General features: G+C 47.1%; 9 protein-coding genes, 1 long non-coding RNA gene and 2 other non-coding genes across 14 annotated transcripts; 6 read left to right on the top strand and 6 right to left on the bottom strand.

Moving 5' to 3' along the window:
* Nucleotides 1-5481: 5481 nt before the first annotated feature.
* LOC106866672 (E3 ubiquitin-protein ligase SINA-like 10) lies at nucleotides 5482-6956 on the bottom strand. Its single transcript, XM_014902293.2, has 2 exons — nucleotides 6711-6956; nucleotides 5482-6615 (listed from the first exon to the last, which is right to left on the bottom strand). The coding sequence occupies exons 1-2, from the start codon at nucleotides 6939-6941 to the stop codon at nucleotides 5848-5850; spliced, it is 999 nt and encodes a 332-aa protein (XP_014757779.1). The 5' UTR covers nucleotides 6942-6956; the 3' UTR covers nucleotides 5482-5847.
* Nucleotides 6957-9456: 2500 nt separating this feature from the next.
* LOC112272339 lies at nucleotides 9457-27584 on the top strand. The gene is made up of 4 exons (XR_002965997.1): nucleotides 9457-9468; nucleotides 24200-24204; nucleotides 27117-27121; nucleotides 27416-27584. It is a non-coding gene; the product is annotated as an uncharacterized LOC112272339 (long non-coding RNA).
* Nucleotides 17373-19035, top strand: LOC106866778. The gene is made up of 3 exons (XM_014902580.2): nucleotides 17373-17567; nucleotides 17828-18153; nucleotides 18228-19035. Exons 2-3 carry the CDS (start codon nucleotides 17878-17880, stop codon nucleotides 18813-18815), a joined length of 864 nt encoding a protein of 287 aa, XP_014758066.1. The 5' UTR covers nucleotides 17373-17567; nucleotides 17828-17877; the 3' UTR covers nucleotides 18816-19035.
* A 7301-nt stretch (nucleotides 27585-34885) lies between the features above and the next one.
* Nucleotides 34886-35007, bottom strand: MIR5185G (microRNA MIR5185g). Its single transcript, NR_126980.1, has one exon. It is a non-coding gene; the product is annotated as a microRNA MIR5185g (primary transcript).
* A 6464-nt stretch (nucleotides 35008-41471) lies between these two features.
* On the top strand, nucleotides 41472-42177 carry LOC112268633 (the record flags this gene model as incomplete). The annotated part of the gene is made up of 1 exon (XM_024454533.1): nucleotides 41472-42177. A coding segment is annotated over one exon (486 nt), but the record flags the coding sequence as incomplete, so codon positions are not given.
* Nucleotides 42178-51532: 9355 nt separating this feature from the next.
* On the top strand, nucleotides 51533-58525 carry LOC106866638 (probable WRKY transcription factor 19). Of its 3 annotated transcripts, none has more exons than XR_002965959.1 (5): nucleotides 51533-51713; nucleotides 54473-54792; nucleotides 55652-55806; nucleotides 55875-57365; nucleotides 57443-58525. XR_002965959.1 is itself a non-coding variant. In XM_024462757.1 (5 exons), exons 3-4 carry the CDS (start codon nucleotides 56244-56246, stop codon nucleotides 57344-57346), a joined length of 870 nt encoding a protein of 289 aa, XP_024318525.1. In that variant the 5' UTR covers nucleotides 53606-54792; nucleotides 55652-55806; nucleotides 55875-56243; the 3' UTR covers nucleotides 57347-57365; nucleotides 57443-58525. The 3 variants fall into 3 exon arrangements, 1 of the variants encoding a protein (XP_024318525.1); XM_024462757.1 differs by lacking the exon at nucleotides 51533-51713 and having other exon boundaries at nucleotides 53606-54792; nucleotides 55875-56783; nucleotides 57017-57365; XR_001407589.2 differs by lacking the exon at nucleotides 54473-54792.
* Nucleotides 58526-59523: 998 nt separating this feature from the next.
* Nucleotides 59524-60344, bottom strand: LOC112268895. Its single transcript, XM_024455159.1, has 2 exons — nucleotides 60206-60344; nucleotides 59524-60085 (listed from the first exon to the last, which is right to left on the bottom strand). The coding sequence occupies exons 1-2, from the start codon at nucleotides 60300-60302 to the stop codon at nucleotides 59871-59873; spliced, it is 312 nt and encodes a 103-aa protein (XP_024310927.1). The 5' UTR covers nucleotides 60303-60344; the 3' UTR covers nucleotides 59524-59870.
* Nucleotides 60345-89123: 28779 nt separating this feature from the next.
* On the bottom strand, nucleotides 89124-89920 carry LOC104584454. The gene is made up of 2 exons (XM_010239150.2): nucleotides 89755-89920; nucleotides 89124-89616 (listed from the first exon to the last, which is right to left on the bottom strand). The coding sequence occupies exons 1-2, from the start codon at nucleotides 89840-89842 to the stop codon at nucleotides 89399-89401; spliced, it is 306 nt and encodes a 101-aa protein (XP_010237452.1). The 5' UTR covers nucleotides 89843-89920; the 3' UTR covers nucleotides 89124-89398.
* Nucleotides 89921-90265: 345 nt separating this feature from the next.
* LOC100833314 (WD repeat-containing protein VIP3) lies at nucleotides 90266-92781 on the top strand. Its single transcript, XM_003577219.4, has 2 exons — nucleotides 90266-90689; nucleotides 91911-92781. The coding sequence occupies exons 1-2, from the start codon at nucleotides 90345-90347 to the stop codon at nucleotides 92532-92534; spliced, it is 969 nt and encodes a 322-aa protein (XP_003577267.1). The 5' UTR covers nucleotides 90266-90344; the 3' UTR covers nucleotides 92535-92781.
* An 808-nt stretch (nucleotides 92782-93589) lies between these two features.
* LOC100832998 (translationally-controlled tumor protein homolog) lies at nucleotides 93590-95708 on the bottom strand. The gene is made up of 5 exons (XM_003577218.3): nucleotides 95496-95708; nucleotides 95131-95204; nucleotides 94482-94610; nucleotides 94240-94397; nucleotides 93590-93965 (listed from the first exon to the last, which is right to left on the bottom strand). The coding sequence occupies exons 1-5, from the start codon at nucleotides 95521-95523 to the stop codon at nucleotides 93848-93850; spliced, it is 507 nt and encodes a 168-aa protein (XP_003577266.1). The 5' UTR covers nucleotides 95524-95708; the 3' UTR covers nucleotides 93590-93847.
* Nucleotides 95709-101896: 6188 nt separating this feature from the next.
* LOC112272383 (postacrosomal sheath WW domain-binding protein-like) lies at nucleotides 101897-103711 on the top strand. Its single transcript, XM_024463035.1, has 2 exons — nucleotides 101897-102323; nucleotides 102439-103711. The coding sequence occupies exons 1-2, from the start codon at nucleotides 102205-102207 to the stop codon at nucleotides 103139-103141; spliced, it is 822 nt and encodes a 273-aa protein (XP_024318803.1). The 5' UTR covers nucleotides 101897-102204; the 3' UTR covers nucleotides 103142-103711.
* A 6733-nt stretch (nucleotides 103712-110444) lies between these two features.
* MIR5057 (microRNA MIR5057) lies at nucleotides 110445-110520 on the bottom strand. Its single transcript, NR_126840.1, has one exon. It is a non-coding gene; the product is annotated as a microRNA MIR5057 (primary transcript).
* Between the last annotated feature and the right edge of the window lie 10512 nt (nucleotides 110521-121032).

Raw genomic sequence — 121032 nt, 5'->3', positions numbered from 1 at the left:
AGCTAGTCACCAAAGAGCTCTAGGTTAGCTTCCCATACTTCCTTTTCGCCATGCCGCTATTGCCCTCTGTCCAGCTCCAATACCGCCGGCGAAATTGCATGTTTTCGTTTATTGGCACCTTCCCAACGCGCCATTCTGCTGATCTGTTCTGAGCCTGGTTCGGCGCTGACGTATGAGGCATGACATGCAGTGTCTGATGACCTCAAACTTGAGTTTGACGGGTCCCGTCCTTTGCAAATCGTGCTTTACTGTTCATCGTCAGATCGATCTCGTACACTTGTGTTATCCGGGGGGTGTTTGTTTTTAGCTCAAATCAATTTTGGAGAAGTTTAAAGCTACGAAGAAAAAAAAACTCCGATGTTTGCAAAGAAAATCTAGTGTCATTGCGACTATGGCTGCGTTCTTTTCGGCATTCAGGACCGGCTTCTCCTAAAAGCTGCACTCACCTGACTTTTTGGAGAAGCCGCATCTCAGATTTAGCTAGGTTTCCAAAATAGTTTAGATCAAACTAGTTTGATAGCCTAATCAAATTTAGGTGGCGGCTTCTTCAAGGAGAAAGCAGCAGCTTTTCGGAGAAGCCGGTCAGAAAGCCGAAAAGAAATGGCCGTATATGTTTCTAAGTACATTGTATTTATTTGACTAAAGACTGTTTTAAACCTTGACTTACATAGGTGAATTCCAAAATGAAGTATTTGACTGACAATTACTTTATTACTACGGAATCTACTTGAGTTACAGTAATGTCATTGAATCCGCCATACAAGAGCATGATTTGGATAACATACAGTAACTCACATGTTAAGTAATTCTGATCAAATGCTAGCTTAGCCAAAACTGCAGATGAAATGACGGGGCACACAGTGAGCACCGTGGAGGGCCCTTGATAATTTCTTGCGTTGCAGCTGCCGCGAGGGCCCTTGATCATTACTACTCCGTACAGTACGTTACTACTATACTGTTGGGGCTGCCCTCCGGCGAAACATGCCGAACAGCCCTCCGTCGACACGAACGCCGGACGACGGAAGGAGACGAATTCGAGACACAAGTATTTCCGACGACATACGTTTCGGCGCACAAACGTCTCCGCCTCCGTCCGGCTTCTCTTTACTAATTGGGCACGTACCCATACCTCGCACACATACGCTACCACGGCAGCCCCGGCAACCACCACGGGCACACCCACACGAGACCACTGGAGACTGCATTTTTTCTCCTAGCTACTACTCTCATCCGCACTCCCTAGCTCTACAAGCAGCACGGGCTTTATACATGGGCCAAGCACATGTGCACGCACGCACGCTGCCCACCTCGCTCGCCTGGCCGCGCGCACGATGCGCTCCAACGCGCACGACGAGGCTGCCTCCAACAGCCAGCAACGGTCCCTACTGCATGCAGCCAACTTGGTCCACACGCCTGAGCAACAAACTCATGCATGCCACTGACCACTAGTCTAATCAAGATTACTACTAACATTTTCCCTCCTAATCTTGACTCGGCTAGTCGTCAGCGTTGCCTTGGACGTCTGACGGCATGGCACGCGCATACGCGTCATGCTGTACCTTCACGATCGCCGCTCCCCGGCCGTTGCACCGCGCCGCTGCGAAACACCTCCGTGCCGCCATGCCGCCGCGCCGTGCCGCCCATCCTGACGTACAGGACACCGGCTCCTCGTTGACTGTAGCGGGAAACGGTACTTCTTCGCGATCGTCCCGCGCACGTACGCATGCGATCCGATGTTCTCGTACGGGAGCCACCTGCTCATCCGTGAGACATGGGCGCCGGTGAGCACATCACACCCGGCCATTAAGCCGAGCCTCCGCCTCCGTCCGATGCCACCGCGCCCCTCAACGCGCTTGACTGCACTTTCATGGTCGCCGCACCAAGGCTGTCGTGCCGCGCCTCTTCGGCCGCCGCACGCACGGCGTCACCGCGCATCACGGCCCCGTCCGCCGCGCTCGCCGCGGACTCGCCGCGCTCGCTGCAGACTTACCACATGCCCTGGCCGCCGTCGCCTTAAGGTTCTGATACCAAATGTTGGGGCTGTCCTCCGTCGACACATGCCAAACAGCCCTCCGTCGACACGAACGCCGGACGACGGAAGGAGACGAACTCGAGATACGAGAATTTCCGGCGACATACGCCTCGACGTACAAACGCCTCCGCCTCCGTCCGGCTTCTCTTTACCCAAATTGGACACATACCCATACCTCGCGCACATACGCTATGACGGCAGCGCCAGCAACCACCGCGGGAACACCCACACGAGACCACTGGAGACTACATTTTTTCTCCTAGCTACTACTCTCATCCGCACTCCCTAGCTCTACAAGCAGTACGGGCTTTACAGCCAGCAACGGTCCCTACTGCATGCAGCCAACTTGGTCCACAGGCCTAAGCAACAAACTCATGCATGTCACTAACCCCTAGTCTAATCGTAGACTGACATGGTAGCAGTAGACTTTTTCCTTGCACTTAAGACAAAGGCAAACAGACAGTGTATATCGAAAGAGCCTTTTCTACGGATCCCCGGACTCGATCGGCGCGCTTCGATCTCCGGAATCTTTCGCCTGTATAAGGAAGCAAAACCATACATTATCAATTAAATAATAATTCTTTTGTTCCTAAATAATTTGTACTAAAAACACGAAAATTATTTAGGAACGGAGAAAGTATATGTTAATTAATTATCAATGATATACGAATGAAATGTATTTTGACAGCATAGTTTTGGGTGATCGCGACAGAGACGGCAGGCGAGTCAGGAAATATGAGAAGGCCAATCCATAAATAACCTCTCGTGCCCTAGATATGGCGTTCGGCGAGGCCGATTTAGGGTGACCGCAAAAAATTTACTGACACAACCGTTTTACGTGTTTATTCGATGATTTTACGAAATCCGCTGGAGACAGGATACAGAGTTTGCAAAAGGGACTGCGCACAATAGCACTCTAAACAAATTCTTGTTAGTGATGTAGGCCAAAGATATGGGGAGAGTTTTCTCTTTGGACTCTTGACTCTTGAGCATCCAAAGAACTCTGGCTAGATAGTTTTGTGCATGAGGTTCTGAGCAATGGGATGCATAGTCTTTCTTTTAGAAGAAATTTTAATAATACTACTTATGTAATGTGGTAGGATCTTAGAAATATTTGCTCTGCAATAAAGCTTAATGATAAAGAGGATAGGTGTAGATGGATCCTTGAGAAGAGTGGTGTTTTTACTGTCAAATCTTTCTATAATGCCTTGATTACTCATAGGGTTAGACTCCCTTTTAAGCAATTCTGGAAACTCAAAATGCCACTGAAAATTAAAATTTTCATGTGGCTGATTCATAAAAAAAACATCTTGACAAGAGATGTGTTGATTCATAGAGGCTGGAAGGGCCCCAAAGAATGTGTTTTCTGTGGACAAGTGGAGAGTATTGATCATCTATTCCTAGATTGTCCAGTAGCTAGATTTGTGTGGACTACTATTAGCTGTACTTTTGGTATTAAACATAGGCCGGTTTCATTACAGCTTTTGCACAAATGGTTAGTTAGTTTTCCTATTTCTATTCGAGCATGTGTTGCTATTTGTGTAGCTGTTTTATGTTGGTCTATCTGAAAAGTTAGGAATTCCACCTGCTTTCAAGGAATTTTACTTAAGGATCCTGCTAACTTGGTTTTTTCTCTCTGTCATTGGATGGAATTCTGGACGGGGCTGCAGAAAATTAAGGTTAAGCAAGGTCCGCTGCTTGTTGCAATGGTGCTTAAGAAGTGATGCGCGAAGCGATGGATAAATCTCATGGCTGGGGTTCCCTGCGATGTCTGAAGCAACGAAGAAGTTATCATATTGCTGTTTTAGATACTGTAGTGTTTCTTTTTGTGCCGGTTATCTGGGTTCCGACCGTTTGCTGTTCACAGACTAGGCGTGTGTTTCCAGCTTTGTCTTTTATTTCTTGCTGAACGTAACTGTGGACCGATGCGGTTTCTTCGATGAAATCGGGAGCGTGGCTCCTCGCTTTACCAGACGCCTGGTCACCACACCTCTCTACCGTCTACTCTCCAGAGTCTCTAGGTTAGCTTCCCAAATCCCAACGGCCCACGGCCTTGTTCTCTCTTCGGTGGCATTGCTGGGGCTTCCGTTGCTGCTGCTTCTTGTCCGCATCCTCTTGTGCGAGTCCTCCATGACCGCGGCCATGCGTTGGGCAGAGACAGTAGAGAGAAGGTATGACAGGAAGCGAAAAGTCATATTTTACTGCTACATTTGACAAGGTGACATGAACTTTGCTTCTTTGAGAAGGAAACGAAGGTCGCCTGAAACAAGGTCTAAATTTTCTTTTTTTTCTTTTTACCTACTCCCTCTTTTTACCTATTCCTCGGTCCAACAAAAAATGTCTTAAGTTTGTTAAAATTTGGATGTATCTAGATATGGTTTAGTATATAAATGCATTCAAATTTGGACAAAGTTGAAACATCCTTTGTTAGACGGAGGGAGTATTACAATTTTCGATTAATCATTTTAAGGTGTAAAAATGATTTATGATTAAACCTATTCCGTTAAAATAAAAAAACGTTTCAGCTAAAACTGGTTTTTTTTGCAAAAGAACAAAAAATTGCTAAAAACTGGGGATGCAAGCTTAGTCCCTCCGTCCGTAGACCTAATGGAGTATCAGGTCACAATTTGCTACAAACTGGATGCCACGAGCCTCGACGATAGAACTAGTTTATGATTTATAAGGGAGCGGTAAAGAGGAAAAGTTACTGTACTTCTGATCATTAGCAGACAAACAAAGAGTAGAAATTCCCTGGTAATCAAGTTTTTCACAGCTGCCATCAAGTATCAGTAGACTGACATGGCTAGAGTCTAGAGTTTGGGCCGAGACATGACCGGACAAAGTAAATACAGTACTGTAATTTTTTTCTTGCAACGACAGAGCCTTTGCTTGCATCTCTGACTTTGATCTCTGCCTACTGACCGACTGGTTTGCTCGAGGACGGCGTGTCTAAGAATTGAATGAAAGCCCAAAATCCAACGAAACTGGTTTGCTCGATGACGGCGTTTTTGTTTTTTCGTCATTTACCTTTCCGGATGTGTCGTGGGGTTTTTATCTTTTTTTGCCCCGTATGATACTGCCGAATGATACTGTAATTGTCGCTACTGTGTTACCGTTTGTCTTCGGGCGCGGCTGGACCGGTCTGGTTTGACCGTGCTCCGACCTAGTGCTTGCTTAGATTATGTGGCCTTGCGGTGGTTTTGGTCCAGTTTCTCCCTAATTAATCGTGTTTTGTATGATTTTTGGGTCCGGTTCATAAACTGGATCAGCTTTTCCGCTGTCGGATACTCGGATTCTTCCGGCGTTGTCTTTGACAATGGATATAATCCATTGATTTTTGTTTCGTAAAAAAAAAATCACATGCTACCTTGTTAAAATGTCGATGTGTTACTCAAATTTACTCAAGAAAATGGTGAGATCGATCCATGAATAACAGGGATGGAATACACTTGAGAATGGAAATTAAATTTCAGTTTATATATAGTCAGGAACTCATGGCATATATCATAATGCAGCTGTGCCTTGGCACTTACTTATAAGCTTGATTAGGAAATGCAGCGCAAGAGTAGTACATGCATACAACAAAAGGCAGTAAAAAGAAGCATGGAATCAAACTAGCGGATAGAGATAGCTAGATAACCATTTAACAACTTAACCAAAGCATAACCATGCGTCCTCCTAATTAACCAAATGCAGTTTCGAGTCTTTGACTGCTCACCCTACTAGCAACATCCTTCTGTCCAGAGGTGAACCAGTTCATTTGTTGGAACCAAGAAAGGTCAGCAAGGGACCAACATTGTGAATTTTCGCTTACTTTACCTGGCCGAGCTCGATGCAGAAGGGGATTTGAGCTTAAAAATGCGGACGTAGAGCAGGATCTTCCTCTCTTCCTCGCCGCACCCGTGCAGGTACTTGCGCTTGAGCGACACGAGCGTCCCGTCGTCTTCCCCGGCGCCGATCTCGCGCGGCGAGCGGCGGCTCTGGACCGTGAATTCATCCTGCTGCCGGTCCACCTTGCCGGTGACCGGGTCCTTGGTCGCGTGGGCCCAGAGCACGGCCCAGTAATGCGGGCCCGCCGCCGCCGCCGCCGACGCCCTCAGGCACGTCAGCGACACCCTGGCGGCGGCGGCGGCGGCGAGAAGAACGAAGACGGAGTCGTCTTCCTTGGAGACCAGCAGCTGGCGGCTCTCTGGGCCGCTCAACGTCAGGCCGAGCTGCAGGGCCTTGCCGCGGTAGTCGGTGTCGATGACGGTCCTGGGCCAGGAGTGGGCCGGCCCGGTTAGGTGGTCGTGGACCGCCATTGGCGAGCCCAGGAAGCCGCCGGAGCAGGGGGGGATGGAGCAGGAGCAGGGCGCGTCGGGGCAGCAGAGGCGGTGGTCGTCGACGTCGAGGCAGGGGACCCGTTTCTTGCAGACGTAGGGCTTGTGAGGGCAGGCGACTTTCAGGGCGCGCGCCAGCCCGTCCAGGTCGTCGCCGCAGCGCGTGTACGACGACGCGGCGGCGCCATTGTTGCTGCCGCACGCCCGGCATGGGTTGCCGCTGCCGCGGCAGGCGGAGCACACCTTGTGCCCGGCAGCCTCGCACTGCCATTGTTATACAGTACTTACACAGTTAATTGTTGGAAGAGAAGAACACGCGTACAATGGGGAAGCCGATTGATGAAGAAAAATAGGAGTACCTTGTAGATGGGGGTTTTGAGGGGGGCGGCGCACTCGGAGCAGTCGAGCTTGTTCGCATCCTTGACCGCGGCGATGCTTGTTGCGCTGGTGTCGTCGCGGCCGTCCGATCCTTGCGCGCTGCTGCTTGATGCTTGGCCTGCGTCGGGACTTTGGGCCGGTTCTTTCTTCACCACCACCATGGCGTTGCCGTTGCCAGGGCTTGTTCGCATCCTCTTGTGCGACTCCGCCATGGAATTAAGGACACGGGGTGTGTGTGTGTGTAACAAACGTAGGCATTCAATTACGCACGCACACTCACCCCATGAACACACGCACGCACACCCTATCTCTATGAGCACCTCCGAGAAACTGGTCCGGCACATCATCTTCAGATTGACGAAGTCATCACAGGCACCCGTAGTTGACGGGTACGTCACTCCCACTGAAAGCACAACGCCGGTTAGTTCCTGGAATAAATTCAAGAAAATGCGAGCACCCACGTCAAATCGGAGATTTGAACTGGGCTGGTTCCATCACAAGAAACCAACCACCTGAGCTAGGCTCATTTCGCGCGCGCGCGCGTGTGTGTTGGTGGTGGTGGGACGGACGGGGGGTGGGGAGTCAGAGCAAAGCACTACACAAGCAGGTATCGCAACAAGGAGATTGCATTGCTTTTAAAGCGATTTTTTTACTGACCCCTTGACCTACCGAGTAAAATCCACCTTAAAGTTTCGCCAACATGTAAGGAGGTATCGCAACAAGGAAATTGCACAGCTTTTAAAGCGATTTTTTACTGACTCTTTGACCTACCGGAATAAAATCCACCTTAAAGTTTCGCCAACATGTTTTGATAGTGGGTGGTTTCTGGTTGGAGAAGGAATGCGTTTTTTCTTACTAGTATTACAATAACATGTTTTGATAGTTGTATAAATTATTTGATGGTTCAAACAAACTCAGAACTTGATGAAAATTTGAAGGTTTGTTTAAGATGGTGTTTCCCACATATAGAAAAAGTTTCAAAAAAAATTCAAGCAAGTTTGAAAATCCGGAAATCACGGGGATTCAAATTTGGTTTAAATTAAAAGAGGCAGTAAACTAATTCCGATTGACGTCAAATTTTGTATGGGCTCATCTTACATATATATGAGCTGGTAGAAAAAGTTTCGGGTCAGAGCAACAAAGTAGAAAGTGATGTGTTTTACAGAGGCTTGAAACATAATTTAATGTCAGAGCAACAAAGTAGAAAGTGATGTGTTTCGGGTCACGGAATTTGACGATTGAAACATTAGTGTCTCAAGATTTGCCGATTGAAACATTGGTGTCTCAATTAAACTTTCTTATACAATTTCAATCATATATAGGAATAAGTTCAACTTTTGCCGATTGAAACATTGCTATTTCAATGAAAATTTCCAAAAACTTGGGCCAAGTTCGAACTGAAACTTTCATTGAAACATTAGTGTCACAATGATTGCCGATTGAAACATTGGTGTCTCAATGAAACTTTCAGCGAGACATTAGTGTCGCAAGGATTGCCGATTGAAACATTAGTGTCTCAATGAAACTTTCTTATACAATTTCAATCATATTCAACAGAAGTTTCATTGAGTCACTAGTGTCTAACCTGATTTGCTCTGAAAAGAATAATGGACTTTCCATGTCCTCCTTTCCGCAGCAGATTAAAAGTATGAACAACATAATAACCGCAAACCGAGCTTAAAAGTGCATACAAAATTGAGCAGTCTGCGAAGCCGCCTGCCTCCATAAGAAGAACAAGCAAGGTTTCTCCCTACCCTGCAGAAAAGAAAAATGAAAGAAACGCACAGTCTACCTCCCTTCCCTTTAAAAGCAGTTTGGCAGTTCTTTGTCTCAGTGAATACCCCCCTGTTGGCGAGTTCTATTTCCCTCTCCGGAGCCCTCCTTTTTTTGAGTGGGGTGAAAAGTAAGGGTAATAAGGGATAGGGTACTAGACTAACACCTAATTAATATATAATTTATTCTAAGTAGTTAAACATTCTACCAGACTAAATTTTTCTCATAGTACTTGACTAAAGTAAGCGGGCGAGCGGCGGGAATCGATATGAATTCCATGGTGTAGAAATAATATCAGTCATTAAACGTAGTACCAGCCTACCTGTTTATCATATGCAGATAATTACATCTTGCTGAAAAGTGCATGGAAAATTCAAATCCGGTCAGTAAGGCACATTTAATCATATGAAATGCTATATGTATGCACTGGTACATCCACATTGGATAGAATCCTCCAAGGTGGGCTTCCAGCTCAATCGTTTCGAAATGTGGCCTCCCCTTTGTTTTCTTATCACATTTTACCTTTTGACGATTTCTGCTTGTCCATGCCCATTATTCACACTGTTTGTTGTTTCTGCTTTAGAAATGACTCTAGTAGATGTTATTGACTTGGACGATGAAGATTATTGTGTCAAAGTAGATGAGGTTGTTGATTTGAGCTCTGACGAAGATAGCGTTGAAGATGGACATATGTTGAAGAAGATGATAATGTTGCTCAGGCTAAAAAAGCAGCTGGAACGGCAGCATCCTTGTCTGTGAAATCATAGGTGATGTGTAACATTGGCGAGTGTTTTAGATGAAACATTGATGTGGATACTTTGGATAATATGGATATTTATGTGATGACATGTATCTTGTTTGGAGTTAGTGCTTTGCTAGTGGTGTGCTGATCCATTAGTTTCTTATGTGAAAACATGGCGTGAGTTGTGTGGAACTTACCCCGAGTCAACTCGTGGACTTGTGCTCGTACTGGTTATTTGTGTGTTCGCTTTCAGGTGTTGCTGGAGCTAGAGGAACGTGGTCGATGACGGGATCGAGGAACGAAACTTGGGAGAAGTTGAGGTTGAGGATCAAGGTCATGCGGGATGTTCGTGCGAAGAAACAATGAAAGTGAAGGCTACGATGATCCGGGAGGACACCGGTTTGTCGTACGTTGTTTATACCGGATATGTACGGTATTGGAGATATTTGATACGTGATGGTCGAGTTTTGAAGACATCACAAGAAGAGTTGATGGCATGGAGTGGCATCGACGTGAAGATATGTAGTTCCAGCCGTGGCTGGATGAGAGCTGTTTAAAGATTAAACAGTAGCGTCATCAGGATGACGTCGGATGGAAAAGTGGTCCACATGAAAGTTGTGCGCGTAGTCGAGACGAACAATTTTGCTTTTGGAGTCATCTCAATCCGAGGTTGTATGCGGGCCCCATGGGCAAAATACCGACCGGGACAGAGGAGTTCGTGTTGGATTCGGACTCGGTTTAGGGTCGCGAATTTTCCCTTATAAATAGAGGGCATTCTAGCTAGGGTTTCAGCAAGGACGTGAGGGAACTCAAAACTTTGGATCTAGATCAATTCTTAGAGAGTTCTTGGATGCATGGTTGCATCTTTTGTAATCGATCGATATCGTTGCAATAAAGAGATTCATTGGCGGTGTCATCTCTGTTCTTCTCGGATCTTCGTGGATTCTTCGTGCTAGATATTTCTAACACTTTGCTGCACGTTTATCACGAGTTCATAATACTTTTCTGCAGGTCTACCACGAGATCAAGGAAGATCGCGATTACTTCATCTTTTTTGTTATTCGTCGAAATCGATTATAGATTAATTCTCGTAACTTTCTATCAGCTATTACTGATTTGATCATATCTTTTGATTGGTAAGTCCAATTGAGCTGATTTTTGTTGAGTTGGTTAGATAATTTCAATACCTTTATTTTGCATACTCATACGTATTTTTTGGTTCATCCAATCAAAAGTTACGGCTGTTTTACTATCACGGACAGAAAGGTGATTTAGGGTTTGATCTTTCCGGAAAAGTTTTAATTTGCTTCCGCCCAATCATTCACCCCCCCTCTAATTGCCTATCTCGATCTCACATTGTCCATTTCAGAACACGATGCTACAGCTACAAAATCCTTGTCAAAGCTAGAGCAAGAACAAGGTGCTACAACATCCTTGTCAATGGTGAGCATGGGGCCCCCACATCCTCATTAATGGTAGAACAAGCTAAGCAGCCTGAATTTCAGGAGATTCTTGTAGCAAGTGATGATGCAGAAGAGGCTATACAGTGCGGAGATCATGAGCTTATTACAGTAGCCAATTGTATGGGAGAAGCTATGCAGAATATTGCTGAAGCTATGCGCTTGTACTTGGGGTATTGAATTTGCAACAAAGTTGCATCCTTCCAATTAAAAATAAAGAGTTGCCTACAGTCCAATGCTGAATACGCCACTAAAGATCATTTATCTGCATATCTGTAAATGCAATGTTGTGACTTTCTTGGATCGTTCTCTGTTCTTATAATACTTCCCTGATGAATGTATGGAGTTTTTTTGGATGATCCATCAGTCCGGCCACTCCAGCGAGTCTTGCTTTCCAGCCCCAAAGTTGGAGATTTTTCATGGGATTGAGCTTTCGCTCTCTCTTTTTCCGCTGCTTCGCCGCTGCTTCTTGAGTGCGAATCAACTTCATTATATGTACCCACGAACAAATTATAATTTTGTTTCTTGGAAGTAAACTATAACCGGAGGGAGCAAGAGTATTTACAGTTTTTTTTGCGGTGATAGTATTCACAGAGGTTTGGATTTGGACAAGAAAAATGTGTTTAGCTTGGAGTTGACAGGAGCTCCTGATTATTCCACAAGTCTTTCTGAAACATGAAGCATTACGGGATATGAATCCAAACCCAAAGTTTGAGCAAGAAACCATGGCAAATTTAGCTAAGGTGGCAAATTGTTGCCTGTGTATACTGCCCCCCTCATGTAATGGTTGCTTTAGGCTTCAGCATTGTCCACTCACATCCATAAACAGAGAACATATGGCTTTTGAAGAAACTTTGTTTCTTTGTTACTTGTATTTATTTCCTGAAGACGTATTCCTTGTACTCCCTCCGTCCTGAAATAAGTGATGGGTATTTGCATAGATTCTTATACAAATCCACATCACTTATTTCAGGACAGAGAGAGTATTAGAGATAAATCTTCACTTCTTTTGGCATTGTGCTGAATTGTAATATCTCATTTAGTTGAGAGTTGAGACTGTTTTATATATTTAGGGGTTCGGCTAGATGTTTTTTTAATAAACTGTATTGTTTCTTAATCAATATGCTAATTGAAATATCATTATATTCCAGAACATATATGTGAGTGGATAACAGCTGTTTAATAGAATTTATGTAACTTTAACCTGATTTGCTCGAACAGAGTAATTGACTTTCCATGTCTCCCTTTCCGCAGTAGATTTAAAAGTAAGAACAACACAAAACTGCATGATAAACGCAAACCGAGCTTAAAAGTGCATATGAAGTCCATGATGTGGAAATAATATCAGTCAGCAAACGTAGTACCAACCAACCTGTTTATCATACGCAGTAATTATATCTTGCAGAAAATTGCATGGACAATTCAAATCCGGTCAGTAAGGCACATTTAATGATATAAAATGTTGTATGTATGCACGGGTCCAATCACATTGGATAGAATCCTCCAAGGTGGAGCCATCATCACCGCCAGCTCAATCCTTTCAAATTAAATGTGGCCTCCCCTGTGTTTTTCTAGTACATTTTACCTTTTGACTGTTAGCTAAATTTGTAATGTGATATTTTCAGCATTTTTTCATGTCCATTACTCACACTTTTTTATTGTTTCAGCTTCAGCAATGACCTTAGTAGATTTTATTGACTTGGACGATGAAGAATATTGTGTGAAAGTAGACGAGGTTGTTGATTTGAGCTCCGACGAAGATAGTGTTGAAGATGGCCATGTTGAAGAAGATGATAATGTTACTCAGGCTAAAAAAGCAGTTGAAGCTGCAGCATCCTTGTCCATTTGAGAACACGATGCTAATGCTACAACATCGTTTTCAAAGCTAGAGCAAGGAGAAGGTGCTACAACATCCTTGTCAATGGTAGAGCATGGGGCCCCCACATCCTCATTAATGGCAGAAGGGGCTAAGCAGCCTGAATATGAGGAGATTCTTGTAGCAAGTGATGGCGCGGAAGATGCTATGCAGTTCGGGAAGCACGAGCTTACTGTAGTAGCCGATTGTGTGGGAGATGCTATTGAGAATATTGTTGAAGCAAGTGATTTTTAGCTTAGTCAGGAAGTGAGCCAGGATACTATTATTGTGCCCCCTTCTGCTCGTGACAAAGAGAAACAAGTGAATACCTCTGCTGCAGAGTGCAACAAACAGTTGAGCATTTTGCATACGAAGAAAGTGCAGCCAATAGTGCTCCATGATAGTGGATTCAGTGTGATGGGAAATGCTGGGAATGGTGAAGTTGTGACGTGCAAGTACCAAGGGTGCGGCAAGCCATCCCAGGGAAACACGACGCGTTGTGAGGCCCACACCGGTGGTTCAGAGGGCTGCATGGTTCAGAGCTGTACCAAGGGTGCGCATGGTGACACATCTCTGTGCATTTCTCATCATTCGAGGTTGCACAAGTGCAAGGAGTACAAGCACTGGACGCCGCACAGACCTTTGTGTGAAGCATGGTGGTGGCAAGAGGTGTAAATATGATGGTTGCGGGAAGGGGGCTGAAGGGGAAACAGATTTTTGCATTGCACATGGTGGGGGAAGACGGTGCAAGTGTGAAGTTTGTGGGAAGAGTGCTCAAGGGAAAACAGATTTTTGCATTGCGCATGGTGGAGGAAGACGGTGCAAGTTTGAAGGATGCGGGAAGAGTGCACGATGGAAAAACGATTACTGTGCAGAACATGGTGCCGGCAAACGCTATATGATGTGTTGTAAGTATGAGCATGGTTGTGGGAAGATTGCTCGAGGGAAGACAGGTTTTTGCATTGAACATGATGGGCGAAGTCGATGCAAGTTTGAAGGATGCAGGAACGTTAGGCAAGGGAAAAATGGTTACTGTACCAAACATGGTCGAGAAAGACATTATAAGATGTGTAAACATGAGCACGGTTGTGGGAAGTATGCTCGAGGGAAAACAGATTTTTGCATTGCGCATGGTGGGGGAAGGCGATGCAAGTTTGAAGGATGTGGCTAGAGCACGCCATGGCGAAGTGATTATTGTATCGAACATGGCCGCGGACGCTGCATGTTTCTAGGATGTAGCGCGAGCACAACATGTAGAACAGATTTCTGCTCTATGCACACAAAGGCTATATTGAGTTGCAATAATTCTGCTCATGAAATGCTGCCAACACCACTGCCAAAGCGTCAGGCCGAGAAGGAAGAACCATGTAAAAGAAGAAACCCTTGCTCAGTGATCGGAGGGGGGCCTCAAAAAAGGAATAACAACAGTTGTTATGTCGACAACACTAGGAGGTTCAATGTTGCTGAGGTTTGGAATGTGCTAATTAATTAAATATTTTTGAGGCCATCAATTCGCTTTTTTTTACTGATAAGCATGGTTTCATATTTCTAGATGGGAGAGGAGAGGGGCAGAGTTTCAGATTGTCAGGACAATGTGCTGAAGGCAAAGTGAGTAAAGGACTCTTAGCTTGTTTTCAGTTCAATGTTCTTCCAATTTCCATTCGCTAGATCATATAAGCCATGCCTGAAAAAATATGCACTTTGTTTTGTTTTTGCTGAATGTACTTAGCAAGCAAAGAGTTTATGTCCACCATATATTTCTAGCATCAGTCCTTATGTTAAATCAATGAGAGAAAACAGAGTTGGCACAGTAAGAATTATGACCTACTCTGATGGAGGAAGTGCTCCCTAAAATGGAGGCCTCCCTAAACTGGAGTTGTCCTTATGTTTCAGCTGATACTATAAAGTGCTCCCTAAAATGGAGGCAGCCTGTAGCTGTGGCATTTCAGCTTCCATTTGTCCATGTAGTAGCCTCGAACACAAATCAGGAACTAATTCTGTACATGAAACTGACATTAATGATGAACTTCCAGCAGTGTGAATGCCTAAGGTTAGTCGGGTAAAAGTAGCAACGACAACACTGTGAACGCCTAAGGTTAGTCGAGTAAAAGTAGCAACAAGATTAGTCGAGTAAAAGTAGCAACGACATGGTCTGAATTTGATCATCGTAACCTTCAAATAGTTGCTGTTGTGTATACTGACTTTTGGGGGGATACATGGTGTGTGCATACTCCTCTGTGTCAGCAATTCCCAGGGTGTATGAGATTACAAATGAGTAAGAACATACAATTGAGTTCATGGCTGGCAAGGGATGGATAATGAGCTTTAGAAGGTGGTAAGATGAAAATTTGTCTTGAACTCAGTAACCTTAGAAACCTGTTAGCTGGTGTAGCTCTGAATGATGAGAGAGATAAACCTGTGTGGGGAAGTGGTCCAAAACTGGGAAATATAATGTGCAGTCAATCTATAAAAATCTAACTAGGAATGGTTCGGGAGAACATTTAGACATTATGGAAATCAAAAATTCTCGTGGAGATTAAAATTTGGCTATGGCAAATTTGGCATAATCCCATAGCAACTGAAGACAATATGCTGAAGAGAAAGTGGGAGGGAGCCACTAGCTGTAGATACTGTTCTGAGCTGGAAACAATTCAACACCTTTTCTTTGGGTCTCCTGAAACCAAATATGTGTAGAGATTAGTCAGCTTAGCTTTGGCTCCGACACTCGCCCAGGATGCTTTATACAATTCTTCTGGCGGTCCACGTTATATTCCTGCTAGAATATTCAGATAGTTTGTTTGGCAGTTACATGTTGAGCCACGTGGAAACTTCGCAATAAGGCATGTCTTAAAGGAAACTCGTTAGATACCCAGCTAAAATAATCTATTGGGGCTCTTTTATGACTTGCTACGCTTGTTTACAATCTGTAGGGGATGGGGATGCACTTCGCACAGGAGCAGCAAGGATCTGGAGCAAGAGAAGCTGAAGACACGAAGAATTGAGACGTTGCCTAGCGATGATCCAGAAGGAGGAGCCTAATTGGGAAACACTCCGTCCTCCGAGTCTACGAGAAAGTCTAAAGATACAAACCAATTCTATTCTGGCTGTTGTGCCATTTTGGTGACCCTTTGTGTCGTCTGTAATAAGTACTTCTCGCTGTAGGCTTCGTTCGAACTAGCGTGTGTTCTTATTGCCTTGGGCACTAGACATGTTTAAACTGTGGTTTTTAGTTTTTGTTCTGTTATCTCTCAGAGTAGAACCTGGCCAACTTTGTCTTTGGTCATGAGAGCATCTCCACTCGTTTCTCCCATAAATCATCAGGCATATGGCCATATGGGGAGGGGGGGGCCACCCTCTTCGTTTGAGGCCTAGCCGCGACCCAGCCACACCCCCAAATGTTGGCCCTCAAAATTTGGTTTGTCTCACCGACAGTGGTGGCCCACGCTGCTATTCAGCTTCAGCCCGTGCCCCTCTAACCTCCCTGTGAGTAGGGAGCGGCCTGGGGGCGACGGCTAAATTGTTGGGCCACGACGGCTACTTTTTGGATTTAGGGGATTGTGCTGAGTGGATTTTTAGAGTCGGCATCCCCATTTTGCGTTTGGGGGCCTTTTAGGGGGACCGGCTGGAGATGCTTCAAAAAGCATATATAGCAACAACAATGATCTTTTAATTTTATATTCTCCGCTAGTAAATTAAGCTCAAATGCTGCAGGGTATAATGAGGAGGTAGAGCATGATCTTCCCGTCTTGGCCGTGCAGGAACGTGCGCTTCATCAGCGAAAGCACCGTGCCGTCTTGCCCGACGCCGATCCCGCGTGGCGAGTGGAGGCTCTCGACCGTGAACCCCGCCCCATGTCAATCCTCGACGCTGGTGGCCGGGTCCCCCGGCGCGTGCGCCTAGAGCATGGACCTGTAACGCGGGCCCTTCGCTGCCGGTGACACCCTCAAGCACGTGAGTGACACGTGGGCCCTTGCCGAAGCCCGATCTTAGTCCGATCAGTTTTTATGTTGGGCCACCTACACCCGGATCTAGTAAATTGGCACGGGGCCACGACATTTCGGACAGAATACCACCATTACCCCACTATTCGTACCCACTGTTCTTGGGGCAGCGATTCACAAATAACACCGATCCATGTATGAGGGCGTTTTGACAGTATAACTGACTTGTGGGACTTCTGTCAGATCCGACGTGGCTAGGGTGATGTCAGCGTGGCAAAGCTCGGTCCAAACCGAGTCAAACCGACTGAGCGGGACCCGTTCACCTCTTTTTCTCACTCCCGATCTCCCCCCAACTCTAAGAGCAGCCGCAATGTGGTATAGAAGTTGTCCATAAGGAATAAAGTTGTTCTTGTGAACAGCTTTATACATTGTGATACATGGCCACAAGCCCAAAAACTTAAAGTCGGGCCACAAACTTGTGGGCTGCCCACAAGCCTTTAAGTATTCATACTTTAGTGCAAATGTAATACAATAACATTATCTATCTTCATTCTCTTCCCATTGTTTCTAACAGGTGTGCCTATATTATGGACTGGTTTGGTCTACATACATTGTGAGATTTCTTGTTTGCTTTAAGCTCTGTGCATGGGTCCCACCTTATGACAATTTTTGACCACATACACTGCTGATGCCCTAATTCATGATCCCTTTTCTTCTCCCGCCAGAGCTGTGGGGACGTCTCCATGTGGGGGTGGGGTGGGGGGGAGGCAGGCTAGGATATTGCCGAGCGTTGGTCGCCTACCCAGCGGCGTCTGTCAATTGCGCTACCGTGGAGCTCATCGAGCGCCTACCGCCACCGTGGTCGCGGGAACATATATGCTCCACTTTGAGGAATTCCTTGTGGCGCTCAAGCAGCGGGCTTGCCAAGATCATCTCCTTGCCGTCGGAGACACGGCCGTCGTTGTCGCCCTAACGCTCGTTCACCCGAGCCCGGAACAACGGGCAAACCAACCGACCATTTGTCGTGACCGGAGCTGCTGGAAGAAGTAGAACACAATCTGCATAAGGTTTATATAAATTTAATTTAATTTGATTTTTTTACTAGACAAAACGTATTATAGTCGTATATCTTAGTGGTGTCATTACACATTGGAGTTTCTACTCGAGACGACGTTTCATCACTCTTCCCTCAATCACTCTAGCAGTCTTAAAAAAAAAACTAACTAGCTTGGGCTTCTCAAAGAAGCAATTCATAGGAGAGAGAATAGGAGTACTTCCTTCTTGCATACTACTCCTTGGCTCCTTGGCTCATCGTGTAGTACTACAGTCTTGAAGCTCCGTCGTCTCCGACCTCTGACCCCGGCCGTGCATGCGGTGATGCGGATCCGGCTTTCCATGGCGGAGTCGCAGAAGAGGATGCGAACAAGCAGCGGCGGCGGCGGCGGCAGCAGGAGCCCCAGCAATACCACGGCGGCGGTGAAAAAAGAACAAGTATCGTCCGCCCAAAGGAGGCCCCTTGTCCCCGGCGGCGGCGGCGGCCCAGCAGCAGTCAACCAAGCTGCCGACACTACCGTCGCTGTGGTGGTCGTGGACAAGGACCTCTGGCTCCACTGCTCCGGTTGCTCCGCCGCCCTCAAACCCCCCATCTACAAGGTACTCCTATTTTTCCTCATTCAATCTCTTAAATCTCCATTGTGTTCCAAGTTCCAACTGTGATCTCAATGCAGTGCGAGGCTGCCGGGCACAAGGTGTGCTCCGCCTGCCGCGGCAGCAACCCGTGCCGGGCGTGCGGCAGCAACAATGGCGCCGCCGCCGCGTACACGCGGTGCTCCGGCGACGACCTGGACGGGCTGATGCGCGCGCTCTGCGTCCCCTGCCCTTACAAGGCATACTCCGGCTGCGGCTGCCGGGGGCTCGTCCCCTACATCTCCGTCGACGTTCACCGGCTCTGCTGCCTCAACCCCCCCTGCTCCTGCTCCGTCTTCCCCTGCTCCGGCGGCGGCGACGGCTTCCTGGGCTCGCCGCGGGCGCTCCACGACCACCTGGCCGGGCCGGTCCATTCCTGGCCCACGACCGAGATCTACACCGATTCCCGCGTCAAAGGCCCAGCAGCTCGACCTCACATTGATGGCCCACAGAGCCGCCGGCTGCTGTTCTGCAAGGACGACGGCTGCGTGTTCGTGCTTCTCGCCGCCGCCGGAGGCGCAGGCGAGCTGACGGCGGTGGCCCACTGTCAGGACGCTAATGAATATCGCCTGCTACCGAAGTTCAGTTCAGCATTGAAGACGAACCAGCAGAGAAGACGGTTTTCTTAGAAGACGCTTTCATTAAACTGTGCAACCGTTGCTCAGTTGCTGAGATCTTCATCCAACGGCCGGCTATCATTTCCAGTAACTATCCACGATGTTATCACTGTTTAACGTCTGTTGCATTTTTTCCTTTTATCTGTTACTGTTGTTGTTATCTGAAACTTAACCGAGCTTGGAAAGTATATAATCCCCTGCTGCGAAGAATAAAGCAAGAAGAGAAACACTATTTTCCCTGTTCCTTTACTTTCCGTACTTTACCTTCTGTTCTTACTTAGAAATCCAAGTTCATAGTTGCTACTTTCCCCAAATCCTACCACCAAATCCGTCAGTTGTTGTTTGATTTTGCTTCAGATCTCTCGGTAGCTGACAAAGGTATCAGAGCCTTCTCGGTTCTACCTAGCGATTCCAGCGAGAAAGGGTTCCAGACCACCTTGGTTCTAACGGTAAAACCCCCTTCTTTGAGTCGGATTCGTGAGCCGAGACGATTTTTCTCAGAAAAATTTTGGGGGACGGTCAGTGTTTGGCTTGTATTCTGACCCCCTACTGAGTTGGCGGTGGTAGACTGGTGTCATCATGCCGACACGAACCAGATCTCAAGAGATTCTGGCGGAGGCGCAGGCGGCTCAACAGGAAGCTGCGGCGGCTCGTGCTGCAGAGGAGGCGATCAAGGACCATCTGCCACGGGAGGTTCTCAACATCCACGACAGGCTTCTTCATCAGCAAGATTCACTGGATATGCTGCAGGGTGAGATGTCTAAACTTACCAGTATGGTGCAACAGATTAGTCAAGCTGTGAACATTCGTCTAGATTCTGCTATTCAGCCCATTGTAGAACACGGCAATGGTTCCTAGTTATCAGGATTGGCCACTCCTACTCACTCACATGCCCAACTGTCTCCAATTTTGGAAGGATATACACCTGCTAGCTCAGCTTTGACAGTGAGTTCTGTGCAAGGAAGCACCTTTCCACCTCAACCAATTCTCTCAGCCACCATTCCCACTTCCAGTCCCATCATACCACCTCCACCTCCTCCTTCTTCATCCTACATCCAACCAATTTCCACCCAGCCTCAATTTGGTACTCTGAACCCATCCCTACTATCCCAACCCCATTACAACTCCAGTGGTTTCCTGGTTACTCCACAAACCCCAAACCAACATGCCCACACCCCACACTTACCTCACCATATACCCTTGTTTCCTACTACTACATACAACACCCAGCCTTTTCCTCCACCATATCAGCCACAACCCTACTATCAAGCTCAACCTACATACACACAACCACTCAATTCCTATCAACCTTATCACCAAGACAACTTTCACCACAACAATCATGACCCATTCCTTAAACCACCTAACTTGGAGATTCTTGTATATTCAGGTGATAGTACCTTGGATTGGATCCAGCAATGTGAAATGATTTTTGATCTAGCTGGTATTCAACATGAGCAGAAAGTAAAGTGGGCAAGTGCTCATATCAGGGGGAGAGCTCAAACTTGGTTAGCTAGTACCAACATTAGTCTCAATCTCCTTACTTGGCCTCAACTTTGTGGTTTGCTCTGTGATAGATTCCCTGAAGCAACTTCTTATGATGCCATGGATCAATTTCAGCATTTGAGACAGCTCACCTCTGTTGATTCTTACATTGATCAATTTGAAACATGGATGCAAGTCATGAGAAGGGAAAGTCCTTACCTGCCAGAGTACTTCTTTGTTCTGAGATTCATTAGTGGGCTGAAAGACCATATCAAACATCTCATCAAGTGTCACAAACCCATGACATTATTGGTCACTTATGCCTTTGCTCGACAACTAGAACAAGCTTACCTATGCACTCTCAAGAAAACTCAGCCTACTGCTCCAAACCCCAAACCTAATGCTGTTGTTCCCAATCAAGTTCGACCTAATCAAGCTCCCAGTGACAATAGACAGATGGGCCAAAATGAGAGATCAAGAGAACCTAGGAAATGCTGGTATTGTCCTGAAATTTGGGTACCTGGACATCGCTGTAGAGGTATGCAACGTGCTATCATGCTATACAGATGCAGTACAACTCTGATAGTGATGAGGAGGAAGTTGCACAGGTTGAAGATGCAGGCCCAGCACAATTGCTGTTGGAACATCAGTGAGAACAGCAACAAGAAGCTGAAGAAGCAGTGATGCACATTTCATCTGAAGCCATTAATGGGACAACAACTGATAGTACATTTTCTTTGATACTGTCAATCAATGGACACTCAGCTGTAGCTCTGGTCGATAGTGGTAGTACTAATACTTTCTTGGATTATACTTATGCAATCAAGAAACAGTTACCATTCCAAGCAGCATCTACTAAAAGAGTCAAAGTAGCTGGTGGTGGTGAATTGCTCTTCCTGACAACTTGTCAGCTTGCACCTATTCCCTTCAAGGCAAGACTTTCTCCAGTGACTTCAGACTCCTTCCTCTCAAGGGTTATGACATTATCTTAGGTGTCAACTGGATGAAAATGTACAGTCCCATTACAATGGACTTTAATGATAGATATCTGGTCATCACAGATAAAGGAATCAAACATACTTTCACTGGTCACACCACTCCTCAAGCAAATTACATTGTTGATGTGAAGGGCTGCCAGAAAATTTTGGAAAAGGGGGCTCTGGGTTATTCCATCCATTTGTTGTCTGCTACTACTGACAAATCTGAAGCATCTCCACATTCTGTCATACTATCTCTCCCACCAGATATTGCTAAGGTTCTACACCAATTCATGGATATTTTTCAATGTCCTACTGGGTTACCTCCTGTCAGGAATTGTGATCATCAAATTCCCTTAGTGGCTAGTGCAAATCCTCCTAACCTGAGACCTTACAGGATGCCACACAAGCAGAAGAATGCTGTTGAGGAACTGATCCAGAAGATGCTTCACACTTCAGAAATCAGACCAAGTGTCAGTCCTTTTTCTTCTCCAGCCATTCTGGTCAGAAAGAAAGACAGATCTTGGCGCTTATGTGTGGATTACAGAGAGTTAAAGAAGTTGACAGTGAAAAATAAATATCCCATCCCTGTTATAGAGGACTTGTTGGATGATCTTCGGGGAGCTACTGTCTTCACTAAACTTACCTGCGTTCTGGTTATCACCAAATCAGAATGAATCCCCAAGATATCCCAAAGACTGCTTTCAGAACTCATGTTGGTCATTATGAGTATTTGGTGATGCCTTTTGGCCTGACTAATGCCCTAGCAACTTTCCAATCATTGATGAATGATATTTTTCAACCCTTACTCAGGAAATGTGTGCTAGTTTTCTTTGATGATATACTCATCTACAACACAGACATGTCCTCTCATCTCCAACACTTGCAACAAGTACTTGAAATTCTGAGACAACACCAATTATCTGCTAAGATATCCAAATGTACCTTTGCTCAACCACAGGTCAATTATTTGGGCCATGTGATTTCTGGAGCTGGAGTAGGGACTGATCCTAAAAATGTTGCTAACATTTTGAAGTGGAAGACTCCAAAGTCTGTTACTCAACTTAGGAGTTTCTTGGGTATGACAAGGTATTATAGAAGATTCATCCCAGGATACAGTTCCATTTGCAAACCTCTCCATGAGATGCTCAAGAAAAATTCTTTTCACTGGGGATCAGAACAGGACAAAGCTTTTGCTCAACTGCAACAACTCATGACAAGCACTCCTCTGCTTGCATTGCCCAATTTCTCTAAACCATTCACCTTGGAGGCAGATGCTTGTGCCACTGGTTTGGGAGCTGTCTTGATGCAAGAGAACTGTCCTATTGCTTACTACGGTCAATCTTTCGGTCCTACAGCATCAGCTAAGTCTGTCTATGAAAAGGAAGCTATAGCAATTCTGCAATCCGTGAAAAAGTGGAGACACTATCTGTTGGGTCACAAACTTATCATTAAGACTGATCAGAGGAGCTTAAAATACATGACCAGTCAAAGATTACTAGAAGGGATCCAACACAAACTGATGCTCAAGCTGCTGGAGTTTGACTATGACATCCAGTAAAAAAAAGGTCAGGACAACAAAGTGACAGATGCCTTATCTAGGAAGGACAATATGCCTGATCAGGTAGCTTCATGCCATGCTATCTCAGCAGCCATACCTGACTGGTTAAAAGATGTGGAAAAATCCTATGTGGGGGACAACAAGTGTACTAAATTAATGCAACAGTTAGCTATTCAACCTGACAGCAAACCAAAATATACATTACTAGCTGGAGTTCTCAGATACAAGAGCGGAATCTATGTGGGTCACTCCACTGGTCTCAGAAACAACATCTTGCACTCCTTCCATTCATCCATTTTTGGTGGTCACTCTGGCAGAAGAGTTACACACCACAGAATTAAAAAGCTGTTCTATTGGCCCAAGTTAAAACATCAGGTTGAATCCTTCCTGTCCATGTGCCCTACTTGTCAACTGAATAAAGGAGAACATGTTTCCTATCCTGGTCTCTTAGATCCCTTAAAAATACCAAAGACTCCCTGGTCACAAATATCACTGGATTTTGTCGAAGGTTTGCCTAAATCCAAAGGCAAGGATGTTATCTTGGTGGTGGTGGATAGGAGGACGAAATATGCTCATTTTCTACCATTGGTACATCCTTTCACAGTTCAGCGGGTTGTTGACTTGTTCATGAACAACATCTACAAACTACATGGACTGCCACAAGCTATAGTTTCTGACAGAGACAGAATCTTCACCAGCAAATTCTGGCAAGATCTGTTCAAAGCACTCAATGTTACTCTCAATCTGAGTTCTGCGTATCATCCCCAAAGTGATGGTCAAACTGAACGGGTAAATCAATGCATGGAGAATTACTTAAGAACTATGGCATTTCAAGAGCCTAAGAAATGGTGTGATTGGCTCCCAGCAGCTGAGTGGTGGTACAACTCCTCTTATCACACATCTCTCAAGATGTCTCCTTTTCAAGCACTATATGGATATGATCCTCCACAAGTGTCAGAATTGACTATTCCTTGCAATGTCTCTGAAGAAGCTAAAGTGACTCTGGCCGACAAGGAACGCATTATACATGATTTGAACATCAACTTACAGCAAGCTCAAAATCGCATGAAAAAGTTTGCTGATCTGAAACGTATTGAACGTACCTTCTCAGTAGGGGATATGGTATACTGAAGGGACGCGTAGAGATAAACAAAACTTTTCCTACGCGAACTCCCAAGATCTAGCCGAGGTAGAAGGCCACGAGGATTACCACTAGACGCGCAGTTGCGGATTATCGATGCGGCGCCTTGATGCAGTGCAGTCCCTCGATCCGATCCAGCCGATCCAATCCCGCGATCGTCGAAGTGCTGAACGTACAGCACCTCTGCCGGTATCCACACGTGCGAGGAGGAGCTCCGGCGGCGGACTGCTAGGTCCGGTGCGACGGTTGAACTGAATCGGGCTAGGGTTCTCAACGCATGAGAGTGGAAAAAACCGTGCCCCTTAGGCATCCCACGCCCCTGCTTATATACCGAGTGGAAGTGGGCTCCAAGCCTTGTGGCCCATCCACCATGCGAGTCCAACTCGCATTGTCAGCCCAATTCCAGTTCGGGTCCAACCCGACCAAATACTTGCTCCCGCTCTTAAGTGTGTGACCCCGCAGGCTCATGGCAACTTGGACACGATTGGAGTCCGACTCACAATCGATCAATCGGTAGCGGCTCCTAGCAGAACGTGCCGACTCCCAAGTACCATCGAGTCATGACGACGTACCTTCCAATGTGACATACGTCTTAGTCCCTTTTGCCTCACGATATACCTTGTCGAACTATAGGCGATTAATCGTCATCCCTTTAATAGTTCAACTCTCTTCTCGATCTGTGATATACGATTCATCCGACTAACTCTTAGTCGATCGACCCGGTTAACAGTTAACCAAGTCGCGCATGGCCATGCTTCCCAAATCATATCACTCGAGAGGGCCCAGATAATATCTCTCCAGTCGGAGGGGCAAAATCCCATCTTGGTTATCCACATCACACAGCTTGATTCTCAGTCAACCCGAACTCTGCCTTTATAACTGCCCTGTTACGGAACAACGTTTGACAGAACCTAAGTTGGTGATCCACAACTCGGATTGTACGATAACCTCAGGTCTAAGGATTACATTGATTGAGACATGCAAATGACGACCTACTCGTTGCATCTCAATATGGGTCAGTCCGACTCGCTAAACTATTTCGCCGAGTCCGTGTAAGCTGGAATGACATCACCATGCCCATGACAAGTGGAACCGAGTCATCAGCCAACTTTCACATTAGTCTAGGTTATGTGTCCAGCACAACCTCAATGACTAAGGACAATTTAGTATGAACAACATGAATACATAGTTCCACAATCAAATCACATATTCAATGATACATATCAGATGTTCAAACAAGGACAACTTAATAATATTTATGAATACATTGGGAATTACATCATACATGATTGCCTCTAGGGCATATTCCCAACATATACTTGAAGATGCAACCTTATCTCCAAAATGCATTTGGCCTACGCACTTCTCTGAAGTTCACTTCCAAGTACTATGGGCCATTCAGGGTTCTGGAGAAGATCGGGCAAGTGGCTTATAAACTGCAGTTACCTACTGATGCTCAGATCCACCCGGTCTTCCATGTGAGTCAGCTCAAGCAACACTTGGGTCCACGAGCTATTCCCAACCCCATTCTTCCATTGGTGGCAGCTTCAGGCAAGATCAAAACAGAGCCCGTGTCGGTTCTTCAGCGTCGAATGATCCCTCGCAACAACGTAGCTGTGGTGCAATGGCTCGTTCAATGGCAGAATCTCTCCCCAGAGGAGGCTACGTGGGAAGACGCATCATTCATACAGAGGACATTCCCGGATTTTCAGCCTTGAAGTCTGATCTCAAGGGGGGTGCATTGTCAGGACGCTACTGAATATCGCCTGCTACTGAAGTTCAGTTCAGGGTTGAAGACGAACTAGGGGAGAAGACGGTTTCCTGAAAAGGCGCTTTCATTAAATTGTGCAACCGTTGCTCAGTTGCTCAGATCTTCATCCAACGGCTGGCTATCATTCCAGTAACTATCCACAGTGTTATCACTGTTTACCATCTGTTGCCTTTTTCCCTTTTACCTGTTACTGCTGTTGTTATCTGAAACTTAACCGAGCTTGGGAAGTATATAATCCCCTGCTGCGAAGAATGAAGCAAGAAGAGAAACACTATTTTCCTTGTTCCTTTACTTTCCACACTTTACCTTCTGTTCTTACTTAAAACCCTAGTTCATAGTTGCTACTTTCCCCAAATCCTACCACCAAATCCGTCAGTTGCTGTTTGATTCTGCTTCAGATCTCTCGGTAGCTGACACCCACGTGTCGCTGACGTGCTTGAGGACGTCAGCATTAGAAACGGCGGGCCCGCAGTACTGGGCCGTGCCCTGGGCCCACGTGCCAAAGGACCCGGTCACCGGCAAGGAGGACCGGCAGCAGGATGAGTTCGTGGTCTAGAGCCGCCACGGCTCGCCGTGTGAGATCGGCGCCGGGGAAGACGACGGGACGCTCGTGTCACTCAAGCGCAAGTACCTGCACGGGTGCGGCGAGGAAGAGAGGAAGATTCAGCTCTACCTCCGCATTGTTAAGCTCAAACCCCCTTCGGCATCGAGCTCGGCCAGACAGAAGGATGCAGTTAATTTGTTACCATTTGATTAAGATGAATGATTATGAGATTATCTATCTCTATCCGGTAGTTTCGGTTCATGCTGCTTTTTATCAAGTGCTACCTTTTGTTTTTTTTTTGACCAAATCAAGTGCTACCTTTTGTTGTATGCATGTAGAACGAGTACTCTTGCGCTGCATTTCCTGATCAAGTTTATAGGCAGCAAGTGTTAAGGCAGCTCCCGTTATGATATATGCCATGAGTTCCTGAGTATGTATATAATGAAATTTAGTTTCCATTCTCGAAGTGTATTCCCTGTTGCTGTTGGATCTGCACCATTTTCTTGAGAAATCTTGAGTGATATGCATTGACATTTTTAACAACGTGTCAACGTAGGATCTGCCCTTTGCCACGATTGATTTGCGACGATCGCGCCCCCCCCCCCCCCCCTAAATCTTTGGCCTGCCTCCGGCACCAGCGAGCAGCTCTGAAAGCAGCGAGCTAGCAGTGCCAAAGGGTTCGGCAGATGAGTCATGAACGTCATTGATTTCTTTTTAAAGTTTACGCAAAACTCGTGTAAATTTCATCCTAAGCGCTGGTTATGTTTTAGAGGAATTTCATCACAAGCATTGGAATTTTGAACGCTTTTGAAATTATGTTATTTCTGAGGCTAGATCTGGTCGCACCGCGCGGTTTTGACATGGCTTGATGGCATCTCTCCCTTGACATTTTGCCCTGTCGAGTCGAGTGGGAAAAACAGAACAAATTGCGTACCATATCGCCACTCATCAGAGAGTACGGTTCGTCTCGGGTTACCGCCCGTCGGGTCCCAAGATCACTGAAATATAATGATTTGGCTTCTACTGACGTCGTCATATTCTACAAGTTCATAAATGTATGTATCCATCTTATATACTCTACGTAAATTTGCCATAATGATCTACTAATTGCTTCTACTGCCGTTTATTGCGAGCGGTACCAAATCGAGGCAAATTTTGAATACTAGATATGACCCCAAAATAACAGGGGTCAAGGTCGGCCAGTGAGACGATGGGGGATAAGCTTCATCGTCGAGAGGGAAAGAGCCCGGATCACCAGCTAAGGCCCCTAAATGACTGCTTAGTGATAAAGGACGTGGGGGGTGCAAAGACAACCATGAGGTTTGCCTAGAAGCAGCCACCCTTTAAAGAGTGCGTAATAGCTCACGGATCGAGCGCCCTTGCGCTAAAGATGAACGGGGCTAAGCGATCTGCCGAAGCTGTGGGATGTCAAAATGCATCAGTAGGGAACGCTCCGCCTTAGAGGGAAGCAACCGCGAAAGCAGGGGTCGACGAAGCGGAAGCAATAATGTCGGTTTGAGTAACGAAAACATTGGTGAGAATCCAATGCCCTGAAAACCCAAGGTTTCCTCCGCAAGGTTCGTCTACGGACAGGGCCAGGCAGGCAAAATTCAAGCCCCTATGCCAAATTGTGAAATGGGGCCTGGTAATTAATTAAGTAATTGATTCAGTAAAACATCAAAGAATTCAGGGCTTCGGTTCTTGCTACTGTTGATCTAAAAGAAGGATAGCCTAATTCAGTTATCTCTTGTTTGTAACACTTATTAAAGCAATGAAGTAAGGCATCTATCTTGTTGTCTAATGGTTTAATGAAACTCTATCACATGGTCTTAGGCTTGCATGTGCTTCTCTGAAAAAATATGTGATACTCTAGTACATGTGCTTCTCTGAAAATAATAATTGCCAAGTGTATGCATATAGCTGATCCTTAAAAGGATGCATCTATGCTCCTTAAAGCACACAAGACCTATATATGCAGCAAACAGAAAATAACTTGCTGCATTTTTTTTACTGGTTTCTGCTGCAATCTATTGTACCTTCACACCGAGATTGTGTGCTCGCTGATTAGGATAGGCATCTTGTTAATGATTTCTTTCTGTTAGGTTCCTGATCGAACATATTTTGTTGTGAATAATTTCTTTCTTTCTTAATTTAGGATGGTACTTCTCCTTCAGCTATGCATTGCAACAAGGAAGTTAGATCCCCAATATGTAGACAGGGATGGTAAAAACATACTATAATAGACAATGCAATACTGCCAACATAAGCAGTACTACACTACTGATTAGGTGTACTGTAGATAGATGAATTATCTATCTTTGGTTGTCTATCATTTATAACATGATGGTGCCTTTTGAATCTACTAGCTGGCCCTTCTAAAGAAATAATTTAGTAGCTGATTAGATGTACCAGTAGATAGATGAAACCATCATGATAGATGAAATCATCATGTTTGACAGTGTGTCTGATCTGTATTTCCATTTATAATCTCTGCGATAAATATGCTAATTAGCTTCTCTTGAAATATAAGAAAATTATGGTGCACTTTCAGACTTACACAAATAGGTCATGCCAAGCATTTTATATCATATTTGAATACAGTGTTATTGTCTGCTTTTCCATTTTTATACATTTGTTGGTAAACAACCATCATAATTTAGATGCTGGCATTTCTTCCCAGAATTGCAATGAGGGATGTGAAGACTTGAGACTTGAAGACTAGGTATTACAGAAAATGCTGAATCTTTCTTTGGTGGTCCAGAAATGCAGATAGGCAATGGTTCTAAAAAGCTCAAGAAGTTTGTTGTCCGCGATGTATTTGAAGTTATGAGCTGGAGTTGGTTATGATGCAGTAGGCTAAGTTACCCTCTTTTTTTAGCAATATTCTGACAAAAGCTTAAGAAAATTACTGAATTCCAAGGATCGATGTACTAGTAATGTATCTGATTTTGCCATGCGTGCATGAACTGGTATTGCCAAAGAAGTATCTGTAGTATTCTGCTTTAACATTGCAGCTACGTGTTATTTGTACTGTGTATATACGCCCGTGGCCGCCTGCGTGGCCTTTTGCGGCTAAAGCAGACAAAACCGCGTTTGCTGTTGGGCAGGCCGTTGGCATCCTGATGGACGAGGGGTGGGGGTCAGAGGTAAAGTACTAGAGCAGCGCTACACATGGAGGTATCACAACAAGGAGATTGCACTACTTTTAAAGCGATTTTTTTACTGACTCCTTGACCTACCTGAGTAAAATCCACCTTAAAGTTTGGCCAACATGTTTTGATAGTGGGTGGTTTCTGGTTGGAGAAGGAATGTGTTTTTTCTTATTAGTAGTACAATAACATGTTTCGATAGTTGTATAAATTATTTGATGGTTCAAACAAACTCAGAATTTGATGAAAATTTAAAGGTTTGTTTAAGATGGTGTTTCCCGCCCACAGAAAAAGTTTCAAAAAAATTCAAGCAAGTTTGAAAATTCGGAAATCACGAGGATTCAAATTTGGTTTAAATTAAAAGAGGTAGTAAACTAATTCCGATTGACGTCAAATTTTGTAAGGGCTCATCTTACATAATGTGAGCTGGTAGAAAAAGTTTCGCATTAGAACAACAAAGTTCAAAGTGAAGTGTTTTACAGAGGTTTCAAACAGAATTTAATGATTTGGTCGTGGAATTTGACGATTGAAACATTAGTATCTCTAGGTTTGCCGATTGAAACATTGGTGTCTCAATTAAACTTTCTTATACAATTTCAATCATATAGGAATAAGTTCAACTTTTGCCGATTGAAACATTAGTATTTCAATGAAAATTTCAAAAAAATTGGGACAAGTTCGAAATGAAATTTTCATTGAAACAGTAGTGTCGCAATGATTGCTGATTGAAACATTGGTGTCTCAATGAAACTTTCGGTGAGACATTAGTGTCGCAAGGATTGCCGATTGAAACAATAGTGTCTCAATGAAACTTTCTTATACAATTTCAATTATATTCAATGGAAGTTTCATTGAGTCACGAGTGTTTAACCTGATTTGCTCTGAACAGAGCAATTAATGGACTTTCCATGTCTTCCTTTCCGCAGCAGATTAAAAGTAAGAACAACATAATAACCGCAAAGCAGCTTAAAAGTGCATATGAATTCCATGGTGTAGAAATAATGTCAGTCAGCAAACGTAGTACCAGCCAGCCTGTTTATCATACGCAGATAATTACATCTTGCTGAAAAGTGCATGGAAAATTCAAATCCGGTCAGTAAGGCACATTTAATCATATGAAATGCTATATGTATGCACTGGTACATCCACATTGGATAGAATCCTCCAAGGTGGGCGACCCTTCACCATCCACCCTCCGACGGGCGCGGATTGAAGATCTATCCGGATTCCCCGCAGGTATATTTCTTGTTGGGTGAGGAACCCTAGGCCCTAGCTACCCTGGCCCCCTGGCTTTCTTGGATCGTTCTTTGTTCTTATAATACTTCCCTGATGAATGTATGGAGTTTTTTTTGGATGATCCATCAGTCCGGCCACTCCGATGAGTCTTGCTTTCCAGCCCCAAAGTTGGAGATTTTTCATGGGATTGAGCTTTCGCTCTCTCTTTTTCCGCTGCTTCGCCACTGCTTCTTGAGTGCGAATCAACTTCATTATATGTACCCACGAACAAAGTATAATTTTTTTCTTGGAAGTAAACTATAACCGGAGGGAACAAGAGTAAATACAGTTTTTTTTTTTGCGGTGATAGTATTTATATGGTTTGGATTTGGACAAGAAAAATGTGTTTAGCTTGGAGTTGACAGGAGCTCCTGATTATTCCACAAGCCTTTCTGAAACATGAGCCATTACGGGATATGAATCCAAACCCAAAGTTTGAGCAAGAAACCATGGCAAATTTAGCTAAGGTGGCAAATTGTTGCCTGTGTATACTGCCCCCAGACAGGGAAGGTTCATCAGTGATCATACCTCCTTTAGCAAGCATTGCTATAACCTTTAGCTACGGCAGGATATCATCCAAGCAGAAATCTTATACATTTGCAGTGCAATGCTCCCTCATGTAATGGTGGCTTTAGGCTTCAGCATTGTCCACTCACATACATAAACAGAGAACATATGGCTTTTGAAGAAACTTTGTTTCTTTGTTACTTGTATTTATTTCCTGAAGACGTATTCCTTGTACTCCCTCCGTCCTGAAATAAGTGATGGGTATTTGCATAGATTCTTATACAAATCCACGTCACTTATTTCAGGACAGAGAGAGTATTAGAGATAAATCTTCACTTCTTTTGGCATTGTGCTGAATTGTAATATCTCATTTAGTTGAGAGTTGAGACTGTTTTATATATTTAGGGGTTCGGCTAGTGTTTTTTTAATAAACTGTATTGTTTCTTAATCAATATGCTAATTGAAATATCATTATATTCCAGAACATATATGTGAGTGGATAACAGCTGTTTAATAGAATTTATGTAACTTTAACCTGATTTGCTCGAAAGAGTAATTGACTTTCCATGTCTCCCTTTCCGCAGCAGATTTAAAAGTAAGAACAACACAAAACTGCATGATAAACGCAAACCGAGCTTAAAAGTGCATATGAAGTCCATGATGTGGAAATAATATCAGTCAGCAAACGTAGTACCAACCAACCTGTTTATCATACGCAGATAATTATATCTTGCAGAAAATTGCACGGACAATTCAAATCCAGTCAGTACGGCACATTTAATGATATAAAATGTTGTATGCATGCACGGGTCCAATCACATTGGATAGAATCCTCCAAGGTGGAGCCATCATCACCGCCAGCCCAATCCTTTCAAATTAAATGTGGCCTGCCCTGTGTTGTGGGAAGAGTGCTCAAGGGAAAACAGATTTTTGCATTGCGCATGGTGGAGGAAGACGGTGCAAGTTTGAAGGATGCGGGAAGAGTGCACGATGGAAAAACGATTACTGTGCAGAACATGGTGCCGGCAGACGCTATATGATGTGTGTAAGTATGAGCATGGTTGTGGGAAGATTGCTCGAGGGAAGACAGGTTTTTGCATTGAACATGGTGGGGGAAGTCGATGCAAGTTTGAAGGATGCAGGAAGGTTAGGCAAGGGAAAAATTGTTACTGTACCAAACATGGTCGAGAAAGACACTATAAGATGTGTAAACATGAGCACGGTTGTGGGAAGTATGCTCGAGGGAAAACAGATTTTTGCATTGCGCATGGTGGGGGAAGGCGATGCAAGTTTGAAGGATGTGGCAAGAGCACGCCATGGCGAAGTGATTACTGTATCGAACATGGCCGCGGGCGCTGCATGTTTCTAGGATGTAGCGTGAGCACAACATGTAGAACAGATTTTTGCTCTATGCACACAAAGGCTATATTGAGTTGCAATAATTCTGCTCATGAAATGCTGCCAACACCACTGCCAAAGCGTCAGGCCGAGAAGGAAGAACCATGTAAAAGAAGAAACCCTTTCTCAGTGATCGGAGGGGGGCCTCAAAAAAGGAATAACAACAGTTGTTATGTCGACAACACTACGAGCTTCAATGTTGCTGAGGTTTGGAATTTGCTGATTAATTAAATATTTTTGAGGCCATCAATTCTCTTTTTTTACTGATAAGCATGGTTTCATATTTCTAGATGGGAGAGGAGAGGGACAGAGTTTCAGATTGTCAGGACAATGTGCTGAAGGCAAAGTGAGTAAAGGACTCTTAGCTTGTTTTCACTTCAATGTTCTTCCACTTTCCATTCGCTAGATCATATAAGCCATGCCTGAAAAAATATGCACTTTGTTTTGTTTTTGCTGAATGTACTTAGCAAGCAAAGAGTTAATGTCTACCATTTATTTCTAGCATCAGTCCTTATGTTAAGTCAATGAGAGAAAACAGAGTTGGCACAACAAGAATTAAGACCTACTCTAGTCAACCAATGTACAATTGGTATTTCCTAAAAAAATATTTGTCCCTTTGTTGATTATATGTCTCACTAATCTTTTGCTTAGCTGATAATGTCATAGTGATCTAGTGACACGCAAGCTGATACTATAAAGGAAGTGCTCCCTAAAATGGAGGCAGCCTGTGGCTGTGGCATTTCAGCTTCCATTTATCCATGTAGTAGCCTCTGGCTCGAACACAAATCAGGAACTGATTCTGTACATGAAACTGACATTAATGATGAACTTCCAGCAGTGTGAATGCCTAAGGTTAGTCGAGTAAAAGTAGCAACAAGATTAGTCGAATAAAAGTAGCAACGACAGCACAGTGAACACCTAAGGTTAGTCGAGTAAATGTAGCAACAAGATTAGTCGAGTAAAAGTAGCAACGACATGCTCTGAATTTGATCATCGTAACCTTCAAACAGCTGCTGTTGTGTATACCGACTTTTGGGGGGATACATGGTGTGTGCATACTACTCTGTGTCAGCAATTCCCGGGGTGTATGAGATTACAAATGAGATAGAACATACAGTTGAGTTCATGGCTGGCAGGGGATGGATAATGAGCTATAGAAGGTGGTAAGATGAAAATTTGTCTTGAACTCAGTAACCTTAGAAACCTGTTAGCTGGTGTAGCTCTGAATGATAAACCTGTGTGGGGAAATGGTCCAAAACTGGGAAATATAATGTGCAGTCAATGTATAAAAATCTAACTAGGAATGGTCCGGGAGAACATTTAGACATTACGGAAATCAAAAATTCCCTTGGAGATTAAAATTTGGCTATGGCAAATTTGGCATAATCCCATAACAACAGAAGACAATATGCTGAAGAGAAAGTGGGAGGGAGCCACTAGCTGTAGATACTGTTCTGAGATGAAAACAATTCAACACCTTTTCTTTGGGTCTCCTGGAACCAAATATGTGTAGAGATTAGTCAACTTAGCTTTGGCTCCGACACTCGCCCAGGATGCTTTATACAATTCTTCTGGCGGTTTCCACGTTATATTCCTGCTAGAATATTCAGATAGTTTGTTTGGCAGTTACATGTTAAGTCACGTGGAAACTTCACAATAAGGCATGTTTTAAAGGAAACTCGTTAGATACCCAGCTAAAATAATCTATTGGAGCTCTTTTATGACTTGCTACGCTTGTTTGCAATCTGTAGGGGATGGGGATGCACTTCGCGCAGGAGCAGCAAGGATCAGGAGCAAGGGAAGCTGAAGACACAAAGGATTGAGGCGCTGCCTAGAGAGGCTCCAGAAGGAGGAGTCTGATTATACTCAGAGTCTACGAGAAAGTCTAAAGATACAAAGCAATTCTATTCTAGCTGTTGTGCCATTTTGGCCGTAGGCTTCGTTCGAACTAGGGTGTGGTCTTCATTGCCTTAGGCATTGATGTGTTTAAACTGAGGTTTTAGTTTTTGTTCTGTTATCTGTCATAGTAGAACCTGGCCAACTCCGTTGGTCATATGTAAAAAATCGCGGCATCATCCGCTACTGGTCCTACCTCGCCGATGGTGGAATTATGGTTGCGATGGAGGTCTGCACCTGACCATATGAAAACTTATGTGAGAAGAAAGCTTTTTTTTTTTGTCAAGATGGCAGAAGTCAACCCCCCAAAGCTTGTGGGGGACTAACTGAATTCTACTCCCTCTGTTTCCATTTAGAACAAATAAGGGTGTAAACGGGATCCCGCGAAAATCCCGCTTCTAGTTCAATTCTCAAATCTCTTATTCAAATTCTGAACAAAATTTTGAATAGAAGATTTGAAAAATGAACTAGAAGCGGGACTTTCGCGGATCCCGGTTGCATCCCTAAGAACAAAGGGAGCAATAAGCTAGATATAGCCTCCGACCTGAGGCAGAGTCTTGCCGGGTTTTTCATTCGGCATCCTTCGCCATGAACCCAAATGCAGCTTCAAGAGCTGCTGAGCTAACCTAATTTGGGATTCATCATAACTTCACACTATGTCACGGTAGATTACCGGACGCATTTCAAAGTGCGTCGATTTGGTTTCAAAGTACGTCAAATTTATATTCGTGACATGTTAAAAGTGTTGAATATACTCGTGTGGAAAAGTATTTGATGCATTTTTATCAGCAAAACAACGGCTTAAGTGATAAAAGTGCGGTTAAAAATCAAAATTAACTGCATTTAAACAAAGTGCGGACAAATGTCTACTGTCATAAGCTCATATATCAGCAACATCGATCCTTCAAAATTATATTATCCGCTAAATTAAGCTCAAATGCGGCAGGATTTAATGCATAGGTAGAGCAGGATCTTTTGTTATTGGCGCCAAAAACCATGTGCAGGCATTCAACGTGTTTGTTGGCTCATAACAGAACTGCTGTTTAATTATTTTTTATTAATTAGACGACGACTGATTTTGTAACAAATTTTCAGGTGACTGTTTTGTACCAAAATTGTACTGAAACAGACGTCCGGTCAATAGACAGACCCTCCACATGCAGAGCTGCTCCGCGGTTCCGGAGGCAGGGTAAAGACATGGAAAGATCGTCGCGAATCAATCAAAGGGCATATATGCCACCTTGTTAAAATGTCAATTAATGTGGTTATACTCAAATATTCTCAATAAAATGGTGACATCCATCAAACAACAGGGAATACACATGAGAATGGAAATGAAATTTCAGCATGTATTGTGAGATCTCATTTATTTATTTTACAAACAGAGGGCTCTGAGTCACAACTCATATGGCATATACTCCGTATAAAAAATTCGTAATGCAGAGCTGCCTTAACACTTGATTATAAACTTGATTAGGATCATTGAAATGCAGTTGAAATGCAGCGCAAGAATACTACGGAGTAGTACATACAAGGTAAAAATTAAGAAGAGCATGAACTCAAACTAATAATTAGCACGCACCCAAATGCGGTTTCAACAGCTGCTAGCTAAAACTGATCTGGGATTTATCATAATAAGCATCACATAGCAAGCAACATCCCTTGTTAATTTCATCTGCTTCAGCTCGATGCAGGCGCAAGGGATTTGTCTCTGAGCTTATCAATGCGGAGGAAGAGCAGAATCTTCCTCTCTTCCTCGCCGTCGCCGCGGTGCAGGAACCCGGCCACCGGCGTCGAGGACCGGCATGGGACGGAGTTCACGGTCGAGACCGCCGCTCGCCGCGCGGGATCGGCGCTGGGGAAGACGGGACGGTCCTTTCGAGCTCGAGCAGACAGTACTGAATTTCAGTTTCAGTTCTCAAGTGCATTCCCTGTTGTTTGATGGATCTCACCATGACAGTTGACACCATCTTATTGAAAATATTTGGAGGAAATTGCAGATTCCACCGTCTATTGGGATGTTGTTACGCAAAACACCACCTGAACGAATTTTTTGCAGATTTCATCAGTTATTGGTCTAATACTCTAATCCGTTGCAGATAAGTCCTAATGAGCTGTTAAGCGAGTTAATGTTGTTTCTGATGGTTTGGTCTCACGAGTCAATGCCTGGCCTTCTTCTTCTCGGCCCACGATCCGCAGTTGGCGCCGCCGCCGTTGCCCCAGTACATGAGCGAGGAGGACACCGCCGTGGGCTCCGTGGCCGCGTTGCTGCTGACCACCGACGCCGGCCGCTGGGTTCATGGCTGCCATGAGCGCGTCAGACGCCGTGATGTTGTTGCAGGCCTCCACGTTGGACGAGGAGGAATTCGGGTGCTGCTCCTAGCTGCCGCTTTGCTGCTGCTGCTCTCCGTCGGCCGCGGCCTTCTTGTGCTGCGTGTTGTGGTGATTTTCCCCGGCGGTGGCCTCCGCCTTGACGTGCAACTCCTCCAGCCAGGCCTCCACGAAGGCCGACGCAACGCGCTGCATGGCGTCGCTGTCAGGCGCCGCCAGCGACGTGATGTGCTAGAGCGCTGCGTTGGCCGCCAACCGCCCCGCGGATGATCACAAACTCCGCGGAAGGTCACTGACTCATGGCCCCAACAACATTAACTCCTTTAACATCTCATTAGGACCTACCTGCAACGGATTAGACTAATAACCGGTGAAATCTAAAAAAAATTCGTGCAGCTGGTGTTTTGCGCAACAACGTCCCCAATAGGTGGTGGAACGTGCAATTTCCTCAAAATATTTGAGAGTAACCGAATTGACATTTTAACAAGGTGAGATATAGTATTCCCTCCGTCCAAACAAAAGTTTATCAAAGTTATGAAAATTTGGATGTATACATGACTTAGTATATAGATGCATTTAAATTTAGTCAAAGTTAAAACATCTTTTGTTGGACGGAGTAATATTAAGTATACTAGCAGGTGTGCCCGTGCGTTGTTATGGAACCCGGTGGCTAGAATCAGCTGCAAGGAGTTGCGCAAGTGGTTGGCGAAGGCTAGGAAGGTCGGGACGCTTAGGGCGTTGGGGGATGCGGTCATGCGGCCGCACCGGGTTGCGAGGTCTAGTGAGGAGGTGACACGGCGGGCAGAATGGAGCAAGCAGCTCATGGCGCCGTCAAGGTCAGCCGTCTCCCACGAGTCCGGCGGCTGGCGGCGGTGGAGGTGGTGGGAGAATAGGTGAAGCGGGCGGGCGACGTGACGGCTTTGCTCGGAGTGATGTGGCGTCGGTTGGCATCGGTTGTAAGACGGAGGAGGAGAAATCGGGCTGGAGGTGGAAGGGAGGCTCGGGCATGGGCTCACGCGTGCGCGGTGGCGTCGGTCATAAGGTGGAGGAGGAGGAATCGTGAATAACACGTGAATGAGAGAAAAAATAACGAAAAGTGACATATTTGTTATAATTTTAATAAAGTTGACCTACCGCGTCCGTGTCAATCACCACCAACTCTAATTTAATAGATAGTAATAAATATGTCGTTTGTATTGTTGATTTGCAACTATCTTCCTGTGTCTTTGGCCTACCTCCGTAATTAGGATGTCAAGTGCACCGATACTATATCCTATTTCTAATTCAATTTTCTAATTTTTAGTTTAAATTTTGAACCAAAATAAATTTTTAATGAACCGAAATACATTCCACTCCGTGATAACCGCTGAGCCGCTCTGCATGCGAAAGGATCAAATGAGCGAAAAATTCGCAATGGACGGCGTGCAAAAAGCAAGCAGGGTTCACTTCAGCCGTTCAGCAGATGGGCAGGAATTTCTTGCATGCCGGGTCAAGGTCAAGCTGACCCTCGGGCCTACTCCCTCATAGGTTCTCCCTCTCCTCGTCCCCATGCAATATTGAATGCGTGTTTTGCTTGCTGGTTTAGGCCAAAGATCCGGCAGATCCTTTCGGATCGGCATTGGCGATGCGTCCGACCGCTCGACCTGCAGCAAATGCTCTTTCCTTGTTTCTTGCCTTTGTCTCAGGTGCAATGCAAGGAAAAGCATCGTACAGACCCATAAATGTTACAACACTTTTAAATATATAAATATATATGTATATTTTCAGATTCGACAAAATTGAACACATAACATGAGTCGGAAGGAGTAGTAATTAATGCAAGAAAACTTCACCGGCCGTTTACACTACAAGTATATACCTAAGATCCTAAGAAAAAAAATGCAACCTTAACTACGACCAACTTGACACACGTCCGTATCGTGGCGGAGGGTCATCATGGCGACATCGTGCAATGGAGTCATCCCGTCAAAGCAGCCTCGACAAAGCGGCGACCAACCCCTTTCTCACCGTCATGAGGCGGAGTCAGGATTCCGGCAAAGCCTGGGCATAACACAAGTATATACTACGAAAATATAAGCGGTAATGTTGACAAAGAAAATTCCATGACAATGTCAATTACTCCCTCCGATCCTAAATTGTTGTCATTGTTTTAGTTTAAATTTGAACTAATCTAATGCGAGCCGCACATCAAACAAGACCACGAGAGAATCTAGAGGTAAAATGGATTAGCAAATCACAGTATCCAAAAATTGTCCCAATTCTGGAACAAAACAAAATCCTAAGTTGAGATAAACCATTCATGCCAAAATAATATGAACAAGCAATTGTCTGTGTGTGTCTATATATTCAAAGGGGTGAATCAATAAGACCAACTCAGTATCAATGTCTCAATGACTCATATTAGAAGAGTGAGGGTGAAAATTAGCAAACTTAGGCCGCTGCTGGTCGCTTTCGGAGTTGAAGTCCCGCCGGAATTGCCATTTCCGCGTGGGCATTTGCAATCCCTGCCGCGGCCCACTTGATGTGCTGCCCGGCCTGAGCCGCGCGCCATCTGCCCTCACCGGAGCCCGAAGGTATTTTACTTCCCTAGCATAATTGCTAAATTGGTGCGCGGATTTTTTATTTGGGAATTGGGGTTTTGGGAGACCGAAGCTCCCTCCCGCGGAAAGGAACAGACATAACTACGGGAGGAGGGACGAGGGAGACGACCCGATCGATCGATTCGCTCGGCCTCAAGCTTGCTCGGGCTGAGTTGGGAGACCAGGCCCAAGCTGGACCAGGCCAACTGGCCAAGCCCAAAAAAATGAAGGGGGCAAGAGGTATGGCAAGAGGCCCAGACGGAGAGAGGACAAGGAAACAACGATTTGGCCCAGAAAAAGGGATCGAGTCTTCGTTCTCAGGGGCACGATCGGTTCCTGAGACGGTCGATCCGCCATAGGAGCTCGTCGGAGCTCCAAGAGCCGGCACCGGCGAGCCCGGACACGTGCCCTAGGTGACCGCACGGTGGCTATGACTAAATTTGATGTATCTATGACTAAAATTGTTCTAAATTTGCTCAAATAGAGTTGTATCTATGACTAAAATACTTCTAGATATTTTTTCTTCGGCCCATGCTCCTTCTTGCTCTGCTATCGTCTACTAGTACTACTGTGCTGGAGTACCAGTAGCAGCCCACTCTCGAAGGTACCTCTCTCCGTCGTCTCCAACCTCCGCCCTCGGCCATAAAACCAAATCCATGGCGGAGTCGCACAAGAGGACGCGAAGTACAAGCGGCAGCGGCGGAAGCCCCATCAATCCCACGGCGGCAGTGGCGAAGAGGGAACAAGCCGGGTGGGCACAGAGCCCGACGGCAGCGGCAGCATCCCCGGTCGGCCGACCAGCAGCAAGGCCGCCGACCAATTCAGGTCGTATTTCTTTTATGTACTGTAGTATTGACCACAATGAATAGGCTGTAAAAAAAAAGACCACAATGAATAGAATGGATTATTTTCGATGGTAAAAAAAAATGAGCTCTATATTAAGACCAAATCTAGATCTTAGACATTTACATGTTTGCTAAACATGTAAAATGTGATGTACAAGTGCTGGTACACTCATGGAAATTAAGGACCGGGAGATGTCCTTAAGCTCATGCCTTATGGATAACCTTAATCCTTTTTTTTTAGAACTGGATAACCTTAATCTTGAATATCGGAAATGCAGTAGTGGTTTAACAAGACTTGTGGGTCCGACCTACAGGGGTAAAATTGGCGTTTCACCCGCGCCGCATTTCACTCACCACGGTACCTGTCTAGCTTAGCTTCTCAAAGAAGCAAAGTTCACGTCACATTGTCAGATGTAAGCAGTAGAGATGAATGCATAGTAGCAGCACCTCCTTCTGTGCTCTACTAATCTACTGTGCTGGAGTACTCGTACCAGAGTACCAGTAAATTAGCCCATGGCGGAGTCGCACAAGAGGATGCGAAGCACAAGCGGCGGCGGCGGCGGAAGCGGAAGTCCCAGCGACGCCACTGCGGCGGTGGTGAAGAGGGAACAAGCAGGGTGGGCACAGAGCCCGATGGCCGCGGCAGCATCCCCCGTCGGACGAGCAGGATTAAGGGCGCCATCATCGCCGCCGCCGACCGTCGTCAACTCCCAAGTATCAAGCGTCGGCGGCAGCTAGCGCGGCAGGATCGGGCAACACCGGCGGCAGGTCCGACATTGTTATCGTCGACAAGGCCCTCTGGCTCCACTGTACCGGCTGCTCCGCCACCCTCAAACCCCCCGTCTACGAGGTACTCCTATTTTTCCTCATTCAATCTCTTCAATCTCCATTGTGTTCCAAGTTCCAACTGTGATCTCAATGCAGTGCGAGGCAGCCGGGCACAAGGTGTGCTCCGCCTGCCGCGGCAGCAACCCGTGCCGGGCGTGCGGCAACAACAATGGCGCCGCCGCCTCGTACACGCGGTGCTCCGGCGACGACCTGGACGGGCTGATGCGAGCGCTGTGCGTCCCCTGCCCTTACAAGGCCCACTCCGGCTACGGCTGCCGCGGGCTCGTCCCCTACATCTCCGTCGACGTTCACCGTCTCTGCTGCCTCAACCCCCCCCCCCCCCCCTGCTCCTGCTCCGTCTTCCCCTACTCCGGCGGCGGCGGCGGCTTCCTGGGCTCGCCGCGGGCGCTCCACGACCACCTGGCCGGGCCGGCCCACTCCTGGCCCACGACCGAGATCTACACCGATTCCCACGTCAAGGTCCAGCAGCTCGACCTCACATTAACCGGCCCACAGAGCCGTCAACTGCTGTTCTGCAAGGAGGACGGCTCCGCCTTCGTTCTTCTCGCCGCCGCGGCTGCCGGAAGCGAGCTGAGGGCGGCGGCCCACGTGTCGCTGACGTGCGTGAGGACGTCAGCATCAGTAACGGCGGGCCCGCAGTACTGGGCCGTGCTCTGGGCCCACGCGCCGAAGGACCCGGTCACCGGCAAGGAGTTCCGGCAGCAGGATGAGTTCGTGGTCCAGAGCCGCCGCTCGCCGTGCGAGATCGGCGCCGGGGAAGACGACGGGACGCTCGCTCAAGCGCAAGTACCTGCACGGGTGCGGCGAGGAAGAGAGGAAGATTCAGCTCTACCTCCGCATTGCTAAGCTCAAACCCCCTTCGGCATCGAGCTCGGCCAGACAGAAGGATGATGTTAATCTGTTATCCTTTGGTTAAGATGCTGCTTTTCATTGAGTACTGCCTCCGGTTGGTAATTCTTGTCCCAATTTGTTCAAAAATTGATGTATCAATTACTAAAAAACGTCTAGATACATGTAATATTTTGACAAGAATTATGGAATGGAGAGAGTATTACCTTTTGTTGCATGCACGTAGGAGTTGCGCTGCATTTCCTGATCAAGTTTATAGGCAGCAAGTGTTAAGGCAGCTCCCGTTATGATATATGCCATGAGTTCCTGAGTATGTGTATAATGAAATTTAGTTTCCATTCTCGAAGTGTATTCCCTCTTGCTGTTGGATCTGCACCATTTTCTTGAGAAAACTAGTGATATGCATTGACATTTTTAAAGTTTCTTTTTAAAGTTTACGCAAAACTCTGTAAATTTCATCCTAAGCGCTGCTTATGTTTCAGAGGAATTTCATCAGAAGCATTGGAATTTTGAACGCTTTTGAAATTATGTTATTTCCGAGGCTAGATCTGGTCCCACCGCGCGGTTTTGAAAGGACGCATGGCTTGATGGCAGCAGGCCTATAGATCTCTCCCTTGACATTTCGCCCCGTCGAGTCGAGTGGGAAAACCAGAACAAATCTCGTACCATATCGCCACTCATCAGAGAGTACGGTTCGTCTCGGGTTACCGCCCGTCAGGTCCCAAGATCACTGAAATATAATGATGTGGCTCCTACTACCGTCTTCATATTCAACGAGTTCAGAAATGTATGTATCCATCTTATATACTCTACGTAAATTTGCCATACTGATCTACTAATTGCTTGTACTGCCGTTTATTGCGAGCGGTACCAAATCGAGGCAAATTCTGAATACTAGATATGACCCCAAAATAACAAGGGTCAAGTTTGGCCAGTGAGACGATGGGGGATAAGCTTTATCGTCGAGAGGGAAACAACCTGGATAACCAGCTAAGGCCCCTAAATGACCGCTCGTGATAAAGGACGTGGGGGTGCAAAGACAACCATGAGGTTTGCCTAGAAGCAGCCACCCTTTAAAGAGTGCGTAATAGCTCACGGATCGAGCGCCCTTGTGCTGAAGATGAACGGGGCTAAGCGATCTGCTGAAGCTGTGGAATGTCAAAATGCATCGGTAGGGAACGTTCCGCCTTAGAAGGAAGCAACCGCGAAAGCAAGGGTCGACGAAGCAGAAGCGAGAATGTCGGTTTGAGTAACGAAAACATTGGTGAGACTCCAATGCCCCGAAAACCCAAGGTTTCCTCCGCAAAGTTCGTCTACGGACAGGGCCGGGCCGGCATATGCCAAATTGTGAAACGGGGCTGTACCTCAGTTGAAGATTAGAACTAATGAGATATAGTAATGTATAAGTCATAATATCTTCCGGTGTAGTAATTGGATATATTAAGAATCAAACCTACCATGGATACAGATCAACAATTTATTGAAGAATTCGCAAAATTGTTTTTTTGCATGGCGTTTATTAGGCGAACAATTAAACAGATCACGGTGTGTCGTGGACTCCTGGTCGAATTGTTGTTGCTCCTAGGCTCCTGGCAAGAATAGCGAGACCAGATCAGACGAAAAGGGCGACTGATCTGCCGTCGGCGATTGGGATCGGGCGAGAGCGATCGTGTCCCGCACGATGGAAGACGAAGCCCTGGACCCCTGCTGAGAGGCGACCTGACCGGGTCTGGCCTGGTTCTTGGCGGGAACAAGAAGGAAAACGAGCAGGAAGGGAGACGGACGGACGAGCTCAGCGCTGGAGTCAAGCGAGAGCAGGCGCTCAGCAGCTCGGCCTCCTGATGAACAGGCCGGGTAATGCTAATGCTTAATGGGCTACAGACCTGAGGTTGCATCGTAGAAAATTCGGGGGCCCTCCAATTCTGGGGCCATGTTCCGTCGCACAGGAAGCACTCCCGTGCGCCCGGCTCTGTCTACGGAGGGCGGGTCAGGGCCTAAGATCATGCCGAAAGGCGTAGTCGACGGACGACATGTCAATATTCCTGTACAATTCCTTGTTAGTACGGAGGGACGGAGGAGGCTAGGTTAGCCGAAAGATGGTCATAGGTATAAGTACACAATGTGACCCTGCTTTTTTAGGGTGAGAAGAGGTAGAGAAAATGACTCAAGCTCAGGTCCGAGTACCAAGCACTGCAGCACTGAAGTATGACCCTTGGACCAACGATTGCTTCTCCACGAGGTTCATACCAGCTAGCGCTACGGCACTAAAGTATGTAACTGAAGCCATATTTGCAGGAAAAGCTTGAATGACCTTTAACAAAAGGGTACCTATACCCAAGACCGATACAGGTGGCTAGTGCATGAAGTTGGACATGGTATCAGAGCAAAAGGTCTAAGTTCAAGTCCAGGTCTGAGCTTAGACGTATTGACTTGTCTTTTTGGTCACACGTGAGGAAAGTGTTGAAGTGTATAAGTCGATTGTCTAGTCTTTTCATCAGATCAATTTTTTGGTCTGCGTTGATTGGTACATGATGTTTGACAAATTGTTTCTTTACATTTTGGAATCAACACGTCATCTAAAAAGTGTTCAGCCAAGCAAATCAAGGAAACGGTCGATGAGTTGATAGAATCACAGAGAATCATCTACTTCCTCCGGCCGGAATTACTTGTCGAAATATTTCATGTATATAAACGTTTTTTAAATATAGATATGTCTAAATTTGAATAAATTTGAGACAAATAATATGAATTGGAAGAAGTAACATTTAATACGTTATATATAACGCTTATTATTCGATACTCCGTGCGATCCATAAAACGCGTCATGAGAAAATAATAGTTTTGGAGGGGTCAATTTTAGTGATTATGTTGGGCAGAGCCCATTTCAACAATAAACTGGATGCCACCGTAGCTATTTCACGATTCATCACAGAGGTAGAGAAAATTTACTGTATAGACCAATAAAAAGTAGAAATTCCTGCAGGTAATCAAGTTTTTTTACAGCTGCCATCAATATCCACTAGACAGTCTAGACTGACATGGCTAGAGTTCAGACAAAGTAGTAATTTTTTTCTTGCAACGACAGAGCCTTTGCGTATCTGACATGGCCAGAGTCTAGGACTGGGGCTAGGTAGGGTCGTACCTATGGGCAGACCGACCATACATGTCGGACTCGCCGGCCATCCGGCAGTCCGTCGGTCACTACCGTTGTTGCATACAGGTGGGACCTGCTGCGTACAGGTAGGAAATTGCACACAACACTCAAATTAGTCCAGTCTTTGCGCAGAACATCCAATATTCGTCAATTTTTTTTTGCAAAACTCTTGCTATTCGGTTAATCCGTCGCAAATAAGTCATAACCCGAGTTTCAGCGCGATAACGACGATTCTGACCAGTGGGGCCCACCTGTCAGTGTCTATATGGCGCCCTGCCTTGCCAGCGTGGATCTGGTCGGGGTTCTGTGCTTCGTCGCCGGCCACCGCAAGCTCCATACCACAAGCCGTCCCAAGCCACCACACGCAACGCTCCAGCCATGCGTCCCTTGCCGCCGGCATGGACGTCGTCGTGGCCTTGGGTGCATGCGCGCCGTCAGGTGCACGGAGGCTGCCGTCCTAGCTGCCGACCGCGCCTCACGCGCACGGACCGTTGCCGTCGCACCCTGTGCGGGGCGCCGCCGCCACTGCCTGTTGCGCGGGGCGCCGCGGCATCTAGCGCGAGCAAGACCGCCGCCGATGCGACCACGGGCGCCATCGCCGTTGGGCGAACCCGGCCGCACGCCGTTGCCACTGCCCCTGGGCCGCCTGCGCAAGCACCGGCCGCTTTCCGCCATGCCACACTGGGCGCGACGATGCAACGCCGTCCAGATCCACGCTGGCAAGGCCGGAGCACCATGTTGGCACTGACAGGGGGCCTCAACGGTGAGAATCGTCGTTAGCACGCTAAAACTCGGGTTAAGACTTATTTGCAACGAATTAGCCGAATAGTAGGTGTTTTTCAAAAAAAAAATCGAACAGTAGGTGTTTTGCGCAACAGCGACCAATATTAAGTGTGTTTTGTGCAATTTCCTCGTACTCAGTAGTACAATCGAAACAGCGCCGCTTGCCGCACATTGGAAGGAGACGATCGAATGAAAATCCTCTGGTCCAAAAGTATTCCATGATCACGGACGGGTCAGAGGAAGGCTGAAGACGACAAAGCTAGTCTAGCTAGTACTGGCGGTACAGTACTCCACGAAGAGTACTACTGTCGCAAAAAGGAGATATGAAAGGGTAGAGAGTTTTTCGGGCGTCACATGGGCCCTCGACCATTACTCCTGGTTGTACCATTCCCGATCATCATGGTCAAACCATACAAGCTTTAAAGCGAGTGCGTGACTGATATGTCAACCAATGATCAAATTTAGGTGGGCATTCGTAAGACCTATTACGTTTCTTTCACGTACCTAAAATCTATTTGGCGGTTTCATCTGAATATTTCAGAAAGTACTCATTTAGCTTATCGACAGCTTATCGAAAGTGTATTGAGCAATTGCCGTAACGGACAATGCACGGACCCCTTCAGCACATTATTGAAGCATTCCGCCATGTTACTTGTCATTTGACCGTACCTGCGGCCTCCTTCATCAAAAGCGCGTGCCCACTTCGACCTATCACCGAGGTTCCTAATCAAGAATCCATGCCCCCCTGCGCTGAGGTCCCGTGAAGCGAGCAATGTGTTTATCAAGTTTGTGAAACGCCGATCGGAGTAAGCCTTGCAAGATTCTTGAAGAAGGTCCGTCAGTTCTTTGTTCCTACATGCTCTAAAGAAGTTGGCACAAAAATGCCGCATGCACCATCGATGGTGCAATCGAGCATGGCCAGGAATGTCAACCTCCACCGCGTTCAAAATTCCTTGATGTCGATCTGATATGACACATACTTCCCTTTGCGGCGGTATAACTTCCGATCTAAGCAGACCCATGAACCATGCCCAATTATCGTTGTTTTCTGCTGAAACCAATGCAAAAGCTAAAGGCAACAACCGGCTGTTCGCATCACAACTTATTGCCACCAACATTGTGCCCTTGAATTGGCCGGTCAAGAAGGTGCCATCCACGGATATCATCGGCCTGCAGTGCTGGGAAGCCTGTATGCACTGTTCAAAAGCCCAGAAAGCACGGCCAAAATCCACACGGTTGCACTTTTATAAGTCCTTGTTCGTTGGCCAAAAGGCTCGACCACATGAACCATGCCCGGGTTTGTATGCGCCATAGCACCCAACAACCTTGGGAGACGGTTGTAGGCTTCCTCCTAGTCACCATACAACATCTTGAATGCGGCTTGCTTCCCCTTCCATGCCTTCCCATACTTCACCCGGTAATGGAAGAGAGTATAGACAAGCTCCATGACCGACTTAATGGGCATTATTGGAAGTGACTTGATGGAATTAGAAAGCCTATAAGCGATGAATTCTGAGGTCAGCTGTGCATGATCGTTCTTGACCGTAGGGTCATCTATGTTCTTGCCATCGCACAAGTGAGTAGCACAACAACTCACGATGTACCATTCGGACCCTAGTTTACGTGGCCTTGCACGGACAATCCATGGACAACGATCTTCGGTACACTTAACCGTGTATCGAATCTTGTTGGTAGAGTGGACAACCTTGTACGGTCGATGGTGCTTGACGGATAACTCCTAACCTCAAACCAGCCTTAATGCCATATCATCTTTGTGTCACATCCCGATGGGAACTTGGCCTAAGTCCAAGCACGAACCCTTCGCCACCATCAACCACGGCCTGATCCGCCAGGCTAACATCACGGAAAAATGGTATACTTGGATCCCAGCCAGTTACAACCTTGAAAGCGTTAGCTTTTTTGGCTGTCAACCCATCCTCATCAACTTTTTCCTCCGGACCATCTTCATCCGAATCCGATGCAAATACTCGGTTAAATGGGATTTCACGGTCCATGTTCTCTTGCTCACAATATGCCTCCAAATCACCTACATTATTGTCATGCATATCTTCGTCCTCCTCCAGCCACGGTTCAGGTTGTTCGTCTGGCATCAAGCTCGATGGTTGCGCCTTTTCATGTTGGGTCTCTTCAGGTTCAGGCCGACTCATTCTAGTGTTGCCAACATCGGCCTCAACATTTGGCTCAGTTCGGACATGACTTCTTGCGCAAGAAGGGGAAGCCGCACTACGGTTCAGGTCAATGTGAGAATCTGGAACCGCCTTTCTTGTAGCAAATATCTCTAGAGCTTTGTCTTGTGATTGGCCCGCCGTCTCATTGTATGCCTCCCAACGTTGCTCGGAAGATATGCGCATTGTCTTCCAACAGAGGTGCACTCCATACCCAACATTGTCTCTTCCCTCCAACTCTACCACGTCACTTGGGTCCATCCATTTCAACTCAAGCCTCACTTCCTCCAATAGCTCGGCATAGGTTGGACTAAAATCGAACACCAAGTCTCGCTCCTCCGTGTCCGCCTTTACATTGTCTCCCAAAAATGCCTCTTTGTCCACGTGATGAACATGAACAATTCTTGCCATCTAGAATATAATTACAATGGAAAATATCCATCAACGTCCCTGACATTGACTAATATCCAACAAGAAAAGTGCTACATATCCAAATACTAGACACCCTAAATACCATTTCATAATTCGGACCAAACATTTTTGGGCCAAGTACATATATTAGGGTTTGCCCCAAATATATCCAACAAGATAGTGCTAAATATCCAAATACTAGACACCCTAAATACCATTCCATAATTTGGACCAAACATTCTTGAGCAATTACATAAACTAGGATTTGCCCATAATCCAACTCGAACCCTCAATGTACACAAATTTCTAGGGCAAAATGCGGTGGAAACAGAGGGGATCGGAGGAGAATACCTGGGGGGAGCCTATCCGAACGGATTCCACGGAGATTGGGACGAATCGGGGGAGAGATTTGGAAGGGAACCGCTGCCGCCGCCGCTGTGTTCTAACGGGAGAGGCAAGGGCCGAACCCTTCTGTGTGTGAGCCTCTGGCCCGAGTGGTTCGGCCTCTTTAGTGCAGGGGGATATAGCGCCCGGTGTGAAGGCGCTAAACTACCAGTATAGCGCCCGTGGACGAGGCGCTATAGTGGCTTGCCGTGGGTCTCCGGCGTCGCCACGCTGGACAAGTACGCCACGCTGGCACCAGTTTAACGCCCGGTCACGAGACGTTATACTGCAGGTCTAATGCCCGGTATGCGGACGCTACACGAAAGGGTCAGGTTTGTGAAATAGTTTCGCCAGGAGTCCATTTTTCAAATTTCTTTGTGTTTTGGGTCAATTTTGTCGAAATTCAGACTGAAACAGGTGTAGAATAATGCTTTTTCTTTGCACTTAAGACAAAGGCAAAGGCAAACAGTGCAACGAAAGAACACCCGGTCAGATCCGCCGTATCTTTGCCTACAAAGAAGAGGGAGAACCCTTTGCTACATCCAAGGAGGGCCCGACCGACATAAGAATTGGGTTTATGTGTGTTTATATAGAATATAAAATTAAATTCCTGTTAAACACGAACGTGTAACATACATTAATCTCCAGGAGAACAAAAATGAGCTTTTTTTTTCATCTGAATTGACCTCTACTGACGGCCCGTCGGGCACTACTATACAGGCCGGAGTCACTCACCGGCCACCGGCCACCCGACAGTCTGCGGATTGCTGCTGCTGCTGAGTACAAGTGGGACCGGATGCCGGATTGGCTCGCCTGGATCCCCCGGATCTTTCGCCTAAGCAAACCATGCATTGCATCTTGACCAGGGACGTCGTACGACGACCGGGCCCCACGTTTCAGGCAGCCGGGACTAGCTCCAGGACCTTGGATCGAGCAAGAAAAACAAAAGGCCGTGAAAAATGGGACGTCCCACGCACACGCGCGCGCGCGCGCGCACATCATGGTGGTACTACTACTGCAACACATACTAGTATACTCTTACGAAACCGATTTATGAAACCGATTCATTCTGTAAAATATATAGAGAAGCAATTGCAAGACGAGAGCATACACGATTCTCTGTCCTTTCTTTTGGATCATGCTCATGTAAAGTGACTTTGTATTATATGTATTTAGATGTTTTTTAGACATAAATATATTCATATGTAGGTAAATTTGAGTCACTAGATATGATGCGGATGGATTATAAAGTTGTTGTATGCAATATCACAAGTTGCATTTTCGTTTTACCACCACTAACAGGCTTGGCCGGCCAAAAGAGAGGAAAAAACCATTAGATTTGAATTTCAATAGGATTTTTCGTTTGACTTAATGTAGAAATTTCCGTGCCATTCTTGAAAGAGTAGTAGCTAAGCTAAATGCACATGGATCGAAGGAAAAAAAATGCATTGCATGAGTCGTTTTAATGCTTGCATCCTTGTATTTCTAATTTTTGTGCTTGACAACAATTTTTTTTTTAAGAATGATAACAATTATTTGAAAATGCGCATATATCCAATCAACAACTACCTCCATTTAAGACCCGGATTTCTGTCTTAAGATGAAGCCCATCTCTCAGATAATCCAGATCTTTGGCATATATCAGCATATATGCATGCAAACCATGGATTGAATCTTGCGTGCAATGCACGGGGAAAAGGAGAGGGAGAATTTAGGGAGCAGAGTGGGCGCAGCAAGAAGGGCCCGACCGGAGGGGTCAGCTTGACCTTTGACCACAGAACACCAGGGCGGGTGTATGTTCCGCCCGGAGGGGTGCAATTTGGTGACCCTCATGATACTCTTTGATCCTAATTAGTTTAAATAAATAAATTATTCTTTCTGATCCTAAATTGTTGTCGAAATATTACATGTATCTAAACACTTTTTAAGAATAGATACATTCATAATTGGACAAATTTCAGTCAAGAATTTAGGATCAGAGGGAGTAGTTTTTTAAAAAATTGTGTCATTTTAAAACTTTAGTTCATTTGGTTGAGCTAACGAGGGTCAATGGGTACCCTGAGGGTCACAAATTTGCAGCTCTATCTGCCGATGTCGGCGGACCCACCGTCGTACGTCATCGACTCGGTCCCACGGGTCAGGCATCCGGGGCTAGATGTAAAATAATATCCATACCAAAGTTAAATGATTCTTACAAACGAAACGAGTATTAATTTTCAAAAGAATTGAGCAAATACAGAAAAAGACACCAGACATTTTCTCCCTTGTAACAAAAAGTAGGAGTGTCTCGTCTAAAAAATAGCTATTTATTTTTCAGTCAACAATCCAATGAAGATTTTCTCATCCATCAGACATACATTAATCTTACACGAATCTCAATGATTGAATCAAAAGGTTATCATCATCGACTAAGAAATAGTTATTTCTCAGTCGTCTAAGAAATAGCAAAATCGAAAAAAGTAGTACCGCTACGTAGTACTTCCTCCGTCTCTTAACATTACGTGATAGAAATTATACCCATAAGAAATATTTTATATCAATTTATTTCAAAAAATATATATTCATAAACTAATTTTTGCTTATAACTTAAGAAACGGGTCCACAGAGTAGAAATTCCGATTTACTACTAGTCCGGAAACTTTCTTCCTCTCAGATCTCTCCCCTTCTCTGTCTGCGCTACTCTCACTCTGTTTCCATCTGCGAAGAGACACCCTCTGCTCTGAGGCGAAACCCCTCTCCGCTCTCCGGCGAGCTCGCCTCCCACGCGTAAGCTGGCCACCCTTCACCATCCATCATCCTCTGTTGCGGATTGAAGATCTATCCGGATGCCCGAAGGTATATCTCTTGACTCTTGTTGTTGGCGAGGAACCCTACCCTGGCTTTCTTGGATCGTTTTCTGTTCTTGTAATACTTTCCTGTGATGAATATATGAAGTCTTTTTTTTTCGATGATCCATTAATGCGGATGAGATAGGATGTATAATCAGTCCGGCAGTTCTATGTTCTATCTATCCAACCCCCAAAACTGGAGATTTTTTTTCATTGGATTGAGCTTTTGCTCTTTGTTTTATTTGTTTATTTTCCGTTGCTTCGCCAGTTTCTTCTTGAGTGCGAATCAACTTCATTATATGTACCGACGAATAAATTATAATTCTTCTTCTTGCTTCTTGGAAGTAAACTATAACCGGAGGGAGCAAGAGTATTTACATGGGTTCTTTTTTTTTTCTGCGGGGAGAGTTTACAGAGGTTTGGATTTGGGACAAGAGAAAAAATATGTTTAGCTTGGAGTTGACATATAAGATATTAGGCCGACTCCAACGCGGCCCTCCCAAAACGGACAGAAAGATTGTCCGTTTTGGTCTGTTTGGGTGGCGACCCGTACACCCCAGAGGCATGTGTCCGTTTCGGTTTGCGAGTAAGTCCAACCGGGCAACTCGTTTAAAAAAAACTTGATAAACTTCGTTAAAGTTTAAACTAGTACATTAAATTTAAAAACAACAAAATAAAATACTACTACTAGGAGTCTGAATCCAAGTCGATGACTCTGGGACCCCCTTCCACGGGGTCCGAATCCAAGTGTCGCGCCCTCGTCAGGGTAATGCGGAACGCGGACGCAGCCGACTACGATCACTGGCGGTGTGGGGCGACACCGACGACGAGCCGGCCTTGTGGTTGTTCTTTCCCCACGGGAAGAGCTTCTTCGGGGCCATGTGAAAGGGCATTTCGATCCCTAAGTGTTTTGGTGTTAATGACAACATAACTTGTGGATCGTGCGCCAAGTATTTTCAGATTTTATAACTAGTGTTGTGACACGATTCATCGCCCTCAAAAAGGAAAAAAGAGTATAAGGATTTACGCCTTTTTACTTTATTGAGTCGTAGGAAAATCCGTACTATAAAGAGAGAGTCCATTTGAGAACGCTTTGTGTGAATCAACTTCACGTACACAAATCTACTAAATTGCACCCACATAAAGCCTAAACCCAGTTTTGAGTTGAGAGTTGTCGTTATCCTGCTTTGCCTGTCAGACTTTTTCAGTGATAGCCGGTACTACCGCCTAAATACCCGGAGGTTCCGGTGGGCGGAAGTTCTGCCCTGGTACCGGTTTGGTACTGAAACGCTACTGGAATCCTACTGCGTATAGCGGTAGGAGACCGATAGCAGGGCGGAAGTTCTACCCCCTAGAACTTCCGGTCCACTACCGGCCTGGTACCGGTGTTACTGAAATGTGTCCTAACGGCTGGATTTCGATGGGGTATAAAAGGGGCTTCGTCCCCAACGGGTTTCCTGGCCCGAACACACCCAGTTCATCCCCGTTCTCTCACTCAAGAACACCAAGAGCTTCAAATCTCGAGATCTCTCTCCCTAGTGCATCCCCCAAGCAATACTTTGAGGAAGGGTTGAGAAGAGCTCGATCTAGGGTTTCACCAAATCAAAAGTTGATTCCCCTCGTTTTCCTTGGTGGATTTTTTTACTCTTGTGATTTTGGGATCTCTAGCCGGAAGGTGTCTCTTCGAGCACTCCAATCTTGTGAGGAGGTGTTTGAGGATTTGGGAAGGAGCCTCCAATTTAGTTGTGGATTCGTGCCCTTCTCCTTGTTTGTAAAGGTTCGGCGTTCGCTTTCAAGGAAGCCATTAGTGAAACTCACTTCGCCTTTGTGGTGTTGTGAGAGCTCATCCCACCTTTGTGGTGTGGTGAGTTGGAGAATAGAGTGAGCCTTCGTGGCGTCTCTCCCTTTGTGGTAGAGCACTCCTCCAAACGGAGACGTACACCGATCCCAATAGGTGGAACTCCGGTGAAATCTTCGTCTTCCCATGTGGTATCATACTTGCCCCTTTACTTACTTGCTTTACTTCATTGTCTATATTTTGCTTCGGCTAGTGCTTCGGCTATTGCACTTCATACTAGGGTTGCATTCCTTTTAGAGAATTTAGTGAACCCTAGGATTAAGTGTTTGTATCTTTCAAGAAAAGAAAATTAAAAGGTAAAATTTGTTTGTCGCCTATTCACTCCCCCCCCTCTAGTCGACCATACCAATCTTTCACCATGGCGGTTTATGGGTGCAGGCTAGCTAGGGTTTCGGGGGCGGTGTCGGAGTGGACAGTGGGGGTGGGGAAATGGTACGATGCGGTCCCCATTTAATATGACCAAGACGGGGGTGGTTGGGTTGGGGGGGTAGTTGGGTTGCTAACCGGTGGGGCCAGGGAGAAGATGGGTTTGACTAGGGTGGTCGGGGGCGGATGCGGCGCCTCTCTATGTGGACGCAAACCCTGCCTTAATTTGGGTAGAGGGCCGCGTTGGAGTCGCCCTTAGGCCATCTCGAGTAGGGTCCCCAAAAGTAGCCATTTAGCTTGTTTCGAATTTATTTTCAACCCAAAAGCTGCCATCAACGCTTTACTTGGTGTCCGACACATATATGAATTATAGTGCTTTTTGGTTATATATCTAGCGCCCCTAAAATCATAGTTCGAATTGGAGAGCGTGACGCTTCCTCCTCTTTCTCTTTCTTTAAGCGTCTATATAAGCGTTCTTGCATTTTAGATGGCCTAGTTTTTTTAGGAGACGGTAATGCCAGTATATTGCCATTGCGGAGCAGAATTCCAGGCCACCTTACTTTTCAAAAATTGGAACTGGTTACTCTGTGGCAGCCAAAGCTTTGTCCAACCAAATGAAGGGGTATAATGACATCAGGTGATACTCTCCGTTTCTTAATTTCTGGCCTAGGACTATCTTCCAGAAAACACCAATAACTGCTACCCCACAAGCCTTTATGAAACATGATTATCTACATTGCTGTCGGAGGGTGAAAATGCGATGCAGGTATTGGCAAATCTTGATGAGTCAAAACCCATAAGAGACCGTGGCAAATGTAGGCTAAGGTGGCAAATCATTGCCTCTGTGTACTGCCCCCAGAAGGTGAAGCTTCATTAGTGATCATATCTCTTTTAGCAAGCATTGCTATAAACTTTAGCAACATTAGGATACAAGGCTTCTGAATAAATTTAGTTTCGTTGTTACTTTTCTGTATTTCCTTAATACATATTCCTTGTATTAGATAAATCTTCACATCCTTTAATTTGGCATTGTGGTGGACTATGATATCTCATTTGGATAAAAGCTTTTGTATTTTAGGCATTTGGCTAGATGGTTTTTTAACCAAGATTCTAATTGAAATATAGTTATATTCCAGAGCATATAGGTGCGTGGGTAACAGTTGTTTAACACCATTTATGTAACTTTAGTCTGATTTACTAAACAGAGTAATGGACTTTCCGTGCCTTCCTTTCTGCAGCACCTCTAAAAGGAAGAACACAAAACAACATGATAACCGCAAATTGAAATTAAAAGTACATATAAGGTCCATGATGTGAAAATAATATCAGTCCGCAAATAGTACCAGCCAGCCTATTTATCACATGTTTACAATGATATGGTGCTGAAAATTGGATGGAAAATTTGTATCCAATCAACAAGGCCAAGTTAATCATCTATACCACTATATTAAAATTGGAGTTGGTGGTGATGGTACGGTCGCCGCCGTAGATTAACTTCGTTAAAATTACAACCAATATGCCACTGCCCATTATTTTCTTTTCCTTCATTTCTCCTACCCCGTCTTACAACCGACGCCACCACACCCGCATGCCGACCTCAACGGCGCCATGAGTTGCCTACACATAAAATAAAAATAAATAGTTTGTGATTTTATTGACCCGTAGCAACGCACGGGCACACCTGCTATATAAATAACATTGTATTCATCCACATTGGACAGGACCTACAAGGTGGAAGCATCATCACCACCAGCTCATTCCGTTTATATTAGTAAGAATAATACAACAGGTTCTCTCAAAAGAAGAAGAAGAAGAAGAAGAAGAAGAAGAAGAATACAACCGAGATACCGTCAGACTTTGACTGTTTGATAAATTGGTAATATCACGTTCATTCATTTTTTCGCATTTGTCCATGCCTATTGCTCACACTTTTTGTTGTTTCAGGTTCAGAAATGCCGGTAGTGGATTGTATTGACTTGGTCGATGATGATGTTATTGATTTGAGCAGTGACGAAGATAGTGTTGAAGAGGATGGCACTGTTGTAGAGGAAAACTATAGTGCTGCTCAGGCTAAAAATGCAGCTGAAGCTGCAGCATCCTTGTTGTCAATTCCAGAACACGGTGCAACTGGTACAACATCCTTGTCAAAGGAAGAACTAGAACAAAATGCTACAACATCCTTGTCAATGGTAGAGCAAGGTTCCACCACATCCTCATTAATGCCAGGAGAGACTATGCAGCCTAAGAAAAAATTAGATTCTTGTAGCAAGTGATGTCGCGGAAGAGGCTATCCATTGTGGGAGTCATGAGCTTATGGCAATAGGTGATCGTGTTGGAGAAGCTATGCAGAATATTGTTTCAGCAAGTGATTTTGAATTTTGTCAGGGGGTGAGCCAGGATATTGTTGTTGTGCTCCCCTCTGCTAAGGACAGAGAGAAACAAGTGAATGCCTCTGCTGCAGAGTGCAACAAGCAGTTGAGCATTGTCCATACTGAGGGATTGCAGCCAATGGTAATGCATGATGAACATAGTGGATTAAGTACAATGCAAAATGCTGGGAATGGTGAAGTTGTGACGTGCAAGTACCAAGGATGCAGCAAGCCATCCCAGGGAAACACAATGCATTTCGAGGCCCCCACCGGTGGTTCAGAGGGCTGCATGGTTCAAGGCTGTACCAAGGGTGCACTTGAAGACACACCTCTATGCATTTCTCATCATTCAATGTTGCGCAAAGTGTGCTGTGCAATAACTGGATGCACCAATATTGCATGTACAAGCAGTGGAGGTCTCACAGACTGCTGCGTGAAGCACGGTGGTGGCAAGAGGTGTAAATATGATAGTTGTGGAAAGGGTGCTCAAGGGAAAACAGATTTCTGCGTTGACATGGTGGGGAAAGACGGTGCAAGTTTGAAGGATGCGGGAAGATTGCTCAAGGGAAGACAGGTTTTTGCATTGCACATGGCGGGGGAAGGCGATGCAAGTTTGAAGGATGTAGGAAGAGTACGCAAAGGAAAAATGATTACTGTACCAAACATGGTGGAGAGAGACACTATAAGATGTGTAAATTTGAGCATGGTTGTGGCAAGTGTGCTCAAGGGAGAACAGATTTTTGCGTTGCCCATGGTGGGGGAAGGCGATGCAAGTTAGAAGGATGTGGCAAGAGTGCGCCTTGGCGAAGTGATTACTGTATCGAGCATGGCGGTGGACGCTGCGAGTTTCAAGGATGTAGTGTGAGCGCAACACGTAGGACATATTTCTGCTCTATGCACAGGAAGTTTTTGTTGAGTGCAATCAGCATCAGGTCCAAAGCGTCAGGCCGAGAAGGCAGAGCCATGGAAAAGAAGAAACTCTTGTTCAGTGATCGGAGGGAGGGCTCAAAAAAGGCAGAACACCAATTGTTATGTCGACACCACTAGGAGCTTCAGTGTTGATGAGGTCTGAAATGTTAATTAAATACTTATGAGGCCATCATTTTTCTTTTTTACTGATCAGTATTGTTTGCATAATTGTAGAAGGGAAGAGTTCCAGTTTCTCAGAACAATATGCTGAAAGCAAAGTGAGTAAAGAAAACTATCAGCTTATTTCTTGTTCAAGTTTCTTTCACTTTCCATTCGCTGAATTGTGTTGGCCATGCCTGAAACAGTAGGCACTTTATTTTGTTCTTTTGCTGAATGTAATCAGTAAGCAAACAGTTTATTATCACGAGCAATCAGCATCAGTCCTTATGTTCAATGGATGAGAGAAAACAGAGTTAACACGACAAAAATTGTGACCACTAGTCAATTGATACACAGTTGGTATTTCCTAAAAAGTTGTCTTCCTTTTTTATTATTATGTCTTTGTAATCTTTTCGTACCTGATTTTGTCTTCGTGATCTAATGAAAGTGTGCCGGCCATAGCAGCTGATATAAAGGAAGTGCTCCTTATATGGGAGCAACCTGTGTCCTGTGGTTGTGGCATTTCAGCTTTCCATTCATCCATGTAGTAGTAACCTGTGGTTTGAACACCTGACAAGTTGGGAACTAATTCTGTACATGTAGCTAACATCAATGAGTCCGAGCGTAGATGAACTTCCGAAAATGTGAACAAGTAAGATCGGTTGAGTAAAAGTAGCAACAAGATCAGTCGAGTACAAGTAGCAACAACCTGCTTTGAATTTGATCATCGTAACATTGTAACAGCTGTTTGTGCTCACATGTCTCTGAACAAGCAAACCACTTGCGAGACGAACTCCGATCGGGATGGCTCCACCGCGGAACAATCACCGCCGCTACTGGTCCTGCCTCTCCGATGGAGGAATTGAGGTTCTGACGGAGGAGGCCTACACCTGACCGTTCTCCTTTCACCTTTTGTGGTTGCAAAATTTCCTCGCGACATATATGTAAATAAAGCTTTTTTTTTTGTCAAGATGGTAGAAGGAAGCTAGATATAGCCTCTGAACTGAGACAGAAATTAGAAACTGAATACTAGTAGTAACTGCTAATGATGCTACCTGTGGAGTGACTGGCTGAGATAATTTGATTTCCAGAAATGCCTGTTTTCTTCTTCTAATAATGATCTGAAGAAGAAACAGAAAGAAACTTTAGGAAGTGAAACCTGGAGTTTTATTTTATGTACAGAACTTCGTCAGCACTGTTATCAGGTACTCATAGTAGATAACAACGTTTGTTTGCACTTGCTTCCCTGGGATAAGGAGAAGAGAAGAGTGAAAAGGCGGAGCTGATGAATTCAGTTTTGTAAATTGCCGCTCAGATAAGCATGAGAATGAAATTTAAATATGCAAATCCTTAAATTCCAATTTGTAATTTCAAAATTTTAAATCTGCATGACGGAACACTGTCCCTCGAGTCTCATTATCTGTCGAGTTTATAGGCTTCCTTCAAAGCATCTCCTCAGGGGAGACTATATGGTAGAAACCAGCTTTCTCATGGAAAGATGCAAGCCAAACTGGATCAAAGGTATGTGGAGTCAGTGGCAGATCCACGTTAGGAGCTGTTTCCTTAAGTTTTGTGTATGTTTAAGTCTATAAGTTGGACAACTAGTGTTATTTGCATCCATTCCACCCACATGCATGGTGTAAATTCTGGATGTGCCACTGATGTGGACTGAGATGAAACACAATGTTTTCGATGATGCAACCATATTTAAATGAAATAACAATGAAACTGAAATATGTTGATGCATTGGCGGAGCTAGTTATTAGTGGAGCCTAGGCCAAATATATGTCATTTCTTCTAAACTGAAGTTTTCTTATAAAATTTGCTAATTTAATCATCTTGCTTACTTTAATTATAGCTAGAGAGTTTAATTAGTGAAGCCTAGGCAACTGCCTGGGTGGCCTGGCGTTGGCTTCTCCAATGTGTTAATGAAATATGAATGGAATTCAAGTGATATATCAATGAAACATAATTAAGTATGAATGAAATGTCTATAAAATATACTTTTGATAGCATATATCAAATAAATGATATATCAATGAAACATAATTAAATATAAATGAAATTGGAATGAAATGTCTATAAAATTAAGGAATATCTTTAGCAGACAGGGTGGAAAAATCACATCATAAAGAGAGGGGCAGAGTGCGGGTTGATTCGAAAGAAACTTAAGGATCAAAATTAAAAAAAAACTGCCGAATGCTTTGTCTCAGCCAATACATCTGTCCAAACAGCTAGCTAACATTTCGGTTTGCATGTTTCCGAGGGGAATTCCATGTGATACTGAAGAAAGAAAAGGAATCAAACAAACGAACGAATGAACACGGAATACAAATTAGTAGAACATTTTAACTAGCTAAGGTACTACTTCTATGATTCCTGAAACAAACTAGCAATTTAACTGAATTTCATCCATCCTCTGTTGATCGATCCAGACGCCGGCAGAAGAATTATTGACTGATCTGATCCAGTGATCCATCGATGATCTTGGACGCCGTTCGATCTAATTGTGAATCAGCTCTTGTGGCTTTGGTTCTTGGACCTCGTCTTGTTTAAGGTTATCGCCGCAGAAGAGGCAGTAGCAATATCCTTTGATGCCTCCCTTGGCGCAGCGGTACTCCTTGACGGTGGCGAGGTTCAGCTTCGCCTCCGTCCAGCACTCCGCCGTGCACATCCACTCGGCGCAGAAGGGCATCATCGGGAACTTGCTCATGCAAACTGCATCCATTGCCATGCCCCAAAATCAATTGATCACAACACACAAATATCTTCAATTAATTCCGTGTAATTAATACGGTTAATTTGCATGTCAAGAAGAACGAGAAGAAGGTTAATTACCGTATTTACCGGCCTCGGCGAGGTAAGGATTCGCGAGCGAGAAGACGAGCAGGGGCAGGAGGAGGCAGAGAGCAGCGGCGCGCCTCGTGTCGGCCATGATCCAAGAAGAAGAACCTCAGCTAAGTAAGCTAGTGACGCTGTGGGTGAGTAGAGATGATGGGTGAGGGGAAGCTTGGTACTAGTTATATAGAAGTAGCGTTTTATGAGCTCATTAATGAAATAATGAAAATGGGGAATCTAGGAGGCATCGCCAGAGCAGGTGCAGCTAATACCAGCTCGGCCTTGACCAGGGCACTCTCTTTTTTTTTTGACACATCCCAGGGCACTCTGTTTGCAAATTGCAATTTTTAAAAATGTCGTGAAAGATGGGAATTTCTAAAAAGAAAAAAAGAATGGCAGGCTGCTAATACTACACGTGTACTCTTATAAAATCAATTTATTTGAACCTATTCATTATGTATAAAAATCAATTTATTTGAAACTGTTCATCATGTATAAGAAAAAAGACAACCGTGCGACGAAATAGCCAATGGATCAAAGACGCGTAGATGAAACACGATGCCTTCAGTGATGCAATGATATTTTAAGGAAATAACAACGATACTAAAATATATTGATGCCGGAAGTCCCCGTTTCGATCCGAAATATTCGTTCCCCATCTCCTAGCTCAAAACCGTCGTCATCTTCCCTCTCTCTCGCCATCGCCGGAGTGCGTCGCCAGGCAAAGCCCGCGCGGCGGCAGGGCCATGATCCTTTGGCGTTACATGGTGTGATCGGCGCGACGGCCAGTTCCACGTATGCGCGGCACGGCTCGGCTCTGCGGCAGCCGCGCGACCCCGTGCGGTGGCTGGCCCTCTGCAGGCGTGGTCGGCGCCCGATACCGCGTCTCCGGCGCAGCGGATCGGCGATGCTGCTCCACGCCCTCCTCCCGGTACTGCCCAACAGATGCACTCGGAGAAGATGCACTCGGAGAAGAGCTGTTGTGGCTAGCTTGGGAATCCATGTTGCAGCGGGGTTCGGCCGACGGTGGGCTTTCTCTCCCTCGCCAGTCTAGCAGTTGGCGACCGACGTCGGCTCTGGCGAATGCGGGATTTTGGTGGTGTTTGGATTGGTACCGTGGAGGAAGCGTTGTCAAGGTACTTCCACACCACCCATTCTAAGTTCCCGGCGAAAACCAAAAGTCCTCAGACTGGGGGGCAACGGCGTCGATCTCCCCCTTGGGGGCGCCGTTCGGGGAATGCTAGAGATTGGTGCCTGAGGGGGTCTTGGTCGGAGGGCAGCTGCTGGGCTCGTGCTGGTCGTCGTTGCTAGGCCTGCCAATTCGGTGGGTCGTTCTTTGTCCTAAAGATGGGTTGATGGTAGATGTTGGCGACTGATATTAGAGCATCCTTATAAGGCACACACTACGCCAGAATGGGTTACTGGCGCACGAACTCCAGTGGCGGTACAGCTGGTCCAAAAAATTCACCGCCACTGGACGGCGTTGGAGGAATCCAAAACGAATACCAGTGGCGGTGGTTGCTAGTGGAGCACTGGTGGCGGTGAAAGCACTCGCACCACCAGCACCACCACCGGTGCTTTAGCACCCGTGGCGGTGATCATTCACCGCCACTGTAGCTCTTTAGTAGTCACCGGCGCACGAGCACTAGTGGCGGTTAAAGTGGTCGAAAAAACAAACCGCCACTGGTAAGTCGTTGAAAGAATCTGAAACGAGTACCAGTGGCGGTTAGCTTCCACCGCCGCTGTTAGTGGAGCACTAGTGGCGGTGCCAGCACTCATGGGTTTTTACCACCACTAGTGCTCCTAGTACCAGTGGCCGCATCAGTTAACCGCCACTAGTGCTCCTTAGAGATTCCCATCCCGTTTACCAGTGGCGGGCAGATTCTTTGAACCGCCACTGCTAAGTTATCTATAAAGCAAAGTTACTGTGGCCTTATCTTCCTCAGCTCGCGCGTCTCTGGACCAGCTGCGGTTCCTGAACACACAGGCGACGGCGAAGCTCTGCCAAAATTCCATGGCGCCGGCGGCCAGAAGGTTGCTCCCTTTCCCTCTCCTTCTTCCTCCTCTCCCTCTCCTTTCCTCTAGCTCCTTACTCTCTTCTCTTCTTCCTCGATGTGGCTGAAATGGCGCCGGCGGCCGGGAGAGCTCGATCTCTCTCCAGGAGCTGTCCCGGCCGGCCCCCTTGCTTGGGAGGTCCCCCATTCTTCCCCTAGCTTCGTTTCTCCCTCCCCTCTGTCGTCTCTCTGGTTGCTGCGCGCGCGCCCCCTCCCCTCTGTCTCTCTGGTCCCCTCTCTCTCTCTCTGCTCCCCTCTCTCTATGATTAATTAAGCTCTCTCTCAATAAAATATGTGTTGAATGTGCATGTTCCGCGGCCATCGTGCCGTGTTTGTGAATATTTTTGTTTGTACATGTATACGGGCCATCGTGCCGTTTGTGTTCACATGTGGGTGTGGGTGGGTGTTTATTTGGCAAATTTTTTTTTGCAAAATTTGTAAATTTTATGGCAAAGGTCATGCCCAAATTTTGTGTGATACTATATGTAACTTGATTTATGTTTGTTTATCGTGTTTTAGCTCGATGAGCCGTGCTTGGATGTACGAGGAGACAAGAAATTGCGAAGAGTGGATAAGAAAAAAACTGAAGGACTTCACTGATGTCGCCACGGAACATATGCTGAGCAAAGGGGACGACATGACATGTTGTCCATGTAGCAATTGTCGTAACACAATGATGCTTCTGCCAACCAATGTGGAGTTGCACTTGCTCCTACACGGTTTTGTGTTGGGTTATTCACGTTGGACTTGTCACGGTGAGGATGCCATTGAAGTTGAAGCGACCCAGAAATGGAGAACATGGAGCATGATGATCCACCTGACGAACCATGCCGTGGCGAAGATCAAGACGTTCCGCAAGGCAGGGTGGCCGAAATGCTAGATGATGTGCACTTGCGTAAACAGTTAGATGACGCTGACGATGAGTGAGTGTCCCGTAAATTCCAGAAGCTGAGGGAGGATGCAGAGACGCCGTTGTATGAAAATGCAGGGCCGGACAAAAGTGTGCTAGATGTAACGCTCGAACTTCTCCGAATGAAGGCAAAATATAACATCGTGGACTCGGAATTCACGGATATTTTGAGTTACCTTTCTACAGTTCTTCCTGTGGGCAACATGTTGGCTGAGAGCACGTACGAAGTGACGAAGGTTGCATGTCCCCTCGGGTTAGAGGTTGTCAGATATCATGCTTGTCCGTTGGACTGCATCCTATACAAGGGTGACTACAAAGACATGCACAACTGTCCAGTATGCAAAACATCCCGATACAGGAAGAAAGACCCCAATCCTAAGGGCCTCCCGGAGGAAGAAGTGACTCGTGGTCCAGCGGCGAAGACGGTATGGTACCTCCCGTGTGGTAGCCGGCTGGAGCGTTGGTTTCAAAACGAGAAGGAGGCCAGGTGGTTCATCTTCCACGACCCGACTCAGAAGGATATCGATCCTGATGGGGTGTACCGTAACGACGATGGTGTACTTAGACACCCCGCCGATGCGGCTCAATGGAGGACCCTGGACGAGGAGTTTCCAGACTTCAGCGCAGAGCCCAGGAACATCAGGTTCGGGATGAGTACGGACGGAATCAATCCGTTCGGAAACATGAGCAGCAAACACAACATATGGCCGATGATCCTGTTCATATACAACCTTCCTCCGTGGCTTATCATGAAGAGGAAGTACATCCACCTATTCATGCTCATACAAGAACCTAAGCAACCGGGAGCTGATCTGAACGTGTATCTGGAGCTTCTAAGAGATGAGCTTGCGGAACTTTGGAGTATGGGCCGAAAGGTTTGGGACGCTCACAAGAAGGAGGAGTTCACCCTTCGGGCAGCTCTACTGACATGTGTGCATGACTACCCTGCGAACGGGAACTCATCTTGCCAACGCACACATGGGTACAAAGCGTGTACAAAGTGCGGGGATGAAACGAACTCACAGAGGCTGCCAGTTTCACAGAAGATTGTGTACATGGGACACCGAAAATGGTTGCATCGCGATGACCCATGGAGGAAGGACAAGAAATACTTCAATGGGAGGACAGAGCCTCGTCCGAAGCCCAGGAAAAAGACTGGGCACGAAATCTATGAAATTGTTTGGAACTTGGAAGTTGTTGCCGGGAAAGCAAATCCACAAGCGAAAGAGAAGGATGGTGATGGACCTGTGTGGAAAAGGAGGTCGGTGTTTTGGGACCTGCTTTACTGGAAATTCTTACAAAGCCGTCACACCATAGATGTCATGCACGTCGAGAAGAACGTTCGCGATAGCTTGTTGGGTTTGCTAATGAACAATACAGATAAGACAAAAGATGGGCCAAAGGCACGGAAGGACCTGGAGTTCTTGGGCATAAGGAAGAAGCTGTGGGCGGTAGAGGAAGAGTCACTGGAAGACCACAATGGTGAAGTCACGGTAACGACACGATGTAAACCTGCGTGTTACACCTTGAGCAAAGCCGAGTTACACAGAATATGCCAGTGTCTCCACAGCATTAAAGTTCCATCCAACTACTCGTCTAGCATCAAGAGACTCGTTGACATGAAGAGTCACAAGCTTGTTGGTATGAAGTCTCATGACTACCACGTGATTATCACACAGTTACTTCTAGTTGCAATAAGAGTGCCATGGAGCCATGGGTCAGAGAGACGGTCATGAAGCTTTGCGACTTCTTTGACACAATCGGGCAAAAGTCCATCACGGTGGAACGCTGCCTCCAGCTGAAGGATTCAATGATACAAATTTTGTGTGAATGTGAGATGTTCTTCCCTCCAACATTCTTTGATATCATGGTACATCTGATGGTCCATATCACCGACGAGATAATCCAACTAGGGCCCTCCTTTCTGCACAACATGTATGGGCCCGAACGATATAACGGGGTCGTGAAGCGGTATGTTCGTAACTGAGGGCATCCGGAAGGTAGCATCATGCCAGGCTACCATGAAGAAGAGTGTGTGGAGTATGCCACTGATTGGTTGGCGGATCGCAAACCCATGGGAGTACCCAAATCACGAGATAAGGGCAAACTAGAAGGTGAAGGTGGGCTTGGCCGGAAGGTTCTGGATGTGTATTCATCGGGGAGAGAGGACGACTATATGAGAGCACATACAATGGTGCTGCAACATATGTACGAGGTCCAGCCTTTCATCGACATGCATATGAAAGAACTTAAAAATCCCAACGCACTGCGTGAAAGCTCGCTCTGAGTAGCACTAGTGGCGGTGAAAACGCAGGAACCGCCACTAGCATGAAGCACTAGTGGCGCTAAAAACACAGCAAACCGCCACTAGTGCTGGCGCAAAAATTCCCCTCGCACGGAGGAGCACCAGTGACGGTGGATACGCAGGGAACCGCCACTAGCATCGAGCACTAGTGGTGGTGCTCGCAAAGAAACCAGCCACTGGTATGATATGCAGGAGCATTGGAGACCCTAAGTTTGTGTACTGCATATCAGTGGCGGTTCTCACGACAAAAACCGCCACTGGTGACGAATTTCCAATAAGCTATTAAATTCATAATATATTCTCTGGGTTTAAATAAATACACCACCTGTTCTTTTATGTGTATAATAATATTTTTTATCCTCAATAAACATTTGAACCATAAATTCAAATGTTATATACCCTAATTTCTATGATTAACTGTCATTATGTGTGGTTTCTGTGCTATAAAAATTCTATAAAATTCAATTTTTCTCAAAACATTGTCAAATTTGGTGTGGACACTGCCCTATTGCTATAGAACACCCATAAAAAAATAATTTAAGTTCAAACAAAAAAAACATGTCACATTTGGTTCATGGGGTTGGATGGTTTCTGAGAGATCTACCTAGATGGTTCCAAAATAAAGATGCAATGTGAAAAAAATGAAGAACCAAGGTGCATCCTTTTGAATTTTTGGACCAAAATTTATATGTAAGATTGTTTATTGATAGAAACATTCCATGCAAAATTTTAGATCATTTTTAGCAAAATTCAATTTTATAGCAATTAATAACTTGAATATGAACAACATAATCATATAAATGGTTGATGATATTTCTGTATTTAGGTTTCAAACTTTGCATGGGACATAATATTAGTAGTTTACACTTAAAAGGACAGATGTTTTAATTTTTGGATGTACACAGAATTTAATATGAATTTAAAACTTGATTCAAAAATTAGTATCAGTGGCGGTTTTGCGGTCAACCCGCCACTAGTGCTAGATGCAGGAGCACTGGTGCAGCACCAGTGGCCGGTTTTGCGAATAGACCGCCACTAGTGCTCGCTCTAGTGCTATAGGCACTGAGGAGCACTGGTGGCGGTTGGTGGCATAAACCGGCCACTAGTGCTAGATCCAGGAGCACTGGTGCAGCACCAGTGGCCGGTATAGACCGCCACCCGTGCTCGCTCCAGTGCTATAGGCTCTCAGGAGCACTGGTGGCGGTCCGAAGCACCAACCGGCCACTAGTGTCCAGCACTAGTGGCTCTTTTGCTTGGTGAACCGCCACTAGTGCTGGCGCAAAAATCCCCTTGGCCAGCACTAGTGGCGGGTTTATGCTTCGGACTGCCACTAGTGCTGCTATGGTATAAATAGATAGCGATTGGATCCTTAGCGAAATTTAGAACCAATCGCCCTCGCGTCTCACAGACCAGCAGTGACATAGCGAACCTAATGCGGGCGAAGCCCTGCCCCGCCGTCGACTCGCCGCCGCCGCCGTTCCCCTCCCCCACTCGCGTTGCCGACCCTGACCCGCCGCCGTTCCTCTTCCCCGGCCTTCTCCTCCCAGACCCCATTCCTCTTCCCCGACCCGCCGCCGTTCCTCTTCCGCCGCCGACTAGCTGCCGCCATGGTGCTCACACGAGGCACGGGCCTCCGCCGTGGCTTCTCCACGGCGTCGGCCACGACGGACCAGCCGCCCCGCGACGAGCCGACGGAGGAGGCGGCACCGCCCCGCCGCACGGCCAATTCGGGCCCGCCGTATTTCGTGGACGAGGTCCGAAATCCGGCGGCCAAGCCCCCCCGCGACGACACACCGCCGGGGTCCCCGGCCGCCGGCGACGAGGTCAGTGCTAGTTAGGGCTAGGATTTTTTTTAAGTTTACTGTTAGGGTAAAATTCATACTGTTTACTGTTAGGGTAAAATTAGGTTAGAAATTCATATTGTTAGCAATTAGGGATTAGGGTTAGGGTAAAATTAGGTTAGAAATTTATATTGTTATCAATTAGGGATTAGGGTTAGGGTTAGGGTAAAATTAGGTTAGAAATTAGGCTTAGGGTTAGGATTCAAATTAAGTTAGAAACATCCTTGATATAAGTTAGGGTTAGGATTCAAATTAGGTTAGAAACAATCAAATTAGGGGGTAGGGTAAAATGTGGCATGCTTGATAGAAGTAACATGCTTAGGGTTTTTCTGAACAAATTAACATGCATGCTATTGATGTGGGCCCGGCCATCGTGCCGAGGCCGTTGAAATTTAGGGGGGCGGCCATTGCGCCGAGGGGGTATATGTGGGTGGGTCATTTTTATGCAGGTATCATTGTCGGGTAGACCAATTCGCTAGCTTTATAGCACGGGTCATGCCGAATTTTTCTAGATTTACAGTAAGGGTCATGTCGAATTTTTCAATTTTTTAAAGTAATCCATGTAAGGGCATTGTATAGGAAGCTCAGGGTCGCGATGGAGAAAACCCTGAGGACTCACCTCAGGGTTCTTCGTCATCGGGCACACCAATAGCCCATAGCCAAGAGGACGAGCCTGAACACGGCGGCGGTGATCCTTCGGGTTTCAACGCAGGCTCTGAGGCTACCACGTCGCAGGCTACTTCTAAGAAGAAGAAGAAGGTGTCGCGTGGGTCTAAAAAGCCGACGAAGGAGAAATTCATCGTCACCAAGACTAACGACGTGTGTCGCACCAGTGGCACCCGGGGTGCCACCGTTGCACGACGCGTGGGTCGCATCGCTAGGTTCCCGGAAGGATCTCACCTCGGGTGGCAATATGCAGGCTGCCCGGCAAGCTACCAGCCCGGAAGGGCTAGAGGGGCTTTGGGGAATAGTCCTGCCTGGGCACCTCCCGGGAAGGCATTTGCCGGGAGGAGGCGTTCCCGGGCACAGGTTTCCGCCGCGAGGGCGGGGCCGAGCGAACAAAGCAGCAACGCCACGTGGGCGCGCGGCAGGCTCCCAGTGTGCAGTTTTGTCAGGACAAGGAGTGAAGTGCACGGCGCATTTAATGACCCGACATGAGGGGGGGGGGGGGTTATCCGTCTAGTCAGGCAAACAGTGGCTGCCCAGGGCTAGTTTTTAGGCCTTAGACCCCTAGCCAGCGCACCGAGGAGGAGCTGCCCAATCTCCCTGCTCGTCACTTGTAATCCATGCAGCGTGGCACCTGTGGCATCCCCTTGGTTATAAAAGGAGGACCCCCGCCAACGGTCAAAGGGTTCGCACATTCAACCAACAAGCAGTTCTCCACTGGTAGTAGCCCAGAATAGCAAAGAGCACTTAGCCAAAAAGAGAGGACCTGGGGACCCTTCCCCCGGCAACTTGTAAACACTCAATCTTTCTATAATACAAGCTCAGACAAACAAGACGTAGGGTTTTACACCTCCGGGTGGCCCAAACCTGGGTAAAAAGCGTTTTCGTGTTCATTGCATTCTTGCGCTTTGCATTGGCCTCGCCGGCGATCGCCGGAGCGATCCCCGTAGCCCACTGCCGAACATAAAAGGGGGTGCCCGCGCATCCCCGAGGTCGGAGCCCCGTGCGACGACATCTGGCGCGCCAGGTAGGGGGCGCGTGAGGAGAGCTCGCCGGTGACCACCGGCGGCAGCGTCTACACCAACATTGGCCTTGTCTTCCTCGACGACAGGGCCAACCACCATACCTCCCAAGCAGGCTGGTGACCCTCGGATCGATCCGCGTGAAGCCCCAGCGGCACACACGCGGTCCCACGACGCGCAGCCTACGTCGCGGGTTCAGGAAAATCCTGAACCCTCACCAGCGCAGCAATCGCAGCTGCCACCCCCACCTCCTCGGTCGTCGGCAGATAACTGGCAGAGGGAGCCGGCGGCCCCCAGTGCCGGGGCCAGCCGCGCGAGCGGACATGGTGTCGCCAGCGTCGGCCAGCGAGTCGAATCGCGGGCCGAAGACGCGCAGCGTCAGCTGCGGTGGGTGACATGTCCTATGGGCCCCGAGGACGGCTGCACTGCGTTCACGCGCGAGCTGCGGTGGGTGACATGTCCTCGCAAGTTCCGAGCGCCCGCGCTCGGTACGTACAATGGGACCGTGAATCCAAGGATTTCCTCCTGACCTATACGTTGGGTATGCATGCCATCGGTGCCGACGCCAAGGTCAGAGCCAACTGGTTCTCGATGGTCCTGAAAGGATCAGCGAGAACCTGGCTGCTGAACCTGCCTGCTGGGTCCATCGCCACTTGGGCGGACCTACGCGAGCAGTTTGTGAGCACGTTCCAGGGCGGCTACAAGCATCTGGGAACCATGGCGGAGCTGCACACTGTAGTGCAGAAGCCGGGAGCGACGCTGCGGAGCTTCGTCAACCGCTTCTCCAGTCTCTCCTACTCCATCCCGGAGGCGGAGGCTGCCACCATCGTCAACACCTTCGCCATCAATGTCCGCGACCCCAAGATGCACGAGAAGCTGAGCACGCATCGGATCCGGACGACGCAGGATCTGTACGCCCTGGCGCACAAGTGTGCCATGGCCGAGGAAGGGCGCTTAGTGCCTGAACTTGTAGCTAAAGTTGCCGCCACGAGCCCAGAAGAGGGTTCGCAGAAGAAGAGTGCCCGCAAGCGCTGCGGGAAGCAAGTCCTCGCTGTAGAGTCAGGGGCTGCTGCGAGGCCTGCAAAGAAGGCCTCGCCCGGTGGCGGGTCTGGCGGCAAGTAGGGCGACGCGCCCCGCTGCCCCATCCATGCCAATTCCACCCACGACGCGTAGGACTGCCGCATCCTGCAGGGTATCAAGCAGCGGCATGAACAGCGCCACGAAGAGCGCTGAGCAGCCGGCGCCTGCTTCAATTGCGGCGACATCGGGCATCTCACCCGAGATTGCTCGAATGACCCCAGAGCGGGGCCGAAACCTGCCGGCAGTAACAGGGGCAGGGAGGAACCCCAAGGGGGACGCGGCCAAGCCCACGTGGGCAGGGAGCGCCCTCCCTGGGGACGGGACAGGGCTCGTGTTGAGGAGCAGCGCGAGTCCGACTGCACTGGCGGCGACGAGCCGGGCTTCCAGGAGCCCCGCGGCGTCGCCTGCATCCATGGGGGAGCTTACGCTCTCCCATCTCATGCCGCGGTGAAGCGCCTCATCCGCGACGTATGCGCGCTGCTGCCGGACGCGGAGCCGCAGCAGCCGCTGAGGTGGTCGCACGTGCCGATCACCTAGCGCGGCAGCTGGGTTCTAGGGTCATACCCTTCGTGGTCTCACCGATCATCAGCAACATGACGGTGACCAAGGTGCTGGTGGACAACGGAGCGGGGCTGAACCTCCTGTCCGCCAGGTTAGTGGAGAAGCTGCAGTTGCCGGTGGAGCAGCTGAAGCCCACTGACCCATTCCGGAGTAAACCCCGGGATCATGCACCCCTTGGGGCGCATCACGCTACCGGTGACCTTCGAGTCCTGGGAAGCATTCAGGACCGAGCACATAGTGTTTGACGTGGTGCACACCCCGTTTCCCTACAACGGGATCCTTGGTCGGCCAGCGCTGATCAAGTTCATGACGGCGACCCATTGCGCCTACGGCGTGATTAAGATGCCATCCATGTACGGCGTCCTCTCCATCAGGTGCGACCTTAAGGACGTGGCTTGGTGCGTTGGCGAGGTCGTCAGGGCCGCCGCCGCAGCTGACGCCGGTGATGGGGACGTTGCCGGAGACGAAGGCTCGCCTGGTGACGGCCCGGCAACGAAGAAGGCCCGCGCTGCCCCGCAAGAGCTTGCCGGGGGGAGCGCAGGCTCCAGCTCGTGCCCCGGCAAGGGCCAGAAGCTCAGGGAGGAGGCCGCCAAGGTGAAGAAGCTGCCCCACCAAGCCGGCAACAAGGAGCGCACCGTCACCGTCGGTGCGAACCTTACTGCCGCATAGGAAGGCGCCCTCATCACTTTACTCCGGGAGAATGCCGACGTGTTCGCTTGGGAGCTGTCGGACCATCCCGGAGTCCCTAGGGAAGTGACTGAGCATCGACTTGCGGTGCGCCTGGACGCCCGCCCCGTCAAGCAGAAGATTCGCCGGCAAGCACAGGAGCGCAAAGACTTCATCAAGCAGGATGTGGACAAGCTCAAGGCTGCGGGGGCTATCAGGGAAGTTCTGTACCCTACTTGGTTAGCTAACCCTGTAGTAGTGCCCAAGGCGGGGAATAAGCTTCGCATGTGTGTGGATTTTACCGATCTTAACCGTGCATGTTCCAAGGATCCTTTCCCTGTACCCCGTATCGATCAAATAGTTGATTCCACTACTGGTTGCAACTTGTTGAGCTTTGTAGATGCTTTTTCCGGCTACCATCAAATTAAGATGGCAGTCGAAGACAAGGATAAAACTGCGTTCATCACCCCGGTTGGCTGCTACTGTTACACGTGCATGCCTTTCGGGTTGAAGAACGTAGGCTCAACATTCGAGCGCGCGTTGCGCGAGTGTTTGGGACCCCAGCTAGGCCGGAACGTGGAGGCCTACATGGATGATGTCGTCATCAAGTCGAAGCGCGGAGACTCGCTGATTGATGACCTGCGGGAGACGTTTGATAACTAAAGAGCTGGATTAACAAAGTAGCAAATGATTACATCAACTAATGAAACGGTAATTCTTCAAACGGCGTCGAGCGCCATGCTTGCAGGAACGAAAACAAAAGAAGGTAAACAAGGAAATGGCGAGGGTTGGCAGGGGGCTGCGGCAGCTAGTTGCCGGCGTCCTCCGCCGGGGGTTCCGGGGACGGCTCGGGATCCGGCTTCCGCTGCATCCGCTCAACCACCTCGTCGACCAACCCACTCACCGCCTGAGTGTGGGTGGGTTCGTCCTCACTGTCCGACCAGACGTCCAGCAGCGTCTCGAAGGGGAACTCCAGTTCCTGAAGGTGTACCCTTGGAAGGATCGTCCCGGCAACCTCTCGGGCGCAGTTGGCAACCTCGTCAGCGCTAAACTTGGCGATCCAGACGTCAAGCGCCGCGAACTTCCCCGCCACGTCGGAGAAGAACGGGATCAGCATGGAGACATCCGTGCCGTCCACCTCCGCGGCCTGCAGCTCGAACCGAGGCAGCAGGTCGCGCAACGCTTGGGCGATCTTGAGCAGTTTCTCGGTCTCCAGCCGCCGTTGCCCGATCAACGTGCCGTGGTGGAGCCGGGCGTCCAGCGTGGCTTTCTTGGCCTTCCGGAGGCGGCTCGCCAGCGATGCGAGCTCCGCGGCCTGGGTCGCGTTGTCCTCACTGGCCTTGGCGAGCTCCTCCCGGACAGTGGTCAGCTCGGTCTCGAGCCGGGCCACTTTGTCCTTGGCGGCGTTGAGCTGGATCTCGTGCCGGGCTGATGCGTCCACCACACTTTCGGTGGCCCTGATCTGCACCTCCAGCATGACGCGCAGGCCATGGACCTCGCCGAGATAGTTGCCGATCAGATCGCTCTTCTCGTCGATCCGAACCTGGGCCGCAGCGAGCACCTCAGCGTGCTCCTTCTTGGTTTCTGCCTGAGCCGCTACCAGCGAATCCAAAGCTTCCTGGAGCTCAGCGCGCTGAGCCTCCAGTCGCCGGTAGAGCTCCTCTTCTGGGACGACCGGTGTGGCAGCATTCTCCAAGGCTTCCTGGGCAAGGCGCGCCTCCTCCCTGGCGAGGCGCATCTCCTCCCGCAGCCGGGAGAGCTCCTGCCACTCCTTCTCCACGGCCAGCCGCAGCTCGCCCAGCTGGCTCTTGGCGATCGCGTGGTGCTCCCTCACCTCATTGAAGGAGGTGACGAAGGCCAGCTGCTGTCCTTGACAGCGTCAAGAAACCGGTGCCCTCGGTCGAAGACGCTCGGATCCCAAGTGATGGTATTCCAAGCCACCCCGGCAAGGGTGCCGAGGTCGGTGTTGAAGGTTGCAGCTGACGACGACAAAGCCCCCACTGCCACCATATAGCTGGGCGGGGGGTCGTCCGCTTGTGACGGGGCATCCTGTTGCTCCTCCTCCGCAACCTCCCCCTCACCCGCGCCTGGGGACTGCGGGGCTGGTGAGGTTGCCGCGCCCCCGGCGGGGACCGCCCCTTGCTGGGCGGCAGAAGAATACGCGCCAGCGGCGTCTGCGGCCGCTGGCGCGTCGCCGGACGCCGTCCCGGTGGCGGTGGTAGTCGCCGCCGCCGCAGGGCTTGGCGTGGGGACTGCCTCCGACTCCTCCGCTGTCCCCGTAACCTCGACGTCGGAGTCGAGGTCAACCACCGTAGCACCCGCTTCCGGTGCAGGCGCGCTCGGGCCTGCAACAGCAAGGATTATGAGAAGTGGGAAGTTAAACGAGTTGCTCGGAGGCAGACGCGGGGCTCTGGATGATTACCTTGCGGGGCCACTGGGCTTGGGGGGGGACTCTCCCCTTTCTCCTCTGTCCCGGCAAGTGTCTCCGGGAGGTTTGCTGCGGGCGGAGCATCACCTGCGGAAAGAGAAGGTACAGTTGCAGGATTAACTGACAAATGGAAATGCAGGTAAGGAAGCGGGAAGGAGCTGTACCTGCTACCGGCACCACCTCCATCGGGGCTGGGTCGCCGGCAGATGCGGGGGCGGCGCCGCTGGCCCCTGTGTCGGTCGGGTCGGCGCCGCTGCCGGCGTCCATGCGTGCCTTCTTGCTCGGCGTGGCAGGCGGGGAATCGTTCCTCCCCCTCTTGCCAGCGCTTGCCGACAAATCGGCCTTCGGGAGGTTGTGCCGGAGCGTGAAGCCCCGGAAGACCCCCCCGAGCGAGCAGGGCCGTGGGTGCCCGTGGAGTTGCCGCGGCCCGGGGCACCGCGGGAACCGTCGAAGGGGCTGCCGCGGTGTCGGGGGCCATCGCTGGTGTGGCTGCCGCTGCGGCTCCCGCGTACATCCACGCGGGGTGGGAGCGCAGTTGGAGCGGCGTGACGCGCCGGCTGATGAAGGTTCGCACCACATCGACATCGGTGAGCCCCGCTAGCCACAAGGTCTTGATCTTCTCCATGATGGAGAGGAGTTCGGCGTCACGGTGGTACCGGTCCCGCCAGCCGCCGTTGGGTTGCGGAAGCTCGGTGGGCGAGAGGATGAACTCCTCGGGGTCTTCTACCCGAACCCAGCACCAGTCGCCCCTCCATTCCTTCTCGATCTTCTTTTCTGACCGGACGATGAACTCAGATTTCATCCGGTCGCGGGCGTGTAACACCACCCCCGACGACATCGTATTCGCGTTATCGATCCGGGGGTAGAAGTAGTGCCGGAACAGTGCCACTGACGGCATTACTCCGACGAACGCTTCACAGAGGAACTGAAAGGTGGCGAGGAGATAGAGGGACATGGGGTGGAGCTGCGCCACCCGCAGCTGGTACGACTCCATGAGTGCATGGACGAACAGGGAGAACGACGGCACGAATCCTGTGAGGATGAAGTGTCCGAACACCCGGAAGTCGTTTTCCTGGTGGTCGGCGCCTGCGGGGAAGATCAGGGTCTCCCCGTGCTCGTTGAACCCGGAGGCAACGGCGTGCCGGATCTTGGCCAGTTCCTCGCCGTTGTAGCTGGGCCGGTAGAAGGCAAGCGTGGCCCTCATCGTCCGCTGCTTCTGATCTTTGTCCGCGGCGGCCTTGGCGGCCGCCTCGCTCTTGCTGGCCGCCGGTTTCTTTGGGGCCTTCCCTTCCTTTCCCTTCTTGGTGGTGGGGGGCGCCATGGGGAGCGAGGGCGGAAGCTAGCAAGGCTCCCGGGGTGCCACCGCTGCACGACGCATGGATCGCATCGCTGGGTTCCCGGAAGGATCTCACCCGGGGCAGCAACGTGCAGGCTGCCCGGCAAGCTACCAGCCCGGAAGGGCTAGCAGGGCTTCGGGGAATAATCCTGCGTGGGCACCTCCCGGGAAGGCACTTGCCGGGAGGAGGCGTTCCCGCGCACAGGTTTCCGCCGCGAGGGCGGGGCCGAGCGAACAGAGCAGCAGCGCCACGTGGCGCGCGGCAGGCACCCAATGTGCAGTTTTGTCAGGACAAGGAGTGAAGCGCACGGCACATTTAATGACCCGACAGGAGGGGGGTTATCCGTCTAGCCAGGCAAACAGTGGCTGCGCAGGGCTAGTTTTTAGGCCTTAGACCCCTAGCCGCGGGGTTGGCGCTCATGCATGCATGCCAGCGCATCGAGGAGGAGCTGCCCCAACTCCCTGCTCACCACTTGTAATCCATGCACCGTGGCACCTGTGGTATCCACTTGGTTATAAAATGAGGACCCCCGCCAACGATCAAAGGGTTCGCACATTCAACCAACAAGCAGTTCTCCACTGGTAGTAGCCCAGAATAGCAAAGAGCACTCATTGCATTCTTACGCTTTGCATTGGCCTCGCCAGTGATCGCCGGAGCGATCCCCGTAGCCCATTGCCGAACCTAAAAGGGGGTGCCCGCGCATTCCCGGTGTCGGAGCCCCATGCGACGACAACGTGTGGAAACCCAAATCACCAAAGAGGGCCGCGTCGTGTTTCGCCAACACTTGCAATGCAATCGTTCGCTAGTTCACAAACATCAACCAAAGATGGACCGAGGTGCCACATAGCGTAAAGGAAGATTGTTACGCCAAGGCATGGGAGAGGTTCGAGGTGCCTGATCCCGCGCTCCGTGAAGAAGTACTCGGAGCGATGAAGACCACAATGCGTAGGGGTCAGAGCAATTGGGGTACCAAGGCCAGAAAATTTTTGAACGAAGATTGGGAGACGGTGATTCATAAGAAATGGCCGAGGTTCACAGAGGAGGAATGGGAGGAGTTCAAGAAAAAAGGAAAAGGATCCAAATTTCAAAGCAACCCAAGAGTGGTACACGGCGCTACGTGCCAAGAGGAAATTTAACCACCGCCTTGGCAGTCGTGGTATCGAGGGAAAGAAGCCGGTGTGGGAGAAGGAGGACGCTGAGCTTGCGGCAAGAGGGATAGTCTCTCCTATCCCAACAATGCTCCGTCATGACTGGTCCACCACCTTTGTGCGGAGTACCATGACAAAAGAACAGTGGGCGGGCCTGAAGCCTATCAGTAATGACCAGAAAGTTTTAATCGTAAGGCCTCAACCGCCACTTCTTTTTCAGTTTAGCTTCTAACACACTCACTGATAAATTGGCACCGACTTTGTCTTATTTCAGGACAAGGTCGCCGAGTTCGAGTCGGAAGGCTCGCACGATGAGCTCCGTGCACAGTGGGATTCACCACTAAGTTATGCTCTAGAAAGAAATGAGCACGGGGGCCATATTCGAGCCTTAGGAACCGGGGCCCTTCGCCGCAAAGTCTTTCCTCAAGAGAAAGAAGCCCGGAGCCGTAAAAGAAAGGCGGAGAAGAACGAAGAAATAATAGAGGTGGCGAAATGGGCGGCGAGGGAGGAGTTTTTCGCTTGCTTGAAAAAAGCAAGGGACTCCGGCCAGACTATGGAGGAGTTCGTTGCTACATATGATGGCAACCGGGACGCGACACTGAGGCCACCCACTCCGCATGATCATCAGTCGACTCCGAATCCTTCGCCGCCACCGTATAAGAGCAGTGCCGGCTCCGGCACCGAACTCCCGAGCGACCCTGATGGCCCATCAGATGACATCCCGGTAAGCTCCTTACTGGTACCATAATGTATATATATACTCAATTACGTCATTCTTCACACCATAACACTAACGTACGTATGTTAATTTGTTTGTCACGCACAGGAGAGTATTAAGTGCCGGATATTGATGCCATCCACCGGGAATCCGTTAGGCGCGCGTGGTCTGCTGATGCCAAGAATGTCGGTCGTGCACAACACGCCCATGGCCCCGGATCATGTCAGGGTGCAGGTGGACTCCGTGCTTCCGAAATTTGACAAGACGCCGGTCCCTTATCCTCCAGAGGAGGAATCAGTGACTCTAGGGCAATGCCGGGGCGGTATAGCTGGTGATTTAGTCGGCGGAGCTTACTTCGTGGCAAGGGAATTCGATAAAGTGCTGATGTTCTACCCTGGACAACCGATGGTCAGCCTTAAGGACCTAAGGAGCCTGCCGCGAGAGATGCAAGAGCTACATGGCTACTACATGGCAGCATCAGCTAATTCTGCACAACATGGCCAGCGGATGAATTTGAAGGTGCCAGAGTATTATGGCTTCTACGATGCCGAAACGGGGGACCTGTAGACAAAGGACTTTACCTTCGGCGTGGACTTCCTTGACTTGTTTCATGTCTTCAACCAGAAGTGCTTAGACAACAACATGTTAAGACTCTGGTGTGTATACTTCACAAGGGAGTGCTTCCGCCTGAAAGAACCACACGTTGCCATCGCCGATCCTCTCCTGTTCAGCAAAGCAACCATCGGTCTAGAAGAATGGAAACGGGGTTCGAGAGAGAAGGCAATTTCATACCTGGATAAGTTCTTCGCAATGCACAAACAACGCCGTTATGTTCTTACACTCTCCATTTAGAGTAAGTTGTTCTCACAACCATTGCTTTCTTTCTCGTTCCACTAAGTTGTTCTCTTTTCGGTTATAAATGTGTGTTCTTTTCGTAAACAGCGAACATTGGGTGGTGGTGGTTTTCTCTTTTGAAGAAGCGTCGGTGACATATCTTGATCCACTCCGACAGAAGAAAGGCTATGAGCCACGCGACTTCAAAGCCGTCGGAACACTCTTCGAAGAGGCGTGGATAAAGGTGGTGACTGACTACGAGGTGCCAAGCTACGGCAGGAAGAAAATGACCTATCCCAGAAACTTCGCATGCATACAACAGCCGCAAGGGACGGTCTTCTGTGGATACTGCTGCGCGTACATCATCCGCAATTGGGTCACCTGTTTCAAGCCCAAGACGAAGACGACCTACCAGCAGATGGTGGATTACTTCAAGACGGAATCAGAATATGGACACAACCCAGCTGTTCTTGTGTTCGATATTCAGAAGGAGATAGCCACCATTCTCAACAAAGAGGTCATGAAGGAAAACGGTGATTTTTATGAAGGCGGGGTTGTGCCGATGTATTGAAACTTTGATATACAATGTTAAATATTGAATATCTATCATGGATGTAATAAGTTTTCATCTTATTTTTGTAATAAGTTTTGTGAACGGATGTTGTTATCTTCATGGATGCGTGATTTTCTCATATATATTGCTGTGCTGTGATATATTGCTGTTACAGGAATGTTCTAATATAAAAAAAATATTTTTTTAAACCGGAAAAGAACAGTGGCGGTTCATGTTCACCGCCACTGGTGCTACGAAAGCATACCAGTGGCGGTGAGGCATAACGGCCACTGGTATACCACCAGTGGCGGTGGGTAAGCACCGCCACTGTAATGTACCAGTGGCGGTGCGTACTCACTGCCACTGGTACATTATAGTGACGGTGCTTCCCACGGCCACCGGTGCACTTTCCGGAGCTCCCCTATGGATTACCAACGGCGGTTGTGCAAACCGCCACTGGCACCCGCCACCGGTGCTCGTTAGCACCCGTGGCACAGGTTTAGTGGCGGTCCGGGTTACCGCTACCGGTGTGTAATTCGGACCGCCGCTGCTAACCTTTTCCGGAGCAGTGACACAGTATTAGCTTCAATGGTTGTACCTGTGTGGTCTCCGGATTTTGATGTTGGGCGATGGTGTGCTGGAGTGGCGCAGCTAGGAATTTCTAAAGGATAGGGCTACAACAACTGAACTTAGAAGTATACGGCTATGCCTTGGTAATTTGAAAAAAAATACAAGTTAATACTATGATTAATAACTAGGAATTGGGCTACACATGGGGATATAGCCCCATTTGCCCCAGGTGTATCTATGCCCCTGGTGTGCGGTCAGGGTATACGGTCCTTATAATGGCCACACCTTTTTATCAGGCTAGTAGATATAGTTTGATGGCTTTGAATTGTCCGATCTATGTATTCATTTTGCCTGGCTTGTTAAATAAATCAATAAAGATTGGTTGTGTGCATCATTTTGATGCAGAGGCCGGGGGTTTCTACTTGGTTTTCGAAAAAAAAACTAAAATATGTTGATGCAATTAGTGGGGCCCAAGAAAAATATACTTCCTCCGTCCAACAAAAAATGTTTCAACTTAGACTAAATTTGAATGCATCTATACACTAAGTCATGTCTATATACATTCAAATTTTGATAAACTTAGACATCTTTTGTTCGACGGAGGTAGTATATCATTTTGTCTAAACTGAAGTTTGCTAATTTAATCATCTTGCTTAATTAGTGGAGCCTGGGTAACTGCCTGGGATGGCCAGGCGTTTGCTCCACCCATGTGTTAATGAAATTTTAATGATCAATTGACATAATATACGTCAATGCAGTATTTGTCGTAGCACGGGGCTTTGACACCGGGGATGCGCGGGCACCCCCTTTTTGGTTCGGCAGTGGACGACGGGGATCGCTCCGGCGATCGCCGGCGGGGCGAATGCGAAGCGCGCCAACACACAATGAACACGAGTGCGCGTTTTTACCCAGGTTTGGGCCACCCGGAGGTGTAAAACCCTCCGTCCTGCTTGTCTGAGTTTGTATTCACAGGAGAGCAAGTGCTTACAGGTTGCTGGGGGAAGCCCCCGGGTGCTCTCTTTTTGGCTAAGTGTCTTTTGCTACTTTGGGCTACTGCTAGTGCGGTACTACGAGTTGGTCCAGCGAACCAGCGAACAACAACCACCCCCCTGTCCGTTGGCGGGGGTCCTCCTTTTATAACCAAGGGGATACCATAGGTGCCACAGTGCATGGTTTACAAGTGGCGAGTAGGGAGCTCGGGCAGCTCCTCCTCGGTGCGCGGGCACACATGCAAAAACACTAGCCCTGTAACTAGGGGTCTAAAGGCCTAAAAACTACTCTTGAGCAGTCACTGTTCGCTTGACTTGACGGGAAATCCCCTTTCTGTCGGTTCATTAAATGCGTCGTGCGCCTCACTCCTTGTCCTAACGAACCCTGCGCACAGGGCGCGATAGCCCACGTGGCGTCGCTGTTCTGCTTGATCGGTCCCGCTCTCGCAACGGAAACCTGCGCCGAGAACGCCCCTCCCGGCAAGTAGCTTCCCGGGAGGCACCCAGGCGGGAATTCTCCCCCGAAGCCTCGCTAGTCCTAACGGGCTAGTAACTTGCCGGGCAGCTTGTACCTTGCCGCCCGGGGTGTGATCCTCCCGGGGAGCAGGCGAGGCGACCCACGCGTCGTGCAGCGGTGGTATCCCAGGTGCCATGGTGCGACAGTATTATCAATAAAATAATATATGTAAATAAAATATCAATGAGATAATATATGTTAATCAAATATTAATGATATGTCAATGAAATATTTTTTGATGGCATATATTAATGATATATCAAACAAACATAGCATAATATGAATGAAATGTCAACAAAATATTTTTTTTGATACCATATGTCAGTAAAGTTTTAATGATATACCAATTAAACATAATAAAATATAAATGAAATTGGAATGAAACGTCGAAAATTAATGCATACCTTTTGCAAGCAGGGTGGATTTGAACAGAACTAAAGGGTGTGAATGAAAGAAATAACAGCGCGGAAAAATCACATCCTAGAGAGAGATATGTAGTGTGTGTCCATTCGAAAGAAACTTAAGAGTCAAAATAAAAAACTGCCGAATGCTTTGTCTCAGCAAACACACCTTTCCAAACAGCTAGCTAATATCTCGGGTTGCATGTTTCCAACGGGAAGGTTGATTTCCATTTTACTGAAGCAGGAAATTACACGATAAATCTGGTGCTCAAAACTAAGCAAGGAATCAAACAAACAAGAGAACAAACACGGAATACAAATTAGTACTCGCTCTGACCCACAGTACTAGTCGCAGATTTGCGACAAGTAATATGGGTCGGAGAGAGTAATACATTTCAATTAACTAGCTAAGGTATTACTGCTATTGATTCCCGAAACAGACTAGTTGCAATTTAACTGAATTTTCAACCATCCTCTGTCGATCAAGGCAAACAACAGAATTATTATTGACTGATATCTGATCCATCGATGATCTTGCACACCATTCGATCTAATTGTGAATGAGCTCTTGTGGCTTTGGTTCTTGGACCTTGTCGAGGTGCGTGCCGCAGAAGAGGCAGTAGCAGTAGCCCTTGATGCCTTTCTTGGCGCAGCGGTGCTCCTTGACGGTGGCGAGGAACAGCTTCGCCTCCACCCAGCACTCCGTCTTGCACATCCACTCGGCGCAGAAGGGCATCATCGGTAGCCTGTACTTGCAAACTGCATCAATAGCCAATTAGCCATGCCCCCAGTCCAATTAATCACAACACACACAAAAAAGGAAGAAGCAGCAGCAGAAGGAGGAGGAGGAGGAGAGGTTAATTATCATATTTACCGGCCTCGACGAGCGAAGGATTCGCGAGCGAGAAGACGAGCAGGGGTAGGAGGAGGCAGAGAGCAGCGGCACGCCTTGTGTCGGCCATGATCGGAGAAGAAGAAGAAGAAGAACTTCAGGTAAGGTAGCGAGGACCGATGGAGTTATTATATAGAAGGAGCGTTTCCTGAGCTGATTAATGAGATAACTTTTGTGGATTCTAGATGGTTTTCAACAGAACTCAATTAAGGGAATGAATGGAAAAACAACTGGGCGGAAAAATCACATCCAAGGGATAGGTGAGGAGTGTGGGTTGACTCGGAAAAAAATTAAGAGTCTAAATGGAAAACTGCTGAATGCTTCGTCTCAAACTGACACATCTTTGGTCCAACAATTAATACTATTTCCGTTTGCATGTTTCAATGGGCAGAGTGGCTGGGCATAACCGGTCTTAGAGCCTCTAGCCCCGAGACCGGTTTTTAGGGATAGGAAAGAGAATTATTTTCGCAAATAATCAAAATCTTCTCCAGCAGTTTCTCAATAAGGGATTTCCTATTTTCTTTTTCCAATCCCACCGTGCAAAAGGCCCCCCACCACCTATCAGCAACATTACTAGTGGAATGCCCGTGCTTTGCTACGGAACAAGATGAAATGAAAATAATCTAAAATGCAACATCGGTTCTTTTCATTTCAAACACATGTATACAAACCATGTTTTCTTGACCGATACAAAAACACACACTACTTGACCATCACTTGTCATGAATACAGCTCCATCAGGCTCCTTGACACACAGATTGCCATCTCCCGGTTATCATAAACTGTCTTACAACGGAGGCTGTTGCGGGTCTCTCTCCTTGCATTTCTTTGTCGTGAATGTCCTCACTGCCCGTTTCCAGATTCTCTTTGGTGCTCACAAATGCAATGTCTGCTATATTCCTATGTGAATTACCGAGGAACAGTTTTTTGCTGCAAACGTGCCCCTTTGATTTAGCAATCTCGTGATGTCTCTGAGCATAATCACTGCGGCTCCATAGAGAAAGGGGAGGGGGTGACAGATTCCACTGTTCCATCTGCTTGTTATCAGCAAAAAAAAATAAAAAAAAATCCAGGCAAATATAATGACTACGGAATTTCCCAAAAGAAACCGTCAGAATCAAGATCCTATCATCAGTCTGAAGAACAGCATTCTGAAGGAGCCCACTGTACAGACATACTTTCATGAGAGCTGGTTAGAATCTTCCCATATTAGCTCATACGGTGCGTATATTTTATCCAACCTATAGAACATCAAGATTGGAATAGTCTTGGAGCTTAATGGCAACCAGAAAGCTATGTGGAGATATCAAGAGAGATGCGGTACCTTCCGGTTTCCTGGGAACAATAAGAACTATCAGCTTTGGCTTGAAACTTAATGCTTTGTTGACGAATTGGTTTGCAAAAGACCCAAAAGGAGGATTCAACCCCATGATCTGCAAATAAAAAACCACACTGAATATACAAATCTTGGATTTTGACACAAATGGATGAGACCAAAATAACACACAAGTGGCTATGGCTATACCAATTGGGATCCTGCGGGTAACTCATCCGGTTGTCAGTCATCCAATCTCGTCTCTCAAAACTGGAGTCATCTGCGGATAACTCATCTGGTTGAAGAAATATATATACTATTCTATGAGTCCGGTGCTATTACAAATGAAAATATCAAAACTTGATACAGGGTAGCAAAAGAGTTTAGGTGTCTGGTTAAGTTCCCATATCTGCAACTACAGCTGCCATATCATAATAAAATTTAACTATTAAACATAAAAGTGGACTATACATAGCAAGAATTACCTTCGGCTGAATGAGATCATAATTTTTGCAGAAGCATTTTGTTTTTTCAGAATCTTCAAGCTTTTCCTTCAATAACGTGCTGAAATCATTCGATCCACAGGAGAAGTCGACGACCTAAAATTAACATAGGTTAGAAACCTACCATAAAGTCGAGCTCCATCAGCACTACAATGGCCATTTGACCATTACACGCACAAGGTTAATATATTTGACCATAGGAATCCGCCTCAACATAACCTGTAGTGTCCTTAAGGTTTCCCTCGGCATCTTCCCTTGATAGATGTAAGAAAAATTATAAATTATGTAATTACTACTAAGAAGTAAAGTGTAGAATAAAAAAAAAGGTGACAATGTAAGCATCCAAAGAAAATATATTGAGCAAATACGAAGCTGCTCCTGCATTCAGCCCATGCTCATTACTGTTATATGCATCATAACTGAGTGATTGAAACCTACATCACTACCAAGAGAGAAGAGTTGTGGTTAGTTACTCTCATCTTGAGAGGAAAAGAGACTCCTTTTTCTGCTCTGTATTATTTAAACTAAAAAGACACATGAACTAATTTGCATTTGCTAAACAAAAAAAGTAGAGGTAGAGATATATGGCTCTGAGCAGAAGATCTATATTTAACCATTATACAAGCTTCAGGATACAAATGGGAACATCTTCCTATTTATATATAGTAAAAACTAAAAAGGCAGGCTCAAGAGTGTAAGGAGTAGGCGGTGATTCTCTTGAAATTGCAGGTAGTAGTTCCACATAGCTTAGTAATTGGTTGGACATCAGTTTCTCAATAGCACAGCGAAAAGAATAATACAGACCTTTATTTCTGGAGTAGATGATTTGGAGGTCTGAGCCAGTCATCAAGAATGTAAAAAAACAAACATGGTGCAGCCTATTGACCAAATCAAACAAGCCTGGTATGATACAAAATGAATACACTTCATACAAAGGAAAAGATTTTGTTCTACCAGAAAGAGCATACCGTTTTTTGTAGGCCTTTACCTTGCATTTCTGAACCATTTCATCAGAGTACTTCTGCTCTTGCTCATGCAAAGTCCAGAAATTTTCTACAGTTATGTAAACCTTATGAATTGTCTTGGGGCTTCAGGGGCTCAAATGGGCAGGTCAAGATGGCAATATTAGCATCCTCAATTCTCTTTGGCATTTGTGAGTGGCTCATATCTTTGTCAACAGCAATTACATATATTATCTCAGTGTCCTCTTGCTTACGAGCAATAGTACCAAGTTAAAATCTAAGAGGTGGTGGATAATTTCCCAACATTGAATTCCTCCGCCCGGCCGCCGGCCGCAGCGTCTCCTCTTCCTCTCTGCTGCAGCCTCATCTCCCCCTCTTCTCCTCGCTGCCCCTTTGTTCCTCACCTGAACCATGTATGAATGGAACTTGCCATGCCAATCCAAATCGATCTGTGCATACCAAAGAGGTGAATAAATTAAGAAGAACAAGAACTGAGTAGTGCGCAGATGGAGAAGCAGTTTACCTTGCGCTACTCAGAACTGGGATCGAGGGGGAGGTTCAGGGATGGGTCGTTGATGGCCCATGAGCAATGGAAAACCATGGCGGTTTTGTTGAGAGGAGGGCGCCGCGCCACCCCGACCCAACCTGTGCGCGCGGCCTTTGCTCCTGCCGCCGTGTCTCCGGCTGGACACCGAGCCAGCTCGGCTCGGCTCGGCCCGAGCTCGCCCCAGCTCGTCGCTGGCGAGCCGAGCCCGGCTCGGCCCGAGACCTGGGCGAGTCACTTTGGCCGGCTCGGGCTGGATCGGTCCAGGAGCAGCAGCTTAGAAAGTTAGCAGCAGCAGCAGCACAGCAGTAGGAGTGTAAGACAGTAACAGGCTAACAGCACATCAGTAACAGCGATCAGCACATAGCAGTACAGCAGTAACAGCACAGCGATCAGCACATAGCAATTTAGCACAGCAGCACGACAAGCAGCAGCAGCAATCAGTTTCACAGCAAGCAACCAAGCACAGCAAGCACAGGCTAGAGTACAAAACACATCCACATTACTAGTTCAACCACATGATGAGTTAACGACTAGTTCAACCACATGAGTACATGACGACAAGTTCAACAACATGAGACAAGTTCAACGACATGACGACAAAGTTCAACCACATGAGACATGATGATAAGGTCTTCAACTTCCATACAATTTGACATCCACTCCGAAGCTCCAAGCCTCCAACTCCAACCATATGCAAGGTCTATAATACATTTGTGAAATATTGTAAGTAAAAGTACCAGCAAAATGCAATTTTGTGTTAGAATTTTTTTAGCTTTTGTTTTACTTACTAGTAGTTGCTTGCTATAGTGCTTTTGGGGAGTTTGATCTTCTCCACATCCTCCTCCTCATCTTCCTCCGGCTCCTACATTTTGTGCAATTTATCAAAGAGATTTTGTAGAAGTAAATCTTGTAAGAAAATGACAAATTATATGAAACCATACCATGGCATTCAAGTCTTTGTGAGCCCCTTTTATATAACTTGCTCCACACACCAAGGCCTCAACCATGACCGGTTTTAGAGAGTTACGGAAGTCATCAAGCACCCTTCCACCGGTGCTAAAGGTAGACTCCGAAGAGACCGAACTAGCGGGAACGGTTAAGAACCTTTTGGCTATCTTTGCCAACACAGGGTATCTAAGGGCATTCACCTTCCACCACTCAAGAAGGTCGAAGGAAGCACTCATTTCCACATGTGGATCATTAATGTAGTTTCTAAATTCACTTTTGGATGGCCTATTTGAGGTAGCATGCAAGAAAGTAAGGAACTCCGCATCTGAAGCTGGCATGGAGCTACTTGCTATGCTCGATGACTTTTGTGATGATGAACTAGGTCTTTGTTCAGCTTACTTCTTTTCTGCATCATACTTTTCATACAAATTCTCCAACTCTTGCTCCACAAGGTCAATCTCAACTTTACCCCTATCGGCCCCATAGATTTGTTTTAGGCACCACTGCACATAAACCATCTTGTACCTTGGGTCAAGAAAGGTGGCAATCACCATCAGATTGTTCGGTTCCTCCCAATACTTGTCAAACTTTGCCATCATGGCTTTCCCCATAGCACGAAATGTCTCATCCGTACTCTCCTTCGCTTTGATCAATGCTATCTTCATGCTCGCAATATGGGGGTAGAAAATGTTGGCTGTGGGGTGATATTGACCTGAAAAAGCAGTGGTGGCTCTAGCAAAGGCAAACAGCAATGGCTCGAGCAGCTCAAACATGGCCCATTCATTGTGTGAAGGCTCCCACTTGTAGCTGGCATCGGAGATGGCATAAGTAGCTAATGCTTGCTTGTATGGAACTCCTGTCTTGATCATCCTATAGGTAGAACCCCACCTTGTGCAAACATCAAGGTGCAAGTGCTCTCCAACCTCAATCCTCAAGTCTCTACAAATCTCAACAAACTTGTGTAGCCTTGCTGGAGATTTTTTGAAGTACTTGACCGTCTCCCTAAGATTTGAGGTCAAGTCCTACCTCGTGGTCGGGTGCGGCGGCAGCGGTGGTGGGCGAGTTGTTGACTTGTTGTTGAGTGGCGGCCGGCGGCGGCGGGGCGAGCGAGCTCGGGTCGGGAAGGTCCTGGGTTGGGGATCGAAGATAGGGAACTCGGGATGACCTAACTCGCGTGTTTCAGGCTTTCAGCCTCGTATTGGCACTTGGGCTGGGCCGGAATGGATCGCGGAATCGGGACGTGGGCCAAACTTGGGAGCTCGCCGAGCTGGACCGAGCTGGCTTGGCTCGTCCCGAAGATTTCTCGGGCCGTTTTCGTGGGCTCGTCTCGGTCGGAAAAAAAACGAGCTCGGGCCGAGCTGGCTCGGCTCGCCGTGGGCTCGGTCCAGCTCGCCGAGCTGGGCTTGAACGTCCAGGCGGAGCCGTGTTAGCCCAAGCCCAAGCGCCGCCGCCCGTCACCCCGAGATCACGCGCTGCCGCCTGATGCGCCGCCGCCCGTCACCCCGAGCTAACGCATTGCCGCCTGATGCACCGCCGCGCGTCATGCAACACCTCCTGCACAGCTGCCCCGCCGTCAAATCGAGCAAGCCACCGCAGTCCAATCCGCCAATGCCATCAAATCCATCCAAATTGGGGTTGATTCCGGCCAGGAGTGGAGTCGATGAGGGTCGCAGATTGGACTGCGGTGGCTTGCTCGATTTGATGGAATGAATTTCATTTCATTAATGTATGAGCTCTTGTGGTTTCTTTTCTTCTTGGCCCTCGTCTTCCTTGAGGTTCTTGCCGCAGAAGAGGCAGCAGCAGTATCCCTTGATTCCACCCTTGACGCAGTAGTGCTCCTTGACGCTGGCCAGGAACAGCTTCGCCTCCAGCCAGCACTCCGTCTTGCACATCCACCCGTGGCAGAAGGGCATCATCGGGGTTCTGTACACGCAAGCTGCATCCCATATGCATCCAATCCCAATGCCACAAAATTCAATTAATCACTACACACACAAAGTCACAAACACAAATCTTTCCGTGTAATGGGGTATCCATAAGAAGGAGAAGAAGGTTAATTACAGGCCTCGACGAGGGAAGGATTGGCGAGCGAGAAGACGAGAAGGGGCAGGAGGATGCAGAGAGCAGCGGCGCGCCTCGTGCCGGCCATGATCGAAGAAGATGAAGATGAAGAAGAGCGAGCGAGCGAGTGAGTGAGTGAAGCATGGTGGTACTCGTTTTGTCTTATACTCCTGTAGTCCTGTAAGAGAAGCGTTTCTGACCTGCGAGAGAGAATCAAGGATCTAAAGCTGGATCACAATTCGTTGCAACTGAGTAACGGAGCGGGGGGAAGGGTCTCTCGGCCGGGAGTCTAGCTGCCGAGGGAAGAATGGGCTCTACCAAGGCCCAGAAAATCAATATGGGCCTGGTGTGTACTATTACAGCCCAATAGATAACACGGCCCGTTCCTCTAAAAAAAAGATAAAACGGCCTGTCTGGAGTTTTTTCCCCTTCTTTTTGCTGTTTCCGTCTCTGAATAAACAAAATGTAAAGTAAACCTTTCTCGGCTCTCCAGACCCCCTAGGGTTTCGTTTCCCCTTCCCCACTGGCGATCTCCTCCATATGGTCCTTGTTGTACGTCCATATGCTCCTGAATGACGTACACCTGCAGTGACCTCGCCGACTGCGCGTCCAACCATCTCATGTACCGTCCTTGTCGCCGGCGCAGACGTCCAGCCATCCGATGTCCAAGGCCCTCATAGTCGTCCGATCAAGAGGCCCTCGAAGCTCGTGTGGCGAACACGTGCCTTCCCCTCACTGTCCCTTGGAATCACGACGATGTCGTCGAGGCTGCCAGAGTAGGGAGCGTAGGAGATGATGTCGTACATGCACGTGCTGATGGCCTCTTCCGAGTCTTCACCGGACGGAGTCAGGAACATGCTGCGGTGGGCTGAGACGGGGACGGAGAGCATGTTGAGGACGGGGCCGGAGCCGAAGACATTGATTAGTGGGGACGGCATAGTGGGCAAGTCGAGGAAGACAAACGTGATAGCGGCTTCACCTCGTCAACCTTCCTGTAGGACGAAAGGTGGTTTCTGCATAATTCTACTATATGTTATGTGGGCCTGTTAGCTAACGTGTCTTGGGTAAGCGCGGCACGTAGAAAAAAGTAGGAACCAAATATGCAGTTTAGTAATTTATGAGGAACTTGACACCTCAATAACATTAGGACCGTGGATGCATTTTACACTTTAACTACGGCTAAGGAACTACTGCTATGAATTCCTAAAACAAACTAGGAGCAATTTGCTGTAAAAAAAACACCAGGAGCAATTTGCCGTAAAAAAAAACTAGGACCAATTTAACTGAATTTCCTGCATCCACTGTTGATCGATCGATCGACAGAAGAATTATTGACTGATCTGATCCATCCATGAATCTAATGAGTCAATGGAGGAGCTCTTTCGGCTTTTCTCCTTGGACCTCGTCGTCGTGGTCCCTGAGGTGCTTGCTGCAGAACATGCAGTAGCAGTAGCCCTTGAATCCGCCCTTGACGCAGTAGTGCTCCTTGAGGCTGGCGAAGTCCAGCTTCGCCTCAGCCCAGCACTCCGCCTTGCACATCCACCCTTTGCAGAAGGGCATCCACGGGTACGTGTACCTGCAACCTGGATTATATATTCCCCATCCAGTATATATAATCCCATGCCACAAACTCAATTAAATCACAGCAAACACACAAAAAATCTTTAATTCCGTGTAATATATGGAGTTTCCGTAAGACGAAGAAGAAGAAGATTAATTACCGGCCTCAACGGGGTAAGGATTCGCGAGCGACAAGACGAGCAGGGGCAGGAGGACGCATAGAGCAGCGGCGCGCCTCGTGTCGGCCATGATCCAAGGAGAAGAAGAAGAAGCTCAGCTAATTAAGCTAGCAATGACTGAGTGAGTGAGTGAGTGAGTTTGTGGGCGAAGGGGAGCTGTGGTGGTGCTCTTATATAGAGAACTGTTTCTGGGAACTGATTAATCTGTGCGAGAGAGAATCAAGGATCTAACTAAGCTTGATCATAATTCGTTGCAACTGACTAATTAACTGAGCGGGAAGATGGGGAGGAGACCGGGAATCTAGCTGCCGGGGGAAGACCGGGTTCTACCAAGGCCCAGCAAGGCCGCAAATCAATATGGGCCTGGCGTATACTATTGCGGCCCAACGGACTAATACGGCCCAACTGGAGTTTTCTTTTTCTTTTTACTGTTTCCGTCTTTTGAAAAGCAAAGCGTAAAATAGGCCTCTTTCGTCTCTCCTCCAAACCCCTTCCTCTCCCCTTCCCCTTCCCCAGCCAGATCAAACGCCCTAGGGTTTCCTTCCCACTCCGCCGTATCGCCATCGCCGGAGATGAAGCTTGCGGGGCTCAAGTCGGTGGACGGGGCGCACGAGGAGTCGGTGTGGGCGGCGGCGTGGGCGCCGGCGGCGGAGCACCGCCCGACGGCGCTGCTCCTCACGGGCGCGCTCGACGAGACCGTCCGCGCCTGGCGCGCCGACGACCTCGCCGCCGCGTCGCCGCCGGCGCGGGGCCACGCGCTCGGGGTGGTATCCCTTGCCGCCCACCCGGCCGGGGTCATCGCCGCCGCCGTCTCCCTCGACAGCTATATCCGCGTCTTCGACGTCGACTCCGGCGCCTCCGTCGCCACGCTCGACGCGCCACCGTCTGAGGTCTGGGGCGTCCAGTTCCACCCCAAGGTAAGACAGAAAGTTTTGGGGTTTATCCTGCTTTGCTTGCAGGTTACGATTGCGAGGTGGGTTGGGTTGGTTGGTAGGGGAGATGCGGGATTGTAGTGTGGTGCAATGGTAGTTTAAGTTTTGTCTGAATTGAGCATACGCTGCGTGTAAAATGTGGCCCTCATTTGGTTTTTGATGTGGTTTTAGTACTAACCGTAATTCTGTTGTGGTTTCTGTAAGTTCACTTGAGGGGTGGAAATTTAAGAGATGTGATCAGATTCTGTTTTCAGTATTTGGATGCCATCACAAAATTGTGGCCTGTTTGGCATTTCCTGGTGGGTTTTTTGGCTTCGAAAGAAAAATGTGAGAAAGAAATAGGACTAGTGATTTTGTGAAGTACTGGTGAAGTTTGTTACATGATTACGTTACAAAATGATTTAGCAGGGTAGGTTTGCAGTAGTTAAATTAGGAAAGCAAGCATGAACTGTTATGGCTTGCCTTCCTTATCTGCTTATGGTTCATTGTGGTACATATTTTTTTAACTTCCACACTTGCTTTCAAAATTGCATTAACTTCAGTAAGATATGTTTATTAGAGAAGGATCGAAGTACATTGTGATAATAGACCATTGTTGGCAAGCTGTGCATTTGGTTTTTTGTAATTCACCTTAGTATTAACTTATAGGAGTATTTTGAAAATTGTGAAGTTGATGTTGTATCATGCTTTCTGCATGACTCTGTTCAGTAAATTAAGGTGATAATTTTCTTATGCCGCTCACCTACTTGTTCGAAATTGCACATACAGCCTTTAGTTGATTAAGTAATTTCTGTTACATATTTCTTTTTATGAGCATGTTTTGCTCTATTTATGTTTGGAGACCAGCATTTCTAATTCAGTGGTACCATGTCCAAGCTTGCATGGTCAACGACTAGTTTCACTTGATTCTGTTTCTGTATGCAGTGAATATGTATTAGTGGGCTAGCTGTTGACACCTGAGTCTTCTCTGATGTGTTATTGCCTCTAGAAACCATGTTTGACTGTAATCAACATATGCAGCTATGTCTGAAACCTTGACTACCAATATACTCCATTGTGGTGCTGTAACCAATAGTTTTAACTAGCACATGTGAAGGCTAACTGTGAATGTCTTGTCCTGGTTTTCCAGTTTAGAGTGGAATCGCTGTCAATTTGGATACTCAGGTCCAATTTATTAACAGATCTATCATATGCTTTCCTTGTCAGGGTGTTGCTCTGGCTGCTGCTGGTGGTGGCAGTGGGTCAGTGAAACTCTGGGACACAGAGAAGTGGCAGCCTATTGCGAGCCTTCCCGTTCCTCGTCCAGAGGGAGCTCGCCCTGATAAAACAGGCAGCGGCAAGTTTGTTCTTTCAGTTGCTTGGAGCCCAGATGGCAAGCTGTTAGCCTGCGGATCCATGGATGGCACCATCGCGGTGTATGATGCTGTTCGCATGAAGTTCCTCCATCACCTGGAGGGCCACCATATGCCAGTGAGGTCGATGGTGTTCTCTCCAGTGGATCCCCATGTGCTCTTCACGGCTTGCGACGACGCCCACATTCACATATATGATGCCAAGGAGAAGGGCCTCATCGGGGCCATGTCCGGGCACGCGAGCTGGGTGCTGAGCATTGACGTGAGCCCAGATGGCATGGCGGTGGCAACCGGCTCTAGCGACCGCACCGTCCGGCTCTGGGACATCAACGCGAGGGCGTCAGTGCAGACGATGAGCAACCACTCTGACCAAGTTTGGGCTGTAGCGTTCAGGCCGCCAGGAGGCGAAGGAGTCCGTGCAGGCCGCCTCGCAAGCGCCTCGGACGACAAGAGCATCTCCCTATATGATTACTCGTAGTTCTATGGATTGGCAAGCCGCAGTACCACCCTCAGATTTTATCATGTGTTCTACAGCCGGCAACTATCTGGCAATGAAGGCTGGATAACTTGTATAATGCTGACTGATCAATCTCTAACTTGCAAGTTGAACAGGCGGGCTAGTGGTTAGAAGAAGGCTAGTTGTAAACTCATCTTTTCCTTGCCAGTGATGAAAACTCTGTTTATTTCAATTTCCAGTAAACAGCTTTTGCCTTTTACCGTGCTCAGTCATGTATGTTTTCAATCTACTCCCTCCATTGGAAAAATACTGGGCCAAACTTGACCCAATTTATACAAAATCATATAGTACTAAATCAATATAGTATTGTACCGGTTCGTTTCAGTTTCAATGCTAAATCAATATATGGAGTATTAGATTCATCATTAAACAAGTTATCAAGAAACAAACAGACAGGCACGCGAACGACAAGCCGAGAGCACTTTGTTGTGGGTACGTCTCAACCCAGCACTGCGTTCAGCTTGCACATCTAGAAACAGAGATAACGTCAGCACGCCTTTGGATCTACCAGTCGACAGGCATAGCACATTTCCTTTTGCATGATTTTGCTGTTTCAAAACGCCTGAGCATAGACACTTCGCATACAGGTAACGCAGACACTATTTCATAATTCTTGTCGAAATATTACATGTGTCTAGACGCTTTTTATATTCTTGTCAAAATATTTCATGTGTCTAGACGTTTTTAAAAAATAGATACATCTATTTTCTATTTCATAATTCTTGTCGAAATATTACATGTTTCTAGACGCTTTTTAGATTCTTGTCAAAATATTACATGTGTCTAGACGCTTTTTAAAAATATATACATCTATTTTTAGACAAATTTGAGACAAGCATTATGGAACAAAGGTAGTACCATATTTCATAGTAATATGTACTGCAGAGAACTTGATCTGTCTTGGTTGTCAAGAACCAAACAAGCAGGCACGCTGACGGCAATAACTCAACCCACTACTAGGTTCAGCTGAACTCGTGCTTAAGCGTCTTTAAAACGTAACAGTTGACAAACAGGAAGGCCAAAATCTTTTATCTTTGATTCCTTTGATTCCACTTGTCAAGCAAAAGAAAGGTACTGTTCATGCAGAACACAGAAATACTAACGTCACACCAATTTCACGGATCCATTACAGAAAGCAAACACCACAATTATCGAAAAGTTTCCAAGACACTCAACATCTGATAACAGTTACGCCACCAACATTGGTGAGTCTACTGACAACCACAGACCAGATCAAAAATACGGACAACTGATAGTTTTAGCATACAGTGCGCTTAGCACTTGACCTCCTTAAGCCCATGCGCGAAATACAGGAATGTCGGGTCAGTGGCTCCTTCCTTGTAGTACGCAAACACCACGCTGGCATCATCACCCATGCTCTCACCAACAAAGCTGCAAGATACAGCAAGAGGTCCATTAATATGATGCTACGAGCTTCGTAGGAAGATATACAAGAACGCACTTCGCATTTCGCATATTGGATGGAACTGTCATACAGTTAAGAACAGAGATCACGTAAAGCTAGGGTTCATGTGTTCATACGAACTCAATAATTGCTCGCAGCAAAGGGAAATTTAGTACTGAGATGATAAAGGAATTGACTACCAGTAGGTATTTCACGTAGTACAGTGATATACCCATGAGCTAAGGCGAATGAGGGACTTACAACTGAAGGTCCTTGATCTTGCTAAGAAGGAACTTGGTGGCACCTTCAACGTTCTTCTTGAAGACTTCTTGCTCATCCGCTTCCAGCTTGGGAGTCAGGTTCTTGATGTAGCGCTTAATGTAGGCGACAAACTGCTTCTTGTCAAAAGCAGGTTGCTCCTGTAAAGGGAATGCAGGATTAGCACGATTATATGAACAAACCACATATCAAACATGGGCCAAGAACATTAAAGAAGGACCAACCTGAAGACGGAAGGTGTCAACAATGTCAACCACCTTCACAGCCTGGTCATCGACACCCTCATCCTCACCTCCACCCTCAGCAGATGGGTTGGCACCGATATCCACATCCACAGCCCCTTGGACCACCCACTGCAAGCATTCAAAACCATACTGTAAACATGTGCACGTTCTGTAATCAAGGATTAGATCTGGACACCCTGACACTAACAATAATGTAACAAACAGTTACTAGACAATTAACTACAAATATGCCAGGATTAGTATTGCTAGGAAGGAGACCAATTTACCCAGCCTCAAAAGCTGCACAACCCATCCTACTAAGTGAACAATCCTTGTTCTAATAAATTGACTTCCATCGACGTTAACAAATACAGAAATCTGCTTACATGGTACCCTGTCCACAAATCAATATAGAAACCTGTATGCAATCTAAATATTGCCCTAGCACAGATAAGAAGAAAAGCAGAAACAGCGAGTTGCAAAGCATGTATAATTCAAACAATAGTAATCAGGACAACTATGCAGAGATACACTAGACAACTAAAACAGTGCTAAGTCTACTGCACACGACAAGACAAAATCAAGACCGAGGCTTTATACAGGTACAATTAACACGCAGCATACAGTACTGAAATCCGAGCATACATACATGGCCATCGACCTCCCAGAGGACGCCGTTCTCCAGCTCCTTGTAGGGGAACGAGTCCGACAGAAGCTCGTCGCCTGCAACAGCAAAAATAGATTCAGTCATCAATCACCAACGCACGAAACGAGACGACGCTAGCCATACCAAGTCCTAAACCACCAAACCCACGCCACCAGATCTATCGATCCAAACTCGAACTCAAGCTAAGCAAACCCCAATTAACAATCACTCATCACATCGTCAACACGAAACTAGACGGCGCCACTAAACTCACGAACCCGATTATCAGATCTAGCCATGCCACCCCCAGAATCCCCCTCAAAACACCCAAAACACAAGCGGAAACAGGAAGCGCAGACGAAATTTACCGGTGAGCTTGTCCTGGTAGACCAACATGGCGCCGCCGCTCGAGATTTAGCTCCCCTGGGAGAAGATTTCGCTCGAATCGAAGCCGAATCGAGCTCTTGAGGGACGGCAGCAGGGAGTTGCGGCGTGCGGCGGCGAGAGAGGGTTCTGGATCGGGGGCGGCCTCCAGGTATTTATATGCGGCCGGGGATTTCTGGGGTCCGTTCGTGGCCGTCCGATCGAGGGGAATATTTGGGTTGGACGGGGGAGATTTTGATCTGTGCGATAGAAGAGTCCGGGAGAGTGTTCGGTTCGCTGTGGGCCGTTTGATCGGGGGATCGGGGCCGGATATTCGGGCGTGGACGGTCTTGATGTGTTTGCGCGAGGAGGCGTTGGCGGCACGGAACCTGTTGTTAGGAGTTTGTTTTGGTTCGGAGATCTCTTCTCGTGTCGGCCTGAAAAGGGATTTTAGGAAGCTGAACTATGGAGTATTTAGATTTGAATTCGAATTCGAATTGCGTAGTTGCACGAAGTCCTTTTATTTGGTTTCATGAAATTCATTATTATATCGAATTCTGGGGTGTTACGAAATCCGGCGGATGCACGATCAAGGATGACACCGAGGCACGATATTTGTTAACGAGGTTCGGCCGAAACCTACATCTCCGGAGCATGGCTACGGGCGCTTCTCCCCCCATAATACCGCAATACCGGCCATCCTGGGCGCCAGCACAAGCCGCCGGCTCTCTCTGTGAGCCTATTGCTATTATGTTGTCATGATTTCTTTGAACTACCCCGCGGTGCCTTTATATATTAGGACCGGGTTACACGTGTTCGACACCAACACCTAACCCTCCGCTAATTTCAAGTCTAACTGTAACTCTACTCGTACACATATTCGACACATATCTCAACAAACTCCACCTTGGCGAATATGTCTTTCACCACCTTGAACCCGTCATGCACGAACCTCCATGTACCTTGGACATGAAAACATCCATCATGAGCTCCCTGCTATTTCCTTGACATCACATAACTCCACCTGCAACCGTAGTCCCTTCCTTTTATTCATTAACAGTCAATCCTCTCGACAAAAATAAGTTCTCCAAACTACTGCCTTGTGTTCCTAACTTCCCGGAGTATCCGTTCAACACCATCACACACCGATCATAAAGTCACCATATTCGACAACACCGATGTATCGTCACCCTGGTAGCTTCTTCCTTGATCTATGTGAAAGTCGAACAACTCACATGTTAGGTGCCACACATAAGAGTTATCTGAACTCATCATCCTCGCTATTGTTGACTGTCCTCATGAAACTTGAAGGAATTTCGCCGTCGCCCTTGAGTCATCTTGAGTCAAATTCACAGTTGTCTCATCCTTTTCAGATAGTCTTCTACATGTCCCACAGATATAGCACTCCGCCTCCTTCTGCATCCCGTCACCTACACTGTGCCATGTGCATTGAACATCACAGAATATACGACCATGTGCTCTCTAAGCCTTTGACAATCCAGACTTTTCAAAAAAAAACACTTTCTCAGATTTCCAATGACCGACTCTTGTCCATCACTTCAAACCGTCCTGATAGACCTTGTCACCAACTTGAACCTGGTACTCGCCAACACTGCTTCAGCACCCCTGCACACATGTCAAGCCACTGTCTGACCGCATATGCCTTGGTCTGTTGCCGTGTCCCGTGCTTACCGCACACCTCGCCACTATTACCGCGTCGAGCATCCGCAATCTTGGCCAAGATCTACCGGGTAGCATACGCACACCACCTTAGGCCCCACTGCAGATCCATCAGTCATACTCGACCGATGTCGAGTTCCATGCATCCCTCAGGCATGCGTCACGTGTTGTCACGCCACAGAATTCGGACACCATCAGCCCTCATGCTCCTACATCGTTGTCGCCGATCTTTTGTCCTCTTCTATTCCAACCGACATCCCTGTCGATCCGCTAGACTGTCGTCTGATCCCAGCCGAACTTGTCCGACTGCAACCGTACTCCACCTTGCGTCGTGCCATCCCAACACGAAGTGTATTGCTCAACGCCTTGTAGACACATGATCCACACGACACGCTCCAGGCTACTCCTAACCTTATACGCGCACCGTCTCTCATCGCCTGAAGCCACGCTGCACGCACCCAACGTCCTGCCAAAGCTCCTGACAAACCAACACTAGCCTGCTCTTCAGAGAAACTCCTGAGATCCATCACTTCCGTATGCGATCCTTTTTTCTCCTCGCAAAACATCCGCGTTCGAAAAATTCGATCTGCAACAACAATGACCTGATCTCTAATTGTCTGGTTTGCCCCTGGCTTTTGTGTGGTTTCCACCTTGCTTTGCCAAACGATTGCTTAGCAGCTCCGTGGATTTTTCCTCTCTTGAGTCGCCCTGCCGCTTTTCCTCGTGTCCTACTGCTCGAGTACTTAACGCTGCCTTCCGTGCCGTACAGACTCGACCTCGGTCTGCCCTCCGCGCGTTGCACCGAAGCCTACTCGGCCTCTACTCCCTGCCGCACCGCCTGAGCCTGCTCCTGCCTCGAATTTAAACCGAGCCGCGGAGTCAAGGCGGACCGCAACCTGCACACGCCTGCTACTGCCTGCATGCGATTTTTTTTTCTCAATCCGACCAGAGCTCTGTTGAAACGGCCTTTTTTTCTTCGAAACTGAGGCACCGCTGGCCAAGGACGTGACAACCTGCGTGCACCTAGGGTATTGGTCTCCTAGTACTTTTCCTTTCTTTATTCCTTCAAAGCCGACCAGCCCCCAGACTCACGTGGCTGTACGGGCCTTGACCCTTTCCTTGATTAACTTAGAAATTGATCAAATCCCATCCCACGTGATGGCCTGGCTGCATGCAAGACCTTCTTTATTTTTCTTAATTTGGAAACCGATTAGTACGCTAGCCACTGATCCTCCGACCTCCAAGATTTGCTTGTGCAGCGCTGCGCCTGCTGGGTCTCACCGCTTGACACGTCAAGCTCTTGACTCGACTCAGATTTCCAATCCAATTAGTTGCCGCAGCTTTGTCCGACGAGTTACCTCCCGTGCCTGTCACCTGCTGTCGACGCCGGCAATTTGTAACAGTTGCATCCTTGTGCAAATTATATGCACAAATCCGTGTTGCACCCTGGCCACATGCATTGTCGACACAACTCGTCCACGTGCCACCATGCCACCCTGTGCCACATCCTATCCACCGCAATACCGCGATGCATCCCGCTCCGATCTATCCGGTCGCCCCTGTGTTTGGTCGCCGGTCTGATCGCGAGCCGAAACCGTCGTCCGATCCGCGACGTCTTCCCGACCACTGTGTCAGCCCGATCACCACGTCTGGTCGATCCTTGCCAACTGCAGCCCATCGAGCGGTTCAGGCCGCCTGAAGTTTCCGACTCCACCGATTGGAAATCCGATCACCGCCATGCTCCACCTTGCACTGCATTGGACGTTCCGCGGCACCCGTCGAGCATGATCCTCGCACCTTCCACAAGATCTCCCGCATCCCCTCCACCTCACTCTGATACCGCTTGTTACGAAATCCGGCGGATGCACGATCAAGGATGACACCGAGACACGATATTTGTTAACGAGGTTCGGCCGAAGCCTACATCCCCGGGGCATGACTACGGGCGCTCCTCCCCCCATAATACCGAAATACCGGCCACCCTGTGCGCCGGCACAAGCCGCCGGCTCCCCCTGTGAGCCTATTACTATTATGTTGTCATGATCTCTTTGGGCTACCCCGCGGTGCCTTTATATATTAGGCCCGGGTTACACGTGTTCGACACCAACACCTAACCCTCTGCTAATTCCAAGTCCAACTGTAGCCCTAGTCGTACACATATTCGATACATATCTCAACAGTGGGGTTTAATAGTTCTTTCCTTCCATAAAAAAAATACTATCTCCGGTTCACAATTCTTGTCTCAAATTTGTCCCAAAATAGATGTATCTATTCTAAAAGACATGTAGATACATGCAATATTTCGACAAGAATTATGAAACGGATGGAATAGTTATTTCCTTATCACATGAGCCGAGATCTTTTGGTGCCACAACTTAATTAGGAAGGAAAATACGGGTACTATATTTTTTGAACGGGATTGCTATGAAGGAAAATACTACTAGGGACTACTGGTTGTGAACTGACCAACTTAGGGTGAGTTTAGGAGATGGATTATGATAATCCAGCTTTTCCAGCAAGTTTTTGTTTATTGGCTAACCAAGTTTTCTTTACTTTCATATGTATGTTTTTTCACAGCAGATTACAAAGTTCAGCGCAGTACAATTCATCAATGCCAAACTGAGCCTTTGCGGAAATTTTTAAGAAGCTAGACTACTTGGATTTGAATTCGGATTCGAACTTTTGCTACCCCTTACAGTTCCTTTTATTTGGTTTCGTGAAATTAACTTTTTTGCTTGAAAAATTAGCAGGGAAAAAAGTTAAACCACGGAGATTTTGCCCATGTCCAAAATGTCATCTATTTACTAATAGAACGAGTGCTTACGGAAACAGTAATATCTTTATTAGGACAATACAAGTAGAAACATTATTTATTCTTAAAATTCTTAATACTCTTTGACACGGTTAACATAAATGATCGACTAAGACGTCTTAAGTCTTACTAGCATATACAGTTTGAAGACAAAAGGTTTCCACAGCCCACCACACCAAGTTTCTAGGAAAGAAAACGAGAAGCATGGCTTTACTAATTGTGCCAAGATATACCACATTAGTTAATCATTGCTCGTGCTAGGTTATTGTATTCCCCGATCTAGATCATCCCATCTTTATCAGAGCCGAAAGGGAGGTGCCAAAAGGGTCAGACGACAGTGGCAAGTGGGATTCCATGCTACCCAAATAGACAACGGTGGATTCCGAATCCCGATGCTCAAAAAGGCCTAACAGGAAAGTGAGCGTCCCACTGGGATTGGGAATAAAGGTCGCACAGCAAGTTGCCTGCCTTTGCCTTCAGAAAATTTTCAGCGCAGCACCGATTTACTAGTCAGACCATTTCTTCCAGGACCAGAGTAGTATCGCTTTGTTTGCTGACCAGTAGTACAATTCTGCTGAAACATATGCAATATACTATACTGGAATAGTTGAGAAACCAATAGTAGATATATAACCGGTTTCTTAACAAATTCACCTCTTGGAACTATATTTGCAGTGTGCGTGCACCAGCTTAATTTTCAGGAGGAGTTTAGAAAGCTATCGATTCTGAGCTTGAAGAGAATAAAGTAAGATTGATTCTTTAGCAATGGGGATTTTTGGAACCGAATTCTGAGGTCGAAGCGTTGGTTGGCTTCGAGCTTTGGCGAGCTGAGTTTTTTTTTTCTTTGAGGGGATTTGGGGAGCTGAGCTGAGACCTCTTGAGAAGTTGAGAGGCGCAATCGGACTGGGCTTCCAGAGTCCAACTCGTAATAACTAGAGCAAGTAGTACTTTACTTCTGGGCTGACTTGGGCTAGGCCCGTAACTGGGACTAAGACGGACTCCGCCTCCCGGGTTCGCTGTCAGCTGCCAGAGTTTTCACCCGCTGTATAGAGATAATAATTTCCTATTCTCAAAAAAAAAAATCCTCATAATAAAAAAATTCAGCACAACAAAGTTCAACAATGCCAAACTAAGCTCTTCAAGGTATTGTTTTAGTCTATGTTTTTTCCTCATATCCTAGTAAAACCCTGCATCCTTCTTGGGTACAGTATTGTTTTAGTCTTCTCACTATAATTAGTTGAAATAACTTCATAATGACTCATTTAGCAAGTTGTTGGTAAAATAAAAGTACTAGGAAAAACATTGATTATTATTAAATTAAATACTACTCCCTCGGTCCCATATTAAATGATTCAAATTTGCTAAAATATGGATGTATCTATGTCCAAAAAGTGTGTAGATACATGTAATAGAAAGTTTTGATATGTGACAGAGAGAGTATAAAAATAGCAAATACTATGCACATAACCAGGTTTTCTGTTTGAAAATTTTAAATATAATATATTCTCACACAAGAAGCTCTTAAAAAATAAATCATAATGTTCTTTTTAATGCGCGATGTACTGTACTTGTATTTACGGCGTTGGCGCCTGGCAGAACAGAACCTTGGGTATATCGATCGCGCAAAGACGAAGAAGCTCTCTCTCTATATATATATCATGTCGATCAACATCGTGGACGTCAACATGCATTAGTTGTGAAATCAGCCAATCAACCGCCGATTAGTTGTGAAATCAATTCTTCTTTCCCGCTGGTAATGTGACATATCCTTCGAGCCAGAGGCAGCTGTATGCGCGTATACACACATCCAATGTACTAGCTGTATTTAACCTTGGATATATCGTGTAAGGACCAAGAAACTCTCTCTATCGATCAACTTGCTTCAAGAACAATATAAAAGAATCGAGGACACCAACTTGCATAAATTATGAAACCAGCCACATATAAGCACGTATTGGAAGAGACCATATCGATCGAGCTAGCTAGCAAATAGCAATAATAGCAATGGCCGACCGGGGAAATGGATCAGACGATGATCAAGGTGTGCGCTGCTGTAGGTTCTCTCGGGGTGCTCAGCGCCATCATGGGCTTCTCCGCTGAGGACACCAAGCTCACTGTAAGCTCGCACATAAAGTGGACCGGCGGCGGCTTGGGCGTATGCCGGTACCCGCCCGCAGAACCCCGCGCTGCCGCTGGGGGTCTGCGCGGACGTCTTCCTGGCAATGGGCCAGGTCACCGTGGCTGCCGCCGGCGGGTGCTGCGGCGCCGGCTCCTGCAGCAGCAAGCTGTCGCGGCCCGAGACCAAGCGGACCGAAGGGGTCCTCTGCGCCGTCTTCTCCTGGTGAGTGTAGTTGAGTAATCCATCCACCATAGTGCCTACAATTCTTTCTTTCAACACTCGTTAGCTAGCTCTGGCTCTGCCGAATTGATCGATCCCCAAATTAACATACGTGCAGGATCGCGGCGGCGGTGGCGTTCGGGACGCTGGTGTTCGGTGCGGCGTGGAACGACAACCAGCCGCGGGATCCTCTGGCCAGCTTCCCCGTTCCGGCGTGCTACGTCCTCCTGGACCGCGTCTTCGCCGGGGCCGCCGTGCTCACGCTCGCCGCCACGGTCCTAGGGCTCGCATCCTACGTCTTGCTTCGCGGGAAGCCGGCCGCCGCGGCTGCACCCAACACGGGCGAGCAGCGGGCGGGCCGCGCCCCGCCGTCCACCTACCCGTACGCACCACCGTATCAGCAATTTCCTACTCAAGGTTATGGAGCGCACGAGCCCAGCACGCATTTTCCTCAAGGTTTTGGAGGGCACGCGCCCAACCAGCATGTCCCACATCAAGGTTATGGAGCGCACGTGCCCAACCTACAGTTCCCTCCTCAAGGTTATGGAGCGCACGAGCCCAACACGCAGTTCCCTCCTCAAGGTCATGGAACGCACGCACGCAATCTCCAGTTCCCTCCTCAAGGTCATTGGGCCCAACAGTTCCATCCTCAAGGTCATTGGGCGCACGCGCCCAACCAGCAGTTCCATCCTCAAGGACTCAAGGTTATGGGGCGCACGCGCCCAACCAGTTGCAGTTCCCTCCGTTGGCCGCTCAGGGCTATGAACCTCAGCCGCACCTCCCAATGGACAACAACAGGTGTAGCACGCACGGTGCCTTAATTTGACCAAGTAATCTTGATCAGACACAAAGGTGTGGCTCTTGCGTTGGTGCTGCGAAATATTAGCCTGTGGCCTCCATGTAACCGAGAAAATTACAGTTGATCATGGTGCAACTGAGCAAAATTACACACGGCCAGTCAGGAGGTTGTGGAGATGCAGGAGGAACGACAAGCAAGGAGGCACAGGAGGCAACCAGCCCGGGGGCCGCTGGTAATCTGACAGGTGCGACTGACAGCACCTGTCAGAAGAAATGACGATCCTATGTTGGAACTGTCGGAGAATTGGACAGCCCCGAACAGTTCAAGATCTAGTTCGCCTTGTTAGTGTGCATCATCCGAAACTTTTGTTTTTGTGTGAAACTAGGCAAAGGAAAGAAAAGGTGGAGAACCTAAAGTGGAGACTAGGTCTCAGGAATGTTTTAGTGCATAGTGAGCAGGGGAAAGGAGGTGGTGTTGCTCTTTTTTGGGATGAGAGTGTCGTAGTCGACTTAATTAAATTGGGGAGTCGTTTTATTGATGTAATCATTAGTGATTGGCCAAAAGGAATAAAATGGAGATGCACGTTTGTTTACGGAGAGCCTCAAGCTCATCTTCGGCATCACATGTGGGAACTCTTGCGGAGGATTAAACCCATGTTTGATGGACCTTGGCTAATGGCTGGAGATTTTAATGAAACTATGTGGCAAGATGAACATATCTCTACTCGGAGAAGAAATGCAAAGCAAATGTTTGACTTCCGAGAGATTTTATCACACTGTAATTTGTTTGATCTGGGATTTGTGGGGCTGCCTTGGACGTTTGACAACAAGCAGCAAGGACAAAAAAATGTTCTGGTACGTCTGGACAGGGCTGTGGCTTGCCCAAATTGGTCAAAAAATTTCCCTTCCTGTCAAGTACACCATCTGGTGTCTTCAAGGTCAGATCACTGCCCAATTATAATCATGTTGCAGCCATCTATTGCTCCTTCAAACCGTGTTCAGTGTGTAAGGTATGAAAGCCACTGGGAACATTTGGAGTCCTTTAATGAGGAAATTAATGTAGCTTGGAATGGACACAGGAAACCGAGGAAGTTAGGAGAAGTTTCAGCCACAGCTACTGGTGTTCTGAAACACATGAGTTCCTGGAACAATAAGAAGCTGGGCTCAATACCAAAACAGATTGAGAAAATTTGAAAGAAGCTGGGACATGCTCGGGCTGGGAGTTCTGCTGCAGACCAAAAAAGAGCTCTTTTGTCGCGACAACTAGATGAGTTACTGGAACTTGAGGAGAGCTACTGGAACCAACGTTCCCGTGTGGGTTGGTTCAAGTCTGGAGACCGTAATACTGCTTTTTTTCCATCGGAAGGCTACTTGGAGAGCAAAGAAAAACAAGATTAATTCCTTATCTCGGCCAGATGGCTCCTTGTCTGAAGATGCACAGGAAATGGAGGACCTAACTACGAATTTCTTTCAGCACTTGTATACTCGGGATGCCTCTGTTATTCCAGACACAGTCACGAACAGGTTTGACAGATTAATTACAGATCAGATGAATGTGGAGCTTTGTAAGGACTTTTCAGATGAGAAAATTAGCAATGCCTTGTTTCAGATTGGGCCGTGGAAAGCGCCCGGACCGGACGGAATGCCGGCACGCTTCTTCCAGCAACAGTGGGCACACCTCAAGCAGGATATATGCTTCGCAGTCAGAGAATTCTTCAGAACTGGGTGTATGCCGGATGGAGTAAATGAGACAACCATTGTTTTGATTCCGAAAAAGAAGAACCCGATCGATATTAAGGATTTCCGACCCATTGGGCTGTGCAATGTGGTGTATAAAATTGTATCGAAATGCCTCATTAACAGATTACGTCCTTTGCTGCAAGACATTATATCGCCCACTCAGAGTGCCTTCATACCTGGGCGCATGATCACCGATAATGCTTTAATCACGTTTGAGTGCATCAATACCATCCAAAAGAGCAGTGATGTTAAAGGAAGTTTTTGTGCTTATAAGCTAGACCTATCCAAAGCATACGATAGAGTCGATTGGAACTATTTGGAGCAGGCCATGTTGAAACTTGGTTTTGACAGGAAATGGATAAATTGGATCATGACTTGCATCACCACTGTTCAGTATCGGGTGAGATTTAATGGGAAATTGTTGCAGAGTTTCTCTCCGTCACGTGGACCCGACAGGGCGATCCGCTGTCACCCTATTTGTTTCTCTTGGTTGCTGATGGACTTTCTCTTCTGCTACAACATGAAGTTTCGGCTGGTAATATCCAGGAGCTGAAGATTTGTCGCCAAAGCCCTGGTATTTCCCATTTGCTTTTTGCAGACGATAGTCTCCTCTTCTTTAAAGCAAATGTTGAGCAGGCCCTGAAGATCAAACAAACGCTCACTGCCTATGAAGCGGCTACCGGTCAGCTACTAAGCCCTGAAGATCATAAGGCTGCCTATGTCGTGCACGATCCTTATGGGGAAGAAATGCAGCCTGCACAACACAAACGTGGTCATAAATACTTTGAGAATTCAGAATCCGGGCTTTGAAGAGAAATTTCTTGGTCTCCCTATTCCAGAGGGGAGAATGAAAAACGGCAGATTCCAATCAATTAAGGACAAGATTACCAAGAGGTGTAATGATTGGTCGGAGAAATATTTGTCAAGTGGTGGCAAAGAGTACTTGTTAAATCGGTGCTACAAGCAATGCCGACGTATGCTATGAGCATCTTTAAGTTCTCGGCTACGCTTTGTGAGGATTTGTCCCATATGATCCGTGATTTCTGGTGGGGAGATGAGACTAATAAGAAGAAAGTTCACTGGTTGAGTTGGGAGAAATTAATTAAGCCCAAGGGCCATGGAGGAATCGGTTTTCGAGATCTTCGCATTTTTAACCAGGCGTTACTTGCTCGACAAGCTTGGAGGATTCTCACTGTTCCGGAGTCCCTTTGTGCTAGGGTTCTGAAGGGCAAGTACTTCCCGGCAGGCGATCTTTGGGACACTGCTTTTATAAAGAACACGTCCCCGTGCTGGCAAGGTATTTCACACGGGCTCGACCTTCTCAAACGTGGCCTGATTTGGAGAGTCGGTGATGGTGCCAAAGTTCAGATTTGGAGAGACAATTGGGTGCCTAGGGGAAATCTGAAAGTGTCTCGCAGCAACTCCAGAACAAGAATCAGGAGAGTTTCTGAACTTATCCTAGAAGCTGGACAATGGAACACCCCTTTTATTGTTCAGAATTTTCATTCCTTTGATGCAGAGGAGATCCTGAAGATTAGATTGCCAAGAGTTCCTTGTGAGGACGTCCTTGCCTGGCATCATGAGAAGTCCGGTATATTCTCGGTGCGTAGCGCGTACCATCTCGGTCTGAACCTAAAGTTTAATCTGGCTGAGACAGGAAGCAGCTCGAGCTCTGACGGCAGACGTGCCCTTTGGAAGTTAATTTGGAACTCGAAGGCCCCCCCAAAAGTTGAGATAATTGCTTACGTAAACCATTGAAGACCAGACTCACGTCACGCTGGCGTAGAAGGATGAGTTAGACGATGCGAATCATTCCATGCCGCGCTGGCTCACAGGATACACCAATTGGGTCGAAGTGCAAAAAAGCCTAAGCGAGTCTTCTAACATGCTGTATAGGAATTGTTAGTTAGCATGGGGGACCCACATGTCAGAACATATCCGTTGATGCGGGTCCCACCTGTCAGTACTTGCCCTTTTTCAGGTGGGCACTAATTGTCATACTTTTACCGTTAATTGTGGGGTCTACGTGGGAGGAAAAAAATAAGAACCTTCAAAAATAAAAGGGGGTGTCTCGGCCCGTTCCCCATTTCCATCCAGACAGCGGCGCCGCCATCTCACTGGCAGGCCCCCACCCCCCGCTGCTGTGCCGGCCCGCGTCTCCAGCTCGGCTCCTCCTGCCCCGCGTAGAGACTGCACCTACGCTGCGCAATCCCGTGCCTCCACTCCAGGCCGCGCGTCCGCATCAGCGTTTCGCCGGCCCCGGTTCTTCCCCAGGTTGGCGCCGCCGTGCGCAGCTTGACCTAGCCGTGATTCGCCGTCCAGCTTCCGTGAACAAGATGACTCAGTTGTCCTCTTCGTCCCGTAGCAACGTGTGGCCAAGGTACGGGGTAGTTCCCCTCACCTAGTGCCCCGATTGCCCACGGGTCGAACCCCTAGTTCGCCTGACGTGCAAGAAATTGGACACGGGAAATTTCGTCCATGAATTCGTCAAGTGTGAGAGCCAGCCACAGCCTGGGAAGGTAATTGCTTGTTGATTTGGCATTCAATTAGGAATTTAAGAATTCTAGGTTGTGATTAATTGGGGCCGAAATTGACAAAATTGATGTGGACTTTTATGTTGTTGTAGCTACTGAGGAAATGCACCTTCTTCATGTGGATGGATTCGTACGTGGAAAAGCTTCAATTGGAGGGGAAGTTGCAAGGGAGGGAAGAGGAGACACCGAGGGCAGACCCCAGGGCAGAGGAGGGCATTGAGAAGGCAGCTTTGCTGTTTTTGGAGGAGGTGACTAGCATGAATGAGAAGCTTAGCAAGATCGTGGAGTTGAGGAAAGAAGAAATTCAAGTGGCCAAATTGTTTTATGCTTGTATTGTGATGTTGGGTTTGATTTTAGTGGGGTTTCGATTTTAGTTGTGAGCAGGGCAGCAGGGGGGCAAGGGGGGCTTTGCTGTTGCAGTTGATGTTTCTGTTGTGAGGGCAATGGCAAGGAGATATTGTTTAATGGTTTATTGTAGTATTTGAGAATAAGACCTAGATCCATGTAACGCAATGGTGTAATGCATGAAACTGGTGTTTCTGAGATAATCTGGCTTGTCATAGATGAAGTTCTAATACTGCAGTACTTAATGTCGGTTACATAATTCTGAAGTTCTAATAGTAGAGGCGTTTGATTTGCAGCCCCCATTTCACTGCGTGAAATTAACAAAAGGCTCAAACCAAACGTAATAAACGGGCTTAACCACAACATCTAGGAGGATAACTAGTCATCTCGGCCTAACCACAACACTCCAAAAGGTGGGACGCTTGCATATATAAGATCCCTACTTCTCTCTGTCTACCATCTCCAAGCTCCTTGCTGCTCATGCTCTGTTTTAGAAGATGAATTGGCACACAAGAGCAACCAAGCAAATCCCAGCGACGACCATCACAGAAGCGGTGCACCAATCTAGGCTGCCGCCCATCACCGCCAACCGCATTTCATGACGACTAGTGACGCCAAGCACGATGAGGCCTTCGTCTTCGGCCCGGATTGCACCTCGTGGTCCTTCTTCTCCACCTCCGGCGTGATGTTGCACTCCATCACCTGTAGAAAGCCAATGGAATCGAGGCACACGCCAACGCACAAAGGAGCCAACCAGACACAATGCGAAGGCACCAAATGCTGCAATCGGGGCGATTGCCATCTGGCCACGGGTGCCTGAGCCATCAATGGCGGCGACGTAGTGGATCTCGTACCTTGCCACGTCAGCAAGAAGAACGACAGCCGTTGAGCCACGGTGAGCTCCATCACCCGGCGGCGTCGGCACGTGCTCAACGAGCTGGCCACTAGCTTGCGGCCCGTGGCCGACGAGCTGGCCAGCAGCATGCGGCCCGACGAGCTGGCCAGCAGCTTGTGGCGCTTGTGGCCTGTGGATGACGCCGAGCAGGCCTGCTCCGATGAGGCCGGCAACAACCCTAGCTAGGCCGGCACGCGCAGCCCACAAACCGGCGAGCGCAGCACCAACTGCAGCTACGCGTGGGACGGGGACGGCCCGATCCGAAGCAAAAGCAGCCGCCGCCGCCGCCGGCGGCGCAGTAGCCGCCGCCGGAGCTAGGTCATGCCGAGGACGAGCCGGAGATGGTTCATCCCCAATGCGGAGCAGCCGAAATGCAGTAGCGAGCTCTTCCCCCTCCGTCATTGCTTATTTTCAAGCTTGAGGACAACAAAGGGGAAGATTTGAGCTAGGGATTTGAGCTTGGGAGAAATGGGGATTTCGGTGGGAGGAGAGAAGGAAGAAGCCTTAGTGGAGAAGGAAAAGAGAAGAAGTGAGGAGAGAGTGAGTGAGAACGGGGAAGTGGCTCGGAGCCCCACGGCCGGGTTGATTGTTGATTGCGGGAAGAAGAGAGTGCTTTCTGTGAAATTGCAAATCAGAAGTGGTTTAATCTGTAGGTTTTGCTGGTTAGGGGTTAGCAGGGAAGCGCAGAAAAAAAACTGGCCCCTTTAACAACTAGGGCTTTGGAGAGTCGAACGCGGCTTGCGCGGCTTGCAGCGTGTGTCTCTGACCAGTGGGGTAATGCTGGGATACTGTTTAGCTTTTGGGCAAAATTATAATGAGCAAGCCGGCATAAAAGGACAGATGAATGTTTCTGCAGAATTTGTATTTGGGGCAGATTATGTACCATTTGTATGATATTTGGAGTCGAAATTTTTCTGCACCAATATAAGTGTCACATACATCGTGTGTACAAATTTCAGATTTCCTAGAGGTAGAATACTATATTTCGTACATTACTTGAATTATTGATGATTTTCTTTGGAAATTCAAAACGGAGTGCTAGAGAACTCAAATAAACTTTTTCCTTTGGTATGAAAGTTTCATAAGATCCTCCCACTACCGATAGAAGTTTGATACATGACAATATTAATGATGTGACACGAGTAATGCATGTTTTTTGGACTTTTAAGGGATTTTGAAGATGGGAAATATAAAAATAAAGGAAATATTGATTAGAAAAATCTGAAAACTTGTAAGTGTTCTTTATTTGTCATGTTGGGCTCACATAAAAAAATTCAGATGATTTTGAATAACTATGATCATAGCTTGTGTTGAAACTAGCACATCCCACTGACATGTTATAGAATCACTCATTCTAATGTTCTAGATTCGGTCGCGTTTTCATATTTCACTTAGAAGCACTTGTCTAAATCAGTTCAAATTTGGACCAGTATCTACTATTGGATAGTATCCCAGTATGAAAGATTAAAATTTCAGTTTGTGGTTAAATTTGATTTTTTAAATTTTGAAAATCATTTAAAAATCACCATAACTTGTAAAAAGACACCTAAATTTTTGATGACATGTTATGAAATTTGGCATGGAGGAGGGTAAATTATGTACGGAATTAATTGTGGAATGAAAAAGTAAATTCGGTATGCAAAAAGGCCTGAATTTTGAAATTGGTCAAACAAATTTTAAAACTATTTGAAATTCTAGTTGCTCAGAATGAATTCAATTTTGGCAGCTGAGTACAACTTAGTAAGGAGATGACATGTTGACGTTCAAATTTCAATTTCCATGTAGCAGTGTGGCTTTAAGAGTCGTTTAAGATACAGTTTTTCAAATTTAAACCATGAATTTGAGCAAGTTAACTTTGTCAAAATGATTTGAAATTTTGGCTGTGCCAATAACTTTGCAAGGATGTTCCATTTTGCCAATCACTTTCCAATTTAAAGCAAGTCGATTTTTCGATGATGCTTAGAAACTGGACCATTTTGGTTGTCTAAGACCTCCTTTTGGAGCACATTTCCAGCACCCTGTGCCTGTGCTCAAGGGAGTGCCTGGAACCCATTTTCGTAGTCCCAAGTGAGAAAACAACCCAACTTTGGTAGTCTGAATGATTAACTTGGTAGTATGAATGGTTCTCAATACAAATGATTAACACTAATCCTGACTGATTAACAGTAATACACATAATCTGGCACACAAATGTTTCTCAATACAAATGAAATTCACACAAATGAGCTCACACATAATCTGCCACATAATTGTTTGTCAACACAAATGAGCTCACACAGCTCTCCCATACAAAGCAGATACAGAACACTCATTTTTCAGCACCTTCTTTCCCCCTCTCTTCCTTTTTTCGTGATACTCCTTTACCAGCACACCAATTGGGACATCCTTTTTGTCTTCATCAATCACTAAATCTGCATAATGGTCAGAATCTTTAGGATGGTCACTATCTTCAGCAATCAGATCATCGTCTTCAGCATTTTCACTATGTTCAGAACCTTCACCAACTTTAGCTGGTCAATCATCATCGTTCTGGCTTGGCAAATTTTGAGTTTGCCAATCACCTTCAGGTGGCCAATCATAACCATTATCATTTGGCCACGGTTCCCAATTTGCTTCATTATCAGTTGCCACCTGTTCTGCAACAACAGGTTTAGTTGGCACCTGTTCTGCAACAACAGGTTCAGCTGGCACTTGTTCTTGAACAACAGGTTTTGGTCTTCCACGACCCCTGCAAAAAGGAATGTCAAAATCACAAGCATTATGATTACAAAGTCAAATGGGCAAAATTCTTACCTTTTAGGTTTCGGTGGAGTTAGGGCGCAAAAAATGGAACCAGCACGATGTCCAGGTTCTAGACATGCAGTGCATTTTTCTAGGTGAGGGGCATCTTCAGGAAATTCTTCAGATTCCGCTGCAGTCTTGTTTTTACCACGACCCCTTGAAGAAGGAAGAAGGTAATGTTAAAATCTCAAGCATTACGATACAAAGTCAAAACTGCAAAATTCTTACCTTGATGGTTTAGGAACCTTGAAAACACAGAAAGGCGAATTAGCACGATGTCCGATATCTAGACATCTGGTGCATCTGTGTTTGATGCCTATGCCTGCTTTTGTTTTCGGTTTCTCTTTCTCTTTCTCAATATCTTTCTCTATCTCTTCCTCTGTTAATTCCCCTTTGTTCCCTTTCATTTGACCTTTCGTTCCTTTTTTACCACCACGCTCAAAGAAACTTTTGAAACATTTCTGTTTAGGCCTACCTGGTTTTCTGGTTAAGTCTGGGGCATGCATGTCAACACCTAGTGGAACTTCAGGACATTGTGATTGGTCTGTAAATGGCTCAATAATTCCTGCATATGCTGCTCTAAACATAGCCACTGAGTAATATTCATGCAGATATTCCCCCATCATCAAGTGCTCTCTCTGTGACAACACTACTATAGCATGCTCGCAAGGTTTGCCTGTTGCTTGCCACTCAAGACAGGAGCATTCATGTAAATGAAACTTCACCACATGCCTCCTCATGTTCCTTTTGTTCATAACCTCAGTAGAGTTACTTGAGGCATTCACAACAGTGTAGTGCATGAGTCCTCTACTCTTGCATACAAGCTGTTGAACCACTGTTGGTAGTTTGTCTTGATGCAATTTATCACCTAGTTGTCTTCTGATATTGAATAGATTCATTAATCTTATCCTGATGTTGTCAATGAGCTCATGAACAGGCAGGCCCTTCAGATCTCTTATCCAACTGTTAAAACTTTCTGCCAAGTGGTTATTGATATGATCAACTTTGATATCCGTATTAAAGCCACTTCTGTACCATAACAAAGAATGGTACGTTTTCAGATATACACCAAATTCTGGACAACACCCCTCAGAGATTGACAACATCTTATCCATATGGTACTTGTAAGTGTCCTTCTTGTAGGCTCTTGCTGCTGGCCACATTCTTCCAAAAACTTTTCCTTGAAACTTTTTAACCAAATTGAGCCACAAATGGCTGAAGCACTCCCTCTGCTCTGCATGTGGAAACACATTTTTTACTGCATTCTCAAGACCCTTACAAGCATCAGTGCATATGGCTAAGGGATTCATGTGTCCTAGTGCCCTTTTCAACTGAATCAGGAATCAAGTCCAATCAGCCTCTGTCTCTGACTAAAACAAGCCTACAACAACTGGAAACATCCAATTGTTGCCATCTAGGGCAATGGCCGCAGCCAACTGCCCATTCCATTTCCCATTCAATGCAGTGGAGTCTATGCTCAAGTAGGGACGGCACCCTACTTTAAAACCATCCAAGCAAGGCTTCATTGCCATAAAGAACCTAGAAAAAAAATACCCTACCATCATCTTTTGTATAGGTATCTATCTCAACTACGCTGTCTGGTGACCTCAATTCCATTTCGGCTCTAAAGTTGTACACCATTCTGAATGTATTGCCCCAGCCACCATACAGATCCTTCATAGCTATTTGCTTCCCTTTCCACACAGTGCTGTAGCTAATTGTGCACTTGTAATCCCTTTCCAAGTTGTCTTGAAGTTGTTTTGCAGTTGTGCTTGGTTTTTTGGTCAGAATGGGCTTCACCTTTTCTGCAACCCAGGCTTGAGAAGTCATCTTCGTGATTCTCCTCCCGGATGTCATACATGTGTGGTCATGTGGCATCCGATTGACCTTTATGAACCTCTCGTCAGGTTGCCTTCTCGCAGACATATACCATCGACAGGGCATCATATCCCCATCCTTACCCCCGCATTTCTCTGTGAACCTATTCTTGTCAGTCCATGCCGTCCTCCCTTGAAACTCTTTCTTCACATCATATGACCTGAAAGCCATCTTCAATTCCTCCATACTAGACCAAAACGTCCCAACTGATATATCAGGATCATCTTTGTCATGAACCACGCGCATCTCTTCTTCATTTCCGTCATCTACTTCTTCTCCTCCTTGTGCAAAGAGGAGCTCAACTTCATCTTGGTAATCATCACCACGTTGATCCGGGGGCACACTCTGCTCAGGAGGGGGTGGCGGAAACGTCCTTTTATCATTAGGCAATCGAATTCCAAGAAGTTTGGCCAATTTTTCCTCGCTGAAAATTTGCAGAGCAATATCTGTTGGCAGATCAACATCTACTTTATTCCAATCAATAGATGGTCCTTCTCCCTGCCCCGACCCAAATCTTTTGGTGGATTAAGACTGTTCGGACCGAAATCTCGCACATTCCGCATGGGCTCGCTGTCTGCAAGGAATGCTGCATCGTTCGTGGCTTCTGCAGCTTGCGACCGAGCTAATCCTACAGGTGAGTCTTCCCCGCCATCAATTATCTCCGCATAAATTGTTATCTCAGGATCCCCTGTCCTTCTCCGACCGTGTACGATTGCTTCAAAAAGCTGCGCAGCTGTCGTGATTCGCCGATAGTTCCCCCTCCCCACATAGCTACCTAATTCCAGCTCTTGGCTTGAACCCCAAACCACCGTCTTACCCAACTCCCCTATGAAATCTACAACACTGATGCCATCCGCCTTGATTCTCACCATTTCTATAGAATTCCTATTAATCACCCTAACACTACCGTCGTCTAACTTCCCAATGCAAGGACGAAACTTCACTCTCACACGTTCCTTTCCGTCGATGGGTTGTGTAACATCCCAAAAGTTCAAAACCTTTCATATGCATTGTACTCATGAGCATCATGCTACAATTGCATTTTTGAATTCAAATTTGAATCTCAAAAGGCTTTAAAAAGATTTTATTTCAATTTAAATCCTAGGGTTTCACCCATTTGAGCTTTGGATCTTCAAACCATTAGGGTTTATCTATAAAAGGGGTTTATTGCATAAATAAGCTATCCCAATTTTTTTGGATATTTAGTTGGAGTTGAAAAACTATTTTATTTAAATACTTATATAGCCCTAAAGGCATTTATAGGGCAAATGTATTTTTATATATTTTATTTTGAGGGGAAATTACTCCCAAAAGTTGAATCATGATAAAACATGATTTTACAAATTTTCTGAAATTATTTGGACCAATTTGGAGCTCAAATTCAAAAGATAGCAAAGAAATCAAAAAAAGAAAAGGAGAAAAGGCTAAAAGAAAAAAAGGAAGAAACGGAACGGCCCGGCCGAATTGGGCTGAACCGGCCCACTTACCTGCCGCACGCCGCAGCCCAGCCAGCCCGCAGCCGCTGACAGGTGGGGCCCACCTGTCAGGGCCTTCGTCTCCCCGAAGGAAACCCCGCGCGTCACGCTGCCGCGTCCGCGCCGCCATCCCGCACGCAATATTCGCCGTGCCGTCGCCTCCGTGACCGCCGCGCCTTGCCGCCCGCGTCCCTTTAAAGTCCGAGCCATGCGCCTCTTTTTCCCCCTCTTGCTTCCCCGATTCCTCGCGCCCACGCCACCCAATTGCTCGCCAGTGCTCGCCGGCCGCCGCCGCGTGGTTTTGTCACCGCCGGCAACCATAAGGTCAAGCTCCGCCATCTTCTACCTTTTTTTTCTCCTCTCTCTCTCTCGCGCACGCTGTGATGCGATTCCTTTCTCCTTTTGCGCACCGCAGCACCACGCCGACGAGAACCCGGAGCTCCGCCGCCGCCGACCGCCGTTCCTCGTCCTAGGCGCCGGCTCGGACGTCCCCGGAGCAAACCGACGACGCCACAGTGACCGCCTCGCAAAGCCGCGCCGCCTGCAACCTTCTCCGAGCTGCCAGCTTCACCGGAGCATCGCCGCCGCCGTCCCCCGACGCCGCCGACGACCTCGCCGGAACCCTAGGGTTCCCGGAGGTGAGCCCGAGGCCCCTCGTTCGTCCGATCTCAGTCGACGGCCAAGATTAGATCTCGCGCTTTAATTTTAAACGAACCGGTACCGACCAATGAGGAGCTGACACGTGGCACTGCCTATTACACATGAAAATATAATTTTAATCCCGGATTTGATTTAAATGTCACTTTTGCAGAAAAGCCCCTAGAACTTCAAATGCTTATAACTTTTAAACCCTTTGGCCAAATTTGACATATTTTACCTTTCTGGAAAGCTCTTGACCCGTAGAATCTTTTGGCACTGTTTAAATTTAAATTTGAATATTAGAACCACAGTCAATATATAGAAAGACGTTTTATGCCATTTAATTCATAACTAATTATTTAGAGATCTTTTTTAATTGAAACCATTGCCCAAAATTTTGTTGTATTATCCTCTGTCCTTTCGGACAGAGAAATAAATATTTTGACTTAAATTAATTGGCGGATGCAAATAAAACCTTGTTTTAGGGTTTAAACCCTAGCTTTTGCAATTAGTTTTCAAACCCTAATGCATTTGTTTTTAATTACCAATGCTTAGGACTAGTTGATCACCCAATTAAAATAAACTAAACCATGTCACATGTTGCATCGCATCATAGCATATTTCATTTTTGTCGTTATGTGAATTATGTGTTTATGTATGTGTATGTTGTTTTCTTCGTATAGTTTTCTCGGAGAGCGAACCTTGTGATTGTGACGAGTGTTTGAACTCCAACTACTACCAAGGCAAGTTCACGTTGATCATTAGGGTTTTAAACAAAAGGGAAAATCAATTGATTAAAACCCTAAACTATAGTTTCAATTGCATCAGCCAAATAATTTAATTCAAAATATTTATTTCTCTGTCCCAATGGATAGAGGATAATAAAACAAAATTTTGGGCATTGGTTTCAATTAAAAAGGATCTCTAAATAATTAGTTATGAATTAAATGGCATACAAGGCCTTTCTGTAAATTGATAGTGGTTCAAATATTCAAATTTAAATTTAAACAGTGCTAAAAGATTCTACAGGTCAAGAGCTTTCCAGAAAGGTAAAATTTGTCAAATTTGGCCAAAGGGTTTAAAAGTTATAAGCATTTGAAGTTCTAGGGGCTTTTCTGCAAAAGTGACATTTAAATCAAATCCGGGATTAAAATTATATTGGTCGGTACCGGTTCGTTTAAAAGGATTAACACGATCTAATCTCGGCCGTCGATTTAGATCGGACGGTCGAGGATGGAGGAGCTCACCTCCGGGATTCCTAGGGTTCCGGCGAGCGGCGTCCGGCGGCGGAGCGGTGCGGGCGGGGCGGCGGACGGCTCTCCGGCGGTCGCCGGTCGTCGGGGAGAGATGGGCGAGGGCGGCGCGGCGAGACGAGCTCGGTGACGCGGTCGGCGCGGCGAGACGAGGTCCGTGCCGTCGCTTAGGACGACGGAGAGCTCCGGCGGCGCGGTTCGGGGCTCCGGCGAGGGGCGGCGCTTCGGCTCGACGATGATGGCGGCGCTATGGTGCATGAAACGACAAAAGGAGCACGTCAAACCGTGTGGAACGGAGAGAGGAGAAGAAAGCACAAGGAGGCGGTGGTTATGAGTCACCAGCTAGTCGGCGGCGACCCAAAACGCGGCGGCGGCGCGAAGCTTTTCCGGCAAGGAATTCCGACGGCGTGGGCGCGTGCGAGCGAGGGCAAACAGAGGGGAATGAAGCGATCCTCCCCCTTACAGGGTTCGATCTCTGTGCTTACTGTGCTAGTCCTTGGATCGACTTGCTAGCACACACAGTTTCAAGATGTAATATCAAGAGACAAAGGTCAAAAGTATATTACATCGCATTGATCCAAAATTTAGTAGTAACTTACATATTGCATAACCTCATGGGTTATCTCAAAAGAAAATAAGATCTTGCAGCGGAAGGCAGAAGATACATGAGTCCCATAACAACTCCACAGTTGAAACATGTTGGAATGTAAACTCGCAACCCTAACAATTCGTACCTTACTCTTCACCTGGTTGACCTGCAACATTTAAACGTTGTAGCCACTAGGGGGTCAATACATTGAATGTATTGGCAAGTTCACCAAAGGGTTATAATAGATCCTATTAAGTACATGCAGTATTGGCTAGGTGGGGTTTGGCTATTTGCATAAAAGCATCAACGTTTCATCCTATCATTTTTAACCAAATAGTTTTATCACTATTGGACACGGGTAGAAACACCAATGCTCCTATTAACCTAGGCACATTGAGTAGATACATCAATGCTCCTACCCAGTTCAATCCATTCATTTATAAAGAAATTGGAATGAGTGAGACCTTCCTTACAGCTCCAATATCTAGTTGCTCATAATTGTCCGTAACCGGGGACACAGCTAAGTACTTAGTTTGACACTCTCGAGAGGTGGTACACTTTCCCCACAAGAAATCGACGTGTTAATCCCTTGCTGTCCTCAGGTTAGAGTAGCTACGGCATCGACTACAGGAATTTTCAGAACATAATCCCCCAGACCACCTGAGGGACGCGCCCCCACCTACACTGTTACATACCGATGTCACCTCGGATCTAGGTTCATATTTCTTACGTCCATCCTGGCAGAGCCATAGTACCATGCGGTTGTACTGGAAGCTACTAAACAGGAAACTAGTCCAGTCTCTGGTTACCCCGGGTGGCATTCCTCAGTTGCAACGCAGGTGCTCCCATAGAAATGGCGAGACGACTCATAGAAATGGACCCATAGAAATGGACCTGACGTCGCATACATCTCTAATTCGTCAAAGCAGCCCACCCAGCACGGTTCATTGAATTACTTGTTTTGCCATACACTAGGAAAACCATATTGTAATTCAATACTATCACATTGTAATAATACCACCCTCGTATATTATCATAGCATAGCATTTTACTACTACGATGGCAATTGGTGGTGAGGACATGACAAGGGTATCCTATACTAGTAGGAGAGATCATAGCTAGCATAGATACAATAATAATCGTAACGATGCAACTAATAAAATCTAGTGCATAATAAAATAATGAGATGATGGTCAAAGTGAACTTGCCTGATTAGTGTTTTTGTATTCTTCTTCTTTTCGATACTCAAAGTTATCGCACTCCGTATAATCTATCGCGAAGAACGAAAAGCAATAATAAATAACCATTCGACAACTCCAGATCATAACTCCAAGTAAAGAACCAAAAGCAAATACAAAGTTTAAATTAAATAGTACCTAACTACTGTTAGGTTGTCCTAGGCATAGATCTAATAGGTAAAAACAAGGCTTGGGTTCTATGGGAGTTAAAACGGTGAAGTCATTGGCTGTTAACAGATACAATTTGCTAGGGGTCATGGGATATGGTAGATGAACTTAAAAAGGTGCACAAAGTGGTCCAGCATTAATATATGGGTTTATTCTTGTCAACACAAAAATAAAGAACCGGTTTAGAACTAGGGATCAACAGATATGCCTCTTCGAAGGTAGCTAACCAGTAATCAGACTGCAACAGATACAATTTTCAACTGAAAATACACTATTGATTATGAACTGGAACAAGGTGAAAACATTGGACTGGTGTGAGTAGGGTGATATATTCTTTGTATTCCAGAAGGAATTGGCTTAATAGGACAAACAGATAAAAAGATATGAGCTTGCAAAGATGGCTAGTCAGAAACTGACAGACTAAAGGTACTAATTCCAATTGAAATTTTACTGGTGCTAATGGCTTCAAAAGACAGAGGGCCAATGGGATGAAATAAACTAGATCTAACAAGATTTCAAAATCCACTGGTTCAACGTAAATAGGTGTTGTGACTCAAAAGATAAAGGCTTACAAAAAAGGCTAATCTATAACAAAGTTTCTGTAACTAAAGGCTTAGAATTGGCAGTGTGGGAAACTGCTGAAGGTACTGTTTTGCAACGACGATGCACTAGTGTGGATGAACTTGAAAAGGTGTTAAAAGAGGTCTAGGATTTATATTTGGACTTGACCTTAACATGACAGAAAGAATCATCTAATTTCAAATAATGGCTCAAAAGATATAGGCTCCGGAAGACATCTAACTGATGTGAGAGTGTTAACAGATACGACTTTTGATTGAATATGCACCTCTGTAGATGAACCCTAAGTCATTCAATAAGTACACTAATGTGTAGAAAATGATCTAATTGATGACCTACAGAAGGTTAGGAACCAAACGGATCGATGGAACAACCTACAGGAATTTCGAAAGGTGGCTAATCCAGAAACAACGTGCTGTGAATAGCAATTTCAAACGAAGATGCACTACAGAAGATCTTGGATAAGGGCTATAGAAACTGATATGACCTATATTGGAGGACGTGCTCTAAATACAACAGAAAGATTCGGGCAAAAATGATATACAGGTCAAAAGATATGGGCTTCTAAACATGGCTAATCAAAACTGCTGCGGCTGAAAAGTTGCTCACCGGAAAAGACACGGAGCTCGCCCGAGTTGAAGGAGGACGGCAATGATGTCGACGTAGGGTTTGATGGGGCCGTGGAAGACGTCGAGGCGGACATCGTGACGCGGCTTGCGTGGTCATAGCATCTCCGGATGGCGACGGGCAGAGCTCCGGGCGTGGCGTCGGCATGGGGTCGGAGACGGTGCGGCCAACGATGGAGATGGATCGCATAACCTTATCACGGAGATAGGAGATGATCACGTGAGTGCACCGGTGAAAGGAATTTAAAAACGGACCTTCGGGGAGAGCTCACCGGCAACAATGGCGGAGGCGACGGGCGGAGAAAGACGTCGACGTAGCCAGCTGTACAGAGATTTTGAGGCCAAACTTTCTACATGGGAATGGAAGAGGAGAGGCAAAGGCTCGAACTGACGCGCGTGGAATTCTTTTATACTGGCCGAGGAGGGAGATCGGGCATGGATGTTGACGGGCGGCATTCGGGGCGCCTCTTTTGGAAACGGCGATTATGAGAGGAAACATCAAATTGATTGCCTGAATCGGTTCCTAGGATGGTGATGATTGATGGGGTGATTTTCTTTCGAAGAGAGACACGCGGGAAGGAAAGAAATCGAATGAAGAAAATATGAAAGAAGGGGTTTCCTTTATACGTGCAGAGGAGCAAAAACACGAGCACGAGCTTGTGCTCGCTGGGCTGCTCGGTGAAGATGGGCCGGCCCTGTTGCGTCTGTCTATTCTCTTTTTTTTTTCATTTTTTTTTCATTTTCTGTTTTTATTAATAACTTTTGATTCCTAACTCCAAATAAGTCCAAATAAACTACAGAAAATTTGTAAATTTAAATCCTCCAAAGTGTGAGCTTTTGGGACTTGAATCTTTTCAAAATAAAATAAATAAAAATACTTTTGCTTATATAATGTCATTAGGTCTTTATAAGTAATACATAAAAGAGGTTTTGAAATATATTATGAAACCTTTGTTTCATAAATTAGTTTAAACTCCAATAAAATATTGGGTTGGCATACTTTGCACTAGAACCCTTCTTTAGCTAAATACCCCATTGGGTTGAACTCCAAATAACATCTTATAATTTTTTGTATGGTTCACTAAATTCCCAAATAGCTTTATAACACCAAATCACAAACCATGTAAACCATCGCAGATGTTTTCAACTATATATATATTTGGGAATTCACGTT

The sequence above is a fragment of the Brachypodium distachyon genome, chromosome 4 (genome assembly GCF_000005505.3).
Source record: "Brachypodium distachyon strain Bd21 chromosome 4, Brachypodium_distachyon_v3.0, whole genome shotgun sequence".
Taxonomy (NCBI): domain Eukaryota; kingdom Viridiplantae; phylum Streptophyta; class Magnoliopsida; order Poales; family Poaceae; genus Brachypodium; species Brachypodium distachyon.
The sequence above is the reverse complement of the archived record's forward strand: the minus strand, read 5'-3'. Positions and strand labels throughout refer to the sequence as shown.

Excerpts from the sequence above, each read along its gene's own strand:
- LOC106866672 (XM_014902293.2), bottom strand. The coding sequence starts at position 6,941 with ATGGCGGAGTCGCACAAGAGGATGCGAACAAGCCCTGGCAACGGCAAC. Across the intron at positions 6,616-6,710 it reads TCAAAACCCCCATCTACAAG|TGCGAGGCTGCCGGGCACAA; the intron begins GTACTCCTATTT and ends TAACAATGGCAG.
- LOC106866778 (XM_014902580.2), top strand. The coding sequence starts at position 17,878 with ATGCGGATCCGGCTTTCCATGGCGGAGTCGCAGAAGAGGATGCGAACA. Across the intron at positions 18,154-18,227 it reads TCAAACCCCCCATCTACAAG|TGCGAGGCTGCCGGGCACAA; the intron begins GTACTCCTATTT and ends ATCTCAATGCAG.
- LOC106866638 (XM_024462757.1), top strand. The coding sequence starts at position 56,244 with ATGGCAATAGGTGATCGTGTTGGAGAAGCTATGCAGAATATTGTTTCA. Across the intron at positions 56,784-57,016 it reads ATGATAGTTGTGGAAAGGGT|TGTGCTCAAGGGAGAACAGA; the intron begins GCTCAAGGGAAA and ends GGTTGTGGCAAG.
- LOC112268895 (XM_024455159.1), bottom strand. The coding sequence starts at position 60,302 with ATGGCCGACACGAGGCGCGCCGCTGCTCTCTGCCTCCTCCTGCCCCTG. Across the intron at positions 60,086-60,205 it reads CGCCGAGGCCGGTAAATACG|TTTGCATGAGCAAGTTCCCG; the intron begins GTAATTAACCTT and ends CAATGGATGCAG.
- LOC104584454 (XM_010239150.2), bottom strand. The coding sequence starts at position 89,842 with ATGGCCGACACGAGGCGCGCCGCTGCTCTATGCGTCCTCCTGCCCCTG. Across the intron at positions 89,617-89,754 it reads TCCTTACCCCGTTGAGGCCG|GTTGCAGGTACACGTACCCG; the intron begins GTAATTAATCTT and ends TATATAATCCAG.
- LOC100833314 (XM_003577219.4), top strand. The coding sequence starts at position 90,345 with ATGAAGCTTGCGGGGCTCAAGTCGGTGGACGGGGCGCACGAGGAGTCG. Across the intron at positions 90,690-91,910 it reads GCGTCCAGTTCCACCCCAAG|GGTGTTGCTCTGGCTGCTGC; the intron begins GTAAGACAGAAA and ends TTTCCTTGTCAG.
- LOC100832998 (XM_003577218.3), bottom strand. The coding sequence starts at position 95,523 with ATGTTGGTCTACCAGGACAAGCTCACCG. Across the intron at positions 95,205-95,495 it reads CTACCAGGACAAGCTCACCG|GCGACGAGCTTCTGTCGGAC; the intron begins GTAAATTTCGTC and ends TTGCTGTTGCAG. Across the intron at positions 93,966-94,239 it reads AAGATCAAGGACCTTCAGTT|CTTTGTTGGTGAGAGCATGG; the intron begins GTAAGTCCCTCA and ends TGTATCTTGCAG.
- LOC112272383 (XM_024463035.1), top strand. The coding sequence starts at position 102,205 with ATGGGCCAGGTCACCGTGGCTGCCGCCGGCGGGTGCTGCGGCGCCGGC. Across the intron at positions 102,324-102,438 it reads CTCTGCGCCGTCTTCTCCTG|GATCGCGGCGGCGGTGGCGT; the intron begins GTGAGTGTAGTT and ends ACATACGTGCAG.